A 144,179-nucleotide genomic window follows, 5' to 3' on the forward strand; every position below is an offset into this window, starting at 1 on the left:
AGAAAACTGTTTCCTGGTCTGGTGCTTGCAGAACAGTTAAGTAACTGTTTGTTTTTTGCTTCTTATTCCCTCCAAATCGATTGGGGATGTGGGTTGGAGGAATTGAATAGTTGAGTAAATATGCCTCCTGCTCGCATGTCTACCATGTGAAGTGGCCTAAATGTGGTGGAGTGCGGGCAGGAAGAATGTACATTATCATTCTCATGGTCATTTGCAAGAACGGGTCGCGGGTAGAAGAAGCACACACGTGGTAGGGCAGCATCTCTATGTGCTTGTCGTGAGAGTGCGTATGAATGGGAGTTGTGTGGGAATGAGTTTGGGATTGGAGATTGAAGTTTGATAGATTGCAGAGTTGTTGTGTCAGTCTAAATTTTTTGCTTAACAACACCATGTCATCCCAGTAGGTTCCCCTGTTCATTTTCCCACACATCTCATTGTGTGTTTTAGTCCTCTTGAAGCCTCCCCATCAAGTAGTTCCTCCCATGTTGATTCCAGCGAAAGAATTTGGATCGATTACACGCTCAAGAAGTGGCGGGTGGGGGTCTAGTAAGTTGAGAAGCTATTGTTGGGCCATCCCCCGATGAACACGAAGGAGGGAGGTGGACATAGGTTCCCTGTGGGTTTAATCGCTGCAGGATGTAGGAATGGTTTAATCACTGCAGGAAAAAGGTACGGTATAATCAGCAAATTCATTGTTATACATGTTCAAATATTTAGATTCAAATTTTATTATAGATTTGTCAGATTAATTGCCAATAGTAGAGATGGTGAGAGGTTTCTGTAATATGATATGATCGATTTAAAAGAAAAATTTCTTACAAGACCTAAACCGTTGAACAATCCTACAATCATGTATTAATTAAACACTGCATTTTAAATATTGAACAATATAGTTAGCCTGAAACATATTAACACTACTTTCCATTTTTAAAATATATCCTAATTAAGGAGAGGGATGACCTAAACCTGCGTGATCTAGTACCATTATGTAAAATATATCCTAATTATGGATGCTGGTATATATGGTTGTGACAGAAAATCCCTGCTGCAGAACCGTGAGAGCAGTGTAGTGATCGAGTGTTATTTTTTGTCGGTGTTTTGGAAGGGAGCATAAGTGTACCGTTAGGAAGGTGGTATAAAATGGAAGCCGAGAGGTATAAGGTTATGAGGTGTGGGTTAGGATAAGATAGGGAGTTAAGTGATGAAGGATGTAATGGTGAAAGAGTAAGTTAGGATATGTTAGGGGTTTGGAAGGTAGGAAAGTGAATGGGGGGAGATAAAAGGATGTGAAGGATGGAATGGGGTTAGGTAGGTGAAATACAAGTAAGTGTGTATGAGGTTAAGATTTAGAATAGGATGTAGGAAAGTGGAGGAGGTTAAGATAGGGGATATGAAAGGTAGATGGAAGGTAATAATGATAGGAAGTGAGGTAAACGTTATGAGGTGTGGGTTAGAAAATAGGGTGTAGGAAATGGAAGGAAGGGTCATATCACTTTGAGAGTTTTCACCAAGATGAGTAGCCCAAGTATGGACCTCAAATCTTACAAGCCATGAGGATCCACTTGTAGTAGAGGAGCATATACTTTCATCTTAGGAGCTTACTAGGAGTTCACCTTGAATTTGGGAAATACACATAGAGGAGATAGAATATTAATCAATACACATTACCTAGCCTCATCATGCATAAATACAAGAGGTATAGACTATAGGAAGCACATATCATGAGCCAAAGGATCATATTCGAGAGTTGCTTCATCTCCAATCCTCTACATTTTTAAGATCCACAAATGGGGTTGAGGATAAGTCTTGGTTACTTAGCTTGGACTTATGCTTTGGGTTGCATCTATATGTGAGAAACTTAAAGGCATAATTTTCAATGCAATTTTTGAGAGGACTTGATTCCACCTTGTGGTACTGGGAGGATAAAAAGCACCAACTCACATTGGAAACCCTCTCTAGATACCATTTTGGAGTGCTTCAAAGTGTGTTCTATTTCAAAATATTTTTGACAGAGATGCATAGATGAGTTTCACAATTTACATAATAAGGTTTCATAGTGGCTCAACATGAGAGTTAGTTTTTGGAGTTCTTGTAGTTTGTAGATTACATTCAAGACAAGTTACTTGTCAATTATTTCATTAGGGGTTGAAAGCCCAAAATTTCAGTTTTCCTACACATGGCCAATCCAAATGACTTTAGGGTTGCTATGGCAAAGTCTCTTATGGAAAATGAGGTACATGGGAGGACACAAGAGGCATGAGAGAAGTTTGTAACCAGCTATGGAAAAGTCTCTCATTTTAGGTATGAGAGACTATAGGGCTATCAAGATAGGCCTTCTATGACTCAACAATCTTTTAGGGGAGAATCTAGTGTTTTTAGTAATTAGGATCTTCTAATTATCATGGGGCCTAGCCAACATAGGGCTATATGAGAGGCACAGGTTATATATATGTTAGTATCAGACAAAGAGTGCCCACAAGGTTTTAGAGTAGGTGGACACCATCCTAGGATGTCAAAGTAGATAGTTGATATGTGGGTCTTTACCCTCCCAACCACTCAACATATACCACCATGGGTCTTTACCCTCCCAAACACACAAAGGTCAAAGGAAGATTCACTACTGCAACACTCACTTTTTGTGACAGTCTCAAGAACTTAGGATAGTCACTCCTTTCGTGGCCATTCTTCTTCACACAACACTCTTTAACATTAATTATGATGATAGTGTACCTCCTTAAACCTTTACAGTTGGAAATGCTTTGTTTGACATGTTGGAAATTCTTTGTTTGACATGTTTGGAAAATGTGGAAGTATAGACAAAGGGCATGAACTGTTTGGTCAGATGCCTCAAAGAAATGTAGTCTAATGAAATGCTATGATTGCAAGATATGCACAAACAATGTTTGTTGAAATGGATTTACAAAATTCCAACAAAATCTGATCGGTGGGTATAAAGTCAGACCCTACAATGGCCAGCAGCCTTTACCCTCTACAACCTTTTCCAACATTCTTCCAGTCTGTATGAAAATGAGAGCTTTGGAGCAGGGTATGAACATCCATCACAGAGATGTTGTAGCACAACTTCCCAGGTAGACATGTATGCAAAATGTGTAAACTTAGACAAGGCACATGAACTGTTTGACATAATGCCTCAAAGATAATCGTTCTCCTGGAATGCATTTTTCAATCTCCATTAAGATTTGACTATCTTCACTTAATAAGGGAATGAACTATAAGAAGTCTATTTGTTCCTACATGTTTCAATCCTCTTAAAAGAACATTGATTCAATCTTAATGAGTTTAGAATTAGTGAGAGATTCTCTTCTATAATTAGTGAGAGATTCTCCTCTATGGCATTTGATAGAATTATTTTAGCTTCTTATTTTCTTGGTTAAGTTGTGAAAATGTTTTATGTTCTTTTCACTTTTAGCTAGCTAAATTTTTCAAGAATTTTATCTCTATATTTAATATTTATTTTCTTGCATGTATCTATTAATTTTGAGATAACAGATCTTGCCTTCATGAATTGATCATAACTATTTGGACAAATTTTTGAAACCATTAGAGGTACCTTTTGCTTCTGTAGATGAGGCATTCATTCATGTTGAAGTTGTGATAGCTTATTTGCCTCTTTATAGACAACAAATTATCCATACGAATTATCATATACTTGTAACCTCCATCCCAAACCACCTATTTCACTCTTCTTCCTTTGTGTACCTCTTTTATTCTTCCATTACCTCTTTGCTTACCTAAATTCAATCCAAAACATAGTGTATATAGCATCAAAAAAATTCCATATTTAATTAATATTATCCACAACATATCGAAAAGACAAATACCACACTTACTGTGTCATCAACCAAAAATAATTTACTTACATATTCAAAGAGTTCAATAATGGAGAAACATCCATGTGGTGCTCTACACATGTCCTCGAAGGTTCAAGAAATACTTATCCTCTATTGATCCAAACTTTAAATCACTTTCCATGCATAAAAATAATTGCAACCATACACAATTTCCCACCCAATAGATTCTCTCAAACTAGTTTACTATCTTAACATAGGGTCAAGGAAAGCGGGCCAAAATAGGAATCCAAGTGTCTTAAAAGCCTTCAAGACCATAGTGGTGAGGATTGAATTTCTTTCTTCAGTGGTATATTTCTCTAGATTAATTAGTTGGGGATTCTATTAGGACCTTTTCCTAATTAAAATATATATATATAAAGATTACATCCCTAAATATTGCATTCATAATAGAATAAATTTCTGCAATATTGAGACTAAATTCATAATAGATTTATAGTGATGAATAAAGAAATATTTAAATTCTCAAAAATTTGATGTTTTCTTTCTCCCAACCATCATTGGATATTGGGTGATCTTTGAGGCATTATGTCAAACAGTTCATGTGCCTTACATAGCTTACACATTTTGCATGCATGTGTACCTGGGCAGTTGCACTACAACATCTATACTCACTAATCACATTTAGTTGGAAGTTTCTAAATCCATTTCAAACACATTTTGTGCATATCCTGCAATCATAGCATTCCATTAGATCATGTTTCTTTGATGCATCTGACCAAACAGTTCATGCGCTTTCATGACTATACTTCCACATTTTCCAAACATGTCAAACAAAGCATTTCCAACTGTAAGCATCTGATATTAATTTCCCTTACCTTCTGCTTTGATGGAAGCCCATACTTTGTTCCAAAGCTCCCATTTTGGCACAGGTAGAGAGTACGTTGGTAAATAAAACTGATTGAAATGGAAATCTATTTGTTGCATTGACTGCATTATGAGGACGCTTATGTCTTTCATCGACACCATAAAGCAGGAAAGGACATGAGAATATCTCCTTGGGGAGGTATTCTATGACATCTGCGAGGTAGATGAGAGTTTCTTATGCCATTTGCTTTGTTCTATGCAGTCAAACACGGGAACACTGTTTGAATTCAAATGCTAACGGCAATTGTTTTTTTAACGGAAACGGACAAGAAGGGGCGTCAAGGGAAGGAATGGGTACACAGCACACCTAAGCAGTCAAATCTTAGTGTGTGTTGTTTAAGGTTGGCCCCTTAAGACATCATAATTGATTGGCTCTTCACTCCTAAGACCTTCAAAAGTCTTTAATGGCTTCATTGAGTCCTTTGGTCTTCCAAATGCCCCTGCACCAACTTGAATTCTCCTTCAATGCTTGATTTCCTATTCACTTGGAATTGAATTGATTTTATAATTAAGAGATCACTTGAATTGTAGGTAGACCCCTTCAAATAATAGGGTAGGCTTCCTTTTATACCTAATATATGTCTTGAAAGCATTTTATCCTGATGGCTTTAAATTAAAGTACTTTCTCTTCTATCTGGTATTGGTGGAGCAGAGGTTGCATTGCATTGTCCTAGGATACATATTTCCGTAGATACAACACAAGTTAAATGTATCCTAGGTCGATGCAAAGCAACCTCTGCTCCAGAGATCACCAGAAAATAGAGAAAGAACTTTAATTTAATGCCATCAGGATAAAAGTCTTTAATCAAGAGAGATAAATGGTATGCAACTGTATCTATTTGGAATGCATTACCCAAACACCGCAATCGATCAGTCGCCTTTGAAAAGAAAGTGGTATGATGATATATTTAGGCATAAAATAGATGAAATGCACTCCATACTACTGTTGCACAATATTTTGGTCAATGATATTTTTAAAATAGTAAATGAAGGTATATGGAACAACCGAATTCTTATCATTATAAACAATGAATATTTTAAGATCCTTTTATGATGTGTAAGTTGAGAATATTTTATGAAAGGTCCCTAAATGAATCCACTTTAAACTGATTTTAGCAATGACTATCGGATGTAGACAAAATGAATTCTTTTTGGATTAGGATGGTACACATAATCTACTATCAAAAGGTTGCTTTGGAAAGTATATGATTCAAAACTAAGGAAATGCAATTATTTACAAGTTTTAACCTTCTTAGATGCAAAATCCCTTATTTAACCTCTCACAAACCCTTAAAAGTGGGGTTTCTCATGTACCCTTCTTCCAAACACTATACCATCCAAATGATGATGGATTCACCTTTCATTTGAAATGATGGGTTTGTAATGGTAGTTTAATGTTCTTTAATATTTTTGTATATATTCTTTATAATAGCCTATTATATTTATTTGTTCTATTATGGATAATGGTGTGGGTCAGACGCCTTTCTCGTCGGTGCATGAAAGCATTGAACGAGTTCTACTTTTAAAAATTACATTAAACATTTTTGATTTATTTGATTCAGTGTTATTTGCAAAAAATGATTATCAATGATGTTTCCTTTCTCCAAGAATTGTCTAGGATCTTTCCGTCAGATAATATGTAACATCGAATGACTAAATCTTTTCATTACAAATGCTTATTTTATTTAATTATTATATGAGCGTGAATTAAAATTTATATTTGTACAGAAGCAGAACATACAAGTTGAAGAGTCATGTGCAAGCAAATTTCATAAAAGAAAGCAAGCAGGCATTATCTTGAATGACATGGAAAAAAGCTCATCAACTTCCTAGAAGAGAGCAACTAGAGAAAATCAGAGGAAAGTGTTTAAGGGTGATAAATAGATAGAGAGTATGCAATACAAACAAATAATGTCTGGAGTGTATGATGTGAAGTCTCTAATTTATGTCCGGAGGGACTAACTGGTTTTGGAGTTCTTGCGAAACCTATTGGGCCACGCTTGGAGGAAATCAATGTGTTCATGTAAGGAGCACCTTTTTCTATTATGAGAATGATTCTTTTGCACCGAAGTATATTTCAAAGTCAATGTCCAAAAACTTCTATAGTGTGGAACCAGAGTTGGTAGACTCGAAGTAATTTTCAGCTTTCAGAAGACCAAGAGGTTATGTACACAATCGACCAAGAGATGGGCGATTTCAAGCTTTACCTCTCCCCCCCACGACTATTCAAGAATAACTTCCTTAGACAAAGGACTATTGGCCTCCATGGGATCAAAGAAAAAAATTGAAGCATAGACTTTAGACGATGTGGTGGTGTCCTTCGTGAAGAACTATGTACTATAATTAAAAATTCACGAGGGAAACTGCAAGATAGTGAAGAGAAATATAATCTTGAAAAGTGGGAAGAATGGATCTTGGTTTGGGTGGGGCCAAGTTAGGTGGCTCCTCTAGAGGTTGACGAGATAGAAATCATATTAGGATTTGAAAAAGATCACACTCGTGGAACTTCGTGTGCGAGTGATTGATTACGGTGTTTGAGTAATGCATTCCAAATAGATACAGTTGCATACTATTTATCTATCTTAATTAAAGCCTTTTATCCTACTAGCATTAAATTAAAGTACTTTATCTTCTATTTGGTATTGGTGGAGAAGAGGTTGCTTTGCATCGACCTGACCTGCCACCTATCGACCTGACCTGCAACCTATTGGCAGGTCAGGTTGATGCAAAGAAACCTCTTCTCCACCAATACCAGATAAAAGTGAAAGAACTTTAATTTAATTCCATCAGGATAAAAGTCTTTAATCAAGACAGATAAATGGTATGCAACTGTATCTATTTGGAATGCATTACCCAAACACCGCAATCGATCAGTCGCACACGAAGTTCCGCAAGTGTGATCTTTTTCAAATCTTAATATGATTTCTATCTCGTCAACCTCTAGAGGAGCCACTTGACTTGGCCCCACCCAAACCAAGATCCATTCTTCCCACTTTTCAAGTTGATGAAATCAGAGGTTACAAGATTGACAATGAGCTCACCAACTTGGATCCCAATTGTTTTGATACAATCCAAGATTATGTCACCAAAGCAAATGAGCTAAGAGAAAAGCTTAAGGATTGTGGAATTGACAAAAAGGATGCTCAGTTGATATTCAACTTGTTGGATAAGCTTGCACCAGAATATGCAGCATTTGTGTCTAGCTTCCAAACTCAACGTTTGACAGTGGGGAGTTCCTATGTTATGCCTTCATTTGATTCTTTCACAGAAATGTTGATATTGGAACAATCTAAGTTGTTGAACATGGGGCTTCTCAAGTCTTCAAAGTCTAAGGCTTTGGTGGCTAATCAAGGGAATCAAGGAAGTCAAGGCAAATATTCCAACAAGAAGAAGAAGCACTCTAAGTCAAAGCCACAGCAGGAAAAAGGAGAATCGTCCTCTCCATCACAAGGCGATTTTTCATCCTCTTCTAAGAAGGGAACACCACCTAAGAAGGATAAACCAACTTGTGCATATTGCAAGAAGTATGGTCACGATGAGCATCGATGCCACACCAAGCAAGTTGATGAGTTAACACACTTCTTAAGAAAAACAACATCAACTAGCCATCCGCCTACACAAAGAAGGATTCATCTCCTTCCTCTTCCTCACAGTCTAAGGGAAAAGGGAAAGCATTTGTGGCTACAACAGGTTCTTCACAGCAGTGAATACTTGACTCGGGTGCCTCATATCACATGGGTTCTACAAAGAAGTAGTTTTCTTCATTAGAGCCATCTAAGGTACCTCACATTTACATAGGTGATGATACACAAGTAAAAGTTGAAGGGAAAGGTTCAATTGACATGGATGATGGAACATTTGAGAATGTTCTTTATGTTCCTAACTTGTCTACCAACCTTCTCTCTATCTACCAAATCACTCACTATGGGAATGGGGAAAAGGTTGAGTTTACACCAGATTCAGTTGTGGTAAAGGAACTTGATGATGATGCCTTGGTAGCAGTGGGACAAGTTGATGACAACTCAAGGCTTTATTCATTCTCCCACTTTGTGCCACGTTCACCTTCTAGGGCCTTGCTTACTCATTCAAATTCTGAAAGAAAGCTATGGCATGAGCGGTTTGGTCACCTCAACTACCGATATCTTCAGCAGCTTAGCACAAAAGACATGGTCACAAGTCTACCTCGAATCAGTTTTTCAGAGGGTGTATGTTCAGGTCGTTCCATGGGCAAGCATCCCGAGGAGAAGTTTGATAAGGGGAAAGCTTGGAAAGCTTTGGAAGTTCTTCAACTCGTTCACAGTGATGTAGTAGGTCCATTTCCAGCACCTTCATTTAGCAAGGCCCGCTATGTCCTCACCTTCATTGATGACAACTCCCACTTCACTTGGGTCTACTTTCTCATTCATAAGAGTGAAGTATTTGATAGATTTCAGGACTTCAAGACTCGTGTGGAGAAGCGATCCGAGAAAGTGGTCAAGATTCTTCATACAGATAATGGAACGAAATATGTGAACAAGAGACTTGAGGATTTTTGTACATTTGAGGGGATTGATCTTCAGCATTTTGTTGCATACACTCCATAGCAGAACGGAGTTGCAGAACGCAAGAATAGAACTCTCAAAGAAATGGCTAGTTGTATGATACATGCACGTTCTCTTGATCCCGCCTTTTGGGCAGAGGCTATCAGTTGTGCCACACACATCCTAAATCGGGTTCCTCACAAAGCTTTGCAAGGTATTACTCCTTTTGAGGCTTGGGCTGGTAGGAAACCGATTGTGAGACATCTCAGAGTCTTTGGGTGTCCAGCATGGGCTCGCATACCTCCGCAAAAATGCAAGGCATTGGAACCACAGAGTCGGCCTTGCATATTTGTTGGATATCCTGAGGGTGTTAAGGCATATAGATTGATGGATCCTAAGACACATGAGGTGTTCATTGAGAGGAGTGTTCACTTTGAAGAAAGCTCTCTTAGCTTAGCCTCTCGACCTCCTCCACCTTCCTCCATTGTGGATAGTGATGCTAGTGATTCAGATGATGAGACTCCTTCAACTTCGACTCCTTCAACTTCGACTTGTAGGGTTACACCTCTGCAGGGTCCACTTGCAGTTGAGGAGCCTCGTTCTCCACCTCCACCTAGACCTCGGGCTCGACAGACACTTGAGTCAGCAGGTTCTCTTGTTGGGGATCATTCAGATTCATAGAGGACTCGATCATAGCATCAGGATCTTCCACATGCATTCATTGCTACCGCTTCTGATCCACAAACATTTCAGGAAGCATTAGGGGTTCCTGAGTGGGACCAAGCTATGGAGGAAGAGTATAGTTCCTTGATGAGGAACAACACATGGGATTTAGTCCATCTCCCTAAGGGGAGAAAGATGGTTTGATGTAAGTGGATCTATCGGACCAAGTTTGTCGTGGATGGTAGTGTGGATAAGTATAAGGCTCAGCTTGTTGCAAAAGGTTTCTCACAGGTTGCAGGTGTTGACTATATTGAGACCTTTGCGCCCGTAACCAAGATGAACTCCATTCGCTTGACACTTGCTATTGCTGTAGCTCATGGTTGGGATGTACATCAGATGGATGTGAAGAGTGCTTTTCTTCATGGGGATCTTGATGAGGAGATTTATATGGAGCAGCCACAGGGTTTCATCCAAGATACTTCCTTGGTTTGCAGACTAAGGAAATCTCTTTATGACCATAAGCAAGCCCCCAAGGCTTGGTACGCCAAGATGGATTCCTTTCTTCTCTCAGCAGGGTTCACCAAGTGTCATTCTTATCTGAATGTCTACATTTTGTGACAGGATGACTCTCACTTGATACTTGTGCTCTATGTTGATGATTTGATCATTACTGGGAGCACCACATCCATCATTAGCAGGGTCAAATATGCTTTGCATGATAGGTTTGCTATGACTGACTTGGGTCTTTTGCACTACTTTCTTGGGATAGAGATTTCACAGTCACCTTCCAGGATTACACTATCACAGCCCAAGTATGCTTTTGATCTACTTGCATGCTTTCATATGGCTGATTGTAAGCCTACACCAACTCCCTTTCTTTCAGGAGTCAAGCTTGAGGCCAAGTGTTCTTCTCCACTGATTGATGCCACATTGTATCGTTAGCTTGTGGGTAGTCTCATCTACTTGACTCATACTCGCCCTGATATTTCATTTGCAGTTGGCATGGTTTCCCGCTTCATGCAAGAACCACATGAGCTTCATTGGAAAGCCGCCAAACACATCCTTTATTACATCCAGGGTACACATCACTATGGGATTCACTATGCAGCAAGCAAAGGACTTCGCTTGGTTGCTTACACAGACTCTGATTGGGCTGGCGATCTTGATGATCGTAAGTCTACTTTAGGTTACAGTTTTCACCTTGGTTCAGGCCCCATTTGTTCATAGAGCAAGAAGTAGCATGCTATTGCTCTTTCTTCAACTAAGGCTGAGTATCGAGGAGTTGTTAACACAGTGACTGAGACCATTTGGCTTCAGCAGATTCTCACAGAGTTTGGGTTCACCACTCCATAGCTGACAGTTCTACATTGTGACAATCAGAGTGCTATTGCAATCTCGAAGAACCCGATCCAGCACCAGTGGACCAAACACATCACGATTCATATGCACTATATCTGAGAGCCGATTCGGGAGCAGGTCATTGATTTGCAGTATTGTCATATAGTGGAGCAATTTGCAGACATGTTCACCAAACCTTTCACTGAGAGTAAGTTCCAGCAATCGCAAGCTCTCTTGAGGGTGCGGGATGTGTCATTAGGGGGGGTCGGCTAACTTTTCCTTCCTCTCTTATGGGGTGGAGTTTTTCCTCTTTGAGGTTTTGTCCTTCTTCTTTGAGAGTCTTTTGTACATTCATCTCTCTTTTGGGGGGGAGTTTTTTCCCATGGGGTTTTCTCCCTTCCTCCGTTTGTGAGAGATTGCATTGCATAGTTTTGCTTGCATTTGCATTTTGTACATGGGTACCTATCATGGCCTTGTAGTCGGGACCCATCTTGCATTGTTGACTTGAGTCTTCATTCCCCTAAGCTGCACTTAACGGGGGGTGTTGGTGTAAATAAATATTCATCATGGATATTATTAAACTTTACTTAAGTTAACTTAGGATAATGCATCTCTTCGTAGTTTGGATTTGAGACACTTAGGGAAGTGTGCACATAGGGATATAGCTTGTAGGAGAAATTCCACCTTTTGTGGTCTTATTTTGCTGTGACACTCCACATTCGGTGGGTCATCCACCTCTTGTGGAATATTATATTATTTCTCCTACCTACCCCTAGTATTTCTTACCTACCCTTGTTTCTCATTGAGCCACATGTCATGATTGTGTGCTCGTACATCCATATGGCCTTGCCTATATAAGCAGGCCTATATTCATTGTATTGGTTAATCCAATTGATCATTTGCATATTGATGAGAATATAGTTTGTTCTTGTCATTCTTTTGTCTCTATTCTATATTTTTCATTGTGCCCTTGATCTTGGCAAAATCTCACAGTTTTTTTTGCTTATAAGAACTTTACGCTGTATTAAATTGATGTTAAGTCGGCTTTTCTAAATGGATAACTTGAAGAAGTATATGTTGAACAACCAGATGGGTTCAAATTGTCAGAAGATTCAGATATAGTTTACAGGTTGAAGAAAGACTGGTATGGACTCAAACAAGCATGTAGGGCTTGGTATGCTATATTGGACAGATATTTGATACAACAAAATTTTAGAAAAGGTACTATCGACATCAATCTTTATTTCAAAGTTGAAGGTAGCAAACTGTTGATTGTTGTTGTTTATGTTAATGATATTATATTTGGAGGAAATGATGGTCTATGTAAAGAGTTTGCAGAAGAAATGTGGAAGGAATTTAAAATGTCAATGATTGGTGAGTTATCTTTCTTCCATGGTTTTCAAGTTATACAATTACAAGATGGAATTTTGTTATCTCACTTGAGCCAATTATGTCAAGGAAATGTTGAAGTTTGAAATGGAGAACTGTAAACTGGTTGGAACCTATTTGGTTGTTGGTTGTAAGTTGAGCAAAGATGATGAATCTCTAGAAGTTGACCAAAAGAAGTATAGATCTATGATTCATGGACTATTATATTTGACTACCTCTGAACTGGATATTATGCAAGTTGCTTGTCTCGCTGCAAGATTCCAGGCTAAGCCGAAATAGTCACATGAGAAAGCAATGAAGAGGATTTTTAGGTATTTGAAAGGTACCCTGAATTTTAGTCTTTGGTATAAAAAGAATGGAGATTTCACTCTGAAGGCATATAGAGATATACATTGGGTTGGATGTGTTGATGATAAGAAAAGTACTAGCAAAGGTGCATTCTTCTTGGAGACAAGTTGGTCTCATGGTTAAGTAAGAAACAAGAATCAGTATCTCTATCTACAGCAAAAGCAGACTACATTACAGCAACATCTTATTGTACTAACATTATATGGATGAAACACTCTTAAGGATATTAGAGTTGTTGATGCATAGTAGCTTTGGTCAAATATAAGGATGATCGTTTATATTGATTATATATTTATATATAAGTATGTATGTATGTATGTCAATTCACTATGTGAACTAACATACATACACACATACACATTTCTTGTGCCTATAAGAATAATTATTTCAAATGCTTTGTAAAACCATCATCCTTGTATTTGATCGAAATACTATACAGATACAAGTATATTAATCTGTGTAATCAGATTCTATTTCATCTTCTCTTGCCATATTTCGAGCAATGATCATTGATGGCAACATTGTTTTATATATAATAGATCAAGAAATGATCATATTTATTATATCAAACATACCTGGATCGAGTAATGATCAAATGTAATGCACAGCAAATTGGTAGCTTTCATAATATTGTTTTGGTTTTTTATGTTAACTAAACCGATTGAGGATCGGGCCACTTGAAAGCACCCTTTGGAAGGTTTTGTATTGTTTGAGAGAGGGCCATGTCATGAATGGACATGGCTCCACATTGTGGAGACATGTCCCCTCATGACATGTCTCTCCACATATATATTTATGCATTGTCGATATCATAAAGACAAGACATATATATATATATATGCTCTCTCTCCCTTTGATCAGCAATCTCGGACTTGAAGAAAAGAAGTACATTAGCGTCTCATCAATACATTATCATTATTAACATTCATATTTGTTAAGGATTAAATTTTGAATACATACCCTAAAATCAAAAGAAGAAATCACTTCATTATAATCTGCATATTGTAAGAATTGCATCAATCTGAAATAAATTTAATTTACTTTAACATGGTATCAGAGCTTTGGTAAAGAAGATCCAAATTAAATTTGAGATATTAGACTATCATCTATTGATATTGCAATTACATTTCAATCTTCACAATGTCAAATATGATTAGATTTGAAGATCGACTCGAAGGAGAAAACAACTTTACATCTTGGAAGCTCAGAATCATGATGCTACTAAAGGAGAATAAATTAGACTCCTTTGAAAGAAAATAAAGTTGAACCTAAAGATGATCCTGAGAAAACTCAATGGATTGAGAGCAATGAGAGAGCCATGAAGCTCATAGTGGATTCAGTCAGGGATCACATTGTACCTATATTGGCAAAACATGAAACTGCATACCTTATGTTCAAATCTCTTGAGAGAGCATTTGAAGTAAATAATACAGGCAGAACCCTTTCTCTAAAGAGACAAATTAATAATATGTATGAACAAGGGAGAATATATCAATGCATACTTCATGAGAATTACTGAACTAAGGGATCAACTATCAACAATTGGATATGAAATTGATAGCAAGGAGTTGACACTAATAACCTTAGGTGGTCTACCAAATTCATGAGAGTCATTTGTTCAAGGGATAAGCGCAAGATCCAAGCTTCCTAAATTTGATCGATTAAGATCCGACTGTCTACAAGAAGAGTCAAGGCAAATAAAAAATGGAAAGCAGAAACCTATAGATGAGGATATTCATGTTCTTAACACAAATTCTCATAAGGTAAGAAAAAGAACTTCAAAAGGAAGAGAAATTATCATGGAAAAGGTTCATCCAAGCAGAGAAAAGGCCTATCTTAAATTCAATGTTTTAGGTGTGATCAATATGGACACTATACAGTCAAGTGCCCTGACAAAACAAAACAACAAGCTGCATTTGCTAAAGTTGGAAAGACAAATATAGAACATGATTCTAAGAAATTTGCTTTCTACTCAGCATTGTCCAGTCAAGTTTCAAACAAACTCAACACATGGGTAATTGGCAGTGGATCATCAAGGCACATTACAGGATACCGAGATCACTTGGAAACTATGATATAAGAATCTGATGAATAGGTTACAATTGGGGATGATTCTGCACATCCGGTAAAAGGAGTTGGAACCTGCACCATCAAGTTGAAATTTGGGATCTCTATTCAACTCACTAGAGTACTATATGTGTCAGGTTTAAGAGGAATTTATTATCTATATCATCTCTTGAAGATAACGGATACACAGTTACATTTATGGAGGGTAAAGTCCTAGAATGGCCAAAGAACTCAACCATTAAGAAGGCCCAAACTATAGGCACAAGACAAGGACACCTATACAAACTTTGCATTGAGTCAAATCAAGCCCTTATTCATGAGACTTTTGACTCAAATGAGATCCGGCATCAAAGATTAGGCCATATTCACTTTTGTGCCCTAACTTCTATGGATAAATTTGTAACTGGACTACCTAAAGTAAATCAAACTCATAATGGGTCATGTAAAGGGTGTGCCTTGGGGAAAAACACTAAGGGTACTTTTCCTAATAGTTTGAGTAGAACTAAAGTTGTTTCCTAATAGTTTGAGTAGAACTAAAGTTGTATTAGAATTAGTCCACTCTGATTTATGTGGACCCATGTCTATACCCTCCATAGGAGGATTTTTGTATTATGTAATTTTTGTTGATGACTTCTCCGAGAAAACCTAGATATACTTCCTCAAGTGCAATGAATTGGAAGAGATCCTTACAAGGTTTAAGGAATTCAAAGCTCTTACAGAAAACTCTTCCGGGAAGAAAATTAAAATACATAGAACAAACAATGGGAAATAGTATACTTCTGAAATCTTTAAATAATTTTGTGTAAATGCAAGGATTAAGAGGGAGTTCACTGTACCCTATAATGCCCAACAAAATGAAATTGTTGAGAGAAAAAACAGAACTATTGTAGAAGTAGTTAGGGCAATGCTTTATGATCAAAACTTAAAAACCTCATTTTGGGTTGAAGCATCTAATACAGTTGTATACATTCAAAATAGATGTTCTTACTCACACTTGGATAACAAAACTCCTGAAGAAGCCTTTACTGGTGTAAAACCTGATATTAGTCACTTAAGGATATTTGGTTGCCAGTTTACATCCATGTGCCTAAAGAGAAGAGGTTGAAACTAGAACCTTATGGAAGAAAAGGAATTTTTGTAGGCTATAGTGAAATTTCAAAAGCTTACAGAATATAAATACCTAGACAAAGACAAATTGAACTAAGTAAAGATGTCATTTTTTAAGAAGACATTGCCTTTAAGAAGGCTAAGAGATCAAATGAGGTAGAAATACCAGATTCACATAAAGGTATGGAAGAGGATCCTGCTCCTGAGTTTCAGAAGGAGTATCCAAATGACACCACAAATGAAAGTCAGATTCCTCCAGAGATTCAAGAAGAGGAACAGTACAATAATCACAAGAGACCACTTTGGGGTAGAAAGATGATACAGAAGCAGAAATGCATGCAGCACCTAAAGGGACATTCAAAGAGAGCAAAAGACCTTGCAAGTTGATATATGATGCATTAATGAGTGAAATCATTAATTATGAACCTACTCGTGTTATAGAAGCTCTCAAGCATCAAGTTTGGAAGGATGCTATAATAGAAGAGTATCAATCCATTCTGAAAAATGATGTTTGAGACATAGTTCCTGACCAAAAGAGAAATTTGTTGTCTCGTCCAAGTGGCTCTTCAAAATTAAACATGTTGCAGATGGCAGTATAGCGAAACATAAAGAACGTTTTTTTGCCAGAAGATTCTCACAAAAGGAAGGTATTGATTATTAAGAGACATTTGCACCTATTGCTCGATATACCTCTGGTAGAGCAGTCATAGCTATTGCAGCAGCTAAAGGCTAGAAGATCCATAGATGGATGTGAAAACTGCATCCTTGAATGGGACTATTGAAGAAGAAGTTTATCTAGAACAACCTGAAGGTTTTGTGATTCATGGTGCAGCTTCACATGTGTGCAAACTAAAGAAAACCTTATATGGACTTAAAAAAGCTCCCTGAGTTTGGTATGAGATGATTGACAGCTATCTATTGGGTCTAGGATTCTCCAAGAATGATGCAAATCCAAATCTTTACTTTAAAGTAATTAATAGTGATATGTTGATACTAATCCTATATGTTGATGATCTGCTAATTACATGAGAAGATCACCTTATTGTTCAATGTAAGAAGGACCTGGCATCAGAATTTGATATGAAAGACTTGGGCAATTTACATTACTTCCTTGGATTGGAAGTCTGGCAAAAATCAAATAGTATTTTTCTAAATCAAGGGAAATGCACTATTGATATTCTAAAGAGATTTGGGATGTGGAACTGCAGACCAATGTCGACACCCATGGAAACCAACTTACATAAACTAAAAGAAGAAGAAGCGGAATCCAGAGTTGCAGATCCTACTCTTTACAGACAAATAATTGGATCACTGATGTACCTGGTTAACACTCGACCGGATATTTACTATGCAGTGAATGCTTTGAGCCAGTTTATGTGTGAACCTGGAGAGATACATATTGTTGTTGCGAAGCATATATTGAGGTACCTTCAAGGTACTATTGGATATGGTCTCAAATATAAAAAATGTTGACCTAAATCTACATGGATACTCTGATTCTGATTAGGCTGGAAGTGTGACTAATCAGAAAAGCACATCAAGGTGTTGCTTCAGTTTGGGATCAGCTATGATTTCTTGGATATGCAAAAAACAGTCTCCAGTAGCTCAAAGCTCAACAGAAGCCGAATAAATTGCAGCATCTTTGGGAGCAAGAGAAGCAGTATGGCTCTGAAAACTGCTTGTGGGATTATTTGGTGAGCCTCTTAAACATACTATCATCCACCGTGACAATCAAATCTACATCAAACTGTTTGTAAATCCAGTATTCTATGATAGATCGAAACATATAGAGATTCCTTACCACTATGTGAGAGACATGGTAGAAAGGAATGTGATCTAGTTGGAGTATATTAATACAAGCGATCAAACAATAGACATTCTCACCAAGCCTCTCCCTAGAGTGAAAGTTGAACACTTCAGGAAGAAACTTGGTATGGTTGAAATGTAAGTTATTGAGATTGAATCTCAAAATTGTTTATTTGTATTAATATAAATAAAGTTGTTTAATGTGTACACTCTTTTGTCATATGTGTGACTATGACTTGTGGGCCTACCCTGTGTACATTATTGAAAGGTGACGATCTTTCAAATAATGAACATTTGTATCTAACATTGTAAGGTGACGACTTTACAATGATTAATTCACTATCATGATGAATATCACGTGACTTGATATTTATGGACATGTCATGATAGTTAGTATCTCTTGGACTTATTGATAGATATCATGAGACTTGATATCAGTTGAATATCATTGTACTCCTTATGAGATAATCATGGTGGATATTATGCGACGTAATATCCATGGAAATGCCATGACTTGTTATCGTCGACATCATGAGACATGATGTCAGTGCACATACGATAACTTGGATGTATATGTGAAGAATGTCATGTGACTTGATGTTCTTGAAACATCCTCTGATATCACGAGTTAGGTGATATCTCCATTGATATATACTTGATTATCTTCCCTAGCTAAGAGGGAGTGTTGATGCATAGTAGCTTCGGTCAGATATAAGGATGATCGTGTGTGTGTGTGTGTGTGTGTGTGTTTCACATACACACATACACATTTATTGTGCCTATAAGAATAATTATTTCAAATGCTTTGTAAAACCATCATCCTTGTATTTGATCGAAATACTATATAGATACAAGTATATTAATCTATGTAATCAAATTCTATTTATTTCATCTTCTCTTGCCATGTTTCGAGCAATGATCATTGACGGCAACATTGTTTTATATATAACAGATCAATAAATGATCATATTTATTATATCAAACATACTTGGATCAAGTAATGATCAAATGTAATGCACAACAAATCGACGACTTTCATAATATTGTTTTCGGTTTTTATGTTAACTAAACCGATTGAGGATTGGGCCTCTTGAAAGCACCCCTTGGCAAGTGTTGTATTGTTTGAGAGAGGGTCATGCCATGAGTGGACATGGCTCCACATTGTGGAGACATGTCCCCTCATGACATGTCTCTCCACATATATATTTATACATGTCGATATCATAAAGAGGAGACATATATATAAAAAAATGCTCTCTCCCTTTGATCGGTAATCTCATACTTGAAGAAAAGAAGCACATCAGCGTCTCATCAATACATTATCATTATTAACATTCATATTTGTTAAGGATTAAATTTTGAATACATACCCTGGAATCAAAAGAAGAAATCAGTGCATTATAATCTACATATTGTAAAAATTGCATCAGTCTGAAATAAATTTTATTTAATTAAACAAGAGTAATGTATGATGAAGGTATTCCCATCATGTGTGATAATACTATTGTTATAAACATTTTGAAGAATCCAATAATGCATTCAAAAAATAAACATATTTCAATCAGGTATCATTTCTTATGAGAGAAAGTTGCAAAGAAGGAAGTCAGATTGGAGTGCGTTTTTACAAAAGAACATGTTGCAGACATTCTTACTAAAGCACTGGTGAGCAATACTTTTGAATATCTCAGAATGAAACTATGGGTTATTGCCCCTCATTTTTCTATCTAGATGAGTAGATGTGGTGCATCTTTCTAGGGGGATTCAGAGCTTATCCTTTGTCTCCTAGATGATGCTAATGTTTCTCTCAAGGGGAGTAGTGGTGAATGTGACGTCTATTAATACATTGTCTTTGATGTCAAAGAAAGGAGATATCTTGATATTGTTTGGGGGAGAGATCTTGTTGATAAGGGAAGAGATGATCTCAATGTTTTCAAAGATGTATTCAAGTGTTGTTATCAATGACAAAGGGGGGCATTGTTGGAAATCTGAGTTGTGTATCTAAGTTTGGTTGTCATTGATATCAAACTTGCTTGTCTGGATGGAACTTGGTCCAAATATGGTCCTGTACTATTGCAGGTTTCTTTGTTTAGTATTTTGGTGTTGATTGTGGCAAGTTCAATATGCAGGAAAGAATTTTTAAAGTATGCAGGAAACAATATTTAATGTTTCGTTGGCAAATTGAATTGCATTCCTCTGGATGGTAAGGATTATGTCTTATGGATGTTGCATCGATTGGTTTTCCAGCTCGTGAATTGCAGAAGTTAGTTGTTATTGTTCTTTGACAGGAGGGTGTTTGTCAGACAGATCTAGAAAGTCTTTGGTGGCCTCTAGATATGTTGAATCTTATGTTGTGGTTCCATAGACATGTTTATGTGGTTCGTGCAATGTTTCAGTTTTGTTCTTTGTTGGTATTTTTGCTCCTCATGTGAGCTATGTTGGTTTGCACATGGTATATTCAATTATGTTGTGGTTCGATGTGTTCAGTTGGATTATCTTGTTTGGATCATATCTTTTTTGTCCAGATATGCATTGAAGGTTGAGCTAGGATATTGTTATGGGTCTCACCATGGCGTGTGGAGATCTGTGTTACATAATTTGCTTTGGAAGATGTCTTCTAGCCGACTAAGTACGAAGCTTTATTGTTTATCTACATGTTTCATTTGGTGGCGACTTTGGAGGATGTGTTAGTGTGTGGTTCATTAGATTCGACTTGGAAGGATGTATTGTGATATCTTTGGGTCCCCTCTTTCTCCTGAAGTGGACCACTTTGAGTATTTTTGGTCTGAATGGCTTATTTTGTGTAATATTGTTTATTTTTTATTTTGGCAAGCTCTCAGTTAGGTTTTTGATGATCTCTCTTATATTTTAAGAAGTGTGGATGCATGAGTTGTGTGTGTGATGATATGAGATTGTGTGTGAATTGATGAGAAGTGAATATGCATGATATGCAAACAAAATTGAGATTGTGCATGTACAAAAGTCAATGTGTAGAGCTTTGAAGGTGATACATTCAGTGAGACAATGTGTTGTGACAGTGGTAATTATCAAAGATATTTTCCATGATGTTGGTCGCTTGACATATAGTTTCACAGAAAATTTCATGATCATGAGATTCCTCTCATATCAATTCTACTATTTTTTCTATTGTTGGACAATAGTGTCTCTTGGCAGCCTCTTTTTTTTATATGCCTTAATTGGAAGTCCTTGTATATTTCCTTAAGGTAGTGCGCTTTAGTCTTGCAAGTCCATCGGGTTCATATTGCTCCTTGACAGTAAGCCTAAAACTTTGTAATCAATTATATTTATATTATGAGGTTTTTTCTTGATTGGGTTTTCACGTAAATCTAGTGTTCACGTGTTAATGATAAATGTTTCTAGTGTTGCTATTAAATGTTTTTTATTAAGGGAAAAACAAGTTTTGAAGGGACCCAAAACCCTTTACAAATAGAATATGATAGGATCTGAAATCCTCAACCAAAAAGTTGTTTGAAAAAAAAAGGAACAGGAAAGCACCAGACAACCATGGGTAAAAAGGACACCCATAACCAAAATTAACAAAGCTACAAAAAGAACAACCTACAGCCAACCAAAAACCCTCCCCAACCCAAGAACCATCAAGATTTACATTTAGAATTGCTCTTATGGGATTGAAGAGTCATATCGAAAGAAGGTTTAAATGACTTAGTTTTTTTTGCCTTTAACAGAAATCCATCCCTCTTCCACATACGCTACCTTAACATGTCAATCCTGTGAGTAAGAATCAGCAGCTTGTCTTAGCCTCACTAGAAACAATAGATTGCAATGGCAAAACCCCAGCATCACTAGTCCGCCTCAGCCCGGTGGACACAGCCTCACCAGAACCAACAAACAACAAAACCCCAGCATCAGCAGGCAAGTCAACAAACTTGGTAAAAACAGGAGTGCAAGCCAAATCATTATCACCATAAGAAACCTCTTGAGTCTCCTTCACACGAGAAACATCAGGAGACACATGCACAGTATAAGTAACCCCACCAAGAGAGACAACCGAAGGGGATGCCTCAAAATCCTATGGATCTAAAGCAGCCACCTCAAAAAAACTCCTAGATTAATTTGGAATCTTCAACACCGTAAATGTTGTACCAATGCACCTTTCCACCATGTAGTCTTAATTGGCTTTAAATGTTGCTATTAAATGTTGTTTTATATCAGTTAGATTAGATTTTAAGTGTTCCGAACTGATAGACCTAACAACTCTTTGGTTGTCATATAGCTAGAAATTACAATCTATCCTGGATGAAATTCTCACTTCTTAAAAGCATCCCTAAGTACCTCACAAATCACACATTTCGTGAGGCCGCCCTGGAAGCCAACGGCCTTTCCAACTTAACAGCTGACGAGGTGGCCACCTACAGCTCAAACCCGAGTCACGTAGACGTGTAGCCTTTGGATGCACGAGAGTGACGGACACGTAGAACTATGTCCTTTCTCAATTCGAGGACAGCGTCAGCTTCACGCTTGTTTTCAAAACTATTTGGTACATGCATCACTTCACCATTGTCACATTTGGACATGTGGCCAATGGCATCGGCTTTTAGATCGACTCCTGTCCATTTTTCCTCATATTCGTGCCTTTGCATCATGTTAGATTGATATCGAAAGCATTGTGGAATTTCACTTCTTATGGTTTCATCTACGGCAACCATTACTCTCCCTTGCCATGGCGACTGCATCATTCGACTCATACAAATCACAACCTAGTCTGGTTACAGAAGGCAGGCAACGACAGTTTCTAGGTATCTGGCCTCTATCCTCTAATAAGGTTAGTCTAGGCTCTGAGATGGACACTCCAAATTGTTTGCTTAGCCCTTGTACATAAATGACGTTCTATTGTTTTATCACAGACCAAAGGTTGAAAGTAGTCTCTATGGCTCCTAGCGGACTAATGTTAGAGGGCATCAAGAAGATTTTGGGGGCAGAGTTCATGATAGAGGAAGATCGCCACACAGACAGACATTTTGTCAAGATCTGTAGCTTCTCTTCTTGACTTAGGGGAGCCGAAGGGGAAGGTGCAAGCATTGGTTCAGATGGTGATTAACACAGATTTCACAGTAAATTTGGACGTGGTGTTAGCGACAGCCAAGTTAGGGGTTAGAATTATGGGTGCTCCATATTTTTGGAAATTTGAAGGCAATCTCAATTATGGAGCACCCTAGTTGTGCGGTTGAAGGTTGTTTGTTTCTCAAACGACTCCTCGACATTGAACCTGCCCCTAATGTGAACTGGATGAACGAATTCATTAAGGTGGTGAAAGAACACCAGCTCGAGCTCACTATTGAAGACCCGGATGCTGAGGTGGAGACTTAATATAATATTGTCAGTAGTATAGTTTCTAGTGTTAAGCATACTTTAAGATCTTTTGGTCCTACCATTCTGCATTTTGTTTTAAGCAGAATTTACACTTAAAGCATAGCAACTTTGTATTCTGCTCGATGATATGAGCCCCTGGAATTTGTTAGATTAGTTGTCTGGCTATTGGGCTTTTGGCATACTGTGCAGTAACAGATCGATGTAACAATCTATGTAAATTGCTCTTTTTCCCTTAATATAGAATACCGCCTATCAGGAGAAAAAAGAAAAAAAAAAGGAGAAACGTATAAAAGATTTGATTGCAGCCTAAAGGACAAAATAAGATGCACAGCAAAAGGAGGACATAGAGCTGGAACATAGGTGCCAAAATATACCAAAATGTGAACTACAGAGGATGAGGCGTGGTAATTTGACAAGACTTGGTCTTCATTGTTTCAGAGAGACAAGAACAAGACAGGTTTTTAATTAAAAAACAAAGCAATTAGAGTATGGCGTAGGAGGCGCCAAAAAGAATATGGTAAGAGATAAAACGCATTGAGGAAGGTTGAATACAAAGTGGGCTGCGAGTGAAGAGGAAGAAAATGCGCAAAGTGAAGAGTAAAATAAAAATTGGAAAGAATGGGCAAGCCATTGTTGGGAGCTGGTGAGTGGATTTTGAAGGGATCAACATCATTGTTTGGGCGGACAAATAGATGCGCTTCCAGAGTGATAAAAAGTCAATTTTTTTTAAGAAGCCATGGGGCTGATTTGAGGAGAGAGAGCAAACAAATGTGAGAGCGCAGGAGTGAAAAAAAGAATAGAGGATAGGAACACAACAGAGCAACGGAGATGAAAAGCCAAAGCTGCAAGTGAGAGAATAGGATGAGTGGGAGAATAGGATGAGTGGTTAAAGAGAGGATAGCTGACCGTTGAGAGGGAAATGCAAGGGGTAAGAAGGATATTGGCGTTGAAAGTTTAGAAGTTCTAAAATTGCAGACTAAGAGAGAATGGGCACATATAGTTGAGAGGGTTGAATGGCAAAAGAGGGATGAGTCCCCTTTTGAAATAGGGAAAGGACCAGTAGTTAGGACCAGTAGGACCAGTAGTTAGTAGTTAGGATTTGAGCAAATTTACGTTCCAATTCTTATGATAGAAGTTGTTGATTTAATACTCTCATATTTATTTGCTGATTTAATGTCCGATTTTTGTACACATTGCACCAATAGTTGTATGATAAGTACCAATAATTGAATGAAATATACTATTTGTTGTGAAAAGTAACCAATCATGTGATGCCACATCAGCTGCACAAGTATTGGGGTCCTTTTGCACACCTATTGATCTCACTTTTTTTTTTGGGCTGTTTTGGACACCTAGGCAAAAAACATCAGCATGTTGATGTGGCATCATATTTGATGATGTGGCCCTTAAACCTTAGTTATAAGCAGGGGACTTGTCCAGTAAGCTGTTGTTTAAAAATCGGAGTGATTTGAAATTTCCACGTAGGATTTTGAGAAGCGCGGAGTTAAGGTGCACAACTATTGGGTCCTTTCCCCTAATCTCACTGCAGACAAAGTAGATGAGCATATTAAAAAAAGAGAAAAGGATTAGATCAGTGTGTCCATGGGCAGAGGCAGAAACATATGGGGAATTGCCAAATTCCAAGGGACAGATATGAGTGTAGAATGAATGCAAGAAAGAGGTTGAAAATTAAAAAGATGTATAGCAAATAAGGCTCAGAGAGAAGACAGAACAAAGGAATGTTGGTATAGGAGCCTGTGCAATGGTGCAGATTTGAACTCATTACAAATTGTAATAGCTATATTGCATTTGTTTTGGCTTTAGTTTGAGTTTGGGTATGTGGCGTAGCCCACAGAGAGGACTAGATTAATGTGAATGAGAGAAGCCATTGAAGGCTCTGTTTGTAGGTGTTCGCAGATTTTAATATATTTTTGTAAATTGAATAAAACTGCTTTTCATTTTATTGCAATCTTGTATCTGCTTGGAAAAATTGGTTTTGTGAGTTAGTTGAGAAGCAAGTGGCAGTACCTCTTGCGTTGGATGGATAGTAGTACTGCTTATAGATTTAAATTGTTATTGTTGATGCACTTACCTACTCAACAAGTGGTTTAATTGTACTAACATTTTCCACTAAATAAGTGCATGCGCCCCTTTCACTCACCAGTGGATAAACGGAAGAAAGTTGTTTAGAAAGTTGTTTTACATTTCAACATTGTATAAGTGCCCTTGTAATTTCCGCTGAATAAGTGGATGTTAACTTCTTTCAAATACTTCATATACACTCAACTCAATTGAATAAGTGATATTGGTTGGCTTGCCGCCTAATGCTTCAGTTTCAATCGTTAATTTCAGTTTAATTGGTAATCCTGAACAACGTATGTTCTCACCTTGCCCATTCTGAGATCTAAGAGATGTAGCAATAACCTTTAGGCATCACTAGTATCTTAATCAACCTGACGGATTTCCAGATGTTGCAGTAACCTTCAAGCATCATAATCTCAATTTACCTGAAGAATTCCCTATTTTCCTAAATCCAATTCTAAGCATTTTGAGACTTGGTATACTCCCATGAACATACATACCAGCATTGCCTTTGACTGAATAGATTCTTGTAAGAATTCCTTCAATGCTAAAAGAAATCACAAAGTTCTTGGAAGTTCTGTTTAATTCTTGTAGAATCCAAGATGAGACTAAACAAAATCATAAAAACATAGCTGTAAATGAAATTATGAGAAACATACTAGATATGAAACAAACTTAGTTAAAATTATATCCTCGTGTTTAAACTGACTGAAAAGTTAGATAATATTGTTGGAGAAACTTTCTAGCCATAATCCAATGTTTTTTCTTTAACATATCTGTGACATCCGTGTGTAACATGAAATCGTTTTGCACCATTTAAAATAATAAATAAAATACAGCTGACAAAAAGCTCCAAATTACAATGAAAAGCAGACAAATGAAAGCACCTTAAATGAGTCCTATTCACAACGACATGCAATTACATTGACATACATGTGATGCTTAAGGGGCCAACTTTGACAAACATAATTTCTTTTGATGGCTAAATCATCAAATTATTAAACTTTAAACATATACTCGTCTCTGCCTTCAAGTTTAGATGGCTTCAGATGATAGTGAACCCTTAAGATATACCTTATACTTAAATGAATTCACTCTACAGAGAATGCTTCATAACACACCTTGAACTTCTACATCTACAAGGTTATGGCTCATACAACCTTCAGCAGTTCAGTATCTGAAACATGATGAGTAGTTCATTTCTTACACCTCAATCAGAACTAGAAATATCACTAAAACAAACAAATGAACAAGAATGAACATGGAGAAGGATTAGAATAATATTGGCAAGAGACAAACTAGCACATATGTACAAGCACAAATAAAGTTTCATAACAGCACACACAAGAAAATATTACTTTTATTACTGAGAACAAAAAAACTCACACTTCTAGCCCGCACGGGTAGGTGAGTTGGCTTGTGGGCTGTGGATTCACCCAGGGACTAGTCTCGCCTCCGACTCACCCTTAAGTGGAAATGCAGGGTGGGGGCTGGGGGCCGAGCAAGGGGCTGTGGGGATTGGGGATACCCTGGGTATAAAAAAGAAGCTCACACTTCAGAATTAAGTAATTATAAAACTCAACTGATTCACCAATCTGTAGGGACAAACCCCAGGGACTAGTCTCGCCTCCAACTCGCCCTTAAGTGGAAACGCGGGAGCCGGGCTGGGGCCGGGGCCGGGGCCGTGGGGATTGGGGATACCCTGGGTATAAAAAAAAGAGCTCTCACACTTCGGAATTAAGTAATTATAAAACTCAACTGATTCACCAATCTGTAGGGACATACTTTAAGATTGCCATATGTTGTAGACCCAACACTTAATGAAAAGCTATGTCCTTCATGGGTACACATAAAATCAAACCACAGCATGCCCGTGAGACAAAAATGGCAGCTTGCCAAGCCTAATTCATAATTGTGGAGATTAATAATTTAACTGCACCTATAGCCCCAGGCAACAAGACCTCATTTCCTCAATGTTCTCAAATAATTTACAAATGAGATATATCAGATTCTTCGGATTTTTAGCACATTCAGAAGTTGTACATGGCTGATATATCAGCATATGCGATCCGAATGTCAATTCACACCATCTCTTTGGATAATACCAGTTCATTGAGATGAGACAATTATTCTATGCAATAATTTAATGTTACAGGATCCGATGTTTCTCCAGATGAAAGTGTTGATTTATATTGAAACTGGACATCCATCAAACGATGATTCTCTTTGGAGCGAGTCATGGTGAAAGTTCCTTCTAGGAAATCCCCTCTGCTTACTCGTGTGGGAGGATTCAACAAAAACACCTGTGTTTAGCAAGGAATGGTAAGTGTGTATCTAAGCAAGTTACCAGAGGAGAGCTAAAAATATCAGAAACACATATTATCATATCGAAAACAAGTAAGATAACTTCCATACCTGCTGACCCCAGTGAGTTGGATTATCTGTGCTAGGAGCAGTTGTTAACTCAACTACACGAGTTGCTGGACTGGAAGCACTTCCCTGGTAAGGCAAATCCATAAATTTGGTCATACAATAAGCCAAATCGAATTGTAATTAGTAACAGATTAAAATGAACCAATCAAATGGAAAAAAAAATGGACCATTAATGGAGCATTTTTAATTCGAAGGAAAGAAAATTATCCTACATACTTGAAAATGAACATCAAACCATCCAGCAAATCCACTGAATCTCCCTTGTTCAAGTGTAAAGGGAATTGTATAGTCTGACTGTACACTAGAAATTTCATCTACAGTAGCACTCAGACAATCCATTTTTTTCACAATGGCAGGGGTGCCAATTATTTGATGTGGATGAAGATTGTTCCAAAGAGAGGTCTGCAAATAATTGATTTGAAATTCAGTGTAGCTGTAAAAATTTGGAACCAAACAAAAAATGAGAGCAAAAACCACTTAAGGTGTAACTTGGCAACAGAGAAAAAAAAGCCACTTACTAAATTTCAAGAATATTTTGCCTGTATAAAGCCAAGAATAGATATGACATATAGCATCTAACTGCATAAGTCATTTCATCGTCAACACACCAAGAAGCAAATGTGAAACCCTAATATTTTGATTCAAAAGCCAAAAAAAATGTCAAGGAAATGAATCCTTGGCAACCAACTTATCATTTACCTTTTAAAACATCCATTGGAGATTTCTCTCAAAAGATACCGTAACTAGACAACTCCATTTACACATACACTTCACAATCTTTCACTAAAAGCATCAAAACACAAGCCAAGACCTTTTTTAAGGAAACCATTCCCGACATAAGTGTGCAAATAGTAGCTAGCTACCTTCAAAGAAAGGTTACTTAAAACTTCAAAGCAAACTTCAATAATGAATTATTTGCAGAAAATATTATCTACGCTGTGAGATATGTCAAGATGTGCCAATCCTGTAGCAATGGAATGCTGAGCCCAGACAGGGTACCTTTATATTAATAAAAGTACTCGACTTTGCCAAAAAAACAAAAGACAATTCACAGGAAACAGCAAGGAGTACTAAGAACTGATAAATTGGGTGATATCTATTATTAGTAGAGACATGGTATATATTAGAAAATTAATAAATTTAAAGCATTGGTTTTAGTAGTTCTGCAAAATCCAGATCAGAAAGAATTTATGCACCTCATACAAGTTATGAGAATCAATTCTCAACAAAAAATGCAGCCAAAAATCAAAAAGGTAATCATTCCTATAGAAAAAATCTGGTTTACTATAAAGATCACAATATGTTCCATCTCATTTCTTAGCTTTATGTTGCTTGAATTGAATGAACTAAATCAGTTGCTAGTCACCTGTAGATAATACTTCTTTTGCTCTTCGCAATAGGGCTGTGTTAGGATGCTCATATCAACACCATAAAAGTCATTGGTATCCTCTATAAAGTTATTCCAGTCCGTCACAGCATTTTCATAATCTAGCAACTTTTGTTCTCCTTGACCAGATCTGATTGGTGCTAACCACATTCGTGCATGGCTGGGATACCTGCAGGATACAAGCATTCTATTATTTATAGATTTTGTTTTTTAGATGGCAGAAAGACTTAAGCGTTTTGGAATATGTCACAACATGAGACAATTTGCCCTTGCAATGACAATGAAATATCATATAACACCAATACTCCAATTTGTTGAACAATGACTACAGTAAAAATGAGACAGATTGTGGAAACTTTAGATAGACATCAAGAATGCAATTTTTCTCAAAGATAAAATGCAGATTTGCATTATTATTAATTTCAGGAAGATTTCAAGATATTTAACAAAAGAATTATAGGAATCCAAGGCAACTTCCAAACAGTAGTAGCTAGGAAACAAACAAGACTTGACCAACTATCAAATGCTGCAAGATATTAACTCAATAGAAAAGGGAAGAAATAAGGAACAAAAAGAGATAGATGAAAACCTGCTAATGCCAATTCCACAACTCACAGACAATCGACAGCAAGCAAAACCAGTCATTGATTTCTAAATTCTTAACCCTTTTAACTCCAAGAGAGATTACCGGTTACCAACCTAAGGACCAAGCAAACCTACCCGTAAGATAAAGCTAGACAACATAGATCAACCACACAAAGGGCACATCACATAACACCGGTATATACAAGGAAAACCCAAGATGGGAAAAACCTCGGTGAGAAGTGCTGTTGGAGTCTACTGCTCCAATTCAGCCTCACAATGAAAACCTTAGGTTACAACATTTAGGGCACCAACCCCTGCACCGAGCTCCAAATCAATGATCTGTCTTGTACATAATCAATTACAAAAGTAATAGTTTGATTACAAGTGAATCTTGTAACCACTGCATACACTTTATTCTGTTGGTTTCTCACTTCCTCTGCCTCACCGCTTTACTTCTACTCTTCTTTCTATCTCCTTCTCAGTCTCTCTGCTCACCTTCACTTGCTGCTGCTGGTACTGGTTCTACTTCTGCCTATTGGATGAACAGCCAGAACATACACCTGCTGCCGATTACTCTGCTCACCGGTTTATCCTTTCTCTGCTCACTACTTGCAAGATCTTCTCTCCATACACATGCAACTGCTTCACTCTCCACTACCTTCCAGTTGGCAAGAACACTGCCGGTTCCTACCTCTGCAACTCACTTTGCAGTTTTTTGGTTTATTTGATATTGCCGGTTAAGCCACTGTTAAACCCTTTCACCGGTTTAACCTTCCCTTCTAGCTCTTCTCTTCAAATGCTGAGTTCCTTGACTCTTCTCAGTCTTATCTCCTCTTTCCTTTGCTCAGGATCACTCTCCTTCACCATTCAGCATCACCGAATAATGTCTTCTGCCTTCATTCTTATTATTGAGCTTTCTCGCCAAAACGCAGCTTCAAATTCTTGGCGCGCAAGGGTTTCTTCCACTGATCACGAGGTCAATCAGATCCAATCAAATCTTGTTCTACGCGAGGATGAACAACCTGCAAGCAATCAGGGATCTCCTACCATATCTTCTTCTTTCCAAGGCACGTTTGCTAAACTTAGCAAACACAGACAGTCCATCGGCAAGGCTCAAGATCAATCACAATAAATGGTTCTGCAGATTGCATCACCAACCTCATTGCACCTAGACACTCTGCGTCGATCAATGCATCCCATTGATCACTTATGTTCCACCTTCCTCGAGCCACACACCTCAACAATGCCTCCCATGATTTTCGCAGTCAACATTAAATGTCGACCAAATACCAACAACCTCACCACCATGGCACTTCACCAACCTCTGCAAGCTTGCCACTTCCACTCCACGTGGCATCCCTGTCGGTATCCATCTCAGCTTAGACCTTTGTGTCGGTTCAAACAGGATCACCGACCAAACACTCAATCGGTGCACACCTACCAAACATCTAACCCTATCGGTTCTCTAACCCTGCTGGTACGTCTTCCCTTACCGATTACCCTTCTTGCCCTCTCCTTCCTTGTGTCGGTGGATTTTGTCAGCCCGGTCATCAACCATGTCGATCGTCAGCAGCAATATAGGATGACTCATGTGCATCTTCATCAGACTGAGAGCACTTCATTTTTATCTCTCTGTCCACTTGGTTGTATATGCCGGTATCCTCCTTGTTTACCAATTGGCATGTTTCCGCCTTCATATCGGTAGTGTGCATGATATCTTCATGCCATCCATCTCCAACTAGTATGCATATGTGGCAACACCACTTTCCATCTGCATACCGGTAAGTCCATGTGTGCAACTGCAGAGCCTTATCTTCATTTGACGGGTTCTCTTCTCAACCGGTTTGCCAAGGAGGCAAACTCACCATCTTAACTCTTCCTTCTCTACCTAGGTAGCACATCATGTCTTCACATGCTGATCCGGTGCACATCTCTGATCTTATCCTCAGGAGGCTTCCTCATCTTCTACTTTGGTCATTCGGTCTATGCATCCAATCACCTAACTTAGCTTATTTTGACTAACTTATCCTGGAGAGTCATGATGTATGTCATGTATGTTGTGGGATAAGCAAAGTATTACCACTTATCAGGGGTAGGAATAGACAACTGCACTTCAACTACTAAACACTGATGGAAGAAGATCTATGTCACCTGCCGGTAATGATGTGACTTCACTGAAGAGAGGATACATCTCCAACTTGGCATATGTCCCAGTACCTTTTCCATGTCATCTTTGCTCACTGAAGCAACACACACTCTGTCAACACTTTCTCTTTCTCGGTGGGAAACCTGCTAGTTGACCTCATACTAGCATATCGGTTGCACTGCTAACCCTTCATTAGATCATACTGCAATGAGCTCTACTGGTCACACTCTTTATGGTTTTCATCACTCACCAATCACTTCTCTATCATGCGTGTTCAGCATCAGCATGCATACTCACAAACCGGTTCCTTCTTCCCAATACTGATATGTAAACCAGTTACTCCAACATGCTTACCTAGGGGCTTCACTGTTCACACTACCGGTTGATAGCACTAACAACATATCAACTATTCTCCCATACCGGTTGTCCCGCTTTATGCTATACCGGTTGACATCAATGACAACACAATGCCAACAATTCATATGTTACAAGAAAACCTGGAGCATTCACACAAAAACTCAACTGCCCTTGTAACAACTAAGGACCACATATCAAAGTTACCCATATCTACACTCGTATCTGATAAGACGAATTCTATCTATCTACAAATCTACTCTGTCAATGCAAAAAGATGCTTCTTAAGCACAGAGAGTACAAACAGAAAAATAAGAAAAAAAGGTCTTATACCCTAATATTTATATCCATTGTTGCATGATAAGCAACGTCTTGAAGTGAAACAAGCCACGATATTGTATAATGCATTAGAATTCTATAAAGAAGATATTGCAAGTATAAATGGAACTTGTTAAAATAATATTAATATCTTCTATAATGGTCATCTTCTATTTTAAGTTGTTGACTTATTTAGCTTGTTAAGTTAGCTTTTTATTATGTAATTCGCTTTTAAGCTTTATTTAGCTTTTAAGCTTAATTTAGCTTTCACGCTTAATTTAGCGTTTAGCTCTTTAATCTTTTACTTTAACGTTATGTTCTAACTATAGAATGTCGTCTTGTAATGTCTATATATACGCTCGTATATTGTTGAATACATTATCCGATTAATGAATCATTCATTCAATTTATTTTTCATGGTATCAGAGCGAGTCGATGGGATTTCTTTAAAGTTTGGCAAATTTTTTAATAAAGATTCATGGCCTTTTTTTTTGGAATATTTTCCAAAAAAAAATTTTATTGTTTTTTATAAAAAAACGATTTTGTTTTTTTGTTCATGGGCAAATTTCTGTGTTGGGCAGCAGTTCATGTTTTTTTAGGGTTCTGGAGATTTTCGGCCCTGCAACTTGGAGGTTTTTTTTTTCAAATTGAAATTTTTCCTAAGGTTTCTGATATTTTCGACTAGGGTTTTGACCCTTCAGTTCAAGTCAAAATTTTATTCTGGTTGCATATTCTTGGTGGGTTTTTCAAGACCTCAATTGGGTCGTCATCAGATTTTTATGGGTGTATCGTTTTTTGTGCCTCGATTTTTGAGCAGTCGGATTTGCATTTTGATTTCAGATTCTTGGTGGGTTTTTCGAGAGCTGGTCTCAAAATTTTCTGGGTGCCTCTTTTTTTGTGCCTCAAATTTTGGGTCAGCGAATTTGCCTTGGAATTTAAAAACAGCCAACAATTTCTGCTAATTATGTGGATGTCGGGAATTTTGGTGTCTTCTGGGCACCGTTTATGTTGTACATCCGACCTAGGGTTTCTACCCCTATTTTTTTTGGCGTTTTTGGGGAAAAAAATCGTCAATATTTTTTTGGTTTTTTAACAAAAAATCAGAGGTATTTTTTTATTTTCAGCAAATTATTATTTTTTTCGGATTATTTTTAAGTAAAATTTCAGGTATTAAGTTTGCAGAAAATTTTAATTTCTGGGTTTCTTCCAAACCTCGAAATTCGCACCTTAGAATTCGTGCCAGAATTCTCCTCCAAGGTTTCAGATTTTTTGTGCAGCTGCTTCTATTCTGATTTTTAATCAGAATCTTCTGTCTCATTCTTTGTGCCTTCACTAGGTTGACCACGTTCAACCTCAGTTTCTGTGATGGCATCTTTGACCAACATCATGTTGGAACACAGTCAAAAGTTCAACGACCTCAACTACAACACCTGGAAACAGCTCATTTTCATGATTTTTGAATATCGTTACCTTTATCAGATTGATTTAGGTCAGACCTCGTCTTACAGGTCCCAAGGTTTTCACGATTTTTTTCTGAAAAATTGTTTGTCGGTTTTCTGATTTTTTCCAAAAAAATCATGGGAGGGTTTCCATGATTTTTTCCTCAAAAATTGTTTGCAAGGTTCACAATTTCCCTTAAAAATTATCTCATCTATAATCCAAGATATTCGCGTAAGATCTTAATTATCTGTCATCCGCAAAGCTTGCGTGGGATTTCTAGGTTTTCACGATTTTTTCTTCAAAAATTGTTTGTTGGTATTTACAGTTTTTTCCTCAAAAATCATCTCTGTAATACGCGAAGTTCGTGTGGGATTTGTGATTCCGGAAGTTTTCTGGTTTTGATCGATTTTTCTTCTCAAAAATCAAGCTTTGTTGCAATCAATTTGGGTCGCACCTGTCAGGGTGAACATCTGCAACCATGGTATCTTGCAGTCAGTTTTGGAGTTGGTACTCTTCTGCAAAAGGGTTTGCTGATTTTTTCCTCAAAATCATTGTTTCAGGCTTCAGTAATTCACGTGTGTCCGATCTCTAATTCGCGTGTGAAGGCTACATTCGCTTGGATAGCTTTTGGTACTCTTGGTCATTTACATTTTGCAGATCCTAGGAGGGTCTCTGTAGCAGCAGAGTGTTCTTTGCATCTGTGATCATAACACCTGCAGTGTTTTCTGTAGGTTATTGAGTACGATGACCATTAGGGAGGGTGTTAAAATAATATTAATATCTTCTATAATGGTCATCTTCTATTTTTAGTGGTCGTCTTCTATTTTAAGTTGTTGACTTATTTAGCTTGTTAAGTTAGCTTTTTATTATGTAATTAGCTTTTAAGCTTAATTTAGCTTTCACGCTTAATTTAGCGTTTAGCTCTTTAATCTTTTACTTTAACGTTATGTTCTAATTATAGAACGTCGTCTTGTAATCTCTATATATACGCTCGTATATTGTTGAATACATTATCCGATTATTGAATCATTCATTCAATTTATTTTTCAAAACTAACAGAGTTCGAATGCATTATACAAAATCTTGGCATGTTTCACGAACTTGAACTTATTATACTTATGGATCAACGAGTTACTTGATAATTTCTTCATTCCTTCAACAATTAAAAGGCACATGAGGCTTCAAATGCAGTGTGAATAGTAAATAAAGCCACTTCACAACTTCAAGCTAAGATTGCTTTGGAACAAACTCAATGAAGACACATAGGGAGGTTAGTGTTAACCTGCTTCAATGTAAAAAACACTCATTTTCCTGTTTAAATTGTGCCTTGGAACAAGAATGGCCATTTTATGATGTTCTTGGTTCCCATTGGCCTTAGACAATTCAAATTCAAGTGTCAATACGAGTCCAAACTAAGAAAGTTCAAGAGGAGAACAGTGTTCTGTGGAAGTTCATACTCGTAGTAGAATCCAAAATGTTGTAAATTAAAGTAAATTATGCCACACATGAATTTTGTAGATGTACTGTATTGATGGCTTAGTGACAAGAAGGGGGAATTGGGCATCTATCTTTAATACTTGTGTACTTATGTTCCTAAAGTCTCTTCCAAATTTAAACAGCTATTCTCCCCCATCGTATCAGATTGAAACCCACCAAATCTAGTAACTAAGCTATCTTTACTCTTTAAGATTTATTTACATGAGCTCAACAACTATTTCTTGGGGTTATGGAGCATTTTGGGTGAATGTCACCCCATTTTAGTGCCAAATGTTGATGTGTTTTTTATGCACCTCGAATACAGAATAAAATACCAAGGTATTCCATCCTCTCTTGAACAAAGAAACCTTATATGCTGAATGATGTGATCAAATAAGGAAACTCCAAGGTTTACAATGCAAACAATGCAACTTAATGCTCGGGATAGACTCAATGAATATGATGAGATTTTGCTGGAATCACAAGGGGACTTACATTCATGAACTCTTGGAACGTGAAAACTAACTTCTCTTGCTTGGAAAAGAAAAGATAAAAGAGGTAGAGCTAAGAAGGCTAATCTAATCCTAAGAATCTAACAAATGATTGTTGAATCAGTGACACCAAACCAAGCTTCACCTCACCATGCGGGAACAACTACACAAAGATAATGCAATCTCCTAAGGGTAAGCGAATGATTTTCATATCCCTATTTTTAAATTTCGGCAATTCTTTCTTCTACAAGAGAAATATACGATATGCCATATCTTTTCTAGGGGTGATTCATTAAGTAATCAATTGCAAATTTCTGATATTACAAATATATTGAATTGGAATCGTATGCAAGTTCTAACATTAATTCCAGATAGGGTCTTGATGTGACATTTTCACACATCGCCGCCCCATTGCAAATGGAGACCCCCTTGTTTTTTTTTCTTTTTAGGCTAGTGTTTTGGTGTCTTGGGGTTTTGTCTTTGATTTCTCGCCTCTGCAAATGAGTCAAGTTTTTTGAAATTTGGAGTCACCAAAAATCAACGAGCAAAAGTAGTCAAATGGACGTTTTGATGCTATGGATGTGCTCAAACAAGTCGAAGGAGTAAAATCGCAATTTCCTAGAGTCAATTCTGGCAACTTCCTATTTTTTAGGAAATGTGTTTTTTGTTTTTTCTAAATTTAGAAAGTTTTATTTTTGGCATTTTGGGGCCAATCCAAGAACCTGCTTTTATGGTCTGCTTTTCTAAAAGTAAAAAGTTGCTTTTCTCTAAGAAAAGAAAGTTTATTTTTCAGGTTCACAAGTGGTCATTAGGTTAGGAATGTTAGAGTATTCGGATATTTACTTGATTAATTAAACAATATTTGTTTAATTATTTAAGTTCCCTTTATCTCTTTTACACTTAAGCTAACTTTAGGTGCATAATAATTAATTCTTTTATTAATTATTATGTGCAAACCTATATTATCCCTTTAGGGTTTCTTTAGGGTTGCATATCTTTAGGGTTTCTATTATCCTTTTATAAGGATTGTATTGTACTTGTTCATTAAATTGATTCCCTTTCTGAATGATAATTTTCTTCTTCAGAGCATTTATGTTTTTTTGCTTTATGTGCTTCCATTCTTCTCTTGTGACAGGTATTTGCATGCAGGTGTTCTTGGGATCTCTGAAGTTGTATTTCCTCAACTTCTTCATGGTATCAGAGCCTACATCTGTTGCTGCTTGTTCCTGATTTTTCAGAAGATTTTTTAGAGAAGGGTTTCAAGTTTTTTCAGAATTTTTTATTGGATCTGAGGTAGCTGTTTTGTTTCTGATCATTTTGGGTTCAAACGGACCTCACCGTTGAGCTCAGAACGCCCCAAAACCCCCATTTCCACATAAAATTTGTCATTTTTTGACAAATTTGGGTTCTGAAACTTATTCTTTGGTTTTGCCTTTTTTGGCACGAATTTCGAAAAATTCATCAAAAAATCATTAAAAAAAATCAGAGCAGTTTGGACCAAAACAAATCTCACCGTTGCCTTCCAAAGTGCGTTTCCATTCATTTTGATATATAATTCGACCTATTTCGGTGACAAGTGCATCTGGGCCATGATTTTTTCATTGGCACGCTTTACGAGGCACAAAAATCCATACGGTTGTACCTGCAAATGCGTCAGAAAATTTTCGTCAAAAAAAAACAAAAAGATTATTTTTATTTTTTTTACCCTTTTTTTGCCCAAAAAGAGGGGTTTTTTTCTTTTGGCCATATCTTGGGCATACGAAGTCATTTTTTCGAAAACGAATAGGCATCGGAAAGCTGGTTCCGAGCCGGACCTCGTCATGTTGGTAATTTTTTCCAATTTTGCTGTTTGACTGTGTTTTTTTTTTTTCAGTCAAAGTGGGGTCTCTTTTTTGCACTCCGGGAGCCATAGAATGAGCATCTGAACTTCGTTTTTCAAAAAATTTATATCGTTGGAAAGCTTGTTCTGTGCACTTTCCAGCCATATGAGTTTTATTTCCATATTTTGCTCCATGCATATTTTATTCAGTTTTTTGTTTTTCAACACTCTGGTGGGATATCTTGGTTGTTTTAGGTCCTAGGATCTCTTCTCTGGGTAGGATGTCTCTATTTTGGTTCTCGTTTCTATTTTCAGTCTTCTTATCATTGTAGCTTGTCTTTTTGCAAACGCACTGAGATAAAATGCCATCATGCATTGTTTACTTGGGATCTTGCACATCTTGTGCATTGTTGTACATGCACTACTTATAAAGTGCCATGAGGAGGTTGATGTTTGCCTTGTTTGCCATCTACCGTTGTCCAGTGAGTGTTCCTTCCACGACATTCGCCTCATGATGTGTGTCAAGTAAGTGTTCCTTCCACGACACTATGTACTTTCTATGCACCCTTGATGCTCCTGGTTCTTCGTCATGCAGTTCTTGTTGGTCATTCTTTTCAGTGTTCCTCTCCCTCTTCAGCATTATGGGGAGGTTTGTCATGTTGGTTCTAATGCTTTCGTGGTTCGATTGATCAGCTCTTCAGGGTTTGGCATTTTCATACCATCTGTATCTTCGATTTCAGTTGTTTGTCTTGTTTGCCTTCTGATTCGAGTAGTGTCATTTGAGGGCACTCGTACAAATTATAGTCTTTTCTACCTAGTCATGTTCTATTTCAGTGGAGGTTCTTCAGCTCAACAGTTATTTTTCGACAGAGTTTGCAGGTTCTTCATGCTTCAGTAGTGTTATTTTCCATCTCTTTTTGGAGTAGAGTTTTGTTCCCACGTGGTTTTCTCTATTTCTCCAATTTATAGAGATTTCATTGTATTTGGGTACCTAATCAAGCCTTGTTGCCGAGACCTATCTTTATTGCTTTCAGTAGTTGTTCTAGGTTTTAACTTCTCCCTAAATCTAGCTAAAGGGGGGGTGTTAGAGTATTCGAGTATTTACTTGATTAATTAAACAATATTTGTTTAATTATTTAAGTTCCCTTTATCTCTTTTACACTTAAGCTAACTTTAGGTGCATAATAATTAATTCTTTTATTAATTATTATGTGCAAACCTATAGTATCCCTTTAGGGTTTCTTTAGGGTTGCATATCTTTAGGGTTTCTATTATCCTTTTATAAGGATTGTATTGTACTTGCTCATTAAATTGATTCCTTTTCTGAATGATAATTTTCTTCTTCAGAGCATTTATGCTTTTTTGCTTTATGTGCTTCCATTCTTCTCTTGTGACAGGTATTTGCATGCAGGTGTTCTTGGGATCTTTGAAGTTGTATTTCCTCAACTTCTTCAAGGAAAAGGTTCAAGTCAAGAAGGTTCATCCAAGAACAAACCAATTATGAAATAGCGTTTGAATCCAAAGGATAATTTCCAAAAACCTGAGGTTGAAGATCATAAGGAGATGGCTAAGTTTGGAGTTAAAATCAAGAGAGTTCATTGTTCAAATCATGAAGGATGCTCATCCATGGAAGAGATTCCTTGACCAAGACCAAGTTTGCCCTCAAGACATAGCAAACTTCCTTGGCATCAAGCAAAGTTCGGCAATGGAGTGGGTTAAGAAAGTGATTAAGTGTTAGCACTTTGAAAGGAAAAAAGTCAGAAATTTTGGTCTAAAGTATAGCAACTAGGTGGAATTTCCAAACAAGACATCAAGTCCACCCATGGTATTAGGAAGATTTCCAATGGCAAGTGAAGTCAGCCCTTCTCCAAGCAAGAAAGTGTTGAGTCAAGATGGAGTTCACATGAAAATTCCTTGCTCCTACGCCAAGTCCGCCTAGCAACATGACAAAGTTCCTCAAACTCATGGCATGGAAAAAAATTTCCTATCTTACTGTCAAGTCCACCTAGGGAGGTTGGAATAGTTCCTTGTCAACATCTCAAGTCTGCCTAGACACATAAAAAAGTTCCTTATGCTCACACCATGTCTGCCCTTGGTGGATAAGGGTAAAGAATTTGAAAAATTTTGGCAAAGTAGAAATGGATTAAAACAAAGAGATAAAGCATATTCGCTCAAGTCATGTAAGGAAAAGAATTTGAAAGTTTAGCAAAGAAAAAGATTAAAGTAAAGAGAAAGTCATCCAAGTTGAGGAGGGAAAATTTGGTGGATTAAAACAAGAAAAGCCAAAAAAAAAAGATGAAAACAAGAATAGAATTCGCCTAAGTGCTGATGACAAGGCGAATAAAGCAAAGTCAAAGGTGGGAGCGAAATTCGCCAGAGTGTTCAAGGAAAAGGAGAAAGCAATTAAAGTAAGGTTGGAATCAAAAAGAATACGCCCAAGTATTGTTGAATGATAAGGTAGATTAAAGCAAAAATTGAAAAAGCACAAGGAAATTCACATAAGGCATAGAAAGAAAAGAGTTTGAGAATTTTTGGGCAAAGTGTTGAAAGAAAAGTGAAATATAGCAAAAAGGTTGAGAAGAAGAATTCAAAAAACTTTGCTAAATGAATAAAGCAAAAGAAGAAAACAAGAAGAAATCCGCTGAAGGTGAGGAAGAGAAGATTTAGCTAAGTGTTTTGGCAAGTGAAAAATCCTCAACCATGTCGAAGTCCGTCCATGCCTTGTGGCAAAATTTCGAAGGCAACACCAAGTCCGCCCAAGGAAAAATCAAGGAAATTCCTCAAACAAGAAGCAAATCCGTTCAAGAAATGTTAAGGAAAATTCGGCTAAGTGTTGGTGGATTGAAAGAAAAGCAATACCTTGGAGGAAATTTTGAAAAATTGGTTAAATGTCAAGGAAATTTCTCAAGCAAGAAGCAAATCTGTTCAAGAAAGATGAGGGAAAATTCAGCTAAGTGTTGGTGGATTGAAAGAAAAGTTAAAATCAGGTGCCAAGTTGTTGACGTGTATTTTATACACAATCATACACAGAATAAAATACCGACAGGCATCTTATCCTCTCTTGAGAAAATAGTCTCTAACTGCTGAAGATCTGCAAAAGGATCAGTTAGATGGACTCCAAGGTTCTTTTAGTGGGGTCTCCACGTGTGGACAAGCTTTTTTAGTGGTATGATGTGATTTGTTGTTTCCTCCAAGGCGTCTTACGGATTCCAAAGGCTCGAAGATTTTACTAATTTAAAAGGAACTTTCAAAAAAATGGCAAAAGGACAGGGTTTAAGGGAGTCTAATCTAGCCTAACCCTATGAACGACTTAGCATGAATGAGATTTGGCAAGACTCAACCAACTTCAATTTTGCCATAAGATAACAACTCAATTGAAATTAGTGCGATCTTCTAAGGTAATAATGATGTTCAATGCATCAAAGACCAAGGACACTACTACGAAGGTACATATCCTAGATACGAAAATGCTTGAAGGTTAAGGACTCAAAATGTTTTCCAGTCGACCACGCAAGGCGTTCCTACAATCAGCAAGAAGCTAGTGGTTTGGATTGCGAATCCTACCAAATATCAAACCTCACACTTAGTCTTTCAAATTAACAAACTACTTTGATTGAGCGTGATTCAAGTACATCCAACAACCATGAAGATAACTTAAGAAATTTGCAACAAAACACCATAACTTCAATATTTTATTGATTTCCAAGTCATCATATACAACAATTGCTTGAGTTTCTCTCTTCAAGACTCAATCTTGCTACAAAATAAAAATTGCTTCTAACTCTAATCTCTCTATTACATCAACTATTATCTCTCACACTTATTCACTATTAACTATTACCAAATGAAATGAAAAATGGGGGTATAAATAGCATCCCCAATTACAATGAAAGGTCCAGATTGAAAGTAAATCAATGGACAAGATCATGACACCTAAACCCTAATTAGGGTTTGTTACAAATGACCTCCTTTTTACTGAACAATATTAAATACATAGCCAAATATTAAATTTGGCACAAAAATCTAGGAGGTATCAACCAATGAGAAATAAGATGTCATGTCATCTGTAACAACCTTTCATCTAGAATCTTATTCCCTTTCCAATTCTCTTTCTTAGCATATGCAATGAATTTTGTCACGATTCCTTCGATTTCTGTGCTTGGAATCTCGGGAAGATTCTTGATACTCTCTTCTAAGTGGATAACCTGATCAAATGCATCTAGAAGAGCCGTGTCCCAAGTAGGTTCAAGTTCCTTTGTTCTATCAATCAGGAGCATGGTGGCATACATCTGATCATACTGCTCATTTGTAACATCTGCGTCCTTGCGAAAGATGATCTTGATTCTATCCTCAAATTCTTGTAAATCCACATCTGTCTCGACCTCGATCCTTCTGCCGAGAATGGTACGAAGTACCTCAAATATTTTGTCCTGGATCGGATTGATCACCTCCTCAACTTGACCACATCTAACACTAATGTCCTCGAAGAGAACACTCTTTATATGGAGTAAGGTTGACCACTGAAACAAACTGTGAGAATCACCTTCTAAGATCCTCTCTTGTGCTAAAATTCTTCTGGATGTGTGTCTTATTACTTTCAAGACAGGGATGACAACGTCCTTAGTATGGGCAAATGCAGCTACTGTTGCCATCAATCTGTGGATAATTTCAAGAACTTGGATAGCCTGATGAATGATCTTCGACATCCTTGTAACAAACTCTAAGGCCATTGTATGAGATCTATCCATCCAACTACATGTACGCTGGACCAGGTTCCTGAATCTTTCTGCTTCATTGATCGATTGAAGGGGCAATGCCTGCACTGGTGATCTAACTGGATCCTGACGTCCCAAAGGTTCATTGATGTGACTGAAATATGTCCTCCATGCACCGACCTCTTTCTCAAGCTTTCTATTCTTTTCCACTTCTTCTCTAAACTTGTCCTTCAATGCCTCAAATGTGTCGGTGGCATCATCTAAAGTCTGCTCTGCTGTGGATGGTCCTAACTCAATAGTCTGTATATGATAGTCTTCTGCTAGGATTTCACCCTCATATTTGTCTGCTGCTGGTGTAGCTATCTGCAGTTTTCTAGATCCAGCCTCATCTCGAATCATCTTGGACATCTTTGTAGCCTTCTTCTTCTCTGTTGTCATATGTGAACGTCCAACAAGACTCTCTAAATCAATTGCACTGTCCTCGTCCTCTATTACGATCACCTTAGTCAATCTTTCCTTCAACCAATCTAGGATATTCGATCTTGTCTCTTGAACTTGAATTTCTTTATGTACTATTTCTTCTTGTCTGGGAGGAGATGTTACTTCATTATCATTATCTAAATCATAGTCTTGGAGAGATCCATCGGATGAAACATGCTGTGCCTGCCCTTCCTCCTGTCTATCATTCTGTACCATTGATTCCATGGACTCTTCCACTCGAACTGTTCTATCCTCTGGTCTGGAAGAAGTACCTGGTGTTTGATCTTTGTTGGCACCTTGCTTTTTCTTGGAAGACTCTTTCTTTTCCGATCTTTCCTTTCTTTTTGAACCTCTCGAATGGAGATTGCCCTCACTGGCACATCAAAGGTTACCTTCACCTGAATTCCTAGGATTAGGATTGCCTTCACTAACACTGGCTCCACCTTCAGCTGGTTTTTCTTCCAAAGTAAAAGACATAGCTATGCCCTGTTCTCTTAACTTCTGATGCTGAACGTCTACCCATCTGCGAGTACAAGACAAGACTGGTGCCATCAAATCATCTAAATCCACGGCCTCGGGCTCATTCCAATTCAAACTTATTGTTTTGCTTTCTCTATCATATGAAGATTGGATGTGCCTGCCGTTGTCCTGAGCTTGGTCGGCCACTCTGTAAATCTTACATTTCCTGATGAAATCCAAAGGCAATCTAGAATGCATTTTTCGTTTCACTTCGAGATCATCTAGGAGATTCATCATAAAATCTTCAATCTGGTGCTCATGTCTAAATCTTCTACCGACCGTCTCCTCTAAATGTCCAAGTGGATCAAAACTATTCCTCCAAGCAAAAGATGAAAAAGGATACAAGGCTAACTCCTTCTCTGCGTCATTCATGGCTAAGACATTAGGACATACCTCAACTGAATTACCCAAAATAATAGGTACCTGAACTCCATTCTGATGTCTGTGTCTGAATGCCTTCACATATGCTGCCAACTGCCTTGTTACTTCAAGTAACACAATTCTGTCTGTCGGGTACCTCGGCAACATGTATGGAGGTAAAGGACATCCATACACTCTAATGTAAGTGAACTTGGGAAACTGAATGAACCAAGCACCGTACCTCTTGATGAACTCCTGGGCATCCTGAGATAATCTGTTGTGAATCCCTCCTTGCAACGTCCTTGTGATGTTCATCGTGAAAGTATCATTGACTAACTTGTAGTTCTTCCCTGGTGGATGATGCAAGTAGGTATAGGATTCACAAACTCTGACCTCGCCGGGTCCTCTTCCAATCACTCCTCTGTGAGGTAGTCCTGCGTACTCAACGCTCCTGATTAAGGCATAGATGACGTATGAACTCATGTGGAAGGACTTAGTAGCCCTGAGTCTTCTCAACTGTACGTCTAAGCAATGGCTAATTATCCTAGCCCAATGTATTGTACCCTTTCCTTGAACAATCACCTGGATGAAGTAAAACATCCATTTCTCAAAATAGAAGGCATGAGGTGCTCCTGTAACTCTGTTGAGCATGGTAATCAAATCTCTGTACTCCTCTTGGAAATCAATCCTGTGTGGTGTGTTTGGTACTTTGCTCAGACGGGGACGACTCTTGAGTAGCCAGTTCTTGTTGATTATGCTTAGGCAAGCATCTGGATCATCATCGTACACTGATCTGGCTCCTTCAATGCTCTTGTATATCATGTCCCTGTGCTCTGGAAGATGGAAGGCCTCACTTATGGCTTCCTCTGAAAGGTACGCCAAAGTGCTTCCCTCATTGGACACAATTGTCCTGCACTGTGGATTGTAGTGACGGGCACACTCGATCATCAACTCGTGGCACTGAATGGCTGGAGGAAAACCGGCCGCCTTGATGATGCCACTCTCTATTATTCTCCGGGCGACAGGTGATGGCTTGCCGATGTAAGGGACCTCTCGGAACTTCTTTGTGCTAAAGTTCCCCAAGTTTGTATCTCCAATGTTGCTCCATTTAGACACGATCTTGGTCTCCACTTCTTCGGTCTTCTGATCTTCTTTCATGAGAGCCGAGCGACTAGTGGATGCTCCCGCCTTTGGGGTTGCCATACCTACACAACATTTCATTATAAGAAATAGATTTTGCAATAAATAACGTAAATAAGAGAGATAAATTTTAGGAAACCTCATGATAAGTCTCTAGAGTCATCATTTCCTAAAATACAACGATTGAGCCAAGAGAAATTCAAGAATCAAAATTCAAAATTTCAAAAAAAAATTGAAATATGACGATGAATGAATAAAGCAATAATAATTAAATCGCCATACCTCGATAGAGAGCTAACTCTAGAATGCAAAAACAAAATTTGCCTAGGCAAAATTGAGGTATAAAGTAATCTTCAATATGATCTCCTCAAAATTGACTTCGCCACCTCTGGAGAGAACGTGATCTTCAATTATCGCCTTCGACGTGGTCTTAGATGGATCCCCAAGTTCGCCTTTGGTGTGGTCTTCAAATTCGCACCACCTTTTGATAACTAAGCGCCACCTTTGGATGAATGAAACTCGTACTACCTTTGGTCTTCAACGCAATTCGCACTCAGCACTTCCCTTCGTCTTCCTCAATTCGCATGTAGAAAGGTAAAATAATGATGTAGAAATGATAGTTTTTACCCCCCTTTATATAGCGCTCACATCACAATTCACCCTCAAGGCCGACTTGATAAAATAAAGTAATTTCAAACGATTTTTAAATAAAATAACAAGGCCGACTTACATGCATGAGCGTTCTTATTCGACTTTTAATTATTTAATTCATTAATTAATTAAATGCCTTTTATTTTAATTAATAAATTTCGATTTTTTAAATCAAGGCAAAATAATTAATTAATGCAAAACGCCATATTAAATGCCAATTAAATAGGACTTAAATCTTATCGAATTTTGGCATTAAAATGAATTTAAAAAGGTTTATTTGGCGCCAAAAATTTGAAAATGAAGTGGACGTACCTCATCGCCCTGGTCCCTTGGAGAGGGACAGGAGCGATTCACTATTTTTGTCATGATTTTGCATTTTTCACGTTCAACTCCTTCATTTCCACGTTCCAAATCGATCATCTGGTTGGGTTCTTCGAATTAGATTGCCTTGCATGCGCGCATGAGTGTCTTTAGATGTATCATCGCCCTTGTCCCTTGGAGAGGGACAGGAGCGATCCTAAGGTTTTTGCTTGAAATTCTCCATTTTGACACGATCCTTTCCTTGTATCATCTTCCAAGTGTCATTTAAAACCTTGTGCGTCCTTGTCTTAACGTGATTTTCAAAGAATATCATGTGTTTTGCCTAACATCGCCCTTGTCCCTTGGAGAGGGACAGGAGCGATCTCCATGTCTTCACGTTCATCTTGTATCTTTGACCTTCGAACTTCCATTGTAAGGCGAATAATATCATTGCTTGTCCATTCCACGCACGTCCCAATTGCTTTTGCAAGGTACCTTTGATGTTATAAGGATCATCGCCCTTGTCCCTTGGAGAGGGACAGGAGCGATCCATGTTTTTTCTCCATTTTGAGCTCAAGTTGGTAACGTTTAACCCTGGTTCATTGTTTATTGCCTTCGAAATAACGTCCTTTACCTCGTCCATCCTCGCCTTGCCTTGACTTTGAAGGAGTATGAGTGTTTTTGATGAAATCGCTTTGGTCCTTGTCCAAAGGACAGGAGCGATATGGACTCCTTAGCTTGATTGATAATGTTTGGACGTTCAAAACTCTTGCATGTCATCCTCAAAAGACATCTTGAACCCTTTACAACCTTGTGAAGCCTTGACTCAACGTAATTCTTGCATGAATTGATCAATATACTCAATATCGCTCTGGTCCCTTCCTGAGGGATAGGAGCGAAGTTCAACATTGTGAGCTTGTTCTTGTTTATTTCAACTTGCAATTATCTTCAATGCGTGTAATGACGTCCATTCGATCCTCTTGGTAGCTTAACACTTGCTTGTCTTTTGAAATCGATGCCTTAATGGAAATATCGCTCTGGTCCCTTCCCATGGGACAGGAGCGATCTGGGGTCTTAGAGCGCAAATCCTTCCAACGTGACGACCTTGATGCTTGTGTTTGATTGAAAATGCCTTGAAACGTCCCTCGCCACCTTGTCTTGACTTGTGTCGACCTTGAACTTCGGAGGAACGACCTTGAACTTGCGTAGGAAGTATCATCACCATTGTATCGCCCTGGTCCCTTGGAGAGGGACAGGAGCGAACTTGCTCTTGTGGTCTTCATTTCACTTTGCCAGGTTCCAAGTTTATATTCAACGGACTCGTCCTTCTTCACTCTATTCGTTCATGCCTTGACATTGTTTGTAACCTTGCAAAAAAGGCAATTATATCAAAAATCACTCTGGTCCCTTCCTGAGGGACAGGAGCGAACTAGGCATTTAACACTGGTATGGACGTCCCAAAAATCTTCAATTTATATTCAATGCGTTCATCTCATGTTTTCCCTTGTTTTTGAACGTAAACTTGCCTTGACCTTTGTCTGGATTTTGCATAATGAAGGAAATCGCTCTGGTCCCTGGGAGAGGGACGAGAGCTACAAGGTACCTCGCCCTGGTCCCTTGGAGAGGGACAGGAGCGATTTGGTCAATATAGGTCATTCTCCTTCGTTTTTGCATCTCAAATTATATTCATTTGGCAAAGCATCTTCCCTTGGACGTCCTCAAATCATTAAGTTTTCGAAATCTTGCAAGGACAAGGCGAAATTTGATTTGTAGCTCCGGTCCTTCACTGAGGGACAGGAGCGATTTTTCCCCTGGAGGCATTTCTGTGTTCATGAAAATCTTCAATTTATATTCAATGGAAAGATCTCGCCGTTCTCCATCACGTCCAACTTGAATTTTGCCTAGACTCTGCAGGGATGATGAGATATTTGAAAACGAGCTCCCGTCCTTCACTGAGGGACAGGAGCGATTTTGCTCCTACAGGCCAAAATAACAAGATTTTTCACATTTTAACACTTCACGAGGCGAAAACAAATCAATTCCAATGCCCAGGATCAAAATTCAAAAAAAGTCAAAATTTGGTCAAAATATTCAATCGGACAAAAATTCACATTGACTGTCAACACTTAGACATATTTAAGCTCTGCATTAACATTCCAATTGAGAATTAGACCATTTTGGCGAATTTATTGCATTCAAAATTTGCATTCCAGAAAAGGAAGCTCAAAAGCTCTCAAAAACGACTGGATTTTGGCTTGAAAAGGCAAAATTTAAAACCCTAAGGCTTGGCCCTAAATCCAGACAACTAACTAACTAACAAAACCCTAAAAACGAAAGCGAAAACGAGCGAAAAACAAGCAAAAAGAGGGGGTCCCCATTTGCGATGGGGCGATGTGTGAAATGGTCACAACACAAGTTTGCCAGAGGATAGTCAAAATTCCTTGCCCAAATGTTAATTCCACCTTGGGAATAAGGAAATTCTTTGACCCAACATCAAGTTCGCCCAAGCATATGGAATGCCTAAGTGTTGAAAAAGTTCGAAATTGCAAATTTCCAAGACTCCAGAAAAAGTCAAGTTTTGCGCTTGAGGTTAGAGTTAAAGTGATTCCTTAAGCAATTTAAGGAGTTCCATCAATATCCTCAAGTTCACAAAGGATTGAAGGCAAATTTTTCCAATTTCCCTCGAACTTCAAGATAACCTTCAGTCAGGTCAATTTTCCAAACTTGTAAAGCTGCTTTCACTTCAAATCAACTTGCTTTGTTTATGCTTTTTAGGGGTAAATGCTTCAATTTCCAAAAATTCAAAGTTAAAATTAACCTTTGAAAATTCTTCAAACTTTGCACTCTGGGTTGGATCAAACATCTAAACCCCTTATTGTTTTAACGTGGAAAATTTTCATGATTTTCAAATGGTAGATGTCAACTCAGGAAGGAATTTCCAGAAAGAAGCAGATAAAGTTCAGTAACAAAGGAACCAGTTGGAATGATGATTCCACAATGCATGGAAGGACAACATTCACGCTTCAAGGTGGAATCCAAAGGTGAATGGAATAAAGGAGGACTTACACTCCATAAAGACATTCAAAAAGATTAAGTCATACAAGGATGAAAGGCTCTACATCGACCTTGGATTTCTTTTGGAAATTCAAAATCAAAAGAAAGAACTTGTCAATATAGAAGATTGTTCAAGAAGCGCAACATCAAAGTGAAGATGAGGATTAGTTTGAACGTAAAGAAAACTTAAGAATGAGGGTGAGCACAAAAAATTCCACACCAAGAGGCGATCAGTTCAATGAAGAAAATGTTCTAATCATCTTGAATTTCCTTAGCAAATCCAAGAGTAAGGTATCAACACATCTTCATGATGGAGAATTAAATCAGCAAGGCAAGCTAAGGTGGCATCCCAATCATCAATCAACCAATCCAAGGGTTCCAAGTCATACATGCACAAGTGCAATGAAACCAGTTTTAGAGTACACCCGCATATGGATAGACATAAAACACCACAAATTGAAGGAGCAGAATATAGCACCGACATTCCACACAGAAGAAAGAGTAGATGATGAAGATGAAGCTAGCGCGAGTGGGAGTGGAAGAAGATCAAAGAGAAGAAGATCATGGAGAAAAGGAGACCTTAAGGAAGAAGCATAAATTGAATTCACGTCATCCTTCCTCCACACATGAAGAATGAAGGATACAAAAGGAGTTGAGTCAAGGAGCTAAGAATCAGCGGAATCCACAGTTCATAATGATGAAGGCAAGGAGAAGTCATCTCAAGGACAAGAAGATCTCATCCATCTCATTCAGGAGATTGAAGGAGGCGAACAAGAAGATAATGATGAGACCACTTCACCACCTAGAGATGAGCAAATGCATGAAGAAGCACAAATTCAAGAAGGAAGATCTTCTATTCCGGAGTGGCTAAAAGAAAGACTAGCTCAAGAAGTGATAGTAGTTGAGGAAGAGAAAACATATGATATAGCAAGTCTTCTAAGCCAAACTCGAGAGGTCACCGAGAAAAGGAAAGCTACGAGGATGTCAAAGGTGAATAAAGATGATTCGGGATCAAGGAAAGCTACTCCAAGGGTTGAGAAGTACAACGGTGAGATCACAGCAGATGACTATGACATGGAGACTATTGATTTAGTTCCACTCACCTCCGAACAAGCTATAGGTGATGCAACCGATTCATTGAAGGCCATTAATGACATGTTAAGAGCTGAAATAGAGAATAGAAGATTGGAGGAAGGAAATAAATGCGTGGAGGAACTATGTCCAGCAATTTCAGCAACCATTGAGACATCAAAGTCCGGCAGCCACACCACCACCTTTGTTTCCTCCAAAATTGGTTGATCATATGGAGAAGATGAGGAATTCGGCGCAGTTGATGGATACATGGATAGAGGATTCATATACTAGAGTTAGCAAGTTCATGAAAGGCATAATGAAGACACTCAATACAGTTATAAAGGTCCTTGCGAGAACTCATGTCCTAATAGAAGCCTTCGAAGCATTCGCTCATGCTAGAGATGTCATCATTCCAGTGCTTCAAGTAATAAGGAAAACGTCCTGAGAAGTCTTATCAACTGAGAAGATAACAAGAGAAGGATTTACACCTATCTTTCTACAATGGAGCAGGCTACTTCGCACGAAGAAGATCATCTTTGATGAAATTGGAAACAGGTGTAGTCAAGTTCAAGATGATATGCACCGAATTCATGATAAGATAGTGGAAGTAGCACAGATTGTTTTAGAGAGAAAGATTGATCCAGGAACGATCATAGAAGCTAGAGAATTGGAAGGAAAGGATAAGAGTCATTTTCCATGGGACTGATGGGATGATCACTAGGCAACAATTGAATGACATGCTGGACTTTGTGGTTTTAGCAAGCAAAACTCAAGAACTCGAACCTGAATGGGACAATGCCATCGTCAAATCTTTCGAAGAAGTCATGCACATGAAGGAGCAGCTGAAGTCTCTACTCGAGATCTCGATGACCGAGATGGAAGGCATAGAAGCCATGCTGGAGTTCATTGAATATGCCAGAAAAGAACGTGAGAAAGGGAACTAGATTCTAGAAGATAGTTTGTTATAATTTGTTGTGACCTTTTCACACATCGCCCCATTGCTAACGGGGACCCCCTCTTTTCCTGCTTTTTGTGTTGTTAGGTTAAGGTTTTGGCTGCTTAGTGGTCGATTTTGTGTTTCTTGTGCCTGAGTCTCAAAGTTTTGATCATGCTTATTGTCATTTAGGGTTTTTGAGGTTATAGGATCAAGCGCGTGAAAATTGAGATTTCTAAATGATCCTAGTTTTGTCTAAGTGTTGACCCTTTTGGAGCGTTAATGTGTTTTTAAATGTCCTCATCGGTGATTTTAAGTGCTAAGGTGTTTTCAAGACCTTTTGGAGTTGTTTTCTCGCTCCTAGAGAATTAGTCAAGTTGATTTTGCACTTTGTCCCGATAGATTCCCTTGTGTTACGCTCCATTTTTTGGTGAATTTACCTAAGTCCAGTTGAGTTTTATTAAGTTTTGAAGTTTCTAAATGATTTTCAGTGGAAAAATCATCATTTTCTGGATGAAAATCCATATTCTAAGGGTTAAAAGGTCAAAATTTCATACTACAGGTGCTTTTCCCCTCATATTCCTGACTACCCATGGTTTCCCCCTCTCAGAATCCAGACTAGACATGGATTTCCCTTGAAATCCATACTTGCTCCATTTTTCCACCCCTTTGAATCCATACTAGGGTCGTTTTTCCCCTAGAAACAATAAATTTTGACTAAGTGTCAGGATTTGTCCTGACTATCCACGTTTTTCCACCAGGGAGTATGGATAGGATTGCGGATGACATTCCACACCTGGGTCAATTTTCCACCAGGTCTTTCGTGACAAGTTTTGAGGATTTTTGTGCAGACTCTCATTCCAGACTAAAGACATTTTTCCACTGAGAGCTTTTTTAATGATTTTGAGTCCAAATTTTTATCCAGACTGAGGTCAATTTTCCACCAAGGGGCAGTTTGAGTAAATGAAGTGATTTTTGAGTCCGGATTTTCATCCAGACTAAGGTCAATTTTCCCCTAGCCCCATTTTGTGTGCATTTTGATTGATTTTGTTGGGAAATTTGGTCCATACTAAGATTGATTTTCCCAAGTGGCTCAAATTTTGATTTAAATTGCAATATTTTAATAACGTGAGCCTTGTTTTAATTGTTTTTCAATAAAGCCACGATTATTTAATAAATTTTAAAAACAATTAAATGATTTGCAATAAGCATTTAATGTTTTCAACCTTCTAGAAGCAAATCAGTTTTACCCAAGCAAGTATAAGAACAAGTGTTTTATTCCACATTGCTTGTGTGGGGAGATTTGATGATGAAAGCAAGTTTAAAGAGAGGAGTCCAGCACTATTTTATTATTGAATTTGTCAGGTGTCTCCATGCAAGGGTGATTTTCCCTCTCATTGGAGATTTTTGATGAAGTGTTTTGGGGAGGTGTTTGATTGAAGACTTAGCTTTTCCCTCCATTTTTCCAGTTGGGCGATTTTCCCTTGATTGCTGTCATTGGAGTTTATTGACTCCATTGTTTGCAGATTTTTGATTTTAGAGATAGCGATTTTTTCCTAAGTGGCGACTTCCTACTTTGGCAACTTTTGGTGATTTTTGAGGATTCTTCTTGCGATTTTCCTCATGTCTGCCATGCAACCTGCTGTAATCAGACTGATTTGCCTGCTATTGAAGACTCCCCTACCACAATTTTTGGTGAAGTTCGCCATTTTTGGAAGAAATCCACAATTTTGGTGAAGGGCGATTTGAATTTCAACTCAAAACTTTGACGATTTTCCTTGATATCACCTTGGTTATTTGCTATTCTCAGACCATTGTTGGCAGATTGTAATGCACATTGAAGACATATTTCAGATTTGAAGGTGGCGCCATAGCTGGAAAATACGATTTTTATTTGGCATGTATTTGTGGCATATTTTGATGGATTTCATACATGCTTGATACCGCCATTGCCCCCTACTTGCTGTCATTGCCTCAGATCTGAGCCTAAACGCCATTGTTGCAGCAGGGGTGACCTCCATTGTTGGCTGTCCATCTATTTTCAGACTTAAACTTTCATTGCCAGTCAACTCCAAATTCAATGATTTGCCTTTGGAAGAGTTTTGAGGTCATTTTTAGTCGATCACTTAACCATTCGATGGCTGTTACAGGTCTGCATCTTCGCCATGGCTGCTTGTCCTCAGAAAGTTTAACTCTTACCAGCCATACCATTATTCATATAGTTGCAGGTTGCTCATTTTAAATAATTGCAACATGCTTTGAGAGGTTTATTCATATAGTTGCAGGTTGTCTTCAGATTTGCGACCTCCATTGTTGACTGCGGAAGGTGTCTTTAGACATAATTTTTTGTGAAAACACAACCTTTCACACCTTTCCCTAGTCACTCTTAATCTGGTATACTCCTTTGCACTATGATTTGCACGCAATTTCTAAGTATAAGGAGGTGATGATTTCATAAGGGTTTCATACCCTAATCTTGTCACATTTTGTATTTTTAAAATCTACCTAGAGTGTGAACTATTTTCCTGATTTCATACCCTAATTGATCTAAATCATTAAGAAGTCAGGAATTCTATTAAGAATATTATATTTTTCCTATGTTCTAACTTCAAGCTTCGTACAAGTGCGATGTTGAAGTCCGGATTTAAGGAAAGAAGAGAACAATAAAAGATACTGGAAACCGGATTCATCCAAGATGTCATCCAGATGGAAGGAGATTACAGATAAAAACATGCATTTCCTAAGCCTGAACCTGATGCGACAGCAGATATTTGGAGTTGGAAATCAAATTCCTTCCCCAACGTATGCAAACATTATTAAGAGTGGTATTTTTCAAGCCACTAGATTCCCACAGTCCATACAATGCAGTGAGCTTATCCTGGAGTGTGCACGATGTTATGATCAAGACTCCTAAGGGATTGTCATTGCTTACCTTGTTGAGGATGCTAAGGTGTTCGGCATTCCACATGGAGCAGATATGAAGAATGAAACTAAGGATGAATATGAAGATCGGTACACGAAGAAGATGGATGCCTGTAAGAATATAATAAAGAAAGAGTGGATGATCAAGCCTAGGCTTCATCATTCCAAAGCTCCCAAGACACTCATGTGCACAAACTTCAAAGAATAATATAGTGACTTAGTATTCTTGCTTAACAAAGTGATGGGGATGTCGCAAGGTGCAATGTACGATGGATGGATGTTTTACTTCATCCAGGATTGTCTTAGAGGGACGTTGATAAATTGGTCTAGAATCATAAGTGACAATATGGACTTTCAGCTGATGAATGTAGAGCGGTCCAAGTCAATCACCATGACTTCCTACTTGGTGTACCTGCTTGCACGGTTTGTTACATACAAAGGATTGATATGCAGAGGTGAAGTCGGGCATGGGCAAGGACAATTCAGGAGTCATGAGTGCTATCCCCAGTTGAACATGTATAGAATTGAAGATTATAAGAGAGTGAATGATGTGTTCACAATGTACATCACGTGGATGCTGCAAGGTGGAATCCACAGGAGGTTGTCCAAGGAGGCAACAAAGCTAATAGAGAAATATGGATCGTGGTATATTCAGTTTCCCACTTTCACGTACCATAGGATTCATGGGTTTCAATCCGAACCCTAATGGCTTCTTAGGTATCCATCTAACAGAATGATCTAGTTGAAAGTGGTGAGACAGCTTCTAGAGATTGATTCCATTCAGAGAGGGAAGCATAGGACAGGCATGACATTCAATATTTCAGTTGGGAAGACATTGGAGGTTTGCCAATCTGCCTTAGCCTCCAACACTTTGAGTGAGGAGCTTGCATTCTATCAATTTGCAACCTTCAAGAAAAGAGAGATTTGATCCAGATAAGAAAGTTGGAAGGATCAGGGGAGAGAAGTTCATCCACAAGACAGACATAGAAGATTATTGGGCTGACCTAATGGACGAGTAGACCTACAAGAGACGAATGTAGTCCAGAATGTTAGTGGATTTCACGAGGAAGTGTGGACTTTTCCTCATTCCTAATCAGGTGTTAGATGACAAGGATCATACGCATCCACAGTATAAAAATGAAATGAAGAAGAGATTGATTTGAATGTATTGATGAGAGAGGTCTTGAGTTTCTCTCGTACATGGGTGGATATTCAGATGAATAGTTAGTTGATATGGGTGTTTCCTTCACTTATGAAAAGATGAAGCCAGAAGAATCTACTTCCGAAGATAATCAAAGGACTATCAATGATGTCAGGATTCATGCAAATGAAGAGACTCAAGCTCCCAAGAGAAGGGAAAACACACCAGGAGGAGTCAAAGCCAAAGGGAAGAAGATTGAGGAGGTCAAGAAGAAGAAACAAAATACTATCATTCCTTCATCCCCTCTCAGTGTCTCATCAATTAAGGAAATTGAAATAACAGAACAGAATAAGGAGACCCAACAATGTTCTAACATAGTGATACCACCAGAGAATATTGAGGAATTACATTCCACAGCAACATCTGCTCCACCAAATGAGAATGATGATCAGCTGAGATCCCCTACTGTCCTTTTGAAGGTAAGTTTGGGAAATGAGATATATAATTTGACCTGGAGTAATCGATGATGATGATGATGATGATGATGTTATCTCGGCATTGAGAGGACTTGATTGAGATATGTGTCTTGATGATGGTATGCAAATCCTCGCGATTCCTAATTGGCTGATGAAAAGTATGGAAAAGAGTAAGAAGATTGATGACTACTTAGCTAGGAGCAATAAGGAGAAAGAACCCAAGAGAGCTGAGATTTTGTTGCAAATAGCGAGAGATGAGACAAGAATGCAAATTGCGCAGGTGGTTGTTCCTATTGGAGGTGTGACGGTGGATATTGCTACTCCTATGGATTTCCAAATTAGTTCAGTTGCCCTTGGCCGTACTACAAGAGAGCAAGAGTTTCAAGAGATTGGTGATAACCTTAGGGCGATCAGCACAAGGTTAGATAGAGAAATCAAAGAGAAGGAGAAGTACAAAGAAGAGAATATCAGACTTAGAGAGTATATTGCGGAGATAAGGCGTGAGAATCCCACCCTTATTTCCCTTATTGTGGTTGATCATGGACTACATTTACACTATGAGGCAGTGAGAGATAAACTCTTAGAGGTGGAGAAGTGGATTGAGAGTGAAAGAAAACAGACGGATGATTTCCTTACTCAGTTTGTCCAGGCATATGATAGGACAATAGGGCTCATGTTTAGAATCCAATATTTGGAAGGAGTTTGAAAAGAATTCCGACCTATCCAGGAGAGGACTATTTCACGCCTCAAAGCTTTGAAGAAGATAACTAAGTCCATGTTGATCAACAAGAGGGTTGTGCACAATGGAGACAGGTATGATTTCCATGGCTGGTATTGTTCATTGGCCATGAAGAAATCAACTTATGACAACGCCCAGCTGAGTTGTACAAAGATGGAAGGGTTGATTCAAGACATTCAGATGAAGATCCTTGCCTTGATTGAGGAATTATTGGGTGTTGATGCAATGCTAGTGGTTTACACTTAGCCGAATTAAGAGACGAGATGAAACTTATGCATTTTTGTCAATTGGACTCTTTGAGGAAGAGTAAGATGGATGATTTGGCCGTACTACAAGAGAGCAAGAGTTTCAAGAGATTGGTGATAACCTTAGGGCGATCAGCACAAGGTTAGATAGAGAAATCAGAGAGAAGGAGAAGTACAAAGAAGAGAATATCAGACTTAGAGAGTATATTGCGGAGATAAGGCGTGAGAATCCCACCCTTATTTCCCTTATTGTGGTTGATCATGGACTACATTTACACTATGAGGCAGTGAGAGATAAACTCTCGGAGGTGGATAAGTGGATTGAGAGTGAAAGAAAACAGACGGATGATTTCCTTACTCAGTTTGTCCAAGCATATGATAGGACAATAGGGCTCATGTTTAGAATCCAATATTTGGAAGGAGTTTGAGAAGAATTTCGACCTATCCAGGAGAGGACTATTTCACGCCTCAAAGCTTTGAAGAAGATAACTAAGTCCATGTTGATCAACAAGAGGGTTGTGCACAGTGGAGACAGGTATGATTTCCATGGCTGGTATTGTTCATTGGCCATGAAGAAATCAACTTATGACAACGCCCAACTGAGTTGTACAAAGATGGAAGGGTTGATTCAAGACATTCAGATGAAGATCCTTGCCTTGATTGAGGAATTATTGGGTGTTGATGCAATGCTAGTGGTTTACACTTAGCCGAATTAAGAGACGAGATGAAACTTATGCATTTTTGTCAATTGGACTCTTTGAGGAAGAGTAAGATGGATGATTTGGCCTCTTTGTTGATTCATGTTCATAGTTCGTGAAGCTCATGCCAAATTGGGAGAACACTTTGGATGCTTGCTCGGATTCATTGGACATGATTGATTTGCAGCAAGATACCTTACCTAACATTTCCATGGAGTTAGATTTTGTATTGGCTAGATTCTTGGAGTATGCTAGAAGATTCCCTATTTGATAACTAGGTATCTTTTTATTGAGCCATATGTTGGTGGCACCATTTTTTATGTAAACCCTAATTAAGGCAATTCTAGGGTTTTGTTGGCATGATCTTGGCCCTTGATTTAGTTTTAATCTCGGCCATCCATTTTGTAAGAGACTCTATAAATACCTCCTTGTCTCTCATTTGTAAGAGAGAGTTTTTGTAGAATTGTTGTTATATGCTGCAGCTATTTGAATCTAAATCATTGTTCAATTGTTGGTGATTTTGCTCTTCAAATGTCGTCTTTGCATTCATGTTTCTCAATTCCTCCAAGTTAGATTATGATTTTAGATTACAATTTGTTTTCATGTTTATTAGATTGAGTGAGATTTGTTGAATATATTTGTGTGGAATCCTTAATCCATACCACTAGCCTCTTGTCGCTGGTAAGTGTGCCTTGTGTGGTCGACTGGAAATTTGAGTAAGCTTAACTTCAACTATTACGTGTCCCTTGACAAGCATCAACTTGGATGGTGTCAATGTTTGATGGTGATAGTCCGAAAATCATTCAATATACCTTAGACGATTGCACAAAGCTTGTGTCAATACCTATTGGTGAGACCTTGCCTAGTTTGATTCCACTAAACTTGTTCATCATTTCCTACATTCCTAAGCCTAGAATAGATTTCCTGATCCCTATTCCTTTTGCCCTTTTTTTAGTAAGAATTAAGTCCAGAACTACATTGCTAAATCATAAGTTGTCAGCATACCTATTCCACATATTTCATGATCGAAGAAGATAATCCTAACATTTGTGTAAGTCCCCAAGTGAACACAGCAATTCGCATCGACCATTGAGTTACCCACTCGTCATGCCCTGACATGTAGAAACCTTGGAATCATTTTAGTTGATCTTACCCTTAGCATCTGAGGTGATTTTGTTCAAGAGAGGGTAAATTACTTTGGTCCCATCAACATGATCCCACTAGGTATTTTCATTTCCTATTGGAGGATGCTTCCTTGGTTTTTGTGTCAACACATGCTATTTTCTCATTGGTGGATTCTATAATGATGTTTATCTAGATAGGGTTTCATTTGTATCAAATCCTTATTAGGGTTTAGGTGGCAAGATCTAGGCCCTGGATCTTCATTCGATCTCGGCCCTTCATTGTATTTGGGAGTCCTATATAAACTCCACTCATTTCATTTGTAAAGGGAATAGAACAGTGAATAGTGCTAGAATAGTGAATAGAGAAATAGAGATTTTGATTAGAAGTCAAGAGTGATAAGAGAAGGACTTGAAGAATTGTTCTTGTTTGGCCATTGGATCAATAAAACATTGAAGTTATAGTGTTTCTATTCAATCTTTGAAGCCTATTGCATGGTTCTTTATCTTCTCAAATCAATCTTTGATATTACTTAAGCATTTAGATTAAATGATGGAATGTTGCATTTGATGTATTGTGAAACTCGTTATCCATACCATTAGCCTCTTGTTGATTGTAAGTGAGCCTTGTGTGGTCAATTGGAACCTTTTAAAATGCTTAAGTTCGATTGTTGCTCAATCATTGATATGCATTCAAGTAAACGTATCTACGTCTCGCAATGATTTGAAAACCTCCAAATATCCTTAGAAGATTGCACTAGTTGTAGTGAAGTTGTTCTTGTATGGTGATGCTACAACTAGTTGAGTTTCACTTGTGTCATTCTTCATCCATTCATTCTTAGGATAGCTTAGAACCTCTCTAAACCCTTAGCTTTTGCCATTTTTTGACAATCATTCAGTAGTATTAGGAAAGAACCTCATTGCATATCATTCGCAAAATACTTCATGAAACTGTAGTGTCACAAAATTGCGACCCTAGCAATTTTTGACCGCATTAGGGTACTCACGCACGCGAGATCGAATCCCCTAGCCAGATCGAAGACCGAAGACTGCTCAACCCTCGGAATCTGCTTCTTTGTTGGCCTCCGCACCACCCTGTCTGAACTTTGCACTGGAGAAAGGGGCAGGACAACGGCGTGGCGTCCCTATCCCCTGTGGCGCCCCTGTCCTCCCAAGACAGGGGCGTGGCGCCCCTATCCTTGCCCTATTTTGGGGCAGGCCCTTTCCTAAGCATGCATTGTAGGTTGTGCAATGAGTGGGAAAACTTCCTCAATGTCGGCCTGTGACGAAAATCAGTTTCATTAACCCTAATTGACATGTATTTAAGTTGCATTTGCCCTCTCAGTTGGGTAAGTGGGTCAAGTTGTATAAGTTGGTCAAATTGGATAAATTGCAATCAAACGTTCAAGAGCATTCAAGCATCCCTTTCAAGCATTCAAGCATCCCTTTTAAGTTCGATGTATGGGATGAAAATACAAACAAGATGAGTTCGATTTGGGAAAAGATGAATCGTGTTTTTAAATGCAGAAATTGAAATCTTTGAGTCTTCATTCATTTCAACAGTTCGAGTTTGGAGTGTAAGACACTTGAAGAAAAGATTATTTCAGGTTTTCTAAGGCATCTTCAGAGCTTCAAGAACGGATCAGGGATTTTTCTAAGGCATTTACAAGAGGGAGAAGTGAAGATTTTCACACCAAGCATTCTTTCAACTCATTTCTTGCCTAAATTCTGAAGGTGACGGGTATTCAAGGCAGATTTATTGAGTTTTCAATCTGGTTTTCAAGTTTTGGATGGAGTTTTCAAGGAAAATGAGTCTGATTTTCACGACTTGGTCAAATTTTCTCATAATTTTTCATTTATTTCAAGATTTTGGGACCAAGTTATTAATCAAAGACAAACTTCACTCCCAAATTCTCAAATCAGATCGAGCTTTTCAAGCTTTCCTAAAGCTTTAATAAATTTCTAAGTGTTTGCAGCCTGTTGAAACTTAAATGTTGAGGAATTGGAGTTAAAGGACCAAAATCAGAACTCAAAATTTACACTCAAAGTAAGAATCTTAATTTAATTTTCTTTTGGTTTTGCAGATCATAAATGGCAGCTGAAGGTAGGATCATCGCAGAAAACACAAATGGAGTTTTAAGCCAAATTCAGAATTGAAGACAGGTCCACAAGCAAGGTTCGTCCGAGCATAAAGATGGCCAAAATTTGGCTAAGTATGGGAAAAACTATTTCATAGAAAAATTCCAAATTTCTCCATTATGTCGAAGGCATAGAGGAATTCTTCTCCAAATTCAAGGCACTTGAAGGAATTTCAAGATCTCAAGAAAGAAAGGTCCTCAGACTTGGTGAAGATATAGAAAAACCAAATAAATCTCCGACATCTTGAAGGATTTAATCTCTTGAAGAGTTAAAGACAAGCTCCCAATTAGAATCAGATGGTAAAAAGAAGAGTATTCCAAACAAATATCCACACTTAGACAATTTCTTGAAACAAATTGGAGAGCTCAAGGAGGACATCCAACACACTGAGGTGGTGCCTCGTCATCTTCCAACCAATCAGATTGTTCCAAGTCAACATGTCCAAGTTCAATGAACCTGACTTGTCCACGAAAGCTTCTAGAAGACACACTACACAATGCAACAACCTTCTATTTTATTATTGGTTTATATTTAGCAAGAAGGACAAGTGTCCAAAATGTAATTTTCTCATTGGTCAAGGGGTAGTTAGTTGTAACAAACCCTAATTAGGGTTATATTTTTTTAATCTCGACCATTGATTTGAAATCAATCCTAGCCATTGAATTGTAATTGAGGAGCCTATAAATTGAGCTCACCCCTCATTTGTAAATCATGAGAGCATGTTGCAAAACATGTTTAGATAATTAAATTGTTTTTTATGACTGCCAAAGCAATAAATAATGCATTGTTCAAATTGATGGTGATTACTTCTCTTATTTTGGAGTTTGCATGTTTCTTATCCCTCTCATAGTTTAGATTTTATTTCATGTATGTTAGACAAATGCAAAATCTGATAAGTATTGATTTATGGTGAATCTTTCGCTCATACTTTTGATGGGCAAATGATTTTTGTTCATTGTGTAAAGTTAGTCTAAGCTTACTTTGTGGATGCTTAACTTCTGTCTGGATGAATATTGTTCGATTTGATGGTAGTTATTCATGAGGTGAAAATCATAAGCACATCCCTTGAAGATTGCACCCACTTTGTGTAGTTGTCCTAGCGTGACGAAGCAAAGTGTTGTTATTGGTTTCACCGAGTCAATACCATCTCTTGAATTCATAGGAATAGATTAGAACTTCTAAACCCTTATCTTTTTTTAATTTTTCTTGAAGGCCATGATCCAAGACCCAAATGATAGAGCTTCATTGTTTAGATCTTCATTGTGAATTGAACAAGCCAAGCGTAAGTCCCCCTTGTATTTCAGCATACATAACCAAGGAAGCTATCCAACACAAAGTCGCATGTTCGCACATATAAACCTAGGAGTCACCGTGTGGTCTTTCTCACAATCTTGGCACACGTAGTGATTTTGTTCAAGAGAGGGTAGAGTATCCTTGGATATTTTATTCTAATGTTCGGTAAATGATAAAACGTGAACCAACATTGCCCTGGTCCACATCCCATGGGTCCTTTTCCTGGCAATCCATTGAACTTGTCCATTCTTGACAACAGATAAATAATATACGAGCTCATATAAAAAGAATGGGATTGCTTTAAATTCTTTAGCTGTTAGTCCAAGTTGTGGCTGATCATCTTTGCCCAATTTATTATTCCATCACTTTGCCCACGAAGTGAAACATCCAAGGATCAAACATGAAGGCTTCCGAACATCCCATAACTCTACTCAACATCAACACAAGGTCGGCATACTCTTTCTTAAAATCAATGTTATTGATTTGCTTAGGTAGCTTGGAAATATGTGGCTTTGGCCTCTGCATCCATACTTGTTAATTATTCCAGCACATCTCTCAAAGACAACATCGTATATCATCGAACATCTCTCAAAGGCAGCATCGTATATCATCGTTGCTCTCTCCTTGCTCTTGTATGTCATGGATTGGTATGCTAGAATACCAAAAGTTTCTCCGATTGCTTCAGCTGAAAGGTTGGCCAAGAGTTGCCATATGTGCCAAAATTGCCCTTCTTTCAGCATTGTAATGTTTTGTGCACTCCATAATCAGCTCGGGGCACTGGACAGCTGGAGGGAAGCCGGCAACTGCAACAATTCCACTCTTGACAAACTTTGTGGCAATGGATGATAGAGCACGTCCAGCTGTTCCATAAACTCTTCTTCTGAATACTCCCAACCTGAAAGTTCCCAAGTTGGTTTCGTTAACCTCTTTCCACTTTGAAATAATCCTTGATTTCGACAAAAATCCTCTTTGCTCATTCTTTATTTGCGCTTGTTGGGATGTGTTTGCAACCTTGTTGGATTCCACCATTCGTACAGAATAAAATAAATAACATTAAATTCATCATACAGAAATTCAATAAATCTATCGAGGAAGGAATTCCATGTTGCGATTCCAGACTTGGAATAAAATAAAACCTCCAAGAACAAGAACTTCTAGAAAATAATAAACTTTGCTTCTGACTTTTCTCCACTTCTCTCTAGCTTTGAATTTCTCCAATAACCGTTGTGAGAAATGAATTCCAATTCACTGTTTAAATAAAAGTCTCCCACCAAGCTGCTAAGTTGGTGAGGGGTTTAAAATTGGCAATTGAATTAATATGCATCATGTTTCCTTCGACAACTAGCCATGCAAGTGGACCCTACCATCATCTTGAGTTCAAAAAACGAAAACTTCTATAAATTTTTGAGTTGTCATAAATATGGAATATTCCCTTTCCATGTAGCCAACTCATTAATTACAAGAATCTTTCCATTCTAAGCGCATACGGATATTTTGAGAGATTTTCCTTCCTTGGAAGAATTTTATCAATTTTGTCAACCTCTGAAGGCATCCTGTATATCTCGGATTCTAGGAGAGAGAAAATCTTTGTAGAGAGATTTTTGTCCTAAAGGAATATTTTTGCATTCTTGTTCACATCTTGTCTTTTAAGGGAGAATTTTCCATCAACTTGCCACTTTTCCCATATCTAAGGGATTTACCTTGTTCGAAGTTTTGGTCAGAGAAAATTCTCTCACTTAGCCAGTTATTTTTGTGGCTTGAAATTCTTCATTTTGGGCACATTTCCATATCGAGGAAGGAATTTTCTTGAATTTTGAATTTTTAAACCTTAACCTTGAATTCCACGTTCAGTATCTGACCTTGGACGCAATTCAATTGAAGAGAAGGAATTTTTGAAATTTGGCGAATTCCTTCTAGGCTAGAGTTTGGCACCCTCTTCCAGTTCTTGGGCATAATTTTGCTATGGAGGAAATTTTTGAAGTTTGAATTTTTCCTCCATAACCCCATTTTAGCACCCTATCATGACCTTGGGCGCATTTCTCTTATGATGGAGGAATTTTGGTCTTGGGAGGAAATTCCTCCTCTTCATGTGTTTGGTGCCCATTTCCAACCTAGAGCGCATTTTGACTAGGGAATAGGAATTTCATTAAGTTTACATTTTTCTCCTCAACACCATTTTGGCGCCCAGTCCTGGTCTTGGGCGCATTTCCTTGTGGAGGAGGGAGGATTTTCTTGTTTGGGAGGAAATTCCTCCTGTTCATTACTTAAGAGCTCTATCACAACCTTGGGCGCAATTTGACTAGGGAGAGGGAATTTTGACTTAGAGGAAAAAATTCCTTCATGACATGCATTTAGCACTCCCTCCTGACTTGGGGCGCCATTTAACTAAGATGGAGGAATTTTGGATGAAGGAGAACTTTCCTCCTTGACTACATTTTGGTGCCCACGTCTAGCTTGGAGCGCATTTTTTAAATATAGGAGGAATTTTGGAGTTTTGAAAATTTCCTCCATGACCTTGATTTAGCGCCCCTCCTCCTATCTTGAGCGTACTTTGACCATAGAGAAAGAATACATTGGAACTTTGAAATTCTTTCCTAACTTGTAAGATTTTTCATCTTTCCAGTTTTGACTGCCATCTTAGGATTGAAGAAGATTTCTCATGCCTTAGAATTTTTTTTTACGCTTTTTCCACTCCAGGAAAGAATTCTAGACTAAGCCACTTTTCTGATCAACTGCCTGCTTTTTCAACTTTCCGGATTTGGAACTTGGATGTTCAAGAATGCTATGTCATCAGTAACCTACCAAATCCCTGTGATAGACTTGCCAAAAATCGATTTATAAATAGTAAGTTCTTTCGAGCATCATATTAGGGCAAACCGAGATAGGGTGACACTAAAAATTGACTTACTAAAAATAGAAAGTGTTAAAAATAGTTTGTTTAAATGCAAAATCAAGCAAATCCGAGACGCGGTGAAACTTACTAAAAAAGACTTACCAAAAATAGTAAGTGCTCAAAATTCACTAAAATTTCACTAGTAGCTTCCTTGAAGGGTTCTGACTCCATTGCTACGTTTAAATTTTCCAAAATCCTAAGAAAATGACCTCAAATCTAAGTCTAAAGGGCAAAAACCTTAAAATAGACAAAACAATGTCCAAACTTAGCCAAATTCACTCAAAACACTTGTAGACTTGATCAAAATTTGCCAAAGCATTTGCAAACCTGGAGAGATTGAAGAAACTGGTGCTAAAAGACCCGAAAGCCCACAACCAAAAGACCAAGTGGACCAAAAATGTAGGGGGTCCCCATTTGGAATGGGGTGATGTGTAATTAAGTCACAACACCTCATTTAATGGTCATCCTACTAACTACCCTATAGAAGATGTGACATAATTTGCAAAGTCATTTGGCCACGAATACATAGAAGGTTGCCCCCTTCTCTTCAAGACGCTCTGTGACATGAGCTTGCTGCTAAGACTCTCCCTAGTTCTACATAACTTCTAGATATGACCAAGTTTACCACAATCCTCCCAACATGATGTTGGGTAACAACGTTATACCTCCCACTATTCAGAGATATAGAAACCAAGATCAGCATCAGCAGCTCAAAAACTTCACAAGCCTGAAAGAACACAATTTTACCAAAAATCATCAAAAGAAGCAAGACCCATGATTTTGTTATAAACCCATCAAAAAACTTACTATTTTAAAAAAAATCGTCAAACCCTTTATGTGATGCTGAAATCACATGATTTTGTGAAAACATTGGCAAAAACCTTTCGTTTTGTGAAAAAAAGGTAAAACCCCATGACCACGATTTTTAGGAAAAGATCATGCAAAACCCTCCTTGATATTTATGGAAAAAACATGCAAAACCCTTAAATGATTTTTTATGGAAAATGTCAAAAAATGTGTCGTGATTTTTTCAAAAAAAAAAGAGAAAAATCCATCATGATTTTTTTTTGGAAAAAAGTCATAAAACCCACAATGAATTTTTTGGAAAAAAATCAAGAAACCCATCATGATTTTTCAGGGAAAAAAAAAAGGAAAAACCCACCATGATTTTTTTTGACAAAAAACAAAAAACCCATTATTTTGTAATAAAAATGTCAAGTCTGAAATGCTCAGTTTGGGAAAACCACAATTTTTCATAAAAGAATTTGTCAAAAAACTTCTGGAAATATATTCCAGATAACGAAACCATAGATTTTATTGAAAATTCGTCAAAAGAATCTTTTCCTACTCTGATACCATGAAATTATAATTGATTATTCGATATTACAAAACGAGACAATAGGCTCCTTAAAAAGGAAAAACATAAAATAAACATTCTAAATAGAAAACTAACTACGAAAAGTAAATTACCTAACTTACTAAACTAAATGACCATTAAATACAATAATAATAAATACTTTAATATGAAATGACAAATGATTATTTGATAATTACAAAAGGAGAGGATAGACTCCTTAAATAGGAAAAACACGAAAAACATAAAAGAAACATTCTAAATAGAATACTAACTACGAAAGGAAATTACCTAAATGACCACTAAATACAATAATAATAAATACCTTAATACCCTCCCCTAATGGTCATTGTACTTATTGCCTTGCAAAAGACTAGACAATTGGCCATGAATGCATAGAAGGCTGACTCCTCTTCAAAATGCTTTGCGACATGAGCCTGCTACTGAGAGCCTCTTTGGTTGCACTTCTAATCAACCAACCACTTTCTATTAAACCTATGGATATGACCACAATAGTGACATGTGATATTCTTCTTGAAACCCTCCTCAGATTTGCTTTGTCCTTTCTATTGAGTGGACACGCCTTTGTCTTCATCCTTGGCAGTAAATGCTTGTTCCACATTGGCCATGTCACTGCTACTACCAAACTGTTGTCTCCACCTATCTTGTTGCAAGAGCTTATTGCATAGCTCATCAAACTTCAGGTCAACATTAGTGAATGTAATTGTTATCACAAAAGTTTGCACCCTTGCTGAGCTATCAACTCAGAAACCTTGTGAAACATGGAAACAACCCCGAAGTGTGGGACCTTGCACAAGGGGGTTGAATCTCCGAAGAAGGTTGGCTTCCTTCTCAATCCAAGTGCACGTGTTGAGCCAACTCAACACTCCAAATCTTACTTCTAAACCTATCCTAATAGCTTGCAGAGGAAAATGGAAAAGAGAAATGCTTAAAATGAAAGGAGGTGATGCACCAAGATAAGAATCAACTGAAATACCCAAGATGTGCACAAACTTCAGTTGCATGAATGACCTCAACGCACGTATGGAGGTTAGAACTTGTTGAATGTCAAGAGGGGAGAAGGTTTCCCACAAGTCACACCCAGAAACAAGTTAACACAGCATATATGTGAAAGAAAGCCACAAACATACACTTATAATGAAGGTAAGAACACATACACAACATTCATAAGTTGAAGCAAGGCAAGAATGATGATTTCAATTCATTATAAGGCCAATGGCCAGACTTACAGTTGCGTAAATGCAAGATAAATACAAGTCTTTAAGATAAGTGAAAGAGCATAGAATAGCTCAAGCCAGCAAGGAGAGAACCCTTTACAATGAGGCTTAACAGCCTTTACATAGAAAACTGGTTGCAGGGGAGAGACCATTGGTCAAGGAAGAGAAGCCTTGACCCTTGTGTGTAGGGAAATGTCAATCAGGGAATGCGGGGAAGTGCATGCACCTGACATTGTGTACATGCAACCAACCCAGCCATACCCTTACAACGCAATCCCAAGAAGAAAGGGGCTTCCAGAAGGTGGATTGCCTGACATTCCAAAGTCAGAGCATGCAGGCAAGACATAAGTAACCACAAATAAGCATGGCATTGTACTCCACCTACAAAAATCATTAAATACGCCCCTACAGCTCCACGAAAGAAGTTGTACAAGTCGCAAGAGTTGTTGGAGCATTAAGAGCTTTGAGTGTTGATCATGCCATCTAGAAGTGTTGCAAGCCGAAAGACTTGGGAAACACAGGTTCCCGAAGTTGGGAAAACGGAAGAATTCAGAAACACAAGTTCCCGAAGTTGGGAAGGCGAAAGACTTAGGCTTGGGATTTCGAGATTCTGGGATTTCAGAGTTCTGGGGTTGAGGACTTAGGAACTTGGGAACCTGGGAGTTTCGAGGTTGAGGACTTAGGAACTTGGGAACTTGGGGTTCCGAAGTTTTGGGGTTATGGAAGAGAGGACTTAGGAACTTGGGAACTTGGGAGTTCCAAAGTTCCGGGGTTGAGGAAGAGAAGACTTGAGAACTTGGGAACCAAGGGGTTTCGAAGTTCCGAGCTTGAGGAAGAGAAGACTTAGGAACTTGGGAACCTGGGGGTTCCGGAGTTCCGGCAAGACAACACTTCATACTTCATGATTCCATTGTTTTCTCTTTGATCAACTGAGGCAGCGCTGGTCCATAGAACATATCTCTAATCGGTTCTCACTAATGGACCAAGGTTGTCATAAAATGACAACAGTAATGTTGAGAATTCAATGAAGTGCTCATAGGATCATAGTAAGCTTTTCAACTAATGACCACCATCTCCTCTTCTTCCATCTTGCGACCAATGGCCTCTAGTTGATTGCAAATATTCTTAATCTTCATAAGATGCTCCTGCAAGGACATCTTGTCATCCATCACGATTGAAAACATCCTTTTCTTCAGAAATAATGCTCTGCCCTTCTATGACGTTTCATGAAAAAATTTCAGATGCGTCCAAATCGGCGTAGCTTTCTTGCCAAACAACACTTTTAGAAGCATTTCTTTGGTGACTAATAACTTCAGTAATATAACCGCTTCTCGATTACGCTATTCAAACTTGTCTTAGTCTTTGCCCACCGCTGTAGGACGAGCAAACTTACCTAGAACAAGCTAGTCTAGGCACCAGTACTCAAAAATCGAGAGCATCCTCTACTTCCATGTATTGTAGTTCTTGTCGTTTAAGTGTTTATTGCCTTCCAACATGATGTTGTTTAACGACACCATCCCCCCTACTTTCCAACACACAAAAACCGAGGTCAAACTCGAGCAATGATCTTTGAAAAAAAGTCCAATTTCTCTAGTCAAAATCAGCCAAAAACACTTTAGCATGTCAGTGGCATAGATCTCAAGGTGTTGCTCAAAAAACAAAAAAAAAATGATTTAATTTCTTAAAAAGTCAAACAAAAACCTTGGTCACAACTAAAAAAACCCTAAAAACGATTGAACACTGGTCCCTTAGGAACCCAAGCCATTGCAAAACACCTCAATTTTAAAACAAAATCGACAAAGAAAGCACCGAACACATAAACACAAACAGCGCATTTTCTGCAGAATTGTACAAGTGAAGAAATTTTGTAGATTGTGTGAAAAAACAAGCCCACAAATTGCACAGATCAGACAAACAAAAAACAAGCCCAGGAATTGCAGATCAGACAAACAAAAAACAAGCCCACGAAATGCAGATCATACAAACAAAAAACAAGCCCATGAACTTCAGACCACACGAACAAAAAACAACCCACAAACTAATAATAAACGGTGCAGTAAGAAACACACTATCTTTTTATTAAAAAAATCATGTAAACTTCACATGCCCTGACTGCAGAAGATGCTGCCATGAACTGAGAAAAACAGTAAAAAATCCCGGCAAGAATAACTAGAAAATGCACAAAAAGGGATGCCAAACACAACCCCTCACGTGTATAAGAACCCTTCACGCGACGCCCAAGGAGTCACGGCACACAAACTGAGAAGATGTCCCTAAAAACCCACGTGATTTACCTTACAAAAATCCATGATCTTCAGAAATGAAGAAACCTTAGATTTTCAAAAGACAAATCCATGTTTCTCCAAAAAGAAAACTCATGTTTTTCTGTGCAACCAACTCATGCGCAATTCTTCCACAAAAAACCTTTGAATTGCTGCAAACAAATTTCACAATTTTTTCTTAAAAAAATCAATTCAAAATAACTTCTAGAAATAAATTCTAGGTAAAAAAACCCACGAATTTTATTAAATTCGTCAAAAAATTTAAAGCTGCTTTGATACCATGAAATGATAATTTGTTATATTAAGTGCAAAGGAGACCAAGGCTCCTTAAGTAGAGAATACAAGACTATCTTTCCATAATAGAAACGATCGAAAATAGAACCGCGAAAGAAAACATCCTAAAAGGAAACTAAACGACTAAGACTAAGATGACCATTATAGAAACATTACATTATTATTTTAATATTTCTATCTGTTTGCATCGAAAAAATAAAAACCATATCAACATAGATTTGGTTTACGATAATAAAGAAAATTAAGCAGGCGATTAGTTTTAGTTAGCCATAATTTGGCTAAAGTGTTCAACAAGCTTAATAACTTAATTGGAAGAAAAAACATATTTTACCCATTTGTTCCAAGTGTAGATTCTGCTAAGGGTCACCCATGACACTCAACCATTGGCAAACCTGTGTGACAATTTAAAAATAATTGAACTTGCAGTGTTGATTTATTAAAGTAAAATTATTTTATTCGGTCACTTAGGTTAACTTGACCAATTTCATTAGAAAAATTCTTGGTCCCCAAGCCTATACAGAACATAAAATATTCACTTAAGCTCTGACATGTGCAAAAAGACCAGTTAAAAAAGCTGAAAAGTCCCTTAATTGCTGATATCAGGCACATTCATATTAGACCACAAACCTGAGGCATTCTGACCTGGCCTGGAAGCTATCTTGTAGCCTCCTTTTATTTATTCTAAGACCACTAGCATTTTTCTCAATTTTGGATTATAGATTCACTGTCTACCGTGCAGTGTAGCACTCAGACCAAAAAACATAATAAATTTCCCAAAGTAGCCATGGACTCTGTTCTACCTCATCCCAAGCCCTTTAATTATCTCTCTCAAGACCATCAAGTTTGAAATAACATGCAACAGACATGTAATGAGCTCCCATAAGTCCTGTAGGCGATGTTGATTTTCTGTATCAGGAAGTCATTATATCAAGAATCAAATCAACTCTTGACACAAGTCAAGAACACTTCCTCCAAATTTGTATGGGTTTGAGATCCAATCATCTATAACAGATCTCATCCTCTATATTACTGTAAAGTTTTGCCATCTTGCCTCTGACCTGCCTCACCCTCATTTCTCCTCTCTTATCATGTCACCACTTTATTCACCTGACTGGCACCATGATAGGAAGGTCCTGCATTGGATTCGAAGCTAGTAACCGTGGCTTTATAAAGAGAAGCACTGATTTGATGGCTTCAGGTTTTCCTGTACACAGATTCAAAAGTTTTGGATCTGCTTCATTTCATCCATGAAGAACAGTAACTTTGGAGGAATCTCCATGCATATAGCATCCATTTTCTATCTTTGCTGGCAATGTGGTACTGATAATGGTTTTTTTAGGGTGCTGTTACTTGTATTTCATCCCTGCGGATCTGAAGGATTTCTTTTCAGACAGAAGATCTGAAGGTTAAAGATTGAAAACTTGGTAGAAGTCCATGGGCTCCCCTTAGTGAGGTTAGTGAGGTCTGTTTTCTCCTTTAAGGCAGATGAAGGGATTAATCAATGGTGGATACAATAGACACTATGAATAAAGTTGAAGAAGTGTGTGTGCCAGTGGTGGTGGTGCAGCAGGGAGAGAGGGGAGAGGGTGCAGGGTGCAGGGTAAGAGGAGGGCCGCAAAATGTAGGCAAAGTGAGTGCTATAGCATCAGACTTCACCTCTGCTATTAGCATGTACGTGACAGTTCAAGTTGCATCTGTAGGCCACCAGAATTTGCAGTGGGACTGCCAAGGAATTACAGTACTGCATTTTGCACACAAGGCAGAAAATGATAAAGCAACAAGGCAAGTGCATGGGATGCTGCAGCAATTTGAGATACATTTAGCAAGCTTTTTAACCAACAAGTATCAGTTGACTCCTCAGTATTTATAAATTGTAACTGATATGAATACCAAGAGTGAGAATGATTGAAAATTGTAAGTGAGACAAAAGTCTTAGCATTATAGGTATTGATCTGATCAAACAACTACCAGACTGGAATTGCCAGGATATGAATAACCTTCAAAATTCTCTCCATGGCAGCCAAAATAATCTGAAAGGAAAAAATTTTGAATTAAAGACTCTCAAATCCAAATTTAACTTTTCAGGTGGGTTTTAGGGATAACAGCATATAGGAAGGGAAAAAATGGGGAATAATTACATAAGGGATTGCAAAGACCACAAATGAATTCACCAACCCAAATTCCAGATCTACCTTATTATTGGATTCACCGAGCCAAAAAAAATCTGAAAGGAAAAATTTTTGAATTAAAGACTCTCTCAAATCCAAATTTAACTTTTCAGGTGGGTTTTAGGGATAACAGCATATAGGAAGGGAAAAAATGGGGAATAATTACATAAGGGATTGCAAAGACCACAAATGAATTCACCAACCCAAATTCCAGATCTACCTTATTATTGGATTCAAATTCCACAACAGCTAACTGAAATACAAGAAGTTTACTAGTAAGCAAAGGAAACATACAAGGAATTGGCATATTGCATGTTATTTCAAAACTAAGATCATCAATCCATGCATGCCAGATGTTAAGCAAGCTAGCTAAGCCCCTGCAACCAGTAGTTTCCTTTTTTGCTATGCCAAGTTGGAAACGATTGATATTGGAGTGCAATGGATCTATATAAAGGCATTTTCACCTAAAACATTGTCATATTCCCATGTAGACAACAGGCAATGATTAGAAACATGTAAATATATATATTTTCAATTAATAAATTATTTTTACCGCTTAAAATACGTTTTATCTTAACTAGTGGGAGTGATGAAAGGACGCGTCCATTCCCAAGCCACCTCCGGAATAGACGCCATGTTTCAAGGGGAATCGCGTGGTTTCAAAGAGGTATAAACCCGCACCCCAAGTAAACACAGGAGAGGAGGTGACAAGGAGAGAAGGGCAAGGAGAAGCGTCCAACAGGTAACTTCGTTACAAAGTAATATTATATATTTCAGTTTTCATAATTTATGATGCCTAGACAACCATGAGGACTGCCCAGGGAACGCATCAGTCAGCAGACAATGTGAAAGGGCTAGTCGCTGGTTCTTTCCAGCGATGAAGAACCAGCGCCTAGTAAGCATCCCTCCCCATTGCCAGCAGGCTAGTACATCCCCAGGCCAATCCGCTTAAATGTCGAAATGATGAAGTATGTCTCTGTGCAAGTTGTGTTAAATCTGCTTTCATTCCTCGTATAACAGTAATGAATATAATTTAACTAGTGGCCTAGATTAATTGCTAAATCAGTTCCATGCCTAAATATGTCTTGCCAAATGAACTAAGCACATCTGTAATGTACAAAAGGGTAAAATGAACTTAATCTTCACGCCAGATAGGTAACCTGCAATATCAGGTTTAGTATGTTGCATTAAAATACACTTTAGTGACATATAGAAGAATAAAAATAATTCATTCATTCTCAGACACAACTAATAAGTAAAGAAAAGGAATACTAATTAATGATAGTCATGTTTCTGCAACTAGGCACAAATATAAAGAATTAATCCCTACAAATTTATATATAATGGATAAATGTTAACCAAGTAATATAGTCATGAATCTATGTTTTCTGTAGGCATTTATTATCTTCCTAATATCCTCTGTTTGTTAGTGTAAATTTTATGCCCTAGGTTTATTAGACAGATTTATAACCTTTAATTATGCCCTAGATTGTAATCAGATTTGTCATAATTCAGTAAAATCAGAAATGAAGGAAGTAAATCAGAAACAACACAAATACCCTGGGAAAACCTCCAAGGAGGAAAAGCCCAGCATTAAAGACCCTTAGGTCAGATTATATATTCTCTTGATCTGCACTCCTTCAAGTCTATACAAACATTGCTTTTGTCCTCTAGAACTGATTCGCCCAAGTCTGGATAATTTCGCACTTCTCAAGGGCAAGTTCGCACTTCCTTTTGGCAGAGCTAATTCGCTAAAATGATAATTGATAATTTGACTTGCAATGTGTCTTGTATTTATATGTATCTTTAACTTGTTTTATTGCAAGTCGCCCTCCTTAAATTTGGGCGCCAATGTTTGTTGTAGGGTGGGTTATTTAACATAGGACTGGGCTCATCCTTGGGGCACGTTACCCTTTAGGATAGGGCCCAGTCATAAGTGGGTTCGGATGTTGCCTTTAAGGCAATCCGAACCCATACCATATCCTAGTTACAAACAACAGTTAGTACATTCAAGATAATGAGTGCAAGCCAGGGGTATCCTGGGCCCATCCTCAGGTGGCCCTATTAGCCCTAAGAGACGGGATGGGTCTGGATGGGTACCCCAGCCAACCTGGAAAGTCCTCAAAATCTAGAATGGGTCGTGTATGTATTTTGTGCAGCAATAATTATGCCACTGATCTAATATTACTGCTGACATATAAAATGAAATATCTAAATGTTGCGGGAAATCGTAAATCCTTGTGTGGCCCTAAATCCAACCTTCGGTGGATAGATCAGGTCCTAATTATCAGGAAGGCGAGGCAGGTACAGCAAAGGTTCATTACAAACATGGAAATTTGATGATTGTCTAATTTTTATATAAAAGATGTACTAAAGGGGTATAAATTATTAAACAAGCATATCAGCAACTTTCCCAATGTATCAGCTGTCGAATCAATGGAATATCAGCAACTTTCATTTGGTTTGCTATGCCAAGTTGGAAACGATTGATATTGGAGTGCAATGGATCTATATAAAGGCATTTTCACCTAAAACATGGAAATTTGATGATTGTCTGATTTTTATATAAAAAAATGTACTAAAGGAGTATAAATTATTAAACAAACATATCAGCAACTTTCCCAATGTGTCAGCTGTCGAATCAATGGAATATCAGCAACTTTCATTTGGTTTCAAGATACAAAATAAATAGACGCATTAAGAATATGCAATCAAATTGACCAGCTATCTAAGATATATAGTCTATGGCAAATGAAGTATGAAAAACGTACATGACTCCATCAGGCTTTAACCACCGATCACGGGCACAAATCACAGAATCGAACATAGACTCGCGTAAGAGGAAATATCCCATCCACTCAGAGATAATAACATCAACTGTGAACAAAGGATCTCACATTATTATCAGAGAGCACGGCAACCAATCATGCATCATGATGAAGATATTCTTGTGCACTACCAAATAAAAACAAAACATTAATGAATTGGATGAACTTGGAACCTAACAAAAGGCAGCCCATCATAAAATAAAAGCCAAGTTCAGAATAAATACAACCTTCAAGGTCACTGGAACAGATGCAAAGAATTCATAAATCAAGCAAAAGAGAGAGAAAGGAGGAATAATGAGGAAAAGGAAGAATGTGCATCTACATAGGACTACAAGAAGCAGGATAAACATTATTAAAAATAAGAAATCAAAGATGTATCTTGAATAAAGCAGCCTGCAGTAAGTGTGAGTTTTGTGAATTAAATGTTCTAACCTTTCTCAGGTAAGACAATATCCTCCATTGATCCTATCATTACATCAACAATGTGGGTCATGTCATTTCCTGCCACAAGTTGACGAGCATGATCTGCCATTTTGGTTGCTTCAACAGCATATACTTTCCTTGCACCAGCTTGTGCACACCAAATTGCCAAGATACCACTGCCTGTGCCTACATCCAAAACAGTCTTCATCCCAAAAAAATTATACAGACATGCAATTATAAAAATGTAAAGCAATTCAAGAACAGTGAACTACAACTTACAGACTAGGTACAGCATATCTTTGCCAGATAAATTTGGCCTGAACTTTCCAGGCACAATTATTTTGTAGAATGCCTTGTATACAATTTAAAAAGAATGTTGAAAATATTTTTTCCACTTAAAATAGCAGAAACTAGTCAATCAGAGTTTCTTAGTATGGAGAGGCCTGATACCAGGTTTCAGAATATTACCAATTTACATAATGAACATAAACAAAGAATTACTGAATATTACTGAAACCTAGAAATTATAAGTTTGATAGCATTTGATCATTATGTTCGTTGACACACATAATATAACAATAGATGTATATTACTGACAGATTTACCTTCATATATAACTAATGAAGTGAAGATGTGATGCCCCACTCCAACTTTCTCCATTTTGACCCACCAACTGATAAGAATCTATTGTCCTATGCCTTAAAGAACAGTTGGACCATCTCTTGTATCTTGTATATGAATCTTAAATTGTGTAGATTTGACATTATCAACTCAGCCATGAGACTCTGAATTTACCATATATTTATGAACAGGAAGTGTACATGCATTCTCTGTGCATATTAGCAAGCCAGTTTGCAGGTCACATGTTGTACATGATAATTATGAAACATGAATGATTAAGCATACCTAGTTAAGCTTAACATTGATTATTATCAACAGAATTAAGGATAACGGCTAATTAATCATGTGCTTAAATGCCCCTTTCTTATGTTCATAATTATTCTATTGCTTGATTCTGATGTGTTGATATGGTACATAGATATATGCACCAACTCCAATATTTGAGGATTCTATACATGGATGTTATATTGCTTAGAGGTACTAACGGATGCAATGAGTGCATATTTCAGATGCACTGGAGGAGTGGAGAGGGGTAAAACCACATCGCCACATTACTCTCACTTTCTATTACCAGAGCACTTTTATCCTCCTCTGAAATTGCTGACAGTGACTAGTTAGCTAGGTGGGCTAGTTGGTTAGGAACTTAGGGGTCCTTAAACCATGGCTAGGGCTGCCAATCTTTTGAATAAATAAAAATAAAAAATTGGAATACACCTTCTTGGCCTTTTTCTAAGTAGAGCTAGAAAGGTGTTTCCTGGAAGGGATAAGCTAGGGATCCCATCAGCCTTTGGTATGGAGACTTTTTTAGACATTGTTAAGCCCCTAGGAGCATAGGAACCTCTAACATTCAAGAAATGAAAGGGAAGGAAAGGGGCACGTATCCCTTTTCTACTTGCCAAGGACAAGGATCCTTCTAAGTAGGTTAAAAGTCCTCATTCCTGCACAATTTTTATACCATGTATGGAAAAAAAGAATGCTAGAGGCGAGAAATGCAGCTATTCAAGTGTTAGAATTAAGGTATGTCCTCTGTTGTTTGTAACTAGGGTTATGTTGCCTTAAGGCAACATCCGAACCCCCTTTAGGTCCGGGCCCTATCCTAGGGTAACGTGACTCTAATATATGCCCAGCCCAATCCTAAATACACGCCACCTAATTAAATTGGCCCCAAAACCCAAAGGAGGCCGACTTGCAATCAAGGATTAAAATGTGTATAAATAAGAGACATTTGCAAGTCAATATTCACTCATTCATTCAACAAGCAAAGGCAAAAACAGCTCTGCTAATAAAGGGCGAATTTACAAGGGAGAAAGCGAATTCATTCAGAATTGTGCGAATTTGTCCAAGAGGACATAGGCTGTGTTATACAAACTTGGAGATCTTAGAAAGTGCAGATCTGCTATACAAAAGGACCAGATCTGACAGAGAAGCTAAGTATTGTATTTGTGCATTTAAGAGGAGAATATATAATCTGACCTGTGGGTCTTTAATGCTGGGTTTTTCCTCCTTGGAGATTTTCCCAGGGTATGTGTGTTTGTCTACTGAGTACTTACTTTCTGATTTTACTGAATGTTAACTTATTTGTCACAAATCTGATTACAATCTAGGGCATAAATACAAGGATATAAGTCTGATTAATGAACCTAGTGTATAAAATTACACTCTTGGCCATTGAATTGTAATATTTTTTGTTATTTTCTCCCTCCATGTTGTTTGGGATTGTCATACTTTTCCCTCTAAATGTGTTAAGCTTTCTTTTGTCTTGGGTATCGATTGACATCTTTCTTCTTTTTTTTTGAGAAAGATTTCTTAATAGTGTTTTCAAATTGTGGGATATTGTTGACCAGAATAGACTGGATCAGCACAAAACCCATCATTTATTTCAACTAATCCAAAATGACCAGGTAGATTAGCAGCTCAAGGCTGGGCAGGAGGAAGTATTGTACTGCTGGAATCCTTATCAAGTATTAGCTTTGAGTGCTATTGCAGGTATCCTCAGTGGATTTTCCATATTTGGATTGTTTTGATGGTTATTGCCATTTGAAAATCTACCCGATGGGTGTGTAACTAGGCTTTCTTGATTAACAAAAATTTTACTCTTCCCCACTCATAAAAAAAGATATGAGCAAATGGACAAAGGTTGAACAAGACCAGCGCGAGTCTCATGTAAACTATGGCAGAAGTAGACACTGTGCAGCCCAAAGAGGTTATCTTGAACAGAAAATATTCTATCAAAAACAGAGTTTTGCAATATAAATTAACAACAATCTTAAGTCCCAAAAGATTTAGAATTAATGGTTTTTATTCCTCAAGAAGGCCACAAGACTCCTTAAACGACACACCAAACGGAAAACAAAAATCTATGCAGATCTGAAAAAAGTCTATTATTGGTCAAGGATGAAAAAAGAAATTGCTGATTTTGTAGCTAAGTGCCCAGATTGCTAGTGTATGAAAGCGGAGCATGGTCATCCCGAAAGCTTGTTGTATTCGCATGACATTCTAGAACAGAGATTCAACACTATACACATGAATTTCGTTATAGAATTGCCTAGAACTCAATATAAACCCATTGTGATCCTAGTCACAGTAGACAGACTCATGATGGATGCACATTTTCTACCCATAGAGGATACAACTGATGTACCAAAAATATTGCAAATTTATGTGAACCAAATGGTCAATCTCCATGGAAGGCAAAAATATTAGGCAAAAATTTATTTTTCACATCTTGATTTTGGAATATCTTCCAAGCCACCACCCTTGAGACCAGGTTAAATCTTAGCACAGCTTACCACTCGGAGACAAATGGACAAACAAAGTGAATCAACTGGATTCTTGAGGACATGCTACAAATGTATGTGATAGACAATTAGGTCCAATTAGAAAATGTCTGGTCTCTAGTTGAATTTGCCTACAATAGTAGTTGCCGGAGTTCACTCGGAATGGCTCCATATGCAGCCTTTTATAGGAGAGCTTATAGAACACTGATGAATTCGATAGGAGCTGAAGACTAGATCATTGTTAAACCATGTATGATCTATGCTGCAAAAATATGTATGTAATTCAACCCATGCAATTGACTGGCCTTGAATGCAAATGGATGATAAATAGAATTTCTAAGTGGAACTAATAAAAAACCTAGATCACTGTATGCATTGACTCCATCAATGTAGCGTTGGCCAGGTTAAAGAACAGTTAGATTGAAACCAACCCCAATCTGGCAACCTTGTAGAAAGCATAAGAGATGCAGCAGTTGTATCCAAAACTATTTTAAAGGAAAACTTCAAGGTCGAAGTTAAGGGGGGAAGAATGTAATGCCCTGCCATTTTCAAAAAAAGCTCAAGGACCTTGTAACAGAATGTCAAGGATTGTATTTGAGATGTTTGTGAACAAATAAAATCATAAATGGTCATGTTATCTTTATACCTATGCTCCCAAGGGACACATCCCCTCCCAAAACTGACCTCATTCCCCATAAGGGATGTTTTAAGGACTTGGGGATAGGTAGGAAATGTAACCCATTCCATCTCCTTTAAAAAAAAAATTAAAAAAACCCCAACACTTGTTTTTCGAAGAGAACACCAAGATAAACAAGGGATGGCTACCTGTCCAAGTTAAATTTTCAACAAAATGAAACGATGAGCAGCTTTGAGAATAGTGGTAAATAGATTGAACTTAAAATTTGACAAAGAACTAAAGGTCGTAGAAATATGACTGCCTCTGGGGGTTCTTCTAAGAGTTGGGAGTGTTGTAGGGACTGTGTGTTCAAGTAACCCATTTCAATGACCTTCTCAACTCCTTAAACAATATGCAACAAATCCTATCAAATACCAAAACTCCTCTTCAAAATTGTAACAGAAATAGATAAAGACAAAAAAAAATCATGGGATAGTAGAGTAAGGCTATGTCATTTGTGCAAAAAAGACTATAGCAGAAGCTATAAAAGAGTTTATTCTCATCTTTTGTGGATAAGTAGGGTAAAAGGTTGTGATTAAATAACCCTAGCTTAGAAAGCTGGTGTAACTAAGTTGCACATGGAGGTGGAGGCAAAAAGACAGGTAATTCTAGTGGAGAATATGCAATTTAGTGTGCCATTGCCTACCAAAACCACAGATGTTGGATGTCATAGGGGAGAGGGTTCTATTTCTACGAAGGGAAGAAAAGAATTACTATTGTTGCAAGGTTGTTTGATGCACAATTACAAGAGGAGGCCCAGTCTTCCATTGCTATATTTTTTAGGACTACGCCATACTATTTCATGTAGCACTTCTCTTTATTTCAAACATATGTTCAAAGATGTTACACAAACCAAACCTCACCCTCCTTGATAAGAAGTATTCTAAGGTGAGTTTGTTCATGGGGGAAATGAGGCACAAATGGATAAGGGATGGCTACTCCATCGTCGGACACTCATCAATATCATAAGTTAGATGAAATTTCCCATAAAATGTAAAGGTGTAAATTGATAAGGTCCATAAGAATTTTAAAGGAGAACAAAAAATATTAAAAGAAAGAATGTAATGTCCCCTACTAAGTTTAGGCCTGTTATAACAGTAATTAATTTATTTAAATACTTATGACTTAAACTAAATTATTAGGAGACAACTCTATTATTAGCTCTTTCCTTAACATAAATCAAATCTGTGATATTCCATTGAATTAAATAATTTATCAATTATTAATGGATAAATTGTCAATCCACCATACTAGACAATTAATTCTATCATATTAGATAATTAGTTTTATCATCCATAATTCTTAATGCAAAGTTCAATCCTTGTTACTACTCCAGTTTTAAGGAAGGAGGAGCTGACTATGTTGCCAAGCGCTTAGATACCAAACTCAATAGGCTCCCTCAAAATTTACGGATCCAAGCCCTTACCCTATCTTGGTACTATGCCCTCAAAGTTTGCGGGGCGCTGATGCTTACCCTATCTTGGAATCATCCTATGACTACCCCTCTTGGAAACAACTCAATCCCATCTTCTTAAATACCGACAATAGTAGCAAGAATGAATAGTATATACATATTCTCTTTAATCTTTATTTAAGATTTCTCTCTGATTTACAATCTAATATTGTTATTCTGTTCTAATCAAGACATATGAATATATATATATATATATTGCTCAACATACAATTGACAGCAAGATGCAATTTGCTGACATCCACTGACTCAGCCTTTCCTCTTTCCTATCTTTTCGACGCTATGATCTGACGATATAGATTATCAGCTCCAACCTCCTGAGCTTGAAGAAGAAAGGCCACAAGAGATTATCTTTGATCGACTAGAGGAGATGTTTGAAGCTCAATACATCAAGGAGACTCTCATTTTCGAAGATATGCTCACAAAATTTCATGAAGATGCCTGGTTTATGCAAGATATCTCAATGAAAACAGAGAATCTTGAGCTATTCAAAGGGGCCCTAAGCTTGTTTCAAGAGGACTTTTCTAATCAAGATCAACGTGTTGTGAATGCTTGTGGAATAGTTCATCACCAATGGCGACCTCCTAAAGCAGCTGGTGACCTCGCTTCCGACAATACAGTTCCGTCTGAGCCAAAAATATGCCAAGTTGCTTCTTTCCTTAATCCTAGCCTCAAAAGTTATTTTGATTATGGGGATTTTGGGAAAACAACTTGCATCTGGATTGATCATGGTCCTAACGAATTACCTCAGTTGATCATTTTGAGTGAAAACTTGCTTGAGTATGAGAGATGCATGGTGAGAGTTTGCCTTTCTGTATTTAAGGATGAATTTGCCCGACTGAGAACCATCACATTTGCCATGCTCCTGTTGCACAACCTGAGAAACCATGTGAAGTCATGTACATATTTCGCTTCCTTGAATCATGTTGAGTCTAGGACTCTTGTATATAGGTTTAGAGTAGGATTTCTTTTCGTGTCTTTAGTTAGAGGTTTTTTGAGCCTTGTTCTTGATTTGCCTTGAGTCATTTGACTCATGATCTAGTGTTGGCTCAGGTAGTTTAGTTGTTTGCTTTCTTTCGTTTGCTTTTTGGTGTGCGCTTTAGCTTAGTTTGCTTTGGGTCAATCCGTCGGTCGTTTGCTTTAGTTTAGGTGTCTTGAGTGGGAGCCTCCATTCGTGAGAAAGGCGTTTGTGTTGTTGCTCACACATTGGCTACATCCTGGATCTTATGTTAGACTCATTTCTTAGATATCTATTCATGAAGTGCTCGAAATCCGAGGTTGTTCCTCTCCAGCTTTATCATCTGATTAGGACCTGTATTTGACTTGGAAGGGAATCATTTTCTGCATCTTGATGCCAACATCTCTTGATTACTATATCTTCACACATTAATAGACTCCGAGTCATTATGGTTTTCAGGCAAAGCTGTGATTGGTGAAAAATCTAAAATCTGCCTTCAGCGCCACCGCAATCCTCAAACCCTAGTAAGCTTCACTGCTTACGAGCCAAAGGAATTGACGGAATGAAAAAGCAATATCAAAAAGAAAAAATGAGAAAATGAAAGAGAAAAATGAGAAAAATGAAATGAAATAAAATATCAAAATTGGCTAAGGGGAATATGCGAGTAACTCCATCGGGGCTATTAACGCCCGGCTGGCAATGGAGCAATGTTCGTGAGCTTGCAGCGATAACCTCATCGGGACTATGGACGTCTGACTGGCAGCGAGGCTCTATCCAGGATGCTTTTGAAGTTCAGATAAACTACGTAGCTAATCACAGGGGGAACTTGAAGGTCATAATTGTCTTGTCGAGAGGAATAAATTCACTTGCACACACCTAGGTAATCAAAGACTAAGTGTCTAGATGTGGTCAAAGATTTTCCTTCCACTTTGAGTACATTTTCTAATCTCTTGATAAGTTGGGTTGAATTTTCCGAAGGTTCTAGGTGTCGATTAGGTCTTTATCTCTGAAATGTTTCAGGAACATTTATTCAAGGTGGCGCTAGATGTTGTGACGTTTTCACACATCGCCCCATTGCAAATGGGGACCCCTGCTTTTTGCTTTTTAGGGTTTGCCTTTTTAGGTCTTTTAGGGTTTTGTCCGTTAGCCTTTGCATTTTGAGTGTCGCCAAGGGGATCACATGGATAGCAAGTCCGGCTTAAGTGATGTCCTGATCCTGAAATTTGGCGAAGTCTGAAAGTCCTGATCCTGAAATTTGACTAAGTCTGGAAACTGAAAAACCTCAAAAAACTAGATTTTGCAATATAACTCCTGGAGGTCTGAAACCACTCTCAAACATCCTGAAAGTATATATGGAATATAACTTAAAGTATAAGTGACATTTCCAATGTCTCTTATACTTATATGTTATATTCCATAAAAATTATCCTGATAGAGAGTTCAAACAGTCAAATTTCGCTCCTGTCCTTCACTGAGGATCTAGAGCGAATTTCGCTCCTGACCCTCTCAGGAGGTCCAAGGCGAATCGCTCCTGTCCCTCTCCAAGAGTCCAGGGCGAAAAGGCTTATTTGAGTCATTCCTGACCTTGTTTGGTTAAATTGGAACATCAAAGGCATGGTGAAGGACGAAATGAATGTGATAAAGCATCCAGATTTGATTAAAGACAATGAAATGATGGAGTTTTTGCCTAGAAGGGTAATTTCGCTCTTGTCCCTCACTGAAGGACCAGAGCGATTTTCTTTATATACACATTTTTAGACCTTTCTTGGACTTGAACTCTTATTCATGGCATGTAACAAGATGAAATCTTCCCTAGCAAGGACATTCCATGGTGAATGATGAAGCATTTTTGCCTAGGAGACAAAGTTCACTCCTGTCCCTCACTGAAGGTTCGGAGCTTGATTTTCAAATTTGCACTATTTTTGCAAGATCAAAACGATTTTATGATTTGAAGAGATCAAGGAAAGCATGATTTGTGCGTTGAATATAATTTGAGTGGTCCACAAACAAGGAAATATACCAAGATGACAAAAGGCGCTCCTGTCCCTTGCTGAAGGTCCAGAGCGATTTTCTAAAAGTGCAATTTTCTGACAAGGACAAAACAAGTTTTGTGATTGAAATGAATGGAAGAAGGCATGTTTAGCCTGTTGAAGATAATTTGGAGGGCTAGCAAAGGGCGGATAAGCTTGAATTTGCAAAATCGCTCCTGTCCCTCTCCAAGGGACCAGGGCGAAAAACCTAATATCCACCCTTTCTCTTCAAGTTTGGACAAATCTAAGCCTTGACACAAGTGTGAAATGAGGTTTAAAATGCCTTGAGGTGGAATTAAGATGCTATGATTACAAATTTTGATGACAATTTGCAAAATCACTCCTGTCCCTCTCCAAGGGTCCAGGGTGAAAATGTCCTAATGCACCTTCCTCCTAGAGATCAAGTGAAATCAAACTCAAAGCTCCAATTAAATTGCCATTTTAAATGCCTAGATGAAGTTTTGAACGTGAAAATGAAGAATGCAAGAGCAAAATTGCAAGTTCGCCCCTGTCCCTCTCCAAGGGACTAGGGCGAAGTTAGTGGCATTCATTATTTTTTACCATATTTGGGCATTAATATCCTCCAAATCGCATTAGATGCCAAAATTGCCAACTTCGAAATATTTGAAAAAATTAATTAAATTGGCATTTAATAAAAGGCGTATTGGTATTTAATAAATTTTGAGCCTTAGAAAATCGAATTTTTATTATAAAGGCATTTAAAATTAATTTTTGTGAAATTAAAATTAAAGGTTGAGCGCACAAGGCATTATTTTGTCTTTATTTATCAAATCGGCCTTCTTCTTCTTGGTGGTTTTTTATTTTATTTTAAGGCTTAATTGCTAGGTCGGCCTCAACAAGGATCAAGGTAAGCGCTCTATATAATGGGAGAGGTTCTTTAGCAAATTCAAATCATTCTTGCATTATCTCTCATGCGAACTTGAAGAGCATATTTTGAGGAGCGAAATCCAAAAGATTGAAGGTGAAATTAAGCAAGTTTGAAGGTGAATTTCCAGATTTTGGAGAAGCTAGTGGAAGGTGAAGCTCTTTTGAAGGCTAAAGGAGGCGTACTTCATCCAAGGGATGGCTATAAATCTTGCCCAACAAAATCCTGTCTTCTTCCTTCATTTTTCAAGGTTTTGTACTTAAGTACTCAAGGGAAGGTCTGAAGAATTACTTTTTTGAAGATCTCATTCAAGACTTATTGTGATCCCATTGCAATTTTGTAAAATCTAAGTCTTGAAAATCCAATTTCCATTCATGATTAATTTGAAAATGTATAATTCTTGATTTATCATGACTTTTTTCAAATTAATATCTTAAGTTTTACCTTTGAAAGGTCTTAAATTTCATGCTTTGAGGTTTGATGCTCAAAAGACTAACTTTAATATTTTGTGTAGGCATCAAATGGAGATCCCGGAGTTGGAAAATCAAGCCAGATCAAGGACGACCTCCTCCAGCTTAGCATCGACAAGGACGACCTTCTTCGGACTAACATCATCAAGGGCGACCTCTTCCAATCCAGCATTCCAAGGCGAGGTACATCAGTCATCCTGCAAATCAAAGACAAAAGGAGTCAGAGCAAAGGGTTCGTTGAAGAAGCAGATAGTTTTAGAAGAGTTAATTAAAGCTAGCTTCTCAGCAACATCAAGTGAGTATCAACCAAGTGTCAAATGAGGTGGCATCCCAGTCATCACTCCTCCAGTCGGATTGGTCCACCTCAGCATGTCCAGATTCAATGTACCTAACTCATGGGAGATGGCACAAACTCTGATGTACCTACCCCAGCTATCCATTGGTCGAATTTTCCAAAGAGGACATGTGTCCAAGCAATACAATTTTATCATTGGTCAAGCATTAAATGTTATGTAAAGGTTGTAACAAACCCTAATTAGGGTTTTCATTATTGAACCTTGGCCATTGATCTCAAATTCATCTGAGCCATCGAATTGTATTGTGGGCACTATATAAGCCCCGACTCTTCATTTTGTAAAGGCAAAAGATAGAAAGCAATAGAATAGAGTTAGTGAATAGAGAGTAGTTAGAAGGTGATTAGTAGTTGATAGAATAGCAATTAGAGTAGAGTAGAGAGAGAAGGCAAAGATTGTTGCCAAGATGTTGTTGTAAAAGACTTGTAACTTCATTGAAGAAATGGTGAAATTTATGGGTCGATTCGACAATTTGCATGGTCTCTATACTTCTCATATTTGATTTCATGTTATTAGATGAGTGGAAGAAATGTGCTTGATTGATGGTGGAATTCGTATATCCATGCTACTAGCAGTTTGTTGATTGCAGACTTGCCTTGCGTAGTCAACTGGAATCATTTAGCTTAAGCTTAACTTCAATTGTCGCTTCTTCATTGATATGCATCAGCCTGATGGTGTCTATGCCCGTGGTGATGATTTGAACATCATAAAGCTTTCCTTCGAAGATCGCACTAACCTTGTGGAGATGGTCCTGTGATGTCAAAACAAGACTTAGTTAGAATTTCATCAAAGATCATTCATTGCTCTTACATTCTTAGTATTAGGATTAGATCCTTTCCTCGCCCTCGTCTTTTTTCCTTTTTTTTCAAATCTAAGACAGTAAAATCTTGTGTTCCAGCAATATTCAAAGCAAATCAGAAGTTCAGTCATCAAGTGTAAGTCCCCTTGTGATTCCAGCAAATCACATCATACCACAGAGAGCTTATCCACACGTAGAGATCCTACAGCAAAGAACCTTGAAGTCACCCTGATTGATCCTTTTCGCGATATCTTCAGCATTCAGAGGCTTTACTCAAGAGAGGATAAGGTACCCTTGGGTATTTTATTCTGTGTTTGATAGTGTACAAAATACACGTCAACAGGTTGCTACTTTATCCTTAATACAGTTTTGTCCCTTAATCAATCCAATGCTTGTGATATCTTCTATCCTCGGATTTTCATGGGGAAACAAGACAGATGGTCTTCTCTCCAAGGGGCATTATAAAGAATATTAGCTAAATAGTAAATACAGATTGCCACTGGTAGCTATAAAAATAAAAAAGTATAGCTAGCAGTCTTATTCATAAAAGCTTATTGAATAAGACTGTTGGAACAAGAGATTTCATGACATTTAACTAAACAGCAGATACACATGAGTTAGATATATATTAAAAGAGCAATTAGTAATTGCATCCAAAATATCACAATCCTATCAGACATCAAGGAATTTCATAAAAATAAGATTGAATTGACTTAGGAGAGACAATAGAAAGCTCGTTAAAGTATACATCCATTCTATGATACTAAAAAGACTTTTCGTTGATCCAAAAGTTCTCATCTTGACTGCTTTTAATGAGGCTCTAGCATAAATACAAAACAAACAGAAAAAACTTACATATGAAAGAAGCTATAGAAGTTTTTTTTTTTATTTGGTGATGATTTGATAAAAAATGATTGTCAATGATACTTAAGACTAAACAAGTTGTCAATGATACTTAATTTCCCTTTAAGCTTAATAACATAGGGGTAAAAAAAATAAAGAATTGCTTAATGGTTTTCTAGAATATTTCATAGAAAAAATCAGGTCAAATATAATCCCTTATTTATATTTTCCAAACTATATTACTCTTACAAATGCTAATAAATCACTATTACTAGCAAAAAGGACAACCAAAATATATTATAATCATTCAGGTCACGCTGGACGAATAAGAAAAATGTGTTCAAGAATTAATTTTCTGGATTATAAGAGGAATGGTTGTTCATGATTGGTTGGGAAGAAAGCAGCTGGAATGGTTTTTTTATTTATCCAAAAAATAGCAAATTGCATTCATGGGCTCAGGAAAAAAAAATATAATAGCATTAGTATAACAAATAACAGTTGCTACTGTAGTGCAGTGTACATGGGAAGGAAGTGTTGTCTTGAATTTGAAGGAAGGGAGTGGTAAAATTGAAATTCAATATAAGGCATTTGGTTGATTATTTTTTCATGGGTCTTTCCCTACATAGGACATCTGTAATCTGCTTAAACTATTGAATAGGGATGTAAATATCTCCCACTCAAAGGGATGAGAGGCTGTTCAACCATAAGATGGAAGAATTCAAGTAACTTGGATGAGTAAGTAGAAAGAAAAGAAAGTTGGAGCCCTCACCAGGAGGGTTACACCAAATTAAATTTTTGATGGAGCCTCAAAAGACAATCCCAGATTAGTAGTAGGAGGTTGGTGCTCTAAAATGCTGATGCAGAATTTGATTATGGGGGTTCTCTCTTCTACAGGGTAAAATCAATCAATGTGGTAGAGTGCGAAGCACTTATAGATGGTTTAGTGGTGGCAATTTCTCTTAAGTTGCCAATGCTAGTTGTAGGAGGAGATTTTCAAATTGTTATAAATGCAGCCCATAATGGAAAGAGACTGAGTTGGGAGTTGAAAAGATATGCAAAAGAAGTGGAAGTGTTAAATTCAAGAATTAAAGAGTTCAGTTTTGTTCATTGCAGGAGGAAGTAGAATGCAGCAGTGGATCGATTAGTGATTGCAGGAGTTGCTCAAAGCTTTTATGGCTATATACAGTCATGGTCCAACTCCAAAGACTTGGCAATGGTTAGAGAATCATGTAAGATACCGCATCTGCTATGATGTCGTGTTTGTATTCTTAGTTTTAGACCATATAAGATGGCATTGATGTTGATATCTGTAATCAATTGTCTTGGCATTTTAAGGCATTAAGAATGTTTAAATGCCTAATACAAGGCCATAGGAAGAAAACTTGGCATTCGAGGTATAGAAGGTGATTATGTATTGAATGGTGGGTTTTGGAAGTGCCATTAATCTGGAGGAGCATTCAATTCTTAACAGTTGGCATTTGGTTATTGCAGTAATGCTCAGTGTCAGGCAGTGTGGCTGTGTATTCTTCGTGTGGGCCAGTATGGCTAAATCCAACACAGTACATAAACATAAGGAGAAACAAGCACGCGGGCTATGTCAGATTAATAAATTAGGCAAATATTTGCATGTGCTTACAATGGCAGCACTAGGGTTTGAGCATGGTATGCTGGGGAGACTGATTAGATTTTGGCAAAAAGCTGAAGTCAGTTATAAAGGGTGATTTGCTGGCTAAACTGGGTTTTGTGGTGGCAAATGCCTACCTTTGCCTCCAATTGCTCAAAATTTTCCTACCAGAAGATTTTGTGGATATGGAAGAGCAAAAGACATAAATGAGATGCAAATTTCAAAGCTTAAGGGTCATGAAAATGGAAGGAGAAGCCTCATTGTCAAATGAGATGCTAGTCTCAAAAGCTTAAGGCTCATAAAAATGGAAGGAGAAGCCTCATTGTCTTTCGTGGGGTAACACATCTACAGAATGGAGGAGTAAGAAGCAATGAAATGAGAAACTGACACTTTCTGAGGTCTTACTGTTGTGATGTAGGTAATGTATCAGTAGGGCTTCATGTGTCCCAGAAACAATACACCATCCCAGTGTCTTGCAGTGGGTCTATCCATCACTTTAGGCACTGTTGGGAGCTATGTAAGAATGTCTGATTTCCCTCTCTGGCAGGTCCTGTTAGCTACAGGGATGAACAGGGTGCATCAAGAGGAGCTAGGGGTGTAGTGGAAGCGGTGGTGGAAGTGGTTGCGAGGGAGATGAGTAGCAAACAGAAGGAGTTATTTAATCTCTGCTTCTTCTCAATTGTAGCCAGTTGTCTCTTTTGATTTTTTGGCAATTTTGGTTCCTGCATGGATTTTCAATCCTATGCTTTTTGTGATGGCATTCTTCTAGTCTGGTTTGCATACCAATTTTGTTTGTCTATCTGATGGCGTTGTAATCCTGAATGAAATTAAAACTTTCTGCATCAGCAAGGGGCCCAATAGAACTGCCGCTAAATTATCTAAAAGAAAGAATAGTGATGGAAATATGATTTGTAAGAATGGGTAAAAGGAATTAGCTTTCGCAGTTAAGACAAAATAATTAGAAATAGCAGTCTGCACTTTGCTGACAACTGTTTCTGAACACAAACCAATATTAGAATGTTTCGTTTTACTGAAGTCTCAAAAAATAAGAGACAAAGCAAAGAAAAAAGCTGGATTTAAAAAATATCACAAAAAAATCAAGTTCTCTAGGCATTCAAAGTTTTTTACTTGTTTCATGTCAAACTGTAATATCCCTACATAGATATTAATAAGTAATCAATTATCTTATTTCTCATCTTATTTATTTATTTCTTATAAAACCAATTTCTATCTTAAATTCTTACATAATCAATATGTAAATATTAATTTATAAACAATGTTTAATATTTAATATTAATTTAAAATCAATAATAATTAATATTAAATAACCGAGCAAAAAAAAATAATTAATATTAAATAATATAATAAATTAATCGCAAGTATTGAAGTGCTGATAAATTAATCGCAAGTATTGAAGTGCTGTTTGAAAAGGCATGATCCCATTATTCTTAGCAAAGGCTTTTTAAGAAACTCACAATGTACGGAAGGGGTGCAAGGAAAGGGTGTTGACTAAGAGTCACGTCCTTGCTCACAAGACCCTTGAAAAAGCTTATAAGGACAAGATTCCAATGGGGAGAAGGGATCAAAAACAGAGGAAAGAAAATAAAAGAAAAGGGTTGTCAGTGGATGTCTGCTGCCAACGGTATGCTATTACCATTATATTATAAATGTGTATTTTGAAAATAATCTGCTGTAAGTTATAATAACAGAAATATAATTAAAGGCATATATATATATATATATATATCTTCGTCTAGAAATTAACAGTATTAGATTGAAAATCAGAAAGAGCTCATAAATAAACATTAGAGAGAATATGTATATATCTTAGAAGAGAAACTAACTGGTTATCTAATTGTAGAATAGCAGTAAACTATATAATGTTACACTGGATATTTACAAACATAAAGCAGTCAGATATATAATAGAACTGGATATTTAAATTAATCATGATAACAGTTAAGTTATATAGCAGTAAGGGTAATTACTTTAAATCAGCATAATAGTGGAATTACTCAATATATAATTGCCATTACTAGCAGTAATACACTGGTTATTTACAAACATAAATGCAGTCAGACATATAATAGAACTGGATATTTAAATTAATCATGATATCAGTTAAGTTATATAACAGTAAGGGTAATTACTTTAAATCAGTATAATAGTGGAATTACTCAATATATAACTGCCATTACTACCAGTAACTAAGGAGAGGGGATGTACTTGTACTTGTATCTGTAATGCCCTGAGTGCTGGTTTCAAAACAAAATGGTTGAATTTAATTATTCAATACTCTTCTACCTATGTCAGCACTAGCCATAGATTAATGATTAGTGTTATAGCAAATTGTAAAACAAAAAGATCAAGATGTTGTCAAGAAATCAGCGAAAAATATCCAAATAACAAAATTTGTTCCCTTCCCAAAGCCTTAACTTTCTCCACGAAGTCAGTCTTTCCCCAAACTAAAATTACCAGAGCCAAAGCAGGTCTGTTCAGTTCAACTGTTCCAAAAGGATAGGAATCGTTGAAGTAAAAATATATAAAGAAAGTGATCAGCTACAACCATTTAATATAGGTGAAATAATAAATTCAAACTAGTATTGTTATAAAAGGACACACAACAACAACAACAACAACTACAACCCGCACATGCACACATATACTTTGCACCTGCTTAGTCTCCGAGCTCATGACAAAACTTGGATTAATTGAACCTTGTGAATCTGCTTAATCCCTTGGAGGCAAAACAAAGAAGCAATTTGCATCTTTCATAACCAGCAAGCATATTAATTATACCCTGTTAGCTATGTGTAACACTACAGTGTTTCAACTGAGAGTTTATAACCCAAGACCTCCCACTAACTAAGTAGCTGTTGTAACCAATTGAGATGTCTTCTGTAAAAAAGGAATTTTTGTCTACCAAATTGATCCTCTGACACATGCATGAAGAAAATTTCACCAACTGAATTTGCTCTCATTAATTAGCCTCTTTATCATATTACCCTGATGTTGCATGTACAAAAACCCTAAGTTTGTGCAGGCATTAGTAGTCATTTAAGTGCCTTAAAGAACTAAGGGTTATCCAAAAGCCAGTGCGGGTCTAAATGGTGAGAAGCACCCAAATCTACACATCTTCACAACAAGAGTGTAATCCTTGAAAAGATCAATTTAATTAAGGACTAAGAACCTAAGAAAAAATAAATTAAAAATAAAAAAATTTATATGAAAGCCAGAAAAAGTGGTTATGAAATTTTATATCTATTTACGGTACATTGCCATGTTTGGAACTAAACAGAATCCAAAAGATTCGTTATTCTGAACCAGTCTATTAGACAAAGAAAAACAAAGTTGTGCTATCCAAATGGTGATTATTATGTCCCAAGGAAATGTCATTATTGGTACAGGGAGTATCTCTAAAAACATGGTACAGATTTCCCTAACTCAACAAGGCTATCTGTCACTCCAATGGGTACATGGTGAGGCCACATTATAACAGCTATATACATTCAGGTGTGACCTAAATTTGAAGTCTGCAGAAAGGATTCCTCGCAAAGCAAACACAATAGAGCAATGCAATCCATCGCTACAGCATATAGATCTTCAAGTTGCTGTGTAAATATCATGGATTACATTCAGGCTTGGCCTCAATTTACAAATTTCTATATCATACTAAGGTTGTCCATCACTTCTGTGGATTGTGACATTACAGTTCAATAATTAGAGGCACATTCAGGTGTGACCTAAATTTATAAATCTTAAAAAAGAAGTTCAAGCTTACTCCACACCGTGTCAAAGCTGTTCATCAATAACCTCACCCAACACTTACCATGCCAAAAGGAAAATTATTAGTATATTAAAGACACAAGACTTTTCCAGTCATTTAGATTATAATATCTATATCGTATCTATCACTGCAGTGGATATGCTGTGGCATTACAGTTTGATGAGTAGACGCACATTCAGGTGCGACCTAAATTTATAAATCTTAACAAAGAAGTACAAGATGATTCCACGCCATATAATAGCTGCCCATCAATAAGCTTACCCAACATTTACCATGCCAAATTAAAAATACTATCATATTGAAGAAATTAGGTTTTTACCGTCATTAAGATTATAAAGCGTGCTTCTGGAAATTAAAAAAAAAATTCTACATGGTTGTTTCCAGAAGTATGTCTCATAATATTAATAGTCAAAGTCCGAAATGATAGCTGAGAAAATGAAACCAGTTACCCAAACCATATAATCTGCGAGTTTTAAAACTTTAAAGGGGCATACCATGTTTAGGTTAAATGAATCATGACATTGAAACAAAAAAACACAGACCAGTCATAAAGGTAGAACAACACGTGAACAGTCATCGAATCATGAATCTGATGCCTACCTTGCCTTCGAAGTGATGCTTGTTCTCAAAAATAGCGGTGTAGTATGCATCCATCCTCACTCTATCAGAGAGCATTTCTTTCTGGTGATATAGAAATGCATAAGTGCAAAAATAATTGGCAAAGTCTGCACCTTTGTCCACAACACCTCCTCCCCCTGCCCGGCCTGATGACAAACCTTGTTGCTGCTCAGCCCTAATGAGAGTCCCACTCATCTCTTCAAATAAACTAGAACTCCCTTGCAGAATTAATGCCTATGGGCAGAATGAGATCAAAAGAAATTTAAAAACTTGGGAGGGTAATGTCTCTACAGCAAAGGAAAACTGATATGGACTCTTGGAATGGTTGAATACAGGGTTAGTACACCTCTTCCAAGCAAAATATGGCGTGCAAACTGATTGCATTCATGCATGGGTCAGGTTGAATGTGATGAAAAAACAGGGTTTTCTTCACGGAGCCCGAACAAGGAAGAGTGCAAAGAAGATCAGGGTGAAAATGCGAACGTTGAGGTTTACGACGTTAAAAATTACGCGTCAAATGAAGGGCATTGCATTACTGACCTAACTTTTTGGTTTTTTAAATGCATACAAAAGGACAAGGATGTTTTCCCTATGTGGGAATATTGGTATGTTTTTTTAAGAGGCAAAATATTTTTATTAAATTGGATTTAATATTCACGATTACACAATATTTAAATTTAAATAAACTTGAATAAGTAGAATGAATTTGAGTGGACTGTTAAATTCTCAATATTAGCAGAAACTTATAGTAATTTTACAAATGGTAAATTTATTGAATTTATAAATATATTTTTTTAGAAATTGTATATTTTTTATATTTAATTTTTTTCTAATGATTTGAGTCTATTTTCTTATCTTTTCTATTATAATTTGTTTGTTGTTTTTCATTTTTTGACATAATTTTTAGTTTTTGTAATATCAATTGAAGTTCCTTAATTGAATGTAACTACTATTATGTCGAGAGGCGTTCCTATATAGTCGCAGCAGGGGGAGTGAAGGATAGGATAAAAATAGAATATTCTGTGTAAACACTAAAGAAAACTAATGATTTGGAGACAGTTACAAATCCAATAGAAGTGGAAAATACGAAACTTATGGAAGTGCAAAGCATCGATTACAAAGGCATGGGGCAGATGCATTCTAATTTAATTTATATTCTCCATCGTTGGATGTGTTTGGGCAAGTGTTTCAATTTCTCCACTCCCAATAGCTTTAAAAAGAAACAAATCATGTCGCATTGAAGTGGTTTCTATTCACAACTTGCTAGGGTTCCATTCTTAATTGAATGAAAAATCGAATACAGTATATGATATGCTGAGGATGAGGCCTCTGCTCAGACATTAAGAGGGCCTACAGAAGGATAAAGTTGCATTCTCTACCATCACGAAACAATGATTGCGACTAACATGGGTTTTTATGCGCTTTCACAATTTCATGACTTCACAGGTCAAACCATTTGTTCACCCAATAGATGACGATTGTGACTAACACACAGTTTTAAGCACTTCCGCAGTTTCGCATGAACATACACAGCCGATTGCGACTTTCATCATTTCCCTACTTCGCAGATTAAGCCCAATCTATTAACCCGCGAAACGGCGATTATAACTAACACGACCTGTTTTTCACGGATTCTAACCCTAAAACTAACTATATAGCTAACCCTTAACCATGATCCCTCTAATTGAATGATAACCCTAAACTCAACTCTAACCATATATTTGAACCCTAAATACAACTTGATCCCTAATCTAAGCATTTAATTGAACCCTGTTCTTAAACTTAACCATTTTCCTCAATTGTAACCATAATTGAATCCTAGCCCTAAACTTAACCCTAACCCTGATTGAACTCTAATCCTAACCCCGATCCAACCCAAACCCTAATCCTAATTGAAGTGTAATACTAATTTAACCCTGACCATAATGTAGTTGAATAACAACCCTAATTCTAACCATAATTAAACTCTAGGACTAACTGTAACTGAACCCTTATAATAACGTAACCTTAAAATTAACCTTAACTGCAATTACTATTTGATGCTCTGCAAAAAGGATTAGAAAATCTATTCGATGACAACACACACAAGAACACGAGAAACAAACGTTAGTGTTAGCAACAAAAGATTATCCTAAATAGGCATATCAAGAGATATATTAAGCATGAAATAGAAAGCGTACAAACATAGAATAGATAAACTATACTCCTCCAAATGCTAATCAAGATGTTCATAGTTACTCCTCCTTTGTTCCTCTCTTTTCCAAGTTCCACATAAGTGTAGCTCTCAGCTTTTAGCACTAGCCATGGATGCCATATGGAGATTCAAGATGGTTGAAAATGATAAATAAATGCTATGCAAGTGTAGATAGTGATGCTATGAGAAAGCTCTATGCTAATACCAGTATAACAACAATACTCTAATGCTTCCTTCTTTGCTTGAGGGGAAGGGTTCTATTTATAGAAGAAATGGGGAAATGAAGGGTTAAGATTGAGCAATCTTAACAAGGGTTAGGATTAAAAGATATTCAATCCATGTGAGACTTTCAACCCAATCCCATGTTGACAAGTGTCACCATGAGGAGGCTTGAGAGGAGAGATAAGGAACATTAAATGCTTGAGGGGACATGATGGTTACCCTAGGGGGTTGGGTTAGGGTTAGGTTAATGGATATTCTTTTTATCCAAGGGATAAATGAACGTGCAAGGGTTAAATGGTTACCTTAGTCAAAAAAATAAATGATTTGAAGAGACCCATGAGTCAAAAGGATGGTTAAGCTAGAGGAAAGTCTCTAACCAAAGGTAAAAGGTGAGTTAACCATAAATGGTTATGTAAGAGCCTTTAATGGTTTGGAAGACTTTAGAGGTTAACCATTTGACGACATAAAGCCTTTAATGGTTATTGAAGACTTTGGAGGTTTTTGAGAAGTGACTTCCTTTTATTTAGGAATGTGACAATGATTAGGATAGGATTAGGCTAATTAGAAGGAGTTAGAAGAATCTAGAAGGGATTTAGGCATGCAAGTGGATAATGTAGGAGAATGCAAGTGGAAGGAATTTTGGGATTTTCAATTAAAATAAAATCATTTATTTCAATTAAATGGTGTAATTTGCATTTGGATAGATATTTAAATAAATATTAATTTATTTAAATGTGAATATGAATTTTGGATTTTATTTAAATAAATCTTAATTTATTTACATGAGAAAAAGGAAGATAAAGCATTTAAATGCTTGAAGACTTTAAGGGAAACCATTAAAGGCTTAAGAAGACTCTAGAAGGAAGCCATTGAGTTTGAAGACTTTAAGGGAAACCATTAAAGGCTTGAGAAGACTCTAGAAGGAAGCCATTAAAGGTTTTAAGTGGGTGAGGATAAATAGGATTTTAAATAAATAATTTATTTATTTAAAATAGTTGTGCAACTTGCATTTGTAGGAAAATACAAGTGGGTGGAGGATAAAGGTGATTTAAATAAATGTTAATTTATTTAAATGTGAGATGAGATTTTGGGGGATTTAAATAAATATTAATTTATTTAAATGTGAGAGAAGATTTAATTAAACAAATATGATTTATTTATTTAATTAATTGTCTGAATTTGGTTAAGTGAATTAAATCAAATAAATTGAATAATTTATTTAATTAATAGGAGAAGAGGGTTAAGATGAATTAATTAAATATTAATTTAATTAATTATTGATTGATGGTTAAATAATCAAATAAATACTAAATACTCATTTAATTAAGTGGACAGATTTATGTGACTACACTATTTAAACCCTATTTTTTTTAACCTCAACCATAACCCTAAAGTAACCTTGATTGTAAATCCAACCTATGCTTGATGGGTGGCTGCAAGAAGTTGAGTCCCACTTTTGGGCAAAAAGTGGAAGTGTTTTCTCTGTTTTTCAAATTTTGTGTCGATTGATGTCAAAATTTGATGCACTTAGAGATTGAATCTCAAAAAACTTCAATAATAAAAAATGTAGTGCTCAGAGTCTACTTTTCAAATATGTAATTTATTTTAATACCCACATGGTAGAAATCACTTTTTAGTAAGCATGTTTAAAAACCGATTTTTCGAAATGCCTATTTCAAAACCATACCACACATGTGTACGACCACCCTTTTTTGATGCAAATAAATGAATTTTTGCAAATCCTTCTAGGAAACGATACCTAAGACACCAAATATTGATGAGAATATTTTTGCTTATTTTTTTATTGAATATATTTATTTTCTACTAATTTTTAACTGACAATAAAGTATATTTTCAAAACATCGAGTGTACAACCACCATAATTTGATGAAAATTTAATATTTTTTATTTTTTATTTTTTTAATATTCAAAATAATTGTATGTAGATCGATGTCATATAATTTATTTTTCTAAAATCCTAAAAACAAAAAAAGTTATTAAAGTTTTAATGAACCTCGGTATTTTAGGTTTAGTTTTCACTTTTGATTAATAAATAATACAAAAATAGTAAAAATAATATTATCACTATGAAATTTACATTTCTGAAATCAGGATGCTGAAAACTCTAATGGGTTTTCATTTCGTCAAAAAATTCAATCAGAAAGGCCCTCAAAAAATTAGGCCAAGGTAGAAATTTGATGTCGTTTTACCTTAGCCATTTTTTCGAAGGTCCAAGCATAGGCTTGGTGGGACCAAGCCTATCCCGAAGCAAAAAACAATACTAAGGGTTGTTTCCCGCCCCTAATTTTAACAAACGGGCGCCCATTTTTTAAATTCAAAAAATGGGTGCCCGTTTCGCTTTGTATGTTCAAAGCGAAACGAGCGCACGTTTTAAAAAATGGGCACCCGATTCTAAAATAGGCACCCGTTTCATTAAATAACGGGCGCTCATTTTTTAAAAGATCCGTTGGGCCAGAATATGGCCCATAAGCACAAATCCCAATGATTGAATGATTTTTCAATCATTACGTGACAGACACGATCTGCAAAGAGAATGTTTTGATTAATCATTCTCTTTATTTGTCTTATTGTCAATTTGGTAAGGAGATCGATTTGAATTCAAAATTTGGTGCAGTCATGGGATCAAATCAACACAAGAAGAGGCAAAGGAAGGTTCTGACAGCTGAGGAGATTGCAACAAATAGAGAGAAGGAGGCAATACGTCAACGAGAGAGAAGATCAAGAATGAGACAAGGAGCTTCAATTTCCACAATCATTTCAGAAGAGGAGAATATCAATGAGACCATAAATGCTGACGACAGAAACATAATAGAACCATTTAATTCAAGTGCATCTTCTAATCCATTATTGGATACATGTATGTCCTCATAGCCCTATGTTTTTTCTCATGAAGAAATTGGTGATTTAATAGAAGCAGCTTACTTATTAAATCAAACGCTAATTGAAAATCAAACCCCAGATGAAATTAGAACTCAAGTTAAAAGTAAAATTGAAATCCAAATTGAAAACCCAAATGAAACTAGATCCCAACTTGAAACTGAAATTGAAACCGAATTTGAAACTCCACTTGCAACTGAAACCAATAATGTGGATGTAGACATGGAAACACTAATTGAAAATGAAACATGTTTGGATGATAATCAAACAAATGAAAATTTTGAAATTAAAAGTGATGTACTAGACAACCTTCCTGGCTTGGTTTCATGGAGACAGATTAGGACACATGCAAATAGATTGTTTAGACATTTTTTTATAATAAAAATTTGGGTTTCAATGTCAATTAATGGTACAACTAATTAAAATGACTAAAATGCGAAAAGTGATGAAGAAGTTAGGCTTTTATGTCAAACCCAAGAAGAAGGACGAGTCTTTAAAACAAGCTGTATCGACTGTTGCTTACGCCTTTGATACAATCAGAAGAAAAGTCGTTCTAAAGATAAAAAAGTGGCACAACAGGCAATAACAATTCAGCTTTAGTAAGCCAAACAACTTCTAATAAAAGAATGATGAGTGACATAAGTGGATATCTTAATATTCATCGTAAAACTTTGTCAAGAGTTATAAAAAGAAGAGTTAATTTTGAAAGTGATCCGACAAACAATTTGTGGACTTTTAGTGGTAGACTACCAAGGTCTGATATGAAACTTACTGGTAAAGTCAAAACTTTGATCGAAAAATTTTGGCACGATAATACGAGAGTATCACCTAATGTTAGAGATGTTCTTAAATTAAGAGTTGGGTCAAAAATTCATGATCCACATCGAAAACACCTATTGGACATGACTCAAACTGAATTGTTCAAAAAAAATTTGGATGATAAGGTGTTGACTATTAGCATTTGTCAAAGGTCTTTTGAAAAGTGTAAACCTCGGTATGTTCGAATTAACAAGGAAAGAGTCACATGTTGTTGCAAAACTCATGTTCAATTTCGCTAGCATTATGATGTATTTCGATATATGTGTTACCATGCATATTAATGGAATGTTCCAAGAATGTGCTATAAATATACCACCTGAAACTATAAAGGAGTTTATATCAAGTTTGTTTTGCAACCCACCAAATGAGCAAAATTTTCCTTTCAATGCATGTGTTTCCGGTGTATGTGATATATGTGGCAATCTTGCATTGTTGGATGAATGTTTGCATGAAAATATTTCAAATGATTTTGGACAACAATTAGTTGATGTTAAAAGATTTAAAACTGTTGAGTATCCACTGAAGGATGGAAAGGTTGGAAGATGGTGCGATCTAATCACTGAAAAGGTTAGTGTTCATGTATTTATGAATGAATTTAAGAGTAAGATTGTACCTAAATATGTTAAACACACTTAAAATGCTAGATGGCTCGATGGTCAGTTTCGAATATGTAAGGATACATTTCCTGTTGGTAGTATACTTTAGGTCGTTGACTTTGCAGAGAACCACACGCTTGCACCACAAGATGAGGTCCAATCACAATACTACAATTCAGTGCAAGTATCGATTTTTGTCCATATTGTCTATAGGCATGCACCAAATAGTACAGAAGAGGATCATAAAATTTTGAGAGAGTACCATTTCTATATGAGTGATAATATATTACACTCATCTGAGTTTGTCCAGTATTGCTTCAAGACCTTTTTTGAGAATTTGAGGGAGAGATAAATTCAGATGACACAACATTTATTATGGTCAGATAATTGCACAGGGCAATTCAAGAATGCTAGAATGTTTTATTGGCTGAGTAGGATTTATAAGAAAACTAATATCGAACACATGTGGAGTTTTTTTGAGGCTGGACATGGGAAAGGAGAACATGATGGTGTCGGTGCATGTGTTAAGAGAGCCCTTTGCAGAGAGCAACTCAAATTCGAGGAAAAGGCTAAATTAAAAAATGCAAGTGCAATTGTGGATTGGTGTAGTGCAACTTTATCCACAGGATCAAGTCAAAACTCTACAATTAGAAGGATCAAGGATATCTCTCGACGTATTATATATATGTGATTAAAATCAAATATATGTAAGCTAGTAGCAGTAGCTGCCCAACATGGGAAACAATAAAAAAATTCAAAATAGAACTATATAATATTATATTATTAATGTTTGTTGCAATAATATGTAATATTATTATTGCAATTATTATTATTATTATTTTCTATTTGTTTGTGTAATAATATTATAATATACTATTATTATTAATTTATATTGTTTTGATTATTATGATATTATTTTATAATTTGTTGAAAATAATATTCATAATATAAATATAAAATGTTTTAAGTGTATTATATTATTATATAAAATTATTTTTAGTTATAATATTATTTTTATAATTTTATTAGTAATATTATATTAATAGAGTGCTATATGATAAGTATAATACTATTATATTCTTATTTTAAAACTATAATATTGTTTTATAGTTATTAAGTGTATAATATCAAGGTCAGGGTTATAATTATAACGAGGGTTAGTATTATACTTAGGATTAGGGTTAGGGTTGAGGTAAGGGTTAGGATTGGAGTTAATCTTAGTGATTGTAATTAGGGTTAAGGTTAAAGATTATAATTATTAATCATAAATAAAAGTAGGGTTAGGGTTAGCGTTAGCGTTAGGATTATAATTAGGATTAGGGTTAGGGTTAAGATTGCAATTAAAGATAGTAAGTGATGATAGGTATAAGAGTTAGGGTTAGGGTTAGGGTTAGGGTCAGGGTTAGAATATTAATTAGGGTTAGGGTTATAATTATAATTAGCGTTACGATTAAAGATTATAATTAGTGATTATAATAATAAAAAATAGGGTTAGGGTATCTCTCGACGTATTTTATATAGATTAAATTAAAATTTAAGGTATATATGCTAGTAGTCACACGGTGCAGCATGGAAAACATGAAAAAAATCAATTTATATAATTATATTGTATCTTTTTATTCAAATAAAATGTATTCTAATATTGTTATATTATTATACGAAGATATATGAAATTTTATGTATCTATTTAGACTATATTTAATAATATATGTGTTGCAAGATCAAAGCAAATACTAAAATCTAAGATATATTAAACTTTATTTAATGGCAAGTATTATGGTTATGGTTAGCATTAGGGTTAAGGTTAGTGTTGTAGTCAGGGATAAGGTTTACATCATGGTTTAGGTTAGGGTTGTGAGAATGGTTAGGGTTTATATCATGGTTAGGGTTAACATCAATGTTAGGGTTTGGTTTAGGATTATGGTTAGAGTTAGGGTTATGGTTACAGTTTAATATTAGCGTTAAATTTATGGTTAGGGTTTAGTGTCAGGGTTACAATTATGTTTAGGGTTCACATTAAATGTAGGGTTAGGGTGAGCATAATTACAGTTAGGGTTAGGGTTAGAATTATAAATGGGGGTATGGTTAGGACTAGGATTTGGTTTATGGTTATGTTTAGGGTCATAGCTAGAATTATGGATAGGGTTATGGTTTACAACATAGCTAGGGTTAGGGTTAGGGTTGGGGTCATTATTAACATCATGGTTAGGGTTAGGGTTAGCCTTAGGGTTAGGATTTACATAATGCTTAGATTTGGTGAGAATTATGTTTGGGGTTAGGGTTTAAGATTAAGGCTAGGGCTAGGGTTATGGTTTGGGTTACGGTTTAAGGTTAGGTTTAGGATTATGGATAAGATTTAATCTTAGGATTAGGGATAGGTTTTGAGTTATGGTTAGGGCTAAGGTTATGGTTAGGATTAAGGCTAAGGATTATTGTTAGGGTTAGGGTTTATGGTTATGGTTAGGTTAGGGTTAAGGTTTAGAGTTATGTTTAGGATTATGGTTAGGGTTATGGTTTACATCATGGTTGGGGTTGGAGTTAGGGTTAGGTTTATGGTTAGGCTTAGGGTTATATTTATGGTTAGGATTATGGCTAGGGTTAGGGTTATTGCTTGGGTTAGGGTTTAGGGTTTGGGTTATAGTTAGGTTTAGGGTTATAATTATGGCTATGGTTAGGGTTAGGATTTACATTATGGTTAGGATTAGGGTTTACATCATGTCTAGAATTATGAATAGGGTTAGGGTGTACATCATGGTTAGGGTTAGGTTTACGGTTATTTTTAGGGAAACAACTATCCAACCCTTAGGATGCACCAAGATATTAATACCCTTCATATATTATTAATACATCATAATAGATGATTGGAGCATCCTAAGGGTTGTAGAGCCATTCCCTATTTTTTGAGTTAGGGTTTAGGGTTATGATTAGGTTAGGTTAGGGTTATGATTAAGGTAATGGTTTAGAATTATGGTTAGGGTTGTGGTAAAGGTTATGGTTTAGATCATGGTTAGGGTTAGGGTTAAGATTAGTATTATAGCGGGTTATGGTTTATATCATCATTAGGGTTAAGGTTAAGGGTCAGTGTTAGGATTAATGTTAGTGTTTACATCATGTTAAGGTTAGGTTTAGGGTTAGCATTATGGTTAGGATTTACGCGATGATTAGGATTATTGTTAGGATTATGGATAGGGTTAGGGCCTAGGATTATGGTTAGTTTTAGGGTTTGAATCATGGTTAGGGTTAGGGTTATTGTTTGGGAAAGGGTTTAGGATTAGGATTAGGATGATAGTTGGGGTTTACATCATTGTTAGGATTAGGGTTCATTTAAGGGTTTGGGTTACGATTAGGTTTAAGGTTATAATTATGGTTATTGTTAGGTTAGGATTTACATCTTGACTAGGGTTAGGGTTAATATTACAGTTTATTTAGGGTTTAATTACAATTAGAGTTAACATTAGTATTCAAATAGGGCTAGGGTTTAAGGATAAAGCATGGTGTGAGGGTTAGGATTATATAATAAAGCTTGATTTTAAGGTCAAAGTTAAGGTTTAATTAAGGCTATGGTTAGGAAAGGCATGGTGAGGGTGAGGGTTGGTATTAAATTAGGATAAGAATCCACTAAGGGTTAGGGTTCATATTAGGGTTAGATTAAGGTTGAAGTTGTAGGTAGGGTTTATTTCTATGGTTAGAGTTAACTTTAAGTTTAGGTTAGGGCTAGCATTCAATTAGAGTGATTAGAGTTAAGGGTTAAGATTATAGTTAATTAGAGTTAGGGTTCAAATATGATTAGGGTGTGATAGTGGTAAGGGTTAGATTAAGATTGGAGTTCAATTATGATTTGGATTAAGTTTAGGCTAGGATTTAGTTATGGTTAGATTAGGGTTCAAGTTGTAGTTAAGGCTTAATTGTAGGGTTATATTTAAATTTAGGGTTAGGCCATGGTTAGGTTTTAACTATGGTTAGATTAAGGTTTAAGTTTAGGATTAGGTTATGTTTTAGGGTTCAATCGGGTCTATATTAGAGATATTATCAAGGTTAGGGTTTGATTATGGTAAGTTTTTAATTATAGTTAGCATTCATATAATAGTTCAATTAGGGTTAGAATTAACTTTACGATTCAATTACATTAGGATTATAGTTTAATTAGGGTTTGAGTTTGAGCTAGAATTCAATTAGGATTAAGATTCAATAAGTGTTAGGGTTTTGATTAGGTTAGGGTTTAATTAGGGTTAGATTAAGGTTGAAGTTGTAGGTAGGGTTTAATTCTATAGTTAGAGTTATGCTTAGGGTTAGGTAATGGTTGGAATTCAATTAGGGTTATATTTAAGTTTAGGGTTATGTTATGATTTGGATTTGGGGTAAGTGTTAGGACTAGGATTATTGTTTGGGTTAGGAATTAGTGTTAGGATTAGGATTATGGTTTTGGTTTACATCATGTTTAGGGTTTGGGTTACGAACAAGTTTAGGGTTAGAATTATGGTTAGGTTAGGGATAGGGTTTAGGTTAAATGACATAAGGGTTTAAATAATGGGTAGGGTTAGGCTTGGGGTTATGGTTAGGGTGTAAATAATGGTTATCTTAGGGTTTAGGGTTAGCGTTAGGATTATAGTTAAGGATATGGTTGATATCATGGTTAAGGTTAAGAATAGGGTTAGGATTAGAGATACATTTTGAGTTAGGGTTAGGGTTAGGTATTATGGTTAGGACTAAGGATTATTACTAAGGTTATGGTTTTGGGTTATAGTTAAGTAAGAGTTAGGATTAGGGTTAAGGGTCAAGTTTATATAGTTCATTAAAGGTAGGATTCAATTACACTTAGGGTTTGATTATGGTAAGGGCTAATTAGGATCAAGGTATGGGGTAGATTAGGGTTGTGATTTAATAAGGATTAATGTCCAATTATGATTAAAGTACAATTAGGGTTAGGGTTAAGTTTAGAGCTAAAATTCAATTAGGGTTAGGGTTAAGTTTGGGGCTAAAATTAAATTAGGGTTAGGGTTAAATCTAGGGCTATGGTTAAGTTATTGTTAGATTATAGTTTAACTTGTAATTAGAGCTTAATTCTAGGGTTGTAGCTAAGTTTTGGGTTATGGTTAGGGTTCAATTGGGTCTAGATTAAGGATATTGTCGAGGTTAGGGTTTGATTATGATAAGTGGTTGATCATAGTTATGATTAGTATTAGATTTCAATTAGGGTTAGAATTATGATTATGATTCAATTACTTTAGGCTTAGGGTTAAATTAGGGTAAGAGTTTGGGCTAGAATTCAATTAGGATTAGGGTTCAGCTAGGGTCACTTTTAATTCTAGGGTTAGAGTTAAGTTTAGGGTTCAAGTTCTAGGTAGTGTTTAATTCTAAGGTTAGAGTTAAGTTTAGGTTTAGGTTTCAATTATGGTAATATTAAGTTTAGGATTGATATTATGCTACAATTAGGGTTAATATTGTAGGATTATGCATTGATAAAATTTATTATCTATTTCTTATGAAATATTAATGAAAATCTTCATTATTATATACATTTTTTCAATACTTCTATAAAATAAATACCTTTAAACATAGTTCTAATAAAACTAAGACATTTTAAAATAGCTTAAAGTTTTTTTTAATTGAAATTATTTTCTTTTAACCTTTTAATTTTTTGATAATTAACATAAAAATTCTTTTTGACATTTCTAAATTAATAATCATATGTTATTTTTGAAATATTTTTATAACTCAACTAAAATAGAAAAAACACATATATATGATAAATTAGTTCTAAACTTTTAATTTACTAAATATTTATATATCTTAAATTTTATAATATTTGTGTATGTACGTATCTTTGATTTTTTGAATTTAGAAACATTATATTTTCATGATTGGATTTTAGAAACATAGAAAGTTTTTTTGATCTTTCCAAATTGAAAATTAAGATTCTTTCATTCCTTTTTTTTTTTTGTAAAAATATTGCTTCTATTTTCAATATTCCAATCCTTTTAAATCTTTCTAAATTGAAAATTAGATTCATCAATATCTTAACAAATTAACAATAACAACAACAACATTCTATTGGGGCATAGAAACTTAATAAATTTATTAAAAAAAAAAAAACATTGTACAATTAAAAATCTTAGAATTGATTGTAGAACTAAAATATCTTGTGTTGTATAATTGAAAAGTAATTGATATTATTTAAAGTTGATTTGCAATGTAGATAATGATATGCATAAACATTCCCCATCCATCAAAATGCATATTTGGTTGATCAAAACAATCATTCTTGTAAGTCAAGCAAATCTAGATCATTCTTGAATCCATAAATCACAAACTTTATATTTGATTCATTGCTTGATTTTTAAAAAATTTAATGCTTAAACTACATGTTTTTAATTTAAACTACACTTTTATATGCATTTGAAATACTTTTATCGATTAATCAGTTTGTTTGTTTTTTGTTTTTTTATTGATAAATATTTTTTCATTATACTAATGCAGAAATTTAAATATACAAAATTGCAATCTTCCACGATGCATAAACATAGTAAACATCAACCCCATATCACCCATAGTCATATCTTATGAACTACCCAACCCTACAACTTATGACATCTAAAAGAAAAAAACCAGATCCTTGCTGGTTCTACAAACCCAAATGTTCCAGAAATAATTAAAGTTTTGGAGCAAAAACTAACAGTTGAAAACATGTAAGAACATATGAAAAACACTGGCCAACAGGCCACTCACTCACTATCACCCTGGGTCGCCTTCTCCCCTCCCTCCTCAGTGGTCGATGCTTTCCCCTTTGCCACTTCACCTTTCATCCTTGGGATGCAGTCCAGACATCCGAAGTCAGGGTTGCCCTTCAAACTCCCCAGTAGCTAAATGGCCTGTCCTTCTTCAAACCTATCTCTCAGGTCCCTACCAACTTCCATCCTTTCCACCACATGCAGAGCATTTAGGACTTCATCCACTCTGGTTAATTTCGCATAGAGATTAATCGCTTCCCATCCCACACGGGCACGTTCTCAGCATTGGTCTTTGATTTCATCCTCCGGTCCATGAACAAAGGGAATCAACTCCTCCTGGTCATCTCCTTCCTTAATACAAATGCCAACTCGAGGTACCACCCATTTCAAGATTGAATCAAGGTTTATCAAAAACTCCCCATCAATCAATTTGGTCAGTGTGAGTTTTATCTTCTCCACCTCCAACTCGAACTCACAGGCCCACACCAGAAGCGAGGAGTATACCTCCATGTTCGTCTGATATTGGTGGCGGACGTAAACCACCTCCTTAGCAAGCATGAGATGAGCTTCTACCCACAATTTCTCCACTTTAAACTGGAAGAGTCCCTACATCTGCTTTTTCGATACCTTGCCCAGAAAAGGCACCAGCTTCTTGTCCGTTCGCAGAGTGAAATTAGCTTCCATATTCACTTGCAATTTTGAAACAACAATTCCTGCAATGCAATGTCATACAATGCTACAAAGAAATAATAAATTCTACTTCAAACAAACCCTGGCACACAACTCAATGGGTAATAAATTCTTCCTCCGTCATATAGGGTGGATAATGAGTGCCAAAGATAAGGCATTAATGCCATGAGATCATATGCAAGATTTACTGCCATCCTCCACCCCCTCCAATCGTGCGACCTGTCATAGATAACTACCTTCTTCAAAGAGCAGGCGCCAGCTTGGCTTATGTACTTGCCAAATTTTGCTCTCGCTTTCATGTTGAAGACTGCACATTTCTAAAAGGCTGCAATTAATACCATTTCCACACACGACCATCTCCTTTCCACCATTTGGTCGCACAACTATCCAATTTGCTTCCAATGTTAGATAGCAAATTTGCCACTGCATTTGCTCCCCTCCTTATATGCGAGACATGAAACTCCATAAATGCTTTGAGCTTCTCTCGGATCATAGCCACCCATCGGTTTAACTTCCAGCATGGCGTGTTGCCTTTAGCTATTGCATTAATAACTATCTGAGAGTCCCCTTCTAAGTGCAGTCGTTGGACTTTCATATTTAAGGCTAGTTCTGTTGCTAAAAAGGCCGTCTGGACCTCTACTTCATTATTAGTGCCATCCTGTAATCGTTGTGTTCCTTTGAATAGGATAAATCCGTTATCATCCCTTGCCACCACCCCAACACCTGAGGTTCCTGGATTTCCTTTTGATGCACCATCGAAATTAATCTTTATCCACTGTTTGCTAGGTGGTTCCCATTTAACCTTCTCTGAAGAAAGAGTTGGATCAACCCCTAAAGACCCATTAACATGTTAATTAGTTTATTTTATTGATTGAGGAATGCAGGAGATGAAAACATGCAAAATAATTAATAGAATCATATAAATACTCATTCAATGCTCAAGGAGTACACTATTATGTCAATATATGCAATCCTTTGTAGAGAGGGGCTTAAGAATTTACTCTTAAAGCATGTTTTTTGTACCATTATGTCAATATATGTGTAGACACCTAAAATTGTCATGTCTAATTAAATAAATATTTTATTTATTTAATTACTTTAGCCAAATTCTTCTATTAATTAAATAAATCTTTATTTATTTATTTAATTCATTTATCCTCTTCTACCCTTATTTCTTATTTAAATAAATACATTTATTTATTTAAATTATCCCTTTTCCTAAATTAAATAAATATCTTATTTATTTAATTGATCCCACTTCCTCTATTAATTAAATAAATTTTTATTTATTTAATTAATTCATTAACCTTTTCTACTTATGACACATGTCATTCATCTCTTAATTCCTACACTACCTACCCCTTTCATTATTTTATTATTTTCTCTACCTACCCTTTAATCATAGCCGACCTCCTTTTACACCTCTTAATCTTATCCCTCCATTTCATATTGTGTCTTCTATATAAGGAGATGCTTCCTTCATTATCAAACCCTAACTACCTGGCTAATTCAATTATGCACTTGACTACACTACGCTTTGCACTTTCATATGCGATCCTACTTACAACCATATTCCGTTCTTTGTTGAGCTCTTGTGCACATAAAATCTAAGAGTAAATATATCGAGCAAGATCAATGGAGATAGGAAGAATGGAGATTCAAACCCTATTGGACATGTGATGGTATAATCTTTGTGATTTCATTTGATTTGCATTGTCTTAGGTAATCTTCATATGTTATGGTGGATCTCTATTGTTGTTAGGCTAGGGTTTTTGTGGTTGAATCCATTTAGTCTTTCAATATCAACAATATGCAATCCTTTGTAGAGAGGGGCTCAAACATATACCTCTTAAAGCGTGTATACAAATTGCTTGCTCTAAAGAAGAAGGCATAAATCCTAAACTAAAAGAGATTTATTTTGTCAATGGTAATGTTGTCTCGAAACTGCAAACAACTGGAATAGGAGAACTAATTTTCTTTTGCAATCACCAATGGCAGAAATATTCATTATAGGAGAAGTCACAGACCACAGGACACCAAAGTCAGTGTTAAACTGAAATAGAAATTAAAAAAATAGGATAAAATTGGGCAAAATATTTATATGAATTTGAAAATTGAAAGTTGCTTAATCAAATTTTGTAAGTAATAAGTTTTCAATTTTTACATTGTCTATGAATTCAACTCAACTAAGAGATAAATAAAATATAAATAGAAAAATCACATCTACATGATAAATTAGAAATTATTTTGATGATATATTATTTTTAATTTTTTTTTTGTATGTACATAACTTTGTTTTTTTAAATTAGAAACATTATAACTTTATGATTAAAAATTCGAAACATACAATTCATTTTTTTTTATCTTTCTAAAAATTAAAAATTATATATAATTTTTGAATTATTTGTGTAGCATGTAATTTTGATTTTTTGAATTTGGAAATATTATATATTTATGTTTGAGATTTAGAAATATAGAAAATCATTTTGAAAATTAATATTCTTTCTTTCCTTTTCCTATCAAAATATTGCTCTTATTTTTCTATTAAAATATTCCTTTTATTTTTATTATTGAAAAAATAAAAGATCTAAATAAAGGTTGATGATATCTTAATAGAGTGCTACTAAGAATGCATTGGTTGAATATATTTACATTGCATTGAGAATTTCTAAATGAGTTTTAAAGAACAAACAATAGAAAAATATGTCTGCAACTCTGTAAAACAAATCAAATCAATCATATTTGTCTGGTTGTTCCTGCAGTTTATTTAGTCTAAGGATTGATTTATTATTCTACCCATAAAAATTGAGTGCGAAATTCACTTTCTATCATCACTTGGCTTCCATCTAGCATATTTGAACAAACACAAATATTGGAAGAATTCAAGATTTTCCCCAAAAATGATGAGAATAAACTAACCATCTTCAATTTTTGTGTCATTTCACACATGCATGCATGCCAAATGTGAAAGTGTACAAATAGATCCATAATTTAGAATGTCTTTTGTTTTCAAAATCAATAATCATTTAACTCCTTCATATAAAAAGGATGTGTTTTGGTTCTACTTCATAAAATAATGTTCTGATTAAACTACTTGATTTGCACAGAGTGAGTTTTCCTTAGGAAAAGAGTCTTGAAAGTTCTTGGAGAGTAACAAAATGTGAATATATATCCTCTCCCACTCTTGCTCCAAGTATGAACATTATTTTCTAAAACTTGTAAATGAACATTATAATATGATATCTAGAATGAATCTGGGAAACTAATAAAATAGCCTACCTGGACACTGCTAAGATCCAGAATTATAATTATTTTTTGAAACTCGTAGAGACATTATTTTTAGATAATACAAAAAAAATCTTAAGATAAAGAAAAGAGCTTTAAAATAATTTTTAAAATCTAGAAACAAAACAGAAGCTTGGAAATAGAAAAAACTAACAAAAAATCAAAATGAGGCATACTTGATCTGGGTGAAACTCCAATTTTTTTGCAAAGTAGAGACACAAAAATGTTTCGGCACAAAAGAGAAGAAAATACAGTCCTTTAAGTGTCAGAAACAAAGAGATTACAATGTTCATTAAAATATTTGGTTATATATTTATGAATAACTTACAGGACATATTACTCATAAAATCTAAAAAAATTTAGACAAGAGAAGAAAAATGCATACTTTGGTGTGTAGCGTTAACAATATTGTGATGCCCAACTCTATCCATGCGTTGCCCAACTTATGAATGTAACCTATATTTCCATATCCATTCAGATTGCAAATAAATTAATCACAACAATGTTTTCATTTAATAAGACCTATAGTGGCCTGAGCTAAAATCTTTGTATTGCTTGTTAGCATTGGCACCACTTTTAACATCAAATGCTCATCTCGGGAGCACCTTGCATGCACAGAGAAGAAATCTGGATTACCCTTAATATCTCTTCTTTATTCACCTTCAGCTCTTCCCCAATTAATCTTCGCTCTCCTAGGATAAAAGCCTCATTATTCTTGTAGATACTCCATGTCTGTATACAAATCAAAGGCTTCATCAGAAGGTCATTTAGATGGTCATTCAAATGAGAGTGAGTTTAATATAGCAATCACTCTGTACAAAATAAAGCCAAACAAAGAAATGTAAAATAAAAAACTACTTACCAATTCCAGAAGCCCATCTTGATATGTTTCCTAATTACGCAAAACAAAAAATGACAGCTTTCAATTTGTTCTTATGTGAATCTGTTGTAACCCCAATTGGAAATCATATTAAATGCAGTCCTCTAGTTTGGAAAGAGTGGCATTAGGCATTGTGTATTTGCAAAAACATTTATTTACTCTAGCTTTTTCCTTGAGTGGTGTCTTGGTGAATTGACTGCCCATTTTCTATAGGCCCTCTTAATGTCTGAGCAAAGGCCTCACCCTCAACATATCGTATACTATATTCGATTTCTTCATTCAATTAAGAATGGAACCCTAGCAAGTTGTGAATAGAAATCACTTCAATGTGACAAGATTTGTTTCTTTTTAAAGCTACTGGGAGTGAAGAAATTGAAACACTTGCCCAAATGCATCTAGTGATGGAGAATATAAATCAAATCAGAATGCATCTGCCCCATGCCTTTGTAACCGACTCTTTGCACTTCCATAAGTTTCATATTTTCCACTTTTGTTGGATTTGTAACTGTCTCCAAATCATCAGTTTTCTTTAGTGTTTACACAAAATATTCTATTTTTATTCTATCCTTCACTCCCCCTGCTGCGACTGTATAGGAACGCCTCTCGGCGTGATAACTATAATTACAACCTATCATCGTGTTAACTCTAATAGTAATTGACATGTAACCCTTAATCAAATTCTAGCATTTCATGAGAGTCTAAAATGTAGAGGAATTTTAATACAACATTTCCTCTCCCAAAGAAGACAAAAAGTAAAACATATAATGGACGTGAAATTTGAAAGACTTATAACATAATATTTTTATGCTCAAAGAAGATGATGGTCATTAAAAGAGGTCATTTCAAGACTCTCTAGAGTCTATTTAAGATGTTAGGTTATATGTTTTTTGGTAAGACAAACTAAAGACAATGCAATGTTTTGTTCACACTTCACTTTAAGATTCATTAATAGCTTATATTGGTATGAGATAGAAAATTATTTTTAATTAAAATAATTTGTAGAAAAAAAATGAATATAAAATTTTAATCAACATTTCATATCGTACTTTATAATTAATCATTAAAAGATGGAAGAAAAAAACTATATACATTATACATTAAATTTAAAGAAAAAAATAATATTTAACAATAATTATATAGAAATTAAAAATATTAAAAATAATATAATTTATAATAATATATGTCGTGCTCTGTGATGTACGTGATACCTGCAGCTACAACACAAAACACTCAATAAATCATTACAAGCATGGTTAACAAATCATAAGCAAAAGAAAGATAAAACCATGACAAAGCGACCTATCGCTTCCTAAGAGATGCGAGTATGGATTTTCTCTCAGATCCGGATAAGCAATCCCAGTGACTTGAGTACACCTAGATAGAGGATTTAAAATGATAATGATATGCAAAGATGAGATTGATTATGCTAGATTGATCCAAGAGATTAATTGAGCTAATGATATGCATGATTAATCTATGATGATGATGCAATTAATCTAGAAAAGAGATTGATTAAGCTACATGATTCAATAATTATGCTAGAAAATGATCAAATTAAACTAGATCTAAGATGCAAATTACTTAAAACAACAATGCTCGAATGATATGCCTATAGTAACAATGCATAAGATGAAATGAGATGAGATCCTTATTGCTCCAAAAGGGGATATTTATAGGATTTCCAAGGCCAGGGGTGAAGTGGCAGGAATCAATAGTCAACATTGAGTTTGAAGATATCAAAGGTGAAATTGGAGGAGGTTGAAGAAGAGGTTGGAGGAAGAGACACTTGTCATCTCTGTGGTGACAAGTGTCAAGGAGCTTTGCTCATAAAAGTGTAAGTGTCCAAGAGAGGAGACGTGGCCAAAGTGCCATGTGTCTCAAGAAGAAAATGTCCACACCATAGGAGGTTAGGATAAGGAGGTTAGGAGGTGCAAGATAGGATAGGGTTAGTTAAACCCAAGGTTAGGTGGAATGGGTTAGGTTAGAGGGATGGTTAGGTTAGGAGGCATGTGGGTAATTTGAATTTAAAAATTCAAATAATAGGAAAAGATTAATTAATTCTCAACAACTCATAAATTGATTTGTTTTAATTAATTAGGGGATTAGAAGAATTGAATGAAGTGGGGGGGATTAATTAATTTGAATCAATTAATCAAGGGGGATTATTGAAATGAACCTATTAAATAAATCCTTAGATTTATTAATAAATAGATGAAAGGGAGGATTTAATCAAATTGCTAATGAATTTAATTAAATTGGGGAGGGGGATTTGTGACTAAAAGGGTAAAAACTTTATTGAGAATCATAAACAAGCATTACAAAAAGAATCAGAGCCTCGAGGCCCTAGAGAAGAACTACCAGCCCAACCACAGATCAACCAGCTTTAAAGCCACCCATGTCCTCAATGAGAATCTTCTGCAATTCCTGACAGTAATCCCCAGAGAGATGCTCCCAGCCTTCCACTTTCCACTCACTATCATGTTCCAATGCCCACTTGGCCAAACAGTCAGCCACACCATTCCATTCGCAAGGAATATGGATGAAGGACACCTGCTCCATTAAAGAGCTAATTTGGAGAATCTGTTGAACAATCCCCGCCAACTGCCACTGAATCCCACTCACCTTCTGATCAGACAACAAGTTAACAACAATTTGTGAATCCAATTCACAAATCACCTTCCTAAAACCCCATGCCAAATCCCGCTCAAGTGCATAAAGAATCACAAAACCCTCCATAAAATTATTAGACTAACACCCTTTATGCACCGAAAAAAAGAAAACAACCTCCCCTCTGCTATTCCTGTTGTCGTGCTCTGTGAAGTGTACCTGTACCTGCAAATACAATGAACTCAATAAATCATTACAAGCATGGTTAGAAGATTTAAATCAATGAAACATAAAACCATAGCTAATTGACTTATTGCCTCCTAGTAAATGCGAGTATGAAAAATGCTCTCAGATCAGATTATGTAAAATTTAGTGACTTGACTACACTTAGATGGAGGAAATGAATACTGAAAATGCATGATCTTAGCAAGAATATCATGATTAAGCTACATGAATGCATTTATTTACCATGATTAAGCTAAGATTTAAGCTAAAATGAGCATGATAACATTGCTAAGAAATGATAAACTAGAAGCTAGATGCTTGTAGTAACAATGCTTAAGCTATGAATGAGATGGGATCCATATTGCTCAAAATGAGGTCTATTTATAGGATTTTCCAAGGCTAGGGGTGAGTTGGCATGAATCAACGGTTGAGATTGATTTGAAGATATCAATGGTTAAATTGGAGGAGGTTGGCAAAGGGGGTTGGATTAAAGGGAACACTTAGTGACAAGTGTCACAAAGGTTCTAGAAGATGTTGGATGAAAGGGGACATGGTGGTAGGTAGAATGGGTTAGGTTTAGGAATGGTTAGGTTTAGGAGTGGTAGAAGTTAGGAGAATTTGAATTTAAAAATTCAAATATTAGGAAAATGGCTAATTAATCTCAACAACTCATGATTGATTTGTTTTAATTAATTAGGATTAGAAGAAATGATTTTGATGGGGGGAATTAATTAATTTGAATTAATTAATTAAAGGAGTGAAATGAACCTATTTAATAAATCCTTAGATTTATTAATAAGTAGATGAATGAGAGATTTAATCAAATTGCTTAGTGAATTTAATTAAATTGGGGAGGAGCGATTAATTAAATAATTGCTTATTTAATTAATTATCTTCAGACCATTTTTAGGTGTATACATTTTGCCCCTCTTTGAAGCAAGGTGTGATGACGTGTTGATTCAAAGAATAATCTCATTTTGATGATGGTGTTGATTTGATAGGATGCCCCAGCTCTTGATTGCTAATTTCCGGTATGATGATGCCCCCTCAGGAGATCAATTGAGATAATTGATCTTTGGAGTTTTTGCAAGATTGATATCCCGATAGATTTGATTTGATTTCTACAACTGTTGTTTGATGAAAATGCGAGTTCTTTGATTAGTTTGATTGCTTAGATTGGTAAGATTGAATAATCTTGATTGATTGGATTCAGTCTGGTTTCAAGAAGGATTCGTCCTATATAAGACAATGATGATCAAAGTGTCTGGTTTCAGGAAGGATTCATCCTATATAAGACATGATCAGAACGTCTGGTTTCAGGAAGGATACATCCTGTATAAGACATGAATCAGAATCAGATCATTTGGTTTCAGTAAGGATTCATCCTATATAAGACGTGACAGAATTGATTAGGTTTGATTGATTGATTTGATTTGATTTGATAAGGTTGATAGATAAAGAACTGACAGTTTGTTGATATCAAGTTGCAGAAATATTTGGATATGCTGATTGTTGATTTTGTTGAGAGAGATAGCATAAGATTTTTGCAAGGTTGATAATATCATGAAAGATATGAGTTATTCTGATTGCGTATACACTTGTGATGATACTTTGATGATTCCTGTGATAGAGTTAGCCTTGGATAAAAGGAGCTTTTGGGATCCCATGCAAGAATAAAATGCAAGGTACAATGCAAATGAAATGCAAAGCTACGACCAGACCAGTCACTGGATTATTTTGCGTTTTTTTTGTCATCATTGAGCTTTTGAAATGTGGGAAGTGAGTGCAAACATCGATGGTATAATTAAACCATGATGACCTGAGCACTATTTTCTTGGATTTTGATATAGCAAGTTAACACAAGCATCTAGGTATAATTGAACCGAGATGACCTGAGTGTTGTTTGCATAAAACAGGTAGTATTAATCATTTCAATATGCAAATCGGAAATGTCTTTAATGATATTCTGAAGATCATGTCCCGAGACAAATTTGCACATATTCATGATTAATTTTCAGACAACAGATAAGAAAAATATCATGTTTCTTCCTTGTTCCTCTAGTCAATGACATCCTAGAGTCACTTAGAAATCATGATAGCGAAAAGCAATATAGAAAAGTTGAACAATCATGTTACAATCAATCATTCAAAAAGATATTATCCACTGAAAAGTGTGTGATGTGCTTAGATTGACTTCGTGATAGCTTGATAGTTGATAGTTTTATCTTGTGTTCAAAGTTGGATGTGTCTCAGTTTTTGCTTGATAAGAGTTGTCTAACTGTTTGTTCTACTTGTTTGATTAAGCTCAAAATGATCAAGAGTTTGCCCCCAGCTAGGTGTAGGATTTTGCCCCAAGCCTAGAAACAAAGTCGTTATGATATATCCAATGATCCAAACCATGGTAAGAAGCCACCTGGGATGTCTGCGTATGTATAAAGGCCTTATGATGGTCATGTATAGCGTTGATGGAAAATGAATGCAAGCGGAAAAATGCATGAACTAATAGATGGAAGAGCCAGTCGATAGATAGCACCTGTTTGCCAGGTTTTCACCATCTATTTTTATTGCACTTTTTTTGATATTTGATTTTTTTCTTTTTTCTTTCTTTTTTTAATTTTTTTCACTTTTTAGGATTTTTCTGATTTTTCCTTGTTTTTGATTTTTTTCTGATTTTTCACTGTTTTTGATTTTTCTGATTTTTCACACATAGAACTTTTTTAGGTGCATGCTATTGATAGGTTCCTCGAGTTGATCTCCATCCTGTGTTGATAGCTGATATGCTCCTGACCCAAATACTACTGTGACCACAAATGGACCTAACCAGTTTGGTTCAAATTTTCCTTTCTTTTCTCGATCTGCCTGGTTGCGTGGATTTTCCTTTCTTTTCTCGATCTGCCTGGTTGCGTGGATTTTCCTTTAGCACTAGTTCTCCAACTTGAAAGATTCGTGGTTTAACCTTATGATTATAGCTTCGGCACATTCTTTGCTGATATACCTTTAGATGATCAAAGGTGTTTTGTCTTCATTCATGGATCAGTTCTAACTCTTGTAGTCTAGATACTCTTTGTTCTTCATCTGGGATGAGACCTTTTAGTGATACATGTAGAGAGGGTATCTCTACTTCGATTGGCAATATAGCTTCTGATCTATATACAAGAGAGAAAGGTGTGGCACCTGTCGATGTGCGGATACTAGTGCGGTAGGCCCATAGAGAAAGGTTTAGTTGGATATGTCAATCTTTCCTAGCATCATTCACTATCTTTTTGAGGATTTTCAGAATAGTTTTATTAGATGCTTCTGCCTGCCCATTTCCCTATGGATAATATGGTGTGGAGAATCTGTGCTGGATTTTAAACTTCTCACAGAGCTCTTGTACATCCTGATTCTTGAATGGTCACCCATTATCAGTGATAATGGTCATTGGTATTCCATAACGACAAATGATATAGTTCAAGATAAATGCAACAATTTGTTTTCCTGTGATATTGATGAGAGGTACCGCTTCAATCCATTTTGTGAAATATTCAGTAGCTACCAGGATGAATTTGTGTCCATTAGATGAGGAAGGATTTATCTTTCCTACTAGATCAAGTCCCCATTGACAAAAAGGCCAAGATGTTGCTAAAGCATGTAGTTCTTGTGTTGGTGCATGGATCAAATTCCCATGGATTTGACATTGTTTGCATGTTCTTGCTATCTTGAAAGAATCTCATTCCATAGTCGACCAATAGTAGCCCAAGCGTATGAGTTTTTTCGAAAGGGTAAGACCACTTGAATGAGTGCCACAAATGTCATTATGGACTTCATGTAAAGCCTTCTCAGATTCTTCTTGTTCAAGACATCGTAAGAGAGTACCGTCTAGACCTCGTTATACAGGGTATCCGCGATGAGAGTATAATGGGAGGATTGGCGAATAAAGTTTCTCTTTTGGTTTTTCGATAAGTCAGGAGGTAAGATGTTATCTTTCAGGTATGTGTAAGTTTGGCCATAGCGGGAGGAATCGTGTCCAATGAGTTGGCAGATGGTTTGGGAATCAGGACAAATATAGGCGGGATGAAACAACTCTTCAACCAGGAATTCATAACGCTCTTGATTTTCATGTGTCTGCAATATAGAAGCAAGTGTAGCCATGGCGTCTACTGCTTTGTTATCATTTCTTGGAATCTGTTCAAAATTTATTTCTACAAAGTATTTCTTGATATCATCCACCATCTTTTTGTAAGGCATGAGTTTGTCATATTTTGTTTGATAGTCATCATTGATTTGATTAATGACAAGTTGAGAGTCTCGAAAGACTTGAAGTTGTTTAATATTCCATTCTACAGCCATTTTGATGAATAGAATGTCTGCTTCTGATTTATATTGTGTTCCTTTATTGATTCTTGCTCTTGTTCCATGTTGTGTTCCATTATTGATGCTTGCTCTTGGTCCATGATGTGTTCCATTATTGATGCTTGTGCCTGGACTGATATTCGGGTGATATATTGTAAGATATGGATCGAACCCTGCAATGTCTGTATATGAACAGGTAGAATTGATTTGCCATCTTTTGAATGGTTCAAAATATTTCTGCCTTGTTGTATCAATTAGAGAAGTTGTTGGATGTAGATCATTTGTGCCAATGATAGTTGCCTTTGCTGGTGCTATTATGATAGATAACTTCTCTTGATAACATTTAGGTAAGGTGTCAAATCTCCCATCTTCCGGCGCCTCGAGGAGGTTTTCACCGTTATATACGTCCTTTATTTTTACTTTTTCTTGGTCTAATGTTGCCAGTAAATGGTTTTCAGTATTAAACCTGATGTTATTTTCTTGATTTTCAATTTTGCGACTAGGAGATTTGACATCCATTTGACTCAAAGATACGTTAGCGGAATCCTTGGTGAAAGTTGTTGCGGGTTTGATTTCATCAAGATATAAGGATATGGCATGGTCATTCAGAAAGGTATCAATAGCAGTATGTCCTTCATTTTCCCAGTCCATAGGTTCAGGATAGCTTAAGGATAAAGAATCTTCAGGTTGAATAGTTTCAAAGATATTAGGGGTCATGATAGAGATGTCAGAGTTTTCAATAGGCATTTCGATTTCTAGAGCGATACTCTCATCAGAATGACCTCGTATAAGAAAATCCTGATCGTCCTCGGTTAAGTCCATGTTAGTCAAATGTGATTCCGATTCAAATAGGCTAGTTCCTAACGTGTGTTCTGCATACGTGTGAACTATATCAACTACTATATCTACTTCTTCATCCCTCTCAATTTGAAGTTGCTCTTGTTTGTTTTTCCATGATAGCAAATATTCTTCGGCTCCTTGATCTTTTAGCTGCATTTGTTCTTCCATGTTTGATAGGATTGATGTAAATGATTGTTCCTTGCTTGAAGATGCTGCCTCTCTATTATGTGAAACAATGACCTCTTGAGCTGATCTCTGATTATTACAACACTGCAATGGATTTGAGTCTGCTGATATTGTGATTTCCTGTCCTTCGTAGGGAAATTTTAAGCACTGATTACATGTTGATGGAATAGCCTGTATATCATGTATCCATGGTCCTCCCAAGAGTATATTGTATGGTAGGTCCAAGTCTAAAACTTGGCATGCTATTTCCTTCTGCAAAGGTCCCACTGTGATGGGTAATATCACGATTCCTTTAGATGAATTGTCTTCTTCTTTATGTGCTTTGATTTTTATCTTTTTCTGGGGATCAACTGCATCTTCTGAATAGCCTAGAGCATGGACAAGATTCATAGAGAAAATGTTCAAGCTAGCTACCCTATCTATTAGGACACGTTTAATAAGTGTTCTATGAATGAGGACTTCAATTTGCAAGGAAGTGTTATGAGGATTTTGCAATGAATTAATGCTTGGATATGAAGAAGATGAGCTTTGAATAGGATTCTCTGAAATAGGCTTGATGGCAATTATGGATATCCCTTGGGAAACTTCAGCTTTGGATGTATTGTTTGGCAAGGATGCTATGGAAGGTTCTTGCAAGCTTTCAAGAGGTGTAGGAATAGATGCCTTTGGAGAATCATCTTGCTTATGGATGGATGGATCATTGTTAGACATGGGTGCATGATTTTGATATTCTTTAGTCAAATCCTTTAGGGATCTCTTTAAGAGGTGCATTAAAGAGCCACCTTTCTTTGGAGATGTATTTGAATCCTTGTGAGGTTTTAACATAGTGGGATTTTGATTTTGAACTTGTTTGATTGCTCTGATATGTTGGTTTGTCATGTTTTCTTCTTGTGTTTTGCTTTGGTATGTCATGTTGATATGATCTTCAGTTATTTCCAATGTTTCAACGATCTTATGTCTCTGCTCTCTTGTTAAGATGGGCATTGTGTTTGATATTGTGCTAAGATATGATTGTTTAAAGGTTGTTTTGGGTAAGTGATCAATAGTCAATTTCAAGGCAATAGAGTGATATGACACTAAAAGAGAATTCAAGTGTTTAAAATTTTGCAAGTTTTTCGATCTTCGGTTTAAGAGTGCAATGATGATGATTTGATAAGAACCAGGTCCAGTAAGAACGATATATCCTACGATGTGGGACGAGATTATCCTGACCAAACGTTTCAGTTTCGTGATAAAGGATGATTGATCCTGATGAGAAACTATGTTTGAGTGATCAATTTACCAAAGAGGGTGATAATGCACTTTGAGATGTTTAGATCTTGAACTTGTTGGGGGTAAGCACTTTGAAAATCTTAAGGTGTTTATGTTCTAGAGTCTGATTTTGACGGATGATAACTTGACCAAGCAAACCATGTAGACAATCTAAGCACGGATTGACAGATAATAGGTGTTTATGCTTACTGCAAATTGATCAGGTAGAAATGATAAATCTGAAACAAGCATGTAAGACACAATTCTGGATGACAGATGCAGAGTTTCATACGACAGATTATGCAACATAGAATGACACAAGATACAGAACAAAACAACAGACTAGTGACTTCATGTGTAAAGCAGTGTTTCGTACGACATAGAATCTTGACTCGTATGATAGAAGATCAGGCAGTACGACATAATATCTTGACTCGTACGACAAAGGATCAAGAAATATGACAGAGACTTCTGACTCGTACGACAGGTATTTGAACAGTGATAAAAAGTGTTTGTTTGTTTGAGTTTTGATCACTGAATTTTGATGTTTTACTTTGGTTTTCCAGTTTTAAGTGTCTGATTTTTCAATTTTAGGGATGAATATGCAACAAACACATGATGTGATACATGACTCTCAATCAAGCTAAACCCTAAGGAAGTTGGCTGAGAATGAAAACCTTTGCTTGCTTACTTAGGTACACACCCAATAGCTAATCAGAATACGGCTGCTGAGTCTCACGCAATGGATTCTCAATGCCATATTATTCGACTCCAAATGCTAATGGGGGCACGATATGACAAGTGTCTTGGGAGAGTTACTATCTTTCTTGCACAAAGCTTATTACCCTTTCGGAGGTGAATCAGGTAGCTTCTATTTTAACCGGCACTAGTAAGGGATCCGTTCGGCGCGTCGGGGTATAAACTCAATTAAGAGGTCTCCCAGCCTTAAAAACCAAGGTTTGATATACCCGAAGGTACGGAGGAGAGCTATTCCCGAGCACTGCCGTTGCTTTAATTTTCATCAAAAACACATTTATTTTATAGTAGGTTGGATTACTTGGCATTAGCCATTCCCACTTAGGTTGTTCCCCTCTCACCGGCCTTAATGGCTAAGAGTTAATAACTCCTCGGGAGGGCAGGCCTGCTAAAGAGATGCACTAATGAAAGCAAAAAGATGAGTCTAGCTTTCTGATCACCTAAGAAAGGTGAGAGCATACTCACCTATCATCAAAGACACACAAGACATGATAGTTCATTTCTTTAAGCCCAAATTGAAATGTGCCTAAAAATCTTAAAGAATACACAAAGTTTTTTGCTGAATCCTTAGGCAACCTGCAAAAACTCATTAGTAGTCATTGTTTTGAATTTTGTCTTTGACAAGCGTATCTTTGACAAGCGTCCTGCATAAAAGAGTTAAGCTGCAAACATCTCATAGACATAACAAGATTAGCATTAGTGATCCGAACTATGAAATTTTCAAAAAAATTATATGAAATTTTAGCCTAACTTCAAATAGGCATAACTTTCTGCTCGGGTCTCGAAATTACAAGCCATTTACCCTGTTGGAAAGGTCTCCAAGAGTTCTAGATGTAGTTTTCAAAGGGCATGGCTTTCAACTAGGCTTTTTGGGCACTCTCAGGGGCTAAAAATGACCAGAAAGCCTAGTACGAGTCAAGATGAGGTATCGTACGAGACTAAAAGGAAGTTTGTACGAGCCAGAAAGGCAACTCGTACGACAGTCTGATTCTGATCCGACAGAGATGAAGTTTGAGGAAGCTTGGGAGGCTGAAAATGATGATTTCGGCCCCACGGTGGGCGCCAAAATGTCGTGCTCTATGAAGTGTACCTATACCTGAAAACACAATGCACTCAATAAATCATTACAAGCATGGTTAGAAGATTTAAATCAATGAAACATACAACCATAGCTAATCGACTTATTGCCTCCTAGTAAATGCAAGTATGAAAAATGCTCTTAGATCGGATTATGCACAATTCAGTGACTTGACTACACTTAGATGGAGGATTTGAATGCTGAAAATGTATGATCTTAGCAAGAATAACATTATTAAGCTACATGAATGCATTGATTTAGCATGATTAAGCTAAGATTCAAGCTAAAATGTGCATGATAACATTGCTAAGAAATGATAAACTAGAAGCTAGATGCCTATAGTAACAATGCTTAAGCTATGAATCAGATGGGATCCATATTGCTCAAAATGAGGTCTATTTATAGGATTTTCCAAGGCTAGGGGTGAGTTGGCATGAATCAACGGTTGAGATTGATTTGAAGATATCAATGGTTAAATTGGAGGAGGTTGGCAAAGGGGGTTGGATTAAAGGGAACACTTAGTGACAAGTGTCACAAAGGTTCTAGAAGATGTTGGATGAAAGGGGACACGGTGGTAGGTAGAATGGGTTAGGTTTAGGAATGGTTAGGTTTAGGAGTGGTAGAAGTTAGGAGAATTTGAATTTAAAAATTCAAATATTAGGAAAATGGCTAATTAATCTCAACAACTCATGATTGATTTGTTTTAATTAATTAGGATTAGAAGAAATGATTTTGATGGGGGGAATTAATTAATTTGAATTAATTAATTAAAGGAGTGAAATGAACCTATTTAATAAATCCTTAGATTTATTAATAAGTAGATGAATGAGAGATTTAATCAAATTGCTTAGTGAATTTAATTAAATTGGGGAGAAGAGATTAATTAAATAATTTCTTATTTAATTAATTATCTTCAGACCATTTTTAGGTGTATACATTTTGCCCCTCTTTGAAGCGAGGTGTGATGACGTGTTGATTCAAAGAATAATCTCATTTTGATGACGGTGTTGATTTGATAGGATGCCCCAGCTCTTGATTGCTAAATTCTAGTATGATGATGAGCCATCACCCCCTACACCAGCAGGGCCTGGGTTGCCCCTAGATGAGCCATCAGTGTTGATCTTGATATACTCATCCTGAGGGGGTATCCACCTTCCAATGCTTTGCACCATCTTCATAGCCCGTCTACCTTTCCTGACACAAGCAGAGGTAGGAGACAACTCCTGCAAGCCAAGCCTACTCACAATATCTACCTCATCTCCACCCAACGGGAAATTCACCTCACATTTAGCTTCCACTGACTCCTGAATCATAGTAGTGATCCTATTCCAAACTTGTTGAACAAACAATTTGGCCTCCCGAAGGATCCTCCTATTCCTTTCGAGCCAGATTTGCCACAGAATGAAGATGGGCCCAATATACCAGACCGTCTCGAGGAAGGAGGACGGGATAGGAGGTCTGCCCAAACTGCTCCAAAACTCCACCAAAGAGTCCGCATGGACACAAGGATGCTTCCACACCCCCCACTAATAGTGCCAAATAAGCATAGAAAAGGGGCATCTGAAGAATAGGTGTGAAGAGTCTTCCTCTCCGTTACCACATAAAACACAAATAGAAGGCCCCAAGAATCCTTGCTTGCGGATATTGTCCCAAGTTAGACATCTATTCCAAGCCAAAGTCTAGGCAAAGCAATTACACTTTGGCCAAGAAGCATTATTCCACACCTGTTTCCACCAGTTCACTTCTCCTCCCTCAAGTCTTTGACTCAACAATTCCCAGTAACCACTAGCCACAGAAAAAATGCCCTTAGGATTTGGAGACCAAGCAAGCCCATCCTTACCCTTAAGGGAGCTACAGTGTCTATTCACCAAAATGCCCTGCAACTCTGCACACTCTTCCTCCATCCCAACCACCGACCATTCATTAGGAGTCTTCCACCACTCCAAATCCAGCTGACCGCACCTATAGACAGCCTTAAAGTCACTCACCCTTGACCATCCAGCTTCCAAGAACCTCTGGCCCAAGTTTCCAAGGTTAGGAAACTGATCAAGGATGGGAGGGTATCCATCCCAAGAATCATTCTAGAAAAGAACCTCTTCCCCCCTTCCGCAGATCCAAAAAAGCCCTACCTTAATGAGAGAAGCCCCCCTCTTGAGAGTGTACCAGATCAATGGCCCTTTCCTTCAAGCGGATATCTGGGGATTTCCTCCATCGGGATCCTCTGCATATATTTGTTGGCCAAAATCCTGGCCCAACCTCGGTCCCACTCAACACACCACCTCTAGTACAATTTAGCAGCAAGTGTTTCCCCTAAAAGAATAGACTGCCTTAACCCATGCCCCTTGGACTGCTCCGGGCTACATACCAGGTCCTAATTGACCAGACTCCATTTGGAAGAGGTGAGATTACCCGCTCATAAGAATTTCCTAGCCAGAGAGTCCAAACCCTTCAAGAACCACTTAGGAGCCACCTAAAGCATACATCGATAGATCGGAAGAGCCTGAACCATCGACTGAATCAGTAGAACCCTCCCTGCAAAGAATAACCATCTATGAGTTCAGTGTTCAACCTTGGAGTGGAATTTATCCAAGATCCCCTGCCATGACTCCCTAGGGGGGTTGCCAGGAGAAATAGTAATACCCAAATACGTCAGGGGCAGGGAGCCAATTTGGAATCTCAAGATAAGAGCAATCCTCCTTTGAATAGACTCAGGGGTGTTGAAAAAAATGATGGAAGATTTATCCTTATTGATCATCTGGCCAGATGCTGCAAGATAAACATCTAGGACCTTATGCAAATTCGAAGCTTCATTGATCTGAGCTAGCCCCATAAGGGTTGTATCATCCACAAACTGCAGGTGAGACTGCGACTGCAAGTCATTACCCTATCTCCAACCCTGAATAGAACCCCGACCCACATTATGCTTAATCAACCTTCCTAGACCCTTAGCAAGAAGAATGAATAAATAAGGGGAGAGAGGATCTCCCTGGCGGAGACCCCTAGAAGCACCAAACAACTCAGTATGGTCTCCATTGATAAGCACAGAGAAAGAGGTGGACGTAACGCAACTCATAACCCATTGGATCCACTCGTCCGCAAAACCAAAAGCCCTAAGGATCTTCTAAAGGAAGGACCACCGAACTCTATCGTACACCTTAGCCATACCCAGCTTGATAAACATAGCTTTTTCCTTAGAGGTTGCCATAGAATGAATGGTCTCTGTAGCAATGACCACCCCATCCAGAATTTGGTGCCCTTCCACAAACCCACTCTGCTCAGAAATAAAATTCCCCAAGCACTTCTTCAATCTATCTGCTATCAGCTTAGAGATGATCTTATAAATCACATTGCAGAGGGAGATCGGGCGGAACTGGCCTAACTGGTCAGCCCCTACACACTTGGGGATTAGAGAAATGAAGGTCGCATTTAATGCCCTAAGCATCTGTTTATTCCTCTAGGACTCCTGGACTACTTCCAATAAATCTAGCTTAATTATATCCCAGAACTCTTGAAAGAACTCAATTGGGAACCCATCCGGTCCAGGAGCCTTTCCTTTCCTCATGTGGAAGACAATCCTCTCAAGTTCTTCTAGCAAAATAGGACACAAAAGCTACTCATTCATCTCCCTTGAGACAAGAGAAGGGATGCAATCCAGAACCAGATTCTCCTCCACTGTTTCCCCCTGAGAGTCCTCCCTAAAGAGGGACTGGAAAAATTGGAGAGACTCCCTAGACATCTCCTGCAAGGATAAGCACTGCTCACCTCTGTCATTAACTAGAATAGGAATGGAATTTCCGTGTCTTCTTGCTTTCACTGAGTTGAAGAAGAAATCAGTGTTCTTGTCCCCCTCCTTCAGCCAGTCAATACGAGCTCTTTGCTTCCAATATATTTCTTCTCGAAGCTCCCATTCCTCTACCACCTTGACAACCCTGTCTTCCTCTCTAAGTAGTTCCTCAGACAACCCATGCTCCCTAATTTCACTGGTGATCTCATTCATTGCAATTTGAGCAACTTTCTTCTCATGAAAAATGTTCCCGAAACCTTGACAGTTCCACTGTTAAAGCTAAAGCTTAACAAATTGCAGCTGCTTGGCAAAAGAGTACATGGCAGTGCCAAAGGCTGGTCTCCCTTTCCTCCACAAGTCCGCAACAAGAACCTGCAAAGAAGGGTCCCAAAGCCACATAAATTGGAATTTGAATGAAGGCGAACGGGCTACCCGAGCCGAAGACGAAACCAGCTTGATGGGCTAGTGATCCGACCCTCTCCAGTCGAGAATCTCAGAACTTGTGGACCACCCCCCGCCGATCCAAAAATAGGAAACCAGAAAATGATCCAATCGTTCAGCAATCCAATTCTCTCCCACCCTCCTGCTATTCCAAGTGAACAAACCATTGCTAGGCTTGACGTCAACTAGCTGCAGCAAGGAGATACTATCCTGGAAAAGGAAAGAAGAAGGTTCCAACCGCATTACACCCCCCTTCTTTTCACTCAACTTGAGGATGGCATTGAAGTCTCCTGCCATAATCCAAGGATGAAAAGGGGCTAACCTTCGCATACCTAAAACATGTGACCATAAGCTTTGCTTACCTTGAAAATCAGTGAGAGCATAGATATTTGAAAACAAGATGAATTCCCCACTCTCAAGATTAGACAGCACCTCGGATAATGAGGATCTGGAGGCAACCCACCAGACAGGGCGAACCCTTAAAGGGTTTCAAATACAGGCCACCCCTCTCGAGGAACCAGCTGCCCCAACACATTGACACTCGCCTCGCCCCCACAGCTTTGGCACGAGACCCATCATACTCTCCACTGAAAGTTTAGTTTCTTGTAAGAAAAGGACATCAGGTGAGTGATTCCTAATCAAATCCCGAACAACTTTTTGTCTAGGGCCGTTGTTTTAGCCCCGTACATTCCATGAGAGCACAATCATTTAGGAGGGTTGGAAAAGTGCGAATCCAAAGTCTTCACTGAACCTGACTCAACCAAATTCTCCCCCATCAATTTGATCTTATCCAGATCCTTCTTTTCGCCAACCTTTGAGCTCTTCTCTGAAGCACTTTTCTTAATATCTCTCTGATGTAGACCCAAGTGAACGACTGACTTATTACTTTTAGCCCCACTCGGTTCCAATTTCAAAGCTATCGGAGAACCCTCCCCCTCCACCAGGTTCACCTCAATACCAATAGCCAGGCCCAACTGAACCCCTACTATCTGGTCCATCTCCATCTGCTAGTTTCCAACCATTAGCAAGGTCTGGGACAATTCCTCCATTACACTTTCCAACACCCCTCCTGATGCACCCTAATCTAGAGGGGTTAACCCTGGGTTTACTTCCTGATGGCTCAGGTCATCCAAAGCCTCAAATCTGTTAAAGGTATCCTCCTCACGTCTCTCTTGTAAGGATCTCTTTTGTCCTCTGTTCCTGTTCTTTGTCTTAACTGAGACAAAACCATCAGCACCCTCTACCACAGCCAACATGACAACTTTCCCTTTCTCAGCCCTATCAAGGCTCGGTTCTAACTGCTGAGGTTGTCGCACTACCGGTTTGTATCTAGGACACTTACACCGTAAATGACCATACTCATGACATAGACGACAATGAAATGGTAAAGTCTCATAATCTAGCTATTGAACCCATGAATAAGAGTCTGCACACATATCTATAGCATCTGGCAAGGGTTTACTAAGATCTATTTCAACACAGATACGTGCAAAGGTCATTACCTTTCTCCCCAGAGTTTGCGACGAGGATCCCACTGGCCTCCCAAGCAGAGTAGCGAGCATCCGTAGCACATCCTCTCGACAACATTCCACTGGAAGACATGGTAACCGAACCCACACCGGAACTCTATTTGGGAGCTCCTCTTAAGGATTAAACCCCGCATGCCAAGGTTTGATGAATAATCCCACCTAGTTGTAAAAATACGAACCTCCTTCAAAGACCCTATTGCGATCCTCCATGCAGTTGAACGTAACCATGAAATAGTTATTTGCCAGCAGCATAATCTCCATTTCCCCTTTCGGTGCCCATGTCCGTTGCGCCCAGTTTTCCAAAAACTGCAATGAAACCCTCATTCCCAAAAACTTGCAGTATAGCGAGTGATTTGAAAAGTATTCAATGTCTTCAACTATAATCTCAGGAGGGATGATCAGCTTCGGCCTCTCACTGCATCTCTCCAGGCAACCATTAATTTTCACCATGCGAGAGCTACCAACACTCCCAGATCCCGAATCAGAATAGAATAGGTTATTGTTAAACATCTTCACATTCTGAAATGGGGATTTTGAGCCCACTACAGCACGGAAATCCATGGCTGGAACCGCCTGCGAGGCTTCCCCACCCAAAGTCACCATCGAGGCACACAAAAAATTTATAAATAATAAGGACAATGGCCGAGGGCCTACACCCCAAGGTCTCCCCACGGGGGCTCAACACCCAAGGCTCCTCCCCTCACCCGCACCACCAAAGATCAGCCCGCCTAAAATCCCAAACACCCAGGATAGCCTCGGTCACAGCAGTAGAAACCCCACCCCTGCGTAGCCTTCACACCTCCCGACGACCACCCCCACAGCCACCACCGAGCCCTAACAACCCCTTCCTCCTCCGTCTTCCCCCGACACCCAGCACTTCCCCCCCCGCGCGAAACCGTACCACCGCTGCCTGCGAGCTAGGGCCGCGAAACCCTAGCTCGACCTCCTGCATGCACCCGCTTGAACGCCATCCTGCTCTCTCTCTTTCTTTTTTCGGGGAGGGGGATTAATTAAATAATTGCTTATTTAATTAATTATCTTCAGACCATTTTTAGGTGTATACAATATATACTATTGTATAAATAACATTATATTAATGTCAATTTCTTTTATCTCTAATGAACTATAATGGATTTAGGACATCATGTCTTTGGCATTTCTTCTCCAAATATTGGAAACTCCAAAATTAATATGAAGATCCTCAAAAAGATACCATTTATGTCTCAAAGTAGTACCCTAATAGTGAAATTTTAGTTCATATTTGTAAGCACCATGTGAGGGGTGAAAAGTGACATCTTAGTCACATATAATTGAATGTTCTCTTAGCTATGGATTGTAATAAAAAAATTCTCAAACTTTAAACATTAAAATAATGCTTTGAGACCCCACAGTTTCAGTCTCACAGTAGTATCAATATGCTACCTTATTTGAATGCCTCGAGAGATGGAGACAGATTTATTGCAGACATAGATCTTTTCCCAAAAATATATAACTTTAACTCTAAAAGTCAAGCATTCACAATATAGTGCTTCTAATCCTATTAGAAATCAAATACTAAAGATATATCTTGATAGAGTAGCTTTAAGTCATTCAATAAGGTCATACTTTTTACCAAGATGTTGTGATAGACGAGGTGTGTATCTCTAGTTGATTCAACATAAGTTTCAGTGCTTCGTGTATTGATTTGATCAAGTTATGAGATTCGTTAAATTGGTATGTGGAAGGTGTCCAAAGAAGATTGAAAAGAAAGGACGTGCATTTTCTTAAACAAAAAGGCAGTGGAAACAAAATGAAATCTCATCAAGGAGTGTACAACATATGAAGATATCCGCAGTGAGTTTGATAATGAGTTAAAGGTGGACAGTTTGAATGAACCTTTTGAAGAGACAAAGCTTCATAAAACAATGAGTTTCTTACTCAAGATTCATAACAGAAGAAACAACATAAAAAAGAACTTAAAAATGAGTTAATCTTGATTCTTGATCTGGTGGACAACTAGATCTTATAGACATCATTAAAATCCCTTCCTTCATTCATTCCATGGATAATTAGTTAGTTTCCTCATTATATACAAATCTTTTTACTTTGTTTCAATTAAAAAACTCAAAACATAAAATAGGCAGGAGGATCGCTCCATAGAAACACCATTTCAGTGCAAGTCTGGGAAAAAAAAACATGATAACGGACAGCCTAATTTCATTTTGTTCTACTTAAAAAAAAAAAACAAGAAAAAAAGAACTCAAATATAACTCTCGGCGACCTGCCATTCCCATCCTAATCTGGCATAATCCTCGGTGACCAAATCCAAGCACTCGTCTTCGTTTAGTAATTTGCTCCGGCTGCATTTCTGCTACCAGTGTCTGCATCTCTGTATAACTTTAAAACCAAAAGTCAAGCATAAAATGGACATGAAAGTTAAAGAAGTGAAACACCAACTGACCTTGTTAGTTTCTTTGTGCATAGTAATTTCACCATCACAACTAATTTCACCAAAGGACAAAGCTCAATACAGGAAAGTGGTTGTGATTATTCATACTACAAAGAAACTTGGAGCCACTAAAGCTATCAAATGAAAATGTGGATAAGCTCATGCAATTGAAATATTGGGCTATTTTCACACTACATATAACATGATTAAGTGTTCCATATTTCATTAGTGGGTAACCAGAGCAAGTAAATCGTATAATATTATACCAAAAAATGAACAAAATGAGAATTTATTTAGACATACAAATGCAAATTCTTTGTAAGGGAAAAAACTTGTAAATGATTATCTGTAAACTTGTAAATGATTATCTGTGCAAAGTGCAACGAAGGGAGGCTAGATGGATTCATGTCCTCTTTGGCTGAGCGGTGAAAGACATCATCCGGGAGAGACCTTTGTAGAATTTGATTTATTTTGATTTTGATTTTGATTTGATTAGCCGTCTGGCAATGCATATTCGATCACATGCATGTAACTTCTCTTGAAACAACTATGATTTGTATTCTATAAACAACAAATACATTGTGAATGATGCAAAATTGAACTTTAAGATGTAAAACATGATGGAGATCGGGAAAACAAATTTTTACGTTGTCTTGAAAAGCAGAAAAAAAAACATTCTAAATTAGATCAACCAAACAAAAACATTCCAAATAAAATCATAATAGAATGTTTCATCTAGGGGGACTGTAATGTTGCATAGTCAACTTCGTAGTTATCTTCACCAACTCTTCAAATTTCTAAAGTTGCTCTCAAATGGTTGCAAGTCAAACTTCTAAATCTCGTGTGCACTCGTTCTAACATACATTGGAAATTAGAACGTGGAATAAGATCTAATATATATTAGAAATTGCAATGCTAGATCTAGGGCAAATAATGGAAAATTGACATAAAACGATAGTAACAGAATATTATAGATATCATGCAAAGTTGTGAACACTAATCTATGGGAAAATAGGTTAGAAATCATGATAGAAGATTTGGGTAGAATTGTCAAGATCGAGGGGAGCAGGTCACCTTGGTCCTCTGGGGATATATAGACTATATGTTTTCTAGATCTAAATGACACACATAATCCATTGTTAGAAGGTCATAAAAAATCTCAAGACTGAGGGGAGTCTATCACCTTAGTCCTCAATTTTTTGCACTTTCAAAAGCTAAGTCTGATTGTCATCTTCTACATTGCCAGATTCCTCACTCATATCTCCTAAGACAATTCCTTCAACATAGAATGAAGAAAATAGGTTTGGTTGATGGGGGTTTTCCTTAGGTCAAACCTCATTTTAGGAATTAACTTGTAAATGATAATTGAGATGGAATTAAAGTAGAACTAAAATGGAAATTCTCTCCTTTTGAGGTAAAGGATAGATCTAACATGAAAATGTTTGAAATTGATACCTTGATGAAGTTTACTTGAATCCTCATGCAAAGGTTTATGATATAATGTATAATATATTCATATAAGGTTGATCATGGATGCTTGATCTTGACTTGACCTTTTCCTTCAATGCTTGATGAATACTTGAATGCTTGCTCACATAGATTTGAATTGATTTTGCTATAGTGCAATTGAGAGCTCACTTATATTTTCCTTTCGAATTTCTAGTTACCAAATGAGGGGAGCAAGCTTCCTTTTATACCTAGCCATACATTAAATGTTTGAATTTTTAGAGCAGACATAATGGAGCCAAATTTCGCACCCATATCAAGTGACCATTGCAAGGTCCTATTTGGGATCCTGATAGGGAGGAATAGGGCAGTCAAGGTTCCCTAGTCTTGAGTTAGGACTAGGGTGCCTAAGGTGTCCCAATCTTGTCAGTAAAGACTCAAAATGGGACAGATACTAGGTGATGAGTTAAAAATATAGATTTCAAGATGGCAGGAGCAAGATCAATGTAAAAATTAAGCACTATAGGCTGGAACACCAAGGTTAGGGCTAGGCAAGGATGAGGTTGTATAGGGATACAATTTACAATTCTACACATGGCATAAATTCAATGTAGCATTTATTGATTAGTTTGGTGAGAGATTTTATGTAAGTTTATTAATAACTCATCTCATTTACAATCACAAAGATAAAGATGAGATGGTTCTATTTTTCAATATAAGATTTACAAAGAAAATGAAAAATATTCTACAAAATATTATAACCAATGATCTAATGTCTTTGGTTATATACCAAGGTTCATTTGATGAAGAGATGAGATTATAATTGAGATACAAAAGTCTAGTTATGCATCATGCTCACATGGTCCCCCTTTGTCACTCGGAAAAGTTGGGACCCCCTCATCTTTTCTTTTGTTTTCCTAAGGATTTTTTCTCTTAGTGTTTTCTTTCATTTCAATCCTTGCTTTCTTGTTTTTAGGTTTTGTTAAAGATCAAGCTTTGGGTCATCATTATTCTCTTTTCACCCTAGGTATAGTGTACCCACAACCCCTAGTATTCATTGTGTTCCCTTTGGTTTTTGCTTGCTTGTCACCATTAGGCTTTGGACTACCAATGTTCACTTGTTAAGAAGTGAACCCTGAAGTCTTGACTCTGAAGTCTTAACCTTGGTCTTCCTCTCAAACATCAAACATCAAGTGTTCAATGTTCACTTGGTGACAAGTGAACATTAGACCCTCGACCCTTGACCCTATTACCTTTTTGCATCCCATGTTATATTTACTCCCAACCTCAAGCATACCTTGTGCATTTAAAATTTATTATCATGAGCCCTAACGAGCTACATAGTGATCAAACTTACACCCTAGTTGCTCTTGCAATTTGAATATACTTATCTAACATGCACATACTCTCCATTGGTGATCAAGGTCATTTGTTGGGTGTTCATAGGTATGTGTCATTGCCTTTTCTCTACTTTTGCTTTGTTTTTTGATATGTTTTTTGTTTTGTGTTTAATATTGTAGGCCATGAGTGTCTTTTCATGGTTTTTCTTTTGTTTTCATCTTTTTCTTGATTGTAATATTTGTCTTTGAAATTAGCCAGCCAATATCTGGAATATTAATGGAAAACACAAGAACACAAGAGAAAGAATGCGACAAGACTAAATTGTATTCCTATCCATGTTTCAATAGAATCGATCGTTTTGATTAAATTAACTAGAATGATTTTACAATAGAGGCCCCTTGGTTAAATAGGCTAAGGTGACAACATCCAGGATGGCATAATATTAAGACAAGTGTCATAATATAATTACATGAGGCATAATGTGAAAATCTATCACCCACCTAAAGTGGAATATTTATAGTGTCATTGCCACAAAAGGTGGATCACCTAAGGTGGAAAAGTGAACCACAAAAGGTGGATGGGATAATGTGATAAAACCAATAAAGGTGGAGACACCATCTATAAAGTGAAAATAATAACATGATAGCACCACCTAAAGTGAAGATGCTACTAAAAGCTCTTGTGGTCCCTAAGTAAGCTTAAGTGATGTGTAATTAGGACCTAGGTGAATAATATCCTCCTTATGAATAATATTGGTGTGAACAATAGAGAAAGTGTCAACTGGGTCTTCTTTTGAGGGTTTAAATAAACACATATTGAAAATAGGTCATGGTTCATCTATAATACTAACAATTCTATAGTTTTCCATTAAAGACTAAATCATAAGGAATAACTTTGTTCATATGTGTAGCTCGAGTTGGTCAATTTTTGTATCAAAATGCTCCTCAAATCTATAAGTGATTATAATGAACTTAATAGGCAATATATATTTATTGTACCTACCTGCTTAGGGTTTTTTGACTTAAATACATTTTACCATTACAACACAAAAACTAATTCTTTGTTTTATCATCTTTTAGAAACAATGATTTGTACCTACGAAACTAGTTGATATCCTTTGGAAATACATTCCTAACCTATGCCATGTTGAAGGAAATTATTACATTTAATCTTCATTACATATGACAAACTGAATAACCCATGCAAGTTAATTTCTCTTGATCCCTAGATCGCATGGGAGAGAAAGGGTAGAGGATACTCTTAACTTTCTCTTATTAGACACTCTAAGACACCTCACACTTTATGACTCTAACACTCGATGCTATACTTGATATCTAATACAATACTGAAGCACTCAATGTCTTAAATGAGCTCACAAGGCCTTTATTTATAGCATTTGGAAGCCAAGGGGTAGATAAAATTTGGAGGCCAAGGGGTAGATAGAAATTATTGGTAGATGTGAGTGGTCAGTTTTGAGTATTAGTAGATGGAGGTACTAGGAGATGTGAGTGGTAGATGGTAGTACTGGTAGATAAGAATTGTAGATGGAAAAGTTGATGGAACTTTTTGAAGATGATAAAAGTGGAGTGGTAGGTGGTGGTACTTACTTTTGAATATTGTCACAGTGGAGTGCATACTTTGAGATTTGTAAGCTCATGTAGGCCCCTTTTATTTATTTAATAATTTCTATTATTTTTTCTAAAGACCTATTACTTCCTAATTTATTTACTATGAGTTTTGATATACCTGAAAAGTGAGAACGATCCACTTAACAACCGTAAGTGGCTATAGGGGTCTTTCTTTTTACACAAGTCTGCATCTTGTTTTTAGGGCTTAACATGGTTGACACCATGGAATTTTTAGATAGGGTTTCATCATGTTGTTAGATCTTAATGTGGTTGACATCACAACACAGACAAAACCTTGTGCTAGTCAAAATGAGATCTAGGTGGCAAAAGATTAGCTAGAAGAGTTTCAAAAATATCATCCCAATCTTGTGGTATTTTATTAAAAGAATGAATGTTTTTATTTGTTCTTCACCCCTTACAAAGTCCCATTATATGTGCACAAATAATTTAGTCTAGGAAATAAACCTAACATAGTATCTTCAACCATTACCTCTGGAAACCATGGATATATTAGAGGATAAAAGTAAACTCATCAGAGACAATAATCACTTGGTCCAGCTAAATAATAAATTGTTCCTTACAAAATGACATGAAAAAAATTTCCATGTATGAGATTTAAGAACTGTCTCATATTAGGTGGAAAGTCTAGAGTAGATATATATCTACAAAATGTTCAAAATCACTTTACAAGAGAGCGACATTATTAATCAATCCAAACTTACAACATTTAAGGAAATTCATTTTTGTTGGATCTGTCCAACATATGGATAAAAACCTTGTAATCTGTATATCCATAGAGCAATTATTCCTACAACTAAAAGTAATTGGAGCATATGATAACCCAAAAGTTTCTAAAAGCTCTTCTTCTTCATCTAGAGAATGAATCCTTTGATCGTGATATTCTAAGATGAGTATTTTGATATCTCAAAACCATTTGTCCAAAATTCATACTTCAATAAGAATTGTGTTGACTTGTGTTAGGAGTTGTGGAATTTCTATGATAATACCATTTGGTAACTCTCATTGAGGTACTAAATTACCAACATGAGTTTGGATGGTTATTGCTAGTTCCTTGGTTAGTGTATCAACAAGTGGATTGTTTTCCCCTTTGATCCATTCAATATCAAAATAATATCCAAGAAACTCAATATACCATCAATTAATTCCCCCTTATATGATATCTTATTAGGTTTTTTCTTCATAAGGATCCTCATAGCTTAACTATCCGTTCTAATAACAAAATGCTAGATAGTCTGAGAAATGTCTTGAAATTCTCAATTTCTTTTTTAACAACAAGAATCTCTTTTTGATAAATGTAATATCAATATTCTATATCTATAAACATTTTAGATCGATAGCCACAAATTTATATCCTTTTATGTTGAAATTCCTGTATCAACACAACTGATCATGTTGTATCATAAGAATCTGTGTATATAATTAGTGAATTACCTAGTGTTGGAATTTGAGGACTAGGTAGGCTCTGACATGTGGTCTTGATTTGTTGCACTACTTTCGTAGTTTTGAGATTCCATCCAAAATATGATTCCTTGAGTTTATATCAATTTTCTTTCTTTCTTTCGCTAGCTCTTTACAAAATGGTGTCACATAATTCAAGCATACATGAAACATTTGAATTTGTTTCGTGTTTGTCAATACGTTTGGAAATTATTGGATCCTTTTGGGAACATGAGGTTGTAGCTTTATCTTTCCCTTGTCTAGATACAATCCAAGAAATTAAATTTTTGTTTGACCAATCACCTTTTTCTTTGCTGATAGACAAATTCCATTTTTCTTTATAGATGTATACAATTTCTTTAGATACTTAATGTGGTCAATAACATTTTTATAAAAAAATATATATCATCAATGTAGACAACACAACAATATTTTAAGTGTTTGAGAGCTTGATCTATTCATATTCAAAAATATGTAGGTGCAATTGATGGACCAAATGGCATAACATTCCATTCGAATAAACTTTGTTGTATTGAAAATGCTATTTTATATCTATTTTCTTCTTTAACCTTGATTTTCAAAAATCATGATTTATAATCAAACTATGAAATTTTTTGTTTATTTGCCACTCTCTTGATTAAATCTAAATTGAATGGTATGCTATAATTGAATGGAAAAATATTGTCATTAAGAGGTTGATAATTTATGTAAAGCCTCTTTTTGCCTCTTTCTCTTTCAATTCTTTTATTTACTGAAAATGTACATTATAAATTTTCTCTCTAGAATCTCATTCAAATGTTTGTCCATTTCCTTAACTTTTGTTGGTGTAAATAATTATTCATCATGGATATTATTACACTTTACTTAATTTTACTTAGGAAATGCATTTCATAGTAGTTTGGGTATGAGACACTTGGGTGTTTGTGCCACATTGGGATAGTGTGTGTAGGAGAATTTCCACCTTTTGTGGACTTATCTTGTTGTTACATTCCACATTCAGTGGGTGATCCACCTCATGTGGAATATTTTATTGTTTCTCCTACCTACCCACACCTATTTCCTACCTACCCTTGTTTCTTATTGAGCCACATGTCATGTTTGTGTGCTCACATATCCATATAGCCTTGCCTATATAAGCAGACTCATATTCATTGTATGTAATGCTTGATGATCCAGTTGATCAGTATTTTCATCTTGATAGAATACAGTTTATTCCTATCATCTATTTTGTTCTCTCTTATTTGTTCTTCCCATTGCCTCTTGATTTTGGCAAAATCTCACATGGTATCAGAGCCATTAGAGTGTCATTGGTTTGCCAATTGAGAGAAATTTGATGCTATTTGGGGTTGTGTATTTTGGAGATTTTTGTTGCAGGTTATTATTGAAGCTTGATGGGTCAAATCTGAGGTCACCATTGGATTGAGGAGGTCCAAGAAAGTCAATTTTTTTTTTGTTTCATCCAAATCGGACTTCGGAGGCCAAATCTGGAGGCATTTGAAGTTTGAAGCTACGACAGAAATTTTCCAGAAATTATAATTTTGCAGGCAATGTTCAAATAGTGAATCTCACTCATCCGGACTCCTTTTTTCGAGCAATTTTTTTTGTTTTGGGGTAGAATTTCGTGATCTATACAGTGGTACAGGAGTTTTTTGTTTTTTGGATACAGTTTTTTTGGAAATTATGAAATCCTGATTTTTACATCTTTGGAGGCTTCATTTGGGCTCATATGGACTCCTTTTCAGGTGCCGTTTTTTTTAGAGTGCATATTTTTTTGTCTACTTTCATAATCTGCCATTAGTTTGCAGTGATTTAAATAGAAATAATTTCAGTATTTGGTCATTTTTGGCCTATTTGGTACTTGTATTTCGCTTGGATCTCAGCTTAGATCACTAGCAGTATTTGTTGAAGTCTCTTATATCTTATTTTGAGAAGTTGTAAGTTGAAATCAAAAGTCTACTTTTCCATTATTTGCGAGTGCCAACATGATCTTTTTATGGGGGGTCAGTTGTTCATTTATATCTCTTGGTGAAATTCCATTCGGAGGCATCTTCATCTGCAGTATTCTACAGGGCTTCTTTGTTGGTGGCATCATTTTCATGTTTCAACATTTGAATATTTTATCATGATGTATGCTTTTGCTTGAGCAATGTTGTACTCGCACTATCATAAAGTGCCACACCTCTTTGTATCTTGTTATTGTTGACTATTTGATGTAATCCTCTTATATACGTAGATTAGGAATATCTTGTGAGACTTGGTGCATGGCTCTAGTTGAGACTTAGATTATACACATTTGTGCATGGCTCCCACGAGACTTGGATTGTACTGGTATTTTTGCTATTTCTAAGTATCCAGATGATGCTCAAAGTAGGTTGTCTCCATGCCTGATCTTCATTTTGTTGCAGTGAGTGATTCATTGTCATCGACTCGGTACTTGGTTTTGTCACACTTTGACATTATTGGTGCAACATTGGCTCTATTTCTTCCTTATGGGGAGGTATTTTGGTCATTATCATTGGACCATCTTTGTAGGAGATTCAACATTGAGGGGGAGATTCATGGTCTCTTCTTTTCATCATTGAGAGCATTGTGTTCTTTCATCATCTTTTTTTTTTTTTTTTTTTTTTTTTGGGGGGGGGGGGGTTCCCATTGGGTTTTTCTCTCTTTCCCTACTTTATGGGAGATTGCATTTGCATTTGTTCATGGGTACCTAACATGGCCTCATAGTCGGGACCCATCTTGCATTGCTTAGTTGCATTGTAGACTTTAGTGCATTCCCCTAAGTTGCACTTAAGGGGGGTGTTGGTGTAAATAATTATTCATCATGGATATTATTACACTTTACTTAACTTTACTTAGGAAATGAATTTCATAGTAGTTTGGGTATGAGACACTTGGGTGTTTGTGCCACATTGGGATAGTGTGTGTAGGAGAACTTCCACCTTTTATGGTGTTGATCTTATCTTGTTGTTACATTCCACCTCATGTGAAATATTATATTGTTTCTCCTCCCACACCTATTTCCTACCCACCCTTGTTTCTTATTGAGTCACATGTCATGTTTGTGTGCTCACATATCCTGTTGGCATTATGTGAACCAGCATGAAGACATAATGACATTGTATGTTGTCATTGATGTCAATATGTGTTATGAAGTGAACTGGCATATGTGATATGTGAGAAGAGGGAACCGACATATGTATGAACCGGTTTATATGCCAAAGTGAAGTACTATATTTGTTCAAGATGAACCGACATGTCAAGGTGAACCGGCATGTAGCTATGGGAACCGACACATGGAAGCATTGTATGACTATCGGTTGGTAGGTAGCTTCCACTTCAGGATTTTCAGTTGGAGTACCTGAAGTCTGTGTGACTCAATCGGTGATCTTTGTGTGATGAGTTAGTAGTATAATGGAGGACAGATTGTGTTACCACGTAAGCTCTGTGTGCGTGAAGGATCTAACATGAAGAAGACTATTCCTATCTACCTCAGGAATGTGTGAAGTTTGTCAAACGGTGATAACGCGTGATGGGTTATCAGCCGCCATGAAATCGGTGGAAAATGGACGATGAAGAATGTCTTGGGATCGATTCAAGACTATTGCATTTAATGCAGTATGATTCAACGGTCAGGATTGAACCGCTTGAATTGCTTAACCTAACAGGTTTAGGATTTAGGGTTTTAGCTACCGACCTGTCTGTTTCCTATAAGGTCGATGTTGTGTTTCTTTCTAGGGTTGTTGGAAAAAGTTGTGAATGTGTATCCAAGGGAAGTGATACATGATTCTTGCCAGACCAAAGGAGAGAAGAGATACCTGCAAAGTGAATTTGCAGAAGGAGAAGAGGAGCCTAAATGGATCTGCATTAGCATTGAGTGTTGTTAACAGATCATTGTAATTCCTATTGATCTCTAACCACTTCAACAGTTGTAAAATCCCCTAACAGGGTAGCCTTAACTGACTTGTTGCAAAATCCCCTAACAGGGTGGTCTTAACAGACTTGATTCAAATCCCTTAACCGGGTAACTCAAGGTTAATGAGTTCTGAGAAGCTATAGAGCTTAGGAGATCCTTTAGCTATTGAGTTCTTGAAATCCTCTAACAAGGTGACCCTACCGGGTTTAACCCTTAACTGGGTATTATAGCTATCCCTTAACCGAGTGATCCCTAACAGGATCGGTTCCTAGCAGAACCTATTGTAATATCTTTAACCGGACAAGGCTCCTAACAGAGCGAACTTCAAAAGAGTTCAAAAGCAACTTGTGGGTATTCATCCCCACCGTGGTTTTTCCCAGTTGGTTTCCACATGAAAAATATGTGTGTTATGTGTGATACTTCTATCTTGTGATGCATTGTTATTACCTGCTGAGCATATGATGGTTCTGTGTTTTATGCCTGTCTATAAAGCATACTGAACTAACTATTGTGATAATCAGAGGATAGTTTACCTGTTCATGCATGAGGGTGAAATGGTAGTGTTGTTTTGAGTTAAATGAAAAGCTAAGTGTTCGACCGGTCAATGCTTGTTTTAGACACTCTTGGCTTTACCAGTTGCAGTCTGTGTTGAATAGTTATTCTTGTTTGCCAGTCGTTTGGAGTATTTGCTGTCAAACCAGTTTTGGATTGTATTTGTGTTTGTACTGATTCACCCCCCCTCTCAGTACCGTTTTGGTACTTGTGGTTCATCATTGAGTTATCAATTGGTATCAGAGCGCCTCCAAGTCCTCTGTGTTGTAAGCTTAACCGCTTGAGGAAAAGATCCTAGTCAAATGATGAAGAGGGAAGGTCCAAAGTTTAACAGGGAAAATTTCGGTATATGGAAAGAGAGGATGAAGATATTCATCAAAAGCATGGGTGTTCAACACTGGAGTTATGTTGAAATTGTATATGTTGTTCCTACCGGTACTCTCACCGATGACCAAAAGAGAGAGATACAAGAAAATGGGCAAGTCATGGAAGCCCTCATCAGTAGTCTATCTGACATTGAATTTATTGATGTTCAGGACAAGGCAAATCCCAAAGAGGTATGGGATGCTCTTGAAAATATCTATGGTGGTGATGAGCATGTAAAACAGGCTAAGGAAGAAAGCCTGAGAGGGAAGTTTGAAGACATGTGGATGGTTGAAGGAGAGACCATTCAGCAATATGGAATAAGAATCAAAACAATTGTTGGAGAAATCAAGAGTGCAGGTGGCAAAATAGAAGATTCCACCGTGGTAAGTAAAGTCCTGAGATCCTTGTTGCCAGTCTATGCAATAAGGGTTGTAGCTATTCAGGAGCTGAGATCAATAGACAAGTCTAAGGTGTCCTTGGACTCCATCATAGCCAAGTTGACAACCTATGAGCTGAATAGTTTTGATGGCAGTGTTCAAAAGACAGAATCAGCTTTTAAAACCTCTGCTATACCATCCAGAAAAGGAAAAGAGGCTAGCACTAGTGGGGAACCTAGTCAGAGCAGAGAAATGAATGATGAAGATTTTTTGATGGAATTTGAAGCACTTCTTGCCAAGAAATTTTCAAAAGGAACTGGTAAATACAAAGGTAAGCTACCTTTGAAATGCTTTTCTTGTAACCAGATAGGACATATTGCTATGAACTGTCCTAATAACGATAACAAGGATAAACCGGAAAGGTTCAAGAAATTCAAAGGAGGAAACTGAAGAAACTGTTTTGTGGCAGTTGATGAAGGTGTTACAGATGAAGAATCAGAAGATGAAGAGAATGAAGACATTGTGTTTGTTGCTGTAAAGGAAGATGTGGCATACAAGAAGGCTCTTGTCTCCCGGTTTGATAATTCAAATGAGTGGATCATTGACAGTGGCTGTTCTCACCATATGACTGGTGACCGCAGAAAGTTTCTATCCTTAGAGGAGTATGGTGGTGGTGTGGTTCACTTTGGCAATGATGCACCATGCATGGTCAAAGGCAGAGGGTCCATCTCTTTGAATGGAAAGAGTAGTGCTGACAATGTGTATTGGGTTGATGGTCTTAGACACAACCTTCTAAGTGTTGCCCAGCTAAATGACAGTGGCCTCACTCTGCAATTCAAGAATGGAGTTTGCAGAATCAAAGGAAAAGATGGTAAATTGGTGGCCATCGACATGCAGACCAAAGGTAACTTATTTCAATTGAATGCAAATGTAAGTACCTGTCTTATGGATAAGCTTGATGATAGTTGGATATAGTTGGATATGGCATAGGAGACTCTATCATATAAACTTTGATAACATTGTAAAGGCTAGTAAGATCAAGGCAGTTAGAGGGTTGCCGGTGCTAAACAAACCGGATAATACCTTGTGTAGAGAATGTCAATTGGGGAAGATGTCTTCCTCAACTTTTAAAGGTAAATCTTTCACTGCTGACAACTTGCTTGATCTTGTATATATTGATTTGTGTGGTCCTATGAAAACTAGAAGTGTGCAGGGTGATAGGTACTTCATGATCCTCACTGATGATTGCTCAAGAATGATGTGGGTCTCATTCTTGAAAGACAAGTCTAAAGATTTTGGGAAATTCAAAGCTTTCAGAGCACTAGTGGAGAAGGAAAGCGGTAAAAGGATCAAGTGTCTCAGAATTGATCAAGGAGGAGAATTCACTTCTAGTGAATTCAACAAGTACTGTGAAGAATTTGGCATTAAGAGACAGTTGTCTGCCCCTCGGACTCCACAACAGAATGGCCTATCAGAGAGGAATAACTGGACTGTGGCTGAAGCAGCTAGAACCATGTTGATTGAAGGTAAGGTAGCTCACACCTTTTGGAGAGAAGCAGTGAGCACTGCAGTCTACACTATGAACCGAGTACTCATCAAAAAGGGTAAGGACAAAACTCCTTATGAGTATTGGACCAGTAAGACACCTGTGGTTAGCTACTTTAAGGTATTTGGTAGCAAATGTTACATCAAGAGGAGTGAACATCAGGGCAAATTTGAAGCTAAATGTGATGAGGGAATATTTCTAGGATATTCCACCAAGAGTAAAGCTTTCAAGTGCTACAACAATAGGACTCAGAGAATTATGGAAAGCATCAATGTAAGAGTTGATGAATCCTCTGAGAAGACTAAGGAAACCGGTAGTGAGCAAGCTATAAATGAACTGGTTGCAACCTTCTGGGAACTGGTTGTTAGCCAACAAAGTACCAGTAATAGTGTCCTTGAACCGATGAATGCTGATACTGATGAAGAAGAGGATGAAGAAGAAAAGCAAGAAGAACCAATGAAGACCATTCCTCGGTATGTCAAGTTGAAGCATGATCCTAAGTAGATCATAGGTGATAAGGATGCAGGAATCC

At 36.9% G+C, this 144,179-nt stretch overlaps 1 protein-coding gene across 1 annotated transcript; it reads right to left on the reverse strand.

Annotated features, from left to right (window-relative positions):
• Positions 1-27,279: 27,279 nt before the first annotated feature.
• Positions 27,280-93,778, reverse strand: LOC131028322 (protein arginine N-methyltransferase PRMT10). Its single transcript, XM_057958578.2, has 7 exons — positions 93,231-93,778; positions 75,345-75,537; positions 74,856-74,961; positions 29,205-29,394; positions 28,055-28,240; positions 27,821-27,904; positions 27,280-27,708 (listed from the first exon to the last, which is right to left on the reverse strand). The coding sequence occupies exons 1-7, from the start codon at positions 93,441-93,443 to the stop codon at positions 27,532-27,534; spliced, it is 1,149 nt and encodes a 382-aa protein (XP_057814561.1). The 5' UTR covers positions 93,444-93,778; the 3' UTR covers positions 27,280-27,531.
• Between the last annotated feature and the right edge of the window lie 50,401 nt (positions 93,779-144,179).

Source organism: Cryptomeria japonica, chromosome 7, assembly GCF_030272615.1.
Source record: "Cryptomeria japonica chromosome 7, Sugi_1.0, whole genome shotgun sequence".
NCBI lineage: Eukaryota > Viridiplantae > Streptophyta > Pinopsida > Cupressales > Cupressaceae > Cryptomeria > Cryptomeria japonica.

What these genes read in the sequence shown, in the direction of transcription:
- LOC131028322 (XM_057958578.2), bottom strand. Translation starts at nt 93,443, where the DNA reads ATGAGTGGGACTCTCATTAGGGCTGAGCAGCAACAAGGTTTGTCATCA. An exon ending in TATTGTCTTACCTGAGAAAG is followed by an intron (nt 74,962 to 75,344) that starts GTTAGAACATTT and finishes CTTTGTTCACAG; the next exon opens with TTGATGTTATTATCTCTGAG. An exon ending in TTAAAGCCTGATGGAGTCAT is followed by an intron (nt 29,395 to 74,855) that starts GTACGTTTTTCA and finishes TGTATCCTGCAG; the next exon opens with GTATCCCAGCCATGCACGAA.